Source organism: Cetorhinus maximus, chromosome 3, assembly GCF_964194155.1.
Source record: "Cetorhinus maximus chromosome 3, sCetMax3.hap1.1, whole genome shotgun sequence".
NCBI classification, from domain to species: Eukaryota; Metazoa; Chordata; class Chondrichthyes; order Lamniformes; family Cetorhinidae; genus Cetorhinus; species Cetorhinus maximus.
The window spans coordinates 177,107,643-177,251,821 of NC_135881.1; positions in this window are offsets into that span (position 1 = coordinate 177,107,643).

The following is a 144,179-nucleotide window of genomic DNA, read 5'->3' on the forward strand; positions in this document are numbered from 1 at the left end:
AACAAGGTGCACAGAGGACTGGGTAACAGAAATAGCAGTAAAGAACAGCTCAGAAATAGGAGGCATCAGACAGGAGTCAAGTAAGAGGCAGCTTTAAGACATGCTTGGAGTGCATATGACTCCCCAAAGCCTGTGCACCATCTACAAGGCACAAGTCAGGAGTGTGATGGAATATCCTTCACTTGCCTGGATGAGGCTGCTCCAATAACACTCAAGAATCTTGACACCATCCAAGACAAAGCAGCCCACTTGATTGGCACCCCATCAACTCCCTCAACCACTGATGCACAGTGGCAGCCGTGTGTACCATCTACAAGATGGACAGCAGGAACTCGCCAAGCCTCCTTAGATAGCACCTTCCAAACCACGACCACTACCATCTAGAAGGACAAGGGCAGCAGACAGATGGGAACACCACCACATGGAAGTTCCCCTCCAAGTCACCCGCCATCCTGACTTGGAAATATATCGGCATTCCTTCATTGTCGTTGGGTTAAAATCCTGGAAGTCCCTCCCTAACCATAAGACCATAAGACCATAAGACATAGGAGCAGAAATTAGGCCATTCGGCCCATCGAGTCTGCTCCGCCATTCAATCATGGCTGATAAGTTTCTCAACCCCATTCTCCCGCCTTCTCCCCGTAACCGTTGATCCCCTTACCAATCAAGAACCTAGCTATCTCGGTCTTAAATACACTCAATGACCTGGCCTCCACAGCCTTCTGTGGCAATGAATTCCATAGATTCACCACTCTCTGGCTAAAGAAGTTTCTCCTCATCTCTGTTCTAAAAGGTCTTCCCTTTACTCTGAGGCTGTGCCCTCGGGTCCTAGTCTCTCCTACTAATGGAAATATCTTCCCCACATTCACTCTATCTAGGCCTTTCAGTATTCTGTAAGTTTCAATCAGATCCCCCCTCATCCTTCTAAACTCCATCGAGTATAGACCCAGAGTCCTCAAACGTTCCTCATATGTTAAGCCTTTCATTCCTGGGATCGTTCTCATGAACCTCCTCTGGACCCTCTCCAGGGCCAGCACATCCATCCTGAGATATGGGGCCCAAAATTGCTCACAATATTCTAAATGTGGTCTGACCAGAGCCTTATAAAGCCTCAGCAGCACATCCCTGCTTTTATATTCTAGTCCTCTCGAAATAAATGCCAACATTGCATTTGCCTTCCTAACTACTGACTCAACCTGCAAGTTAACCTTAAGAGACTCCCAAGTCCCTTTGCACTCCAGATTTCTGAATTCTCTCCCCATTGAAAAAATAGTCTATGCCTCTATTCTTCCTACCAAAGTGCATGAACTCACACTTCCCCAAGTTGTATTCCATCTGCCACTTTTTTGCCCATTCTCCTAACCTGTCCAAATCCTTCTGCAGCCTCCCCGCCTCCTCAATACTACCTGTCCCTCCACCTATCTTTGTATCATCTGCAAACTTAGCCAGGATGCCCTCAGTTCCTTCATCTAGATCATTAATGTATGAAGTGAAAAGTTGTGGTCCCAACACTGACCCCTGCGGAACTCCACTAGTCAATGGCTGCCATCCTGCAAAGGACCCCCTTATCCCCACTCTCTGCCTCCTGCCAGACAGCCAATCTTCTATCCATGCTAGTACCTTGCCTCTAACACCATGGGCTCTTATCTTACTGAGCAGCCTCCTGTGCGGCACCTTGTCAAAGGCCTTCTGGAAGTCCAAGCAGATAATATCCATTGGCTCTTCTTTGTCTAACCTACTCGTTACCTCCTCAAAGAATTCTAACAGATTTGTCAGGCATGACCTCCCCTTGATGAAACCATGCTGACTTTGCCCTATTTTATCATGCACTTCCAAGTATTCTGAAATCTCATCCTTAATAATGGACTCTAAAATCTTACCAACGACCGAGGTCAGGCTAATCGGCCTGTAATTTCCCGTCTTTTGCCTCACTCCCTTTTTAAACAGAGGGGTTACATTAGTGATTTTCCAGTCCTCTGGGACCCTCCCTGACTCCAGTGATTCCTGAAAGATCACCACTAACGCCTCCACGATCTCTTCAGCTATCTCCTTCAGAACTCTGGGGTGTAATCCATCTGGGCCAGGTGATTTATCCACCTTCAGCCCTTCAAATTTCCTAGCACCTTCTCCTTGGTAACGGCCACCATACTCACCTCTGCCCCCCCGACTCTCTTGAACTTTGGGGATGTTACTCGTGTCTTCCACCGTGAAGACTGACGCAAAGTACCTATTCAGTTCCTCCGCCATTTCTTTGTTCCCCACTACTACTTTTCCAGCGTCATTTTCCAGCAGCCCAATGTCCACTTTTGCCTCTCTCTTACTCTTTATATATCTAAAAAAACTCTTGCAATCTTCTTTTATATTACTGGCTAGTTTACCCTCATATTTAATCTTCTCCCTCCTTATTTCTTTTTTAGTTGTCCTCTGTTGGTCTTTGTAGGCTTCCCAATCCCCTGGTTTCCCACTGCTATTCACCGCATTGTATGCTTTCTCTTTAGCTTTTATGCTGTCCCTGACTTCCCTTGTCAGCCATGGTTGCCTCGTCCTCCCTTTAGTATGCTTCTTCTTCCTAGGGATGAATTTTTGCTGTGTCTCCCAAATTACTCCCAGAAACTCCTGCCATTGCTGTTCCACTGTCTTTCCTGCTAGGCTCCCAGAATTCCCAGTCAATTCTGGCCAGCTCCTCCCTCATGCCTCTGTAGTTGCCTTTATTCAACTGTAATACCGTTACATTTGACTCCAGCTTTTTCCTCTCAAATTGCAGGGTAAATTCTATCATATTATGGTCACTTCCTCCTAAGGGTTCCTTCATCTTAAGCTCCCTTATCAAATCTGCCTCATTACATATCATTAAATCTAGAATTGCCTATTCCCTAGTCGACTCCACCACAAGCTGCTCCAAAAAGCCATCTCATAGACATTCTACAAATTCCTTTTCTTGGGATCCACTACCAACCTGATTTTCCCAGTCTACCTGCAAATTGAAATCCCTCATGATCACTGTAACCTTGCCTTTCTTACATACCTTTTCTATCTCCTGGTGTATCTTGTGCCCCACATCCTGACTACTGTTCGGAGGCCTGTACATAACTCCCATTATGGTTTTTTTACCTTTGCGGTTCCTCAACTCTGCCCACACAGATTCTACATCGTTTTACCCTACATCATTTCTTGCTATCAACTTAATTTCATTTCTTACTAACAAAGCAACCCCACCCCCTTTGCCAACCTGCCTATCTTTTCGATAGGATGTATATCCTTGGATATTTAGCTCCCAGTCCTGATCCTCTTGCAGCCATGTCTCCGTGATGCCCACCACATCACACCTGCCAATTTCAATTGGCGCCACAAGCTCATTTACCTTATTTTGTATACTGCGTGCATTCAGATACAACACCTTCAGTCCTGTATTTCCTGTCCCCTTTCTCATTGTCGTCCCTTTATCTGATGTGCTTGAAGTTAGATTCCTAGCCCTTTCCAAACACTCTGTCCTATTTTGTGTTCTGGGGACTTTAATAGCCTCTCCTGGGCTCTCCTTTCTTTTCAGTTTTTTCATAATTTTCCATGAAGTTCAATCCACCCCCCTACACGCTAACCTGCTGCTTTGTTTCCCATGAGTCTTACTTCTTGGAGTTTTACCCTTCCTTCCCCCCCAACTTTCCAGTTTAAAGTCCAGTTGACCACCCTATTTACCCTTTTCGCTAGAACATTGGTCCCAGATCGGTTCAGGTGGAGACCATCCCAACGGTACAGATCCCTCCTGTTCCAATACTAACAGCACTATGGGTGTACCTACACCATGTGGACAGCAGGGGTTCAAGAAGGCAGCTGACCACCACCTTTGCAAGGGCAATTAGGGATGGGCAATAAATGCTGGCCTAGTCAGCCACGCCCACATCCCATGAAAGGATAAAAAAAAGAAATGCAAAAATGCTCATAGAGTGGTCAGAGAGATTGATGATCTGCAAGCATAAGTCGCCGCTGGGACTATGATTTCGTGGCAATAACAGATCTGGCTTAGGAAGAAGTGGAGTGGGAACTTAATATTCCTGGCTATAAGGTATTCAGGGAAGACAAGGATGGAAAATAAAGGAGGAGGGTGGCAGTATTAATCAAAAAACTATTATAGTATCAGAGGGATGATGTATGTCAGGAGTCAAAGGTAGAATCTATTTGGTTAGAGTTAAAGAACAATAGTGGAACTATTAGGCTGCTGGGTGTATATTAAAAGCCACAAAATAATGGGAAAGAAATAGAGGAGCATATTTGCTGTCAAATTGCAGAAAGGTGCAAGAGGTGATAATGGGAGATCTTAATTCTCCAAATATAGCCTAAAATACCGTAACAGTATAGAGGGGAAGAAGTTTCTGAAATGTGTATATACACACATACGTGGCTTATATATACACAAACCAGCATAATAGCTTTACTACTGTTCCTTAACTCGAACCAAATGGATTCTATCTTTGGCTCCTGCCATACATCAATACTGGCTGGAGATTCTAGATCTAGGGGATCATTGTGTCAGGATAAGTGGCTGGTCATTTACGACTGAAATGAAGAGAAATGTTTTCACTCAGAGAATCTTAGGAATTCTTATATCCCAGAAGGCTGGGGATGCTGTCACTGCGTATATTCAAAACAGATCAATAGGTTTTTGGGCACTGGGAAATCAAGGGATATGAGACAGGGAAGGAAATATTGAAGGGTACATGACATTTAGGAAGGACAGGAAGCTAGGAAAAGGTGGAAGGATGGCTCTATTAATTAATCATGGTATTAGCACAACAGGGATGGGTGACCTAAGTTCAGGGGTGGAATTCTCCCATGCCCCCGTTGGCAGGTTTAATGGTGGGCAAGAGAGAGAGAATTCAGCGGGAGGTCCAAAAATCTATTTCACGCCAGCGTGAAAAGATGGAGGGGTCTTCTGCTACTGCCGCCAAGACGGATCACAATTCCCACCAGGGGCTAGCATGAAACTGATTTGCATCCTGCTAATGGGATACAGATGAAGGCCCGACCAGAATCGGCACCCCACGTTCGATCGTTCGTGACACCAGTGGGAAATCATACCAGTCCAGAACATGTCTGGAACAAAGTGGCGTGTAAAAGTCAGGGCTTATCTTAAGCAGGCCCTGGACAGCTCGCAGAGATGCAAAGAGAAAATGAAGGCCTCCAGCGCCCGGACCTTGGAACACCACATACAGCACTGGCTGGGTGGAGCACCAACCATGTGGATCATCTCTGCGCAGCAGAATCCAGGGGGTGGTTCTTCAGTCCAGCAACTTCGCCAAGGATTCAGACCTGTATCCAGGGGCTTCGCCAAGGGTTCAGACCTTCATCCAAGGACTTAGCCAAGGAATCAGGCCTTCATTTAGGGACTTTACCAAGGGGTCAGACCTTCATCCAGGGACTCCGTCAAGGGATTGGTTTGTCCAGCTGCAGACGGAAGACTGCAGGATGTACCTTTGGGCGGCGAAAGTCTCTTTGTTGGCAGGGGGGTGGCAGTGTTGGTGTTGAAAGAAGGGTAGGAGAGGAATGAAGAGTGTGGGAATTCAGGTTTAGAGGGGGGGCATGGGAGGTGGGAGGATGCTGGGGGAAGAGGGAATCAGAGGGGGTCTCTCAATGCTTCAGCTGGAATGTGGGCGGGAAGGGCCATGGTGGGTTGCGAGTGAGGCCGGGCTTGTGCAGGTCTGAAGGGGTATGAGGGGTGCAGAGGTCTGAAGGTGTATGCGGATGCAGAGGTATGAAAGGGCATGCGGGGGTGGGATGCAGAGGTCTAGAGGGGTTCAGAGGGAGGCATTGGTGGTGTCAATGATGGACGATTGGGGTGAAAACTGAGGGTAGCCATGGTAGGAGGTTATGGTGAGGATTAAAGAGGGCAGAGGGAGCCAGTAGGGTAGGAGGGTGAGGTCCAACAATGTCGCATGAAGGGGCGGCAAGGGCTGTTAGTGGGGATGCAGAGGTGGACATGGATTCGGCAGATGGGCAGGTCAATTGTAACAGGGGTGGGATTCTCGGGGAGGAAGGGGGCTTCGATGTTAATCTGTACACTTCCAAAGGTGATGGCAGAGGGTTGAACAGTGATGATGGGCAGGTCAAAAGTTACACCGGGTAGTGGGGGATGGTCAATGGTTATGGGGGCTAGGGCATCGATGACTGGGGAAGGGGTGAAGGTGTTGGATCAAAGGTAGAACGTCACTACCACCATGGCTGGGCTAGTCACAACTATACAGAGCCTCATGGTGGAGATCTCGAGATGCTGCATGGGAGTTGGGTCATTGGGGGTGGGTGGAGATGCAGGTCATCTCAACTGGGCAACTGAAGGATAGCCCCAGCATGTAGTCTTTGCAATGCTAGAACCCTGGGACATGGTTGAAGGCCAAAGGCTCAGCATGCGCGGGAGAATGCTTGCACAAGCCTCGCAAGGGCTCTGGAATGAAGCTTTGCCTCCTAGAGTGCCTCATTCCTGTGTCCCCAGTAGGATGAAGGGGTCAGTGGGGGAGGGAAGTGCTCAGCCTTAAAGACTACAGCTTCAAAAAACGCATTGGATATCATTAAAGTGAAAGTGAATATATTTACAAAAGCTTCAGATTTGTTACATTCAACAGTGCACCCATGCAACAAATTGTGATTTCAGTATTTTTAAATTTTCCTTTCCCTGCCATTTCTTCTCACTGCTCCCCTGACATCTGCAGCAGGAAAGGAGGCAGCCTGCTGGCCTGCTGGCTGCCTTGGGTGACCTTGGCGGCCGTCCTCTGGAGCGTTAAGGCCTAGCGGGCCCCAGCTTACTTTGGTTGTCCTGCTGTGGGCCAATTGCTCCCTCAACGATGACAGAGGATGGGATTGAAGGAATCACAGGCAAAGGGGATTCAAAAGAGTTGGACAACTTCTGAGAGTCCTGATTGGACGTCCCAAGGATGTCCAGCTGCCTCTCCTCCTCCCTTTGGATGCCCGAAGGCCCCTGCCTGACTACTTGAGGATAGGAGGTACCTGAAGGGAGGTCACGTAGCCACTGCAGAAGCTCCCACATTGGAGTGCACATCTGCACGCATCTCGATTGGAATATGCTGACAAAGATCTCCATGGAATCTGCCATCCTGTCCATGGAGATCTCGATGCGCGCACATGTCGGCACCACTTCATTAGCCAGCAGGCAGGTGGCCTTCTCTGCCTCACGTGCCACCCTGTTGAGGCCTCTGACACCTCTGCATGATGTTATCTCACCTCTTGCTGACCTTCTAGCATCATTTGGAAGGCTGATTCCAGAGGCTTGTCATCAGACTCAGACTTCGCAGATGCCTCTTCCCCAGTGCTCCTCCAAGTGCCAGTGAGCTCGGCTGACCCTCTCTCCTCCTGCTGCAAACATGTGTTTCTGCGGTGACCACCAGATTGTGAGACCCTTCCTATCCATTGAGGTGTATGTCTCTGGGCTGGTGGAGGGTGAAGGTGTCTGTTGTGACACCTCTACAGTTGCAATTCACTTTTCTATTATGTCATCGCTCCTCTCCGGGCTTGGGCTTGTGTTGGAGCTGGAAAGGGCTTCCTCTGTATCAGGCCTTGTCCTTTTCCGGGTGGTGCCTGTAAGTGAGAGAGGAGAGGGCGAGTGACAACATGAGCTGCCCCCAACATGGAGCCACCCGGGCCCTGAGGTCTCTATAACATGCATGAATCCTTAATGGTTCGAGGTCAAAATCCAGTCTCTCCATCTTCAACAGCCTGCTCCTGCACCACCCCTGCCAGCTGGGCTGCCCGCTCCTCAGATTCTGTCACTTCCTTCAGGAGTGGCCCCCTCCTGTCTTCTTCCTCTCTCACCGGTTAAGGCTTAACTTCACCTGCTCAAAGAGAACAGAGAAGATGGAGGTGAGAGGAATTCTATTTAGCATCCATTTGTACATAGCAATTTCAAGGTTCCTTCTCATCCTTCCAGTGTTACAGATAACTCACTGGATTGTGTGGTATGTGATTGATGGACTGCAGGTTGTCTAGAAGGTTTCTGGGCCAGCACCCTCCAGAGCAGTGAGCTCATCCACATAACAAGGATAAGGCTCAGAGATACATGTCTTGCAAAGCTTGCTGGTGTCCTCAATGCCAGAGCCCCTTCCCCACCCTTCCACCCACTCCCCCTTCTTGACAGCCTATGAGCCCTTTGTGTGGAAGGATGAGGGAGGCACAGAGGTCACTCTGCCTTCAGAGTGAATGGACTGCAGTAGGGCTATGAGGCACAACCTCATGGCATTGCCACTGAGGATCAGGTCTCCTGGGCCATTCATTGGGGTGAGTGTGAGTTGCTGAGGGCTCATTTATCATGGTGGCACGGATGACTTCGTTCATTCTCTTCCGGCATTGGAGAGCTGACCTGTGCTGGACACCTTGGGCACTGACTGTGGGGGCGACCCACTCCCATGCAGGGTTGGATTCCCTGCTTGGCCTCCACCTCCCACTGGTTGGGTACAGGATGTCCCTCCTTGCCTCCAATTGGTCAAGTAGGACACCCAGAGATGTGTCACTAAACTTTGGCACCGGAGGTCCCTGTCCCCTTCTTACTATCTGGATCGGCCTTGCTAGTAAGTTGCTATTCGGGCACCTTTTAAACATGGAGCCCAACTAAGACAGTGGAGGCATGCGCCATGCACACTGCCCCACCACGTAAAACATCGCGAAGCCCCTGATCACTTAATAAATGAGACTAGGGTTGCGCGATACAGTCAAATTCCCAACAGCCTCTGCAGCGGGAAATGGTCCCCGTCCCCACCATGGGACATAGTCCCAGATGGGAGAATTCCAACCCATGAAACTAGATGTAGAAGCAGTTTGGGTAGAGATGAGAAATGATAAATACTTCATCACTTGTGGGAGTGGTGTACAGGCCCCCTAACAGTGGCCACACAGTAGGATGGAGTATAAAGAAAGAAATCATGGGAGCTTGTCAGAAAGGTACGGCAATAATCACGAGGGATTTTAATCTACATATAGGCTGGAAAAATCAGATGGGTAAAGGTAGCCTAGATGAAATATTCATAGAATATATTTGGGATAGTTTCTTTGAACAGCACGTTCTGGAACCAACCAGAGAGTGGGCTGTACTAGACCTAATATTGTGCAATGAGATAGGATTAATGACCTCATTTTAAAGGCACCCCTAGGTAGCATTGATCATTAATATGATTGAATTTTACATTCAGTTTGAGGGAGAGAAGAGTGGGTCCAAGACTAGTATCTTAAACTTAAATAAGGGCAATTATGAGGGCATGAAAGCAGAGCTAGCTAAAGTGAACTAGCAAATTAGGTGAAGGGATAGGTCAATAGAGTTGCAGTGGCAGGCACTTAAAGGGATACTTCAGAATAGACAGAATAAATTCGTTCTGATAAGAAAGAAAAATTCCAAGGGGAGGACCCACCATTCCTAGTTAACAAAAAAAGTTAAATATAGTATCAAACTTAATTGCGCAAGGATGGGTGGTAGGTCAGAAGATTGGACAGCAAAGAGTGACTAAAAGATTAATAAGGAGGGGAAAATTAGAGTACGAGAGAAAGCTAGTTAGCAATATAAAAACAGATAGTAGAGTTTCTATAGATCCTTCAAAAAGAAAAGAGTTAACAAAATGATCATTGTTCCTATAGAAAGTGAGTCTGGGGTATTAATAATGGAAAATAAGGAGATGGCAGATGAATTGAACAGGTATTTTGCAATGGTCTTCGCTATAGAGGATATAAGTAACATCCCAGAAATAGCTGTAAATCAGGAGATGGAAGGGAGGGAGGAACTCTGTCACAGGAAAAATGTTAGAAGCTGTTATAAAAGACGCTACAACAAGGCACATAGAAAAATTCAAGGTAATCAGGCAGAGTCAACATGGTTTTGTGAAAGGGAAATCATATTTGACCAATTTATTGGAGTTCTTTGAAGAAGTAACATGTGCTCTGGATAAAGGGGAACCAGTGGATTTACTGTACTTAGATTTCCTGAAAGCATTTGATAAGGTGCCACATCAAAGGATAGTGTGGAAAATAAAAGCTCATGGTGTAGGGGTAACATACTGGCATGGGTAGAAGATTGGCTAGCTAAGAGTAGGCATAAATGGATAATTTTCTGGTTGGGAAGATGTAATGAGTGGTGTGCCACTGGGATCGGTGCTGGGGTTTCAACTTTTTACAATTTATATAAATGAATTGGACGAAGGGACTGAAGGCATTGTTGCTAGATTTGCTGATGATACTTTCCTACCTATTTTTGTAAGTTGTGAAGAGGATGTAAGGAGGCTACAAAAAGATATAGATAGGTTAAGTGGGTGGGAAAAGACCTGGCAAATGGAGTATATGGGAAAATGTGAAATTGGCCTTTTTGGCAGGAAGAATAAAAAAGAAGTATATTATCTAAATGGTGAGAGATTGCAGAGCTCTGAGATTCAGAGGGATCTGGATGTCCTAGTGCGTGAATCGATAAAGATTAGTCTGCAGGTACAGCAAGTAATTAGGAAAACTAATAGAATGTTATCATTTTTGCAAGGGGAATTGAATACAAAAGTAGAGAGGTTAAGCTTCGGTTATACAAGGCATCAGTGAGACCACATCTGGAGTACTGTGTACAGTATTGATCTTCTTATTTAAGGAAGGATGTAAATGCATTGGAAGCAGTTCAGAGAGGGTTTACTAGACTGATACCTGGAATGGGTGGGTTGTCTTATGAGGAAAGGTTGGAAGGCTAGGCCTGTATCCGCTAGAGTTAGGAGAGTAAGAGGTGACTTTATTGAAACATATAATATCCTAAGGGGTCTTGATAGGGTGGATGTGGAAAAGCTGTTCCCCCTTGTGGGCGAATCTGGAACAAGGGATCCCTGTTTAAAAATAAGGGATCACGCATTTAAGACAGAGGGCAGAATTTTCCATGCCCATTGGCATTGGGCATGTTTTGCGGTGTGAGCGGGCAATATAGTGAGAAGGCCAAAAATAGATTTCGGCCATCATGAAACCAGTTTCCAATCATCCGCTCTGCCCATCAAAGGCCGTGTTTCCCGCCATTGGAGGTTCATTGTAATACATCTGCATACCATTATAAGCCCAGCACACCAGAATCAATCCCCACACTGGATCATCCGAGCACATTGATGTTTTTCACAACTGTACATAAGTGACATGCACCTGGCTGGCTGCACCTTGCTAGGGACTTTGAGGTTTGTTTGCCTACCTTGCTTCGGACAGCACTTGCAATCATCAGTGCTAGGCTTCACAGACAGCATCACATCACTTTTAGCAGGCCTCGCGGGCAGGCCTCTACCTACCAGACCAGCCATAAGGTGTGGGTGGCTTTTCAATGGCTGCAGGGCTAGGGCTTACTTAGGGAATGTGGAGAAATGGGCTCAGTCAAGGGGAGAAGATGCAGGGTGGGGGCTGGACTGGGGAAAGGGGGTATCCAGGGTGTGTGTGGGGGCACAAGTTGACAAGTGGCCTCAAGATGGTGAGGGCTGAGGAAGCAGTCTCCATAGGAGATGAGGCCAGGTGGAGGTATGAGGGTGTGTGTGAAAGATTGAGTGTTGATGTCCCTTGAGCTGGTAGAGAGTGAGATGCCAGTTAATGTGTGATGGGCTTGAACGTGTGAGTTGAGAGTGATGAAATGGTTGCCATACCCGGGCAGCACGGAAAACATCATTCATTCTCTTTCTGCATTGGATGGCCAACCTCTTCTGTGCAGCATTGGCACTGATCACTATTGCCATCACCTACCAAGCCAGTGTGGTAATGTTGCTGCCCCTCCTGCAGCCAAAAGTAAGTAGAAGGACAACACAGCGAGCCACAACGGTGTCCAAAAAGGCGCTCGAAGGACTTGTCACTAAACTGGGATGCTGCAGTCTTCTTGCCTTTCGGGGCCATATCTTCTTTGCAGCAATCCTGGGCTGGAAGCACTGAGAGGTGTGTGCGTGGCTGCACTTTAGATGTGGTGCCAGCATGATGAAGCGGCGAGGTGGTGGCATGGTGGGTGAAGCGGAGCCCATCCACTATCAAAACAGCATGTTTCCAGGGAATGCATGATTAATGAGGCGGGATTGGGACAAGACGGCATGAAAAGCCGCCAATGCAGCCAACGGGTAAAATGTTCTTTTTCCTGCCTGCTACCAGGAAACCTGGGATGATTCTACCCAGAGATGTGGAGAACTTTTTTCCCTCACAGGGTAGTGAGTCTTTGCAACTCTCTTCTTCAAAAGGAGGCTGAAATAGAGTCTTTGAATATTTTTAAGGCAGAGGTAGATAGATTCTTGATAAGTAAGGGGGTGAAAGGTTATCTGGGGTAGGTGGGAATGTGGGGCTGAGGTCACAATCAGATCAGCCATGATCTTAATGAATGGCAGAGTAGGCTTGAGGGGCCAGGTGGCCTACTCCTGCTCCTAATTCGAATGTTCAAAACTAGAGTTGATGTAGAAGGTCGGCCTGATCTTATTGAATTGTGGACAAGGCTTAAAGTGCTGTATGGACTATTCCTTTTCCCATGTCCTTAGGCCTCCTTATGTCCTCTTCACAACTTACTTTCCTACCTATCTTTGTATCATCAGCAAATTTATCAACCACACCTTCTCCAATGAAGAGTGCAGGAGGGCATGCCAGGAGCAGCACCAGGCATACCGCCAGGCTCACTCAGCTCCTGACTTCATTACAGCCTTGGTTCAAACATGGACAAAAGAGCTGAATTCCGAAGGTAAGGTGAGAGTAACTGCCCTTGACATCAAGGCCACATTTGACCAAGTGTGGCATCAAGTAGCGCTAGCAAAACTGGAGTCAATGGGAATCAGTGAAAACCCTCCGCTGGTTGGAGTCATACCTAGCACAAAGGAAGATGGTTGTGGTTGTTGGAGGTCAATCATCCCAGTTCCAGGACATCACTGCAGGAGTTCCTCAGTCTAGTGTCCTAAACCCAACCATCTTTAGCTGTTTCATCAATTACCTTCCTTCCATCATAAGGTAAGATGTATGGATGTTCGCTGATGATTGCACAATGTTCAGCGCCATTCTCGAATCCTCCATGTCCAAATGCAGCTAGACCTGGTCAATATTCAGGCTTGGGCTGACAAATGGCAAGTAACATTCACACCACACAAGTGCCAGGCACTGATCATCTCCAAGAGAGCATCTAACTATCACCTTTGACATTCAATGGCATTACCATTGCTGAATCCCCCACTATAAACATCCTGGAGGTTACCATTGACCAGAACTGAACTGGGCTAGCCACATAAATACTGTGGCTACAAGAGCAGGTTAGAGACTAGGAATCCTGCGACAAGTAACTCACCTCCTGACTCCCCAAAGCCTGTCCACAATCTACAAGGCACAAATCAGGAGTGTGATGCAATATTCTCCACTTGCCTGGATGAGTGCAGCTCCAGCAGCACTCATGAAGTTTGACACCATCCAGGGAAAAGCAGCTTGCTTGATTGGCACCCTATCCACAAACATTCATTTCCTCCACCACTGACACACAGTGGCAGCAGTGTGTACCATCTACAAGATGCACTGCAGGAACTCACCAAGGCTCTTTAGACTGCACCTTCCAAACCCACAGCCTCTACCATCTAGATGGACAAGGACACCAGACACATGGGAGTCCCACCACCTAGAAGTTCCTCTTCAAGCCACTCACCATCCTGACTTGGAAATATATCGCCGTTTCTTCATTGCTGGTGGGTCAAAGTCCTGGAACCTAACAGCACTGAGGGTGTACCGACACCACATAGACTGCAACGGTTCAAGAAGGTGATGGGGTGGCTCACCGCCACCTTCTCAAGGACAATTACAGATGGCCAATAGATGCTGGCCTAGCCAGCGATGCCCACATCCCATGAATGAATAGAAAAAAAATATATTTTTATATTCTAAAATTTGGGTTGATAATACAGGAGAGAACTAAGCTGAGTACAGAAAATGCCAGAGGAGGTCTAAAAAAAATGAGGAAAAACAACAAAGAGAGAGCATGAGAATTGACTGGCAGCAAACATAAAGGGAATGCAATAGTCTGTGTTCTTGACATAGTCTGAAGTTTGTCCTGTCGGAGTGTGCAAAGCTAAACTTCTGGAACCATAAACTTATGGAGTTGAAAAGGATTGGAAAAGGAGTGGTGTGGTCAACAATGCTCTGATGGTATCTCCTTGAGGGCCTGGCTTGTCTCTGGATCTGGCTGACTCCCTTGGTTTTAATTGCTGCCTGCTGATCCCCTTTCCTTCCTCAGAAGTTCTACAGAAGTTATACAATAGGATTACCCTTAGCATTTCCTTTGCTGATCTTCCCACCAGAATTAAACTTTGTATATAGAGTCCCACAAAATGCTCCAAAATAAAGCTTAAGGCATCTGAAGTGCAAGCTTGAATCAAATTTACAAAAACACCAAGCAAACAGAAGTTAAAGCAAGAAAATTGTTTTAGCACCCTTGAACTATCTACTCCAACCTGATCTCCAGGGCCAAGCAAAGCCAATGGTTCCGTGCAAACATTCTTTCTTGGGGACAACTTCAGGACACGTGCTGTCATCCAGTCTAAATCTGCCAGCTGAACAGCATCACCCTTTAGTGAACAGGTACTTTAAAACCGACCTCTACTTCAGGTGTAACTTTCTTCACAATGCAAAGACAGTGGATCCATAATCTATGCCAAATTCTGGCCTCACCAGAATTTCAGTAACAGAACACTCGGGCATGATTTATTAGTTGGAGAAGGAGAGAGAAAATATCGGGAAAAATAATTCCAAAAAATTATTACCATTCAAACTTACTCTTCTTTTTCAAAAATGACCTTTTCAGTGGAGTTTCAGGTTGCAAATAAAGGACAAGAGTATAAACGACTGTTCCTGAGACAAGGAAAAATCCAATCACTTCAGTAATTCTGTATGCTATAGGGTACGCTGGAAAAGGACAAAATAAAGTGCATGTTATATCATTGACGATGAATTGATTCTTGTCTGAGGAAAACCTGATCTTCAAGATTAACTGTAAGTCTTAACTTATTTCAAAGTAGATTTTTGTGGATTCACAGCTCACTCTGGGACTTGAGCATGTAAATCAGGATGATACTTCAGTGTAACACTTCCTGCACGCTGCACTGACTTTGAAATGAGGTGTTAAATTGAGGGCCCATGTGCCTCTTTCTATCAATGTAGAAGATCCAATTAATTGGGTTCTGGGTCTGACTACATAGCCAGTAACTAAACTACAAAAGTAATCAATTGGCTCTAAAGAGTTTGATAGATCCTGAGGATGTGAAAAGTGTTAACTGCTTTCTTTGCTCAAATGCAAGTGCTTTCTTTGTGCAAATGCTACTATTATAAGAATATACATTTAAATTTAAACATACCATGGAAAAAACATTTGCACCTTCCTGCTTTTACTATTGAGGTCTACATGACATTTTTTAAACACCAATCAATGTACAATTCCACAATTATTGTTTGATGTTATGCTAAATACAAACATTAGGTAGGTGCCTTATTTGACTTCTGGCGCAGAGTTAGACAGTGTTAGGAAGAAGAGTGTTGATGGAAATCAATATAATTATTATGCTCAAGCAAGGAAAATGTAGCCAGACTCTTGATACTACCAAGTCTGGGTTCACCTGGTTGGGGTGAAGTGGTGGTGGGCAGACTTCTATTGCTTATGGCTCCAAATGGAAGATCCACATTACTTGATGTGCTGCACATCAATTACCCTCACTGCTGCATCTCCCATATGCTGGTGACGGGGCTTGACCATAACCAAGAGATGCAACTTCCTGCTGTTAGGGAGGAAGTTTGTGCCAGATTAGAAGAGTCAATGGATTTGGCTAACTGCTGCACAAGAACAGGGTTCTGTCCATCCATTAGCCAAAAGAAAAACTTCATCTCATTCAACACAACTCAGTTATTTATTCAAAAGCATTTTTATTATCCATTAGGAATACAAAATGTTGATAAATATCTGATTTTATAATTCATATGTTTTAGAAAATAACTTTTAGTTTGGCAATTGAATTTAAACGCCAGACAAATGGAATAATTTGATTAAGAAACTGGTAAACAACCCTTAAGTCAATGCAATTCAAACAGAAGTGGGATAATTACAGTTCAAAGAGTAAATTTTGTTTAATTTAATAAGGTCACGGTTAGAAGTGAGAAAACTTAAATAATGGATGACCCATCTTTGAGCTTCTGGTAAGGAGAGGAGGTCTACAGTTATTTCAATTAGGAATTTAAATTATTCATGCAGTTTCCAGATCAAAGAAGCTAAAAACACTTTTGTAAACAAGGGTGTTTCATGGTGGAACCAGCAAGTCTGGAACAAAGGTTGTTAACTCCAAATTATTCATGTGGGTCACAGAATAAAAGGGTTGTTTTGAAGGTAAAGATAAGACTTTGCTGTGTATGCCATATTGCTATGAAGATGGGCTGTTAGGAGTTATAAATTTGTTTCAATTCATCTGTCTGTGCTTGCTCACAGAAACAGTCAGTCAGCAATCAGCTTGGTTGGAGCTTAGAGGTAGAGAGAGAGATCTGCCAGGAGCTGAAAAGCTGCTGTGGGAACAGACTGGGAGAAAGCATTTTGTGTCTCTCTAAAGCCAGGAAAAAGGGCATAGAAGCCATTAAGAACCAGAGGCGTTCCTGATTTTTAAATCACAAGTACGAACCCAGTGAGGCCGAAGCTTGAGCTGAGGAGTCCACTGTCATGAAGTTTTGAAGAAAAGTTGGAGGATCGCTTAGCCAAAAGGTAAGACAATCATTATCAATTGGTTTGAATCAATGCAGAAGTTTTCAGCCTGACTTAAAACTGAAAATTCCCATAAAAATCTCCAGCCTCACAGGGTTCTTAACTCCTATGAGTATATTAATAAAAGAAGCAATTTCTTACCTCCCTGAATCACAGGAATTGCCCCCGGTGCTGCTGTTATCACTGTTCAGAACATTTGAATTTTTTGTTTGCAGAGGATGGCTACCAGCATCATGGCGCTGTGATGATTGAAGGATTATAGCGGCATTCCTGCTCTCTTTGTTAAATTTAGAGAATGATAGTGTCGACAAAGTTCCAATGATTTGTCTTCCGGTGATGATAAATCCACAAGAGAGTTCTTCATTCCCTGACTTAACAAATTCTTCAAACCTTTCTCATCAAAACAGTATCCTCTTGGTGGTGGCAATGAGCCCAGACAGAATAACTGCTCCAGATCCTCCAATCACAGGATCCCTCTTTTCCACTCTTGCTGCTCCTCTGATCACAGGTCTTGTCTCTGGAGGAACAGTAAGAGCGGCAGGGAGGAACCCTGTGACTGGAGGAGCTGAATATAGGAGGGACGGAATCTATGATTGGAAGAGCAACTTCTCTCAGATTCTGGACGGAATTGTCTAGATTTGCACTAAGTGCGGTGGCGGGTAAAATGTGACTGACACCCTCAGCCGGTCAGTCCCTCAGCTCCATCCATGTCCTTACCTCCAGCCAAGAGGACATCTCCTCCATTGAAGAGCTGGAAATAAGCAGCCTAGAAGACCCGTCGTAGTGTTTACCCACACCCTTAACCAGTGCAGAGACACACACCTCATTGGAACCAGATCGAGAGCAGGCTCGGGTTCACAATCCGGTGGTCACCACATAGGCACATGTCCGCAGCAGCAGCACGCAGGTTTGTGCAAGCTCCCCAGCAGTTAAAGGACATCTGTGATGTCTGAGTCAGATGATGAGTCTCTAGACTTGGCCTGGATTTGGAGAGTCAGCAGTAGGTGTGGGAACATCATGAAAACTGTTGGAAGCCCTCAGCAGAATGGCACGCGAGTCAGAGGAGTGCGTCTGCCTGCTCTCTGATGAAGTGGTGCCCACATGTGCATGTACGGAGTTCTCCATGGGGAGGATGGCAGATGTCATGAAGACCCTGGTCCAGCAGAGCATGGAGATGTGTGCAGACCTGTACTCCATCGCAGGAGCCATGGGTGAGTTCCTGCAGTGGCAATGCGAGAGGGAAATGGGGCACCTCAACGTCCCTCCAGGTGCTCCTTCCCCTCAAGGAGTCAGTCTGGGGCCTCGGACACCCAAAGGGAGGAAGAGCAGCAACTGGGTCAACTCAGGAATCTCAGAGGCTGTCCTCTCCCTGCGAGTCCCCTTTACCTGTGACCTCCTCAATCTCATCCTCTGTCATTGCAGAAGGAGCAGCTGGCCAATGAGTGTTTCTGGAGGGAGAAGTGTGAGTGTGGCAGGGCCTTTTGGAGCCTTGTGCAAGCACTCTCCCATGCACATGGATCCTTCATGTATCATATTCACCTCAACGTCCTGAGCTTATTGAATGCTGCCTGGTGGGGTTCGCTTTCAGTTCTCCATCTAAGCTGATCTGCATCTCCACCCACACAATGATCACACTCCAATGCAGCACCTGATCTCGCCCACCACGACAGTCATTTCACTTCTGATTTGGACAGCATTGTCTGCATTCGGTTCCTCATGCGCTCCCCTGTCTTTTTCCCTCCGGGTGGGGGACTTCAATGTCCATGACCAAGAGTGGCTCAGTAGCACCACTAGTGGTGACATAGCTGCCAGACTGGGTTTGCGGCAGGTAGTGAGAGAACTAACAAGAGGGAAAAACATACTTGACCTCATCCTCACCATCCTGCCTGCCGCAGGTGCATCTTTCCATGACAGTATCGGTAGGAGTGACCACCGCACAATCATTGTGGAGACGAAGTCCCGCCTTCACATTGAGGATACCCTCCATTGTGCTGTGTGGCACTATCACCATGCTAAATGGAATAGATTTCAAACAGATCTAGCAACTCAAGACTGGCCATCCATGAGGCGCTGTGGGCCATCAGCAGCAGCAGAATTATACTCAAACACAATCTGTAACCTCATGGCCCAGCATATCCCCCACTCTACCACTACCATCAAATCAGGGGATCAACCCTGGTTCAATGAAGAGTGCAGGAGGGCCTGCCAGGAGTGGCACCAAGCATACCCTAAAATGAGGTGTCAACCTAGTGAAGCAATAACACAGGACCACTTGGGTGCCAAACAGCATAAGCAGCAAGTGATAGACAGGGCTAAGTGATCTCACAACCAACAGATCAGATCTAAGCTCTGCAGTCCTGCCACATCCAGTTGTGAATGGTGGTAGACAATCAAACAACTCACTGGAGGAGGAGGAGGCTCTACAAATATCCCCATCTTCAATGATGGGGGAGCCCAGCACATCAGTGCAAAAGATAAGGCTGAAGAATTTGCTTCAATCTTCAGCCAGAAATGCCAAGTGGATGATTTATCTCGGCCTCCTCTGGAGGTTCCCAGCATCATAGATGCCAGTCTTCAAGCCAATTCGATTCACTCCACGTGAAATCAGGAAATGGCTGAAGGCACTGGATACTGCAAAGGCTATGGGCCTTGACAATATTCCGGCAATAGTACTGAAGACTTGTGCTCCTGAATTTGCCATGCCCCTAGCCAAGCTGTTCCAGTGCAGCTACAACATTGGCATATACCTGGCTAGGTGGAAAATTGCCCAGGTATGTCCTGTACACAAAAAGCAGGACAAATCCAACCCGGCCAATTACCGCCCATCAGTCTACTCTCCATCATCAGTAAAGTAATGGAAGGGGACATCAACAGTGCTATGAAGCGGCACTTGCTTAGCAATAACCTGCTCACTGACGCCCATTTTCGGTTCCTCCACGGCCACTGAGCTCCTGACCTCATTATAGCCTTGGCTCAAAAATGAACAAAAGAGCTGAACTCCAGACATGAGGTGAGAGTTACTGCCCTCTTAGCAAGGCAGCATTTGACAGAGTGTGGCATCGAGGAGACCCAGCAAAACTGGAGTCAATGGGAATCAGGGGGAAAAGTCTCCACTGGTTGGAGTCATACCTAGCACAAAGGAAGATGCTTGTGGTTGTTGGAGGTCAGTCATCTCAGCTCTAGGACATCACCGCAGGAGTTCCTCAGGGTAGTGTCCTCAGCCCAAACATCTTCAGTTGCTTCATCAAAGACCTTCCTATCATCATAAGGTCAGGAGTGGGGACGTTCGCTGATGATTGCACAATGTTTAGCACCATTCGCGACTCCTCAGATACTGAAGCAGTCCATGTCCAAATGCAGCAAGTCCTGGACAATATCCAGGCTTGGGCTGACAAGTGGCAATTAACATTCATGCCACTCGAGGGTCAGGCAATGACCATCTCCAACAAGAGAGAATCCTACCATCACCCCTTGATGTTCAATGGCATTTCCATCACTGAATCCCCTACTATCAACATCCTCGGTGTTACCATTGACCAGAAACTGAACTGGACTAGCCATATAAGTACTGTGGCCACAAGAACAGGTCAGAGGTCGGAATCCTACGATGAGTAACCCACCTCCTGACTCCCCAAAGCCTGACCTCCATCTACAAGGCACCAGTCAGGAGTGTGATGGAATATTCTCTACTTGCTTGGACGAGTGCAGCTCCCACAACACTCAAGAAGCTTGACAAAGTCCAGGACAAAGCAGCCCGCTTGATCGGCACCACATCCATAAACATTAACTCCCTCCACCACTGACGCACAGTAGCAGCAGTGTGTACCATCTACAAGATGCACGGCAGGAGTTCACCAAGGGTCCTTCGACAGGTCATTCCAAACCCATGACCAGTACCATCTAGAAGGGCAAGGGCAGCAGATAGATTGGAACACCACCACCTAGAAGTTCCCTTCCAAGTCACTCGCCATCCTGACTTGGAAATATATCATCGCTCCTTCACTGTTGCTGGGTCAATATCCTGGAACTCCATTCCTAACAACATTGTGGGTGTACCTACACCGCATGGGCTGCAGCAGTTCAAGAAAGCAGCTCACCACCACCTTCTCAAGGGCAACTAGGGATGGGCAATAAAAATGCTAGCCCAGCCAGTGAAGGCCACATCCCACGAATGAATAAAAAAAAGTCACCCATTCCTTTCCCCCATCACAGTTGACCCGCCAGGCACCTTCGTGACCTACCCACCAGAACCCTTTTCCTTCAGGGATGTCCAGGGTGAATATGCATGTTCCCGTCCTTCCTGAAAATCCCACCCCAACCACATTCGCCTCCCCAACGTCCTCCTTCTCACCCCCAGGGTCCGTTTCTGCCTCCAAATCCCCACCTACCACCCTCGCCATCTCTTCTACCGCTACCATCAAACCCTCACCCTTCCACCCTACCACTTCACTCTGCCCCCGGTCATTCTTACCATTCCCTCATACGACGTCCACCCTCAGTTTGCGCCCCCCAGGAGGCAGTCACGGACCCATCAGACCCCTTCTTTGCATGTTCACCTGGACATCCCCCACTCCGGACCCTTTCCCACCCCCGGAATCCCTCCCCCCTCCAGAACCCTTCCCCTCTCCGGCTCCCTTCCCATCCTGGAACCCCGTTGTCCCCTTAGTCCACACAGACTCCTCCCGTTTAGTTCCTCCCCATTCCTGACTCCCTCAGACACCCTTACTTCTTCCTCCAGCTTTACCCCTTTCCCCTTCTTGACTCCTTCCTCCGCCCTTCTTCCTCCATCCTTACTCTCTCCTTCTTCGCACTCCTTCTTCACCCTGGACTCGCTCCCCTCTCTGCACTTCTTTCTTCCCTGGACTCCTTCCCCTCTCTGGACTCCTTCCCCTCCGAACTCCTTCCCTAACACCTTCCCCTCTCCACACTCCTTCCCCCCTCCAAACTCCTTCCCTAACACCTTCCACCCCCCCTTACATCTACCTCCCCAGTTGCCATCTTCTGCTGTTACCCCCTCCCCCATACTCCCTCCCCACCAACCTCACCCCCTACACACTCATTCCCTCCCTCCCAACGCCTTCATTCACCCTCCCATCCTCAGCCCCCAACTCCTTCATTCCCCCTGCAACCTCACCCCCCCCGACACCTTCATTACCCCCTCCCAATCCCATCCCTTTGACACCTTCCTACCACCTCCCAACCTCACCACCCATGTCGGGAGAAGAGGCGTCCTCTTCCTCTCCCAGTTGATCCTAGACTTTTCTCTCCAAGCCCCTCGACCATCATCCGTTGTGAGCATCAACAGCGACTTTCCAAGTTCCGTGAGCTGCTTCGCAACAGAGTCATGTCCATCAGAATCCACTCAGCATGCCATGGACTTTCCTCCAGGATCCCATAACTATCAGGCTCCAGCATCTTCTACTCCTCCGATGTCCGCGATGTGAGCGAGGCCCTGGCAGTAAGTCCCGATTTCTGCACATCACAGTTGTCAAGACATGTTATGCACGATCCAGCATGGCAGGAAATCACGGGGGGCGGGGGAGGCAGTGGGCGGCGCGGCGGGGTGCAAGGGGGATGAGATGAGCTCAGTGGACTGGCCTTATAATGATATGCTGATATATTACAATGAGGTTCCCAACGTCCAATGGTGGGGAACACAGCCTACCATTGACAGGCTGAGTAGACAATTGCAAACTGGTTTCATGGCATCATGAAGCCGATTTTTGGCCTTCTCGCCATATTGTCTGCTCATGCCACCGAACACGCCAGATGCCAAGAGACAAAGAAAATCCCGTCCTCTGTCTTTTTCACACACGAGGTGACTTTTCCATCATTGGTCACCTCCGTGATCAGTTTTCCATGGTTTTTTTGAAGGTTTTTGGAGGCATTGCTCCCATGTATTTCGAACCCTGAGTCAAAGAGTGCGAATTCAGACCCACCACATACTTCAGTTCGTTATCTAGGTTGACATTCTAAGGCAGTGTTCAAGGAATATTTCATTATTAGAAATGATGTGTGGAATTTTTTGAAAGTAAGTGCCATGGTGGGTGGGTTCTGCAGTGCATTTCCTGCTGGGAGGTGTGGCAGGAAATCACGCCCGAATTTGCGCTCAGAAGCAAAATAATTATGCGTAGATGAGTATCTCACCGAATTACATGGCGGGTCAGGAACTGACTCATCTGCCCCGCCATCACCTAATGGGGTCAAAGGTCTGGGTGCCATAATTAATTGTCGCCCAGACACACTTCAGCTCTCCACCCATGGGCAGTGTGGGACTGGTGTGCCCAAAGTCATCAAAGACAACAGAGCACACCAGTAAGCAAGCTGCCACCACCTCTCCTGCAGATGTGTGGATGCACCTAGATGTAATAGTAGGGTTAGAAAAATTAAGAAGTTTTGAAATCACTTCTGGGTCACGGGTGTTCAATCACTGTTTGTATCATGCACCTTTGTAAATACATTTGCTGTTCATGAGAACGGTCTCATTATTTAAAAGCATTCTGCATATGGATCTATGTGCCCTCTTATTGTGAGGGTGAGTTATGCTGTCGCTCAGTGTTCACCTCCCTTTGTGAACCTCACATTTTTGTGATGTGTAGCTGGCTCGTTATAGTTAATCGACCTTTGTGTTGTGTCAGGGAGATGAGTCAAACTTCTTACTGATGTGTCTGCAAAATGCATTAGCAATCATACTCCTTAAAAGACAGCATGGAGTTAGGTGTCCTCACTAGCCTTGGAGGGGTAGCTGTAATTGTATCTCCAAATGAGAAAGCTGCCTTCATTGTTAGTGCCAAAGCACAACACTTACAGCCATGCTGCTCTCTCCAACCATGCGCACATCTCAGAGTCTGTAAAAGGTTTCTCATAAAAGTGGCCACCACTGCATCAAGTCTTTTGAAGCAACATCTGAACTGTTGTGCTGACTTTCGCTTCCCAAGGCGCATGGATTCAGGGTTTGCAGCTGACCTTTTCAAAGATTAGGGCCTTGTGAATCATGACGATTGGAGGTGCAAGTCCGAATGCTGAACTTGCTCTCTATGTTACTGGTTGTAAAGGCCTTTCAGTGCACTGGCATGGCATTAAGGGACAGAAGGTATGTGGCTGTGTCCCAGTGCTTGTACCTTAATCATCCTGGAACTTCGTGCTTCATCGATGACATCCTCACATGGAAGCAGACCCTTATCTCCCAATTTAGGTTCCTGTCCTTCCTGTTCTTCATCACCTGAGGAGCTCTGAGCCTCTTTCACGTCTCCTTCTGGCAAGGGATCCCCCCTTTGAAGCGCCAGGCTGTGAAGAGCGCAATGATGTGAGACACCCTCTGTGGAGAGTACTGCAGAGCCCCACCCTGAGTGGTCCAAACATCAGAAGCACATCTTCAGGAACAATAGTCTGCTCAATGATGGATCATGTTGCCTTATGCACTGCATTGTATCTCTCCTCCGAGTGACTCAGGGAACAATGCATTGGTTGTCATGAGCCATTGTTTGAGCAGGTACCCCTTATTCCCATGCAGCCATTCCTGGAGTCGCTGAGGCCCTTCGAATATGTGAGGCATCTGGGAGTGTCTCAGGATACATGAGTCATGGGAACTCCCAGGGCATCTGGCACAAACAGGCATGATGTGCTTCTGATGATCACACATCAGTTGAACATTCAGGGAATGGAAGCCTTTCCTGTTAATGAATATCAGGAGCTGGTGCCATGGAGCTCTCGATACCATGTGTGCATTCAATTGCACCCTGTAGTATAGGGAAGCCGGAGATCGCTGCAAACCCCAGAAATCTAGCAGCCCGCTAGCCTCACTGAGTAGCCACACAGGTCCCCTGTGGATCCCTGGAAGAATCCATAGGCAAAAAAATTGAGCGCACAATGACCTTCAGGGCCGCTGGCAGGGGATCTCCTCCCAGTCCATGGAGCATTAGATTCTCCGACAGAATGTGGCAGGTATGGTCCAACACATCTCTTGACAAGCGCAGGCATGCATGGCATTGACTTTCACTTATCTCCAGATAAGGAAGTCTTCTTTGGTAGGCCCTTGGTCATGTGAGTCAGCTCTGTGGGATGGGTCTAAACTCCTCATCCTCTGGGTCTTGCTGAGGACCCCTGGACTATGGGCTTCTCTTGAAGCTGGGCTAGGTGGTGCCAGGCCCTTCTCTTCCTCCTCAATCAGATCACTGCCATCAAGAAGGCAGCATTGAACGCAGGCTCCATTATTCAGTCCTCCTTCGTGTGGACTGATGGATGCAACAGATTAATGGACACTGGGCAAATATAGCAGAGCTCCCATTCACAAACAGACAGCCAATGTCATGCCCTAGAGTTGCATCTGCACTACTAGCTTTTCGCTGATACAGCCTTGCACCTGAGGCGGACACTCACAGATCTGGGTGACAGAATGCCAACTGTGATAATTGACATCTCAGTCCCACAGAGCTTGGTAGAGGTTTGGACACATTCATACATTGTGCAACCTTACCAAAAGCTCTTCTGCAATCTCTGATCTGATATGCTGATCAACCTCAACTTGGCACTTCAGCAATGACTGGATGCCCTTTGGCCCATGTTCCATGACAATTTGAGAAAGCACATTAGAGTCTTTCATTGACGATCTGGCAGAGATGCAACAGCTGTGCTTCCTTCACAGTAGCCTGCATTTTCTATTATCACATACCTTTCTGTTAAACTCAAATGGAGCAACTGTATTGTGAAGCCAATGACTCCTGCAGTCTCTCATTAAGCACAACAAAAGGCAATGACTCCAATTGCTCCTTCTCAAGGAAGTCTTCCCTCTTTTCTTTCAGCCCTGACTCCATTTCAATGCTCAGACTCCAAGCAATTTGAGGGTTCTCCTGCACTGACTCAGACCCCTTCAGTTCAGATTCTTTTCCAGTTTCAATTTAAAACTGTGCAACTTCAGGTTTGTAAGATGATGGTGCTATGTTTTTAATTTGAGACCAGCTTCGATCCTCCTCCTGTGAGTTTTCGAGTCCTTCCAATCTTCCTGGAACCCCACGGTATGCAGGTAGAGTTCCCTCTGGTTATTCCCCAGCCTGCCCTAGTAATCCTGGATCCCTCTGCAATTGTGATCGACATTCCAACCCTCCCACATGAATCCATCACTGTTGATGTCCCCATGCGAATGTGGACCTCATTCCTCCCCATTTCAAGGTTGCGTGTACAGTCACGTACAGAGGAGATGCTCTCAGGAGAGTTTTGAATATCCCCTCTGTATTTAAGTATTCCCCCTTTGCAGGTTGCAGATGCTTCACCTAACCATGACCATCCCATCTACAGCCCAGTACCAAACCATACAATGCCATGGCCAGTGACTGTAAAGCCACGGCCGTGCCCAGCACACCAAGCTGTGCCTTATCCCAATTGAGTAGACAGGACTTGTCCCTCCTTGGAGTGGGACTACAATGAGCATGACATACATAGCCTTGTAGCATGGCCCACTAAGCGCCAGGACTGTTTAATCTCTCAACCTGACCATGAGGTCCACTAAGTCCCAGGAATGCCTTGGATCTCTCACCTTGACTGAGGCCCACTAATCCCCAGGACTGAATTTAATATCTCACTCCAACCTCTTGGCACCAGACCAGGGACTATGACTGTCTTTCAATGAGCTCTCCCATTTGTTCTTTACTGATGACAGCACAGTTTCCCTATCCCCAGTCTGCATGAGACTCTGTACAAGCCTTTCCCCTCCCCCCAACTCCATTTGTCTCTATGCAATACATCCCTCTTGTGCCACACTAACAAAACACATCCCTCATAATCCAGAATGTGCATGAATCCCCTCCCATTCATACAGTTCGATTCCCATCCACCCCCTTCTGTGTCTGCATTCCAATCTTCCATGTCAGGTTCCAGCTTCCCACCCTCCATCTCTCCTCTGCTGACAAATGTCTCCCCACTCCCCCTCCAACCCCACCATTGCCCATTGTACCCTGTGTCACCTTTCTCCTTCCCTTCCTCCAATCCCACCATTGCCCACTGTCCCCCACGCCTCCTTCCTCTTTTCACTCCCTCTCCAACCCCACTATTACCCCATTGCCCCCGTGTCTCCTTCCCCCGTCCCCCTCTCCAACCCCATCATTGCTCATTGTTCCCCTCATCTGTCTTCCTTCCTTCCCCTCCCTGGTCGCAATGCTGGTCTTTGTCTCATATCCAGCCCTGCAGAGAGAAGAGCAACCCTACACCTCCACCAGTGTGGTGTCTCGCTGGCATTGGTGAGAACTCGGAGCAGCACTGCTGCAGGTAGGCTTTGAATGTTGCACTCAACTTGAAGTCACGAGCAAAGTGAGGGCCATCAACTGCACGCCACTTATTTCCAAACGTGTTTCAGACTGGTCTACTTCCTGCTGACATGGTGCTAGATTGGGAGGGGCTTCGTGATTCCAGCAAGTAGCTTTTTGTAATGAGATTTCATGACATAGGAATGTATGGAAATGGCATTCCCACCTCGGATCAGTGGAAAACCTGACCCACCATCAGCCTGCCATGAAAGTGGTGAGGGGGAAATTCCAAACTATTTTCCTAACAGTGAGAATCCGATTTTTGGCCTCTCTCTAAATTTTCTGGTCTCACCCACCATAAAACCCACTATAGACAGGTAGGGAAAATTTTGTCCTATGTCCCTGCAGATGGGCCATTAAGGTGAGACTCTGGGCAGGATTTTCCAGCCCCAACAATGGTGGGCATCGTGGCAGGCAGCATGGGAAAATTTGGAGAGCTTTTCCAGTTTTCTCATTCCACCTGTGACAATGTTCCCCCGCCATGTCGGGCTGGAAAATCCCACCCTTTGTCTCTCATGTAAAAGATTCCTTGATACTATTTGAAGAACAAGCACCTCTCCCAGCCAATGTTCTTCCCTCAATCAACATTAAAACAGGAGGCCTGGTCATTTGCACATTTGGAGTGGTATTTTCCATTTTTGAGGCTAAAGCTGGGATTTTCTGCTCCCGCCAAAGGCGGGCATCAGGGAGCAAAAAATCAATTTCACGTCGGCAGGTAAACAGGTTGCGATCGTCCGCTCCTCACTTCAATGGCATCATGCTTTTCCTGCTGGGGCACGTCAGGAACATCATTTTAATACATTTGAATATCATGCATACTCATTATAGTGGTTGCTCACCGGACTCACCCCCCGATGCTGAATGAACAGTGCATATCGGTGTCTAATTAGACCAACATGTTTCACAGCCGTATATAAGCGAGTGCACCTGACAACCTGCACTTCACTTATGACTTTGAGGTTTGTTTGTCCAACCTTGCATTGCAGTGCTTGCAGCGCCTTGCACTCAGCGCCAGGCTTTGCAGGCAGCACCACTTTCAGGGAGGTTTCACAGGCAAGGCTCTACCTATCTTGGGGTGATTTGTAATGTCCTGCAGGTCAAGGGCTCGACTGGGGTTGGACGGGGAAACTGGACAGAGGCAAGGAAAGAGGCTGCAGGGCAAGAGCTTGACTGAGGCAGGGAACTGGACAGAGGCAAGGGAAGGGGCTGCAGGGCAAGGGTTCAACTGAGGGAGTTTGGAAACTGGACAGAGGCAAGAGAAGGAGCTGCAGAGCAAAGGCTCGACTGGCGGAGGGGGAAGTGAACAGAGACAAGGGAAGAGGCTGCAGGGCAAGGGCTCAACTGGGGATGGGGAAGAGTGACAAAGGTTGCATTCAGACACATGACTAGGGGGGTGTGGAGTGGAAGCGTCCTCTGGGCCAGAATGGGGAAGAATCTCTTATAGAGGGACATACACAGGTTGGGGCCAGAATGGGGGGTGGCGGAGCGTAGAAGTGCTTCTACCTTCTACACTTCTGATCTTGCAAAGACTGCCTTAGTCCCAGTCCATGGAAGGGAGGGTATGTTAATCTAATGTCAGTTGTGCCCAGCGTGTTGTGCGCAGGGTGTGGTTGTTACATCAGGTGCATTGGTCCAAGGGGGTTTCTGGCATAATACTGGGCTGCAGATGGCACACTCACAGTCAGGGTAGGCCACTTCAGCCTATAGATGGGGAAAAGGTAGTGTAGGGGCATTTGAAGGTCTCACTGGGGTGGGGGGGTGCTCTCTATATTTCATTGTGCAATAGGCTTCAGGATGGGGAGGGGTAAGGTCCACATGGGGCATAGGCACATCCAGCTCAAATGATTCAGGGGGTAAACACATGGATATCAACCACAAACACAATGGGATCAAAGACTGGAGGGGGAAGCTTGCCAGTTATTGGAAGGAGGGAAACCTGAACATTATGCTATTCCAGGAAAATGGGAAGAATTTTCACAGTCAGACAGGGAGGTTCCAAGTTGGTCTGGTAGTAAGACCTCAGCACCACCCATCTTGCAACCTGAAGCGATGGCACAGTGCAAAATTAAACTGAGGAAGAACTCTGCTAGTGAGGGCTCTGAGGGCCATTGGATGAGTGATGCATGGCACTGGTGGGCCAATTAAAGGGACACCTAACTGAACTGTATATTCCCAAACTAGGAGAGATGCACAGTTGAGACATGTTAGGAGCCTTTCAATGACAATGCTGAGAATCAGGTGAGTGAAGCAATGATGTGCATGCGTGCAAGAATAATTCCGAATCATGGCACCAATCGATCTCCTTGTATTAACTCCTTGTTCCAAGCATGGTAATTCTCCAGAACGATAACGAGATCAAGAGCAGTTGGGTGACTGGACAAGTTGCAGATGTGTGTTAAAAGCAGGAGCTCTGAATCTTGGCACAGGCAGGTTCACAGATTAGAAGCCTCAGCTCCCATCCCCCTCTAATAATTTCAGTTTCTCACATAACATTAGCCCTCATGTGTATTCCAAAAAGTGTAGTCTTAGAGTGCAGTGAATGAAGATGCCAGTTCGTGGCCAAAGCAATCTCATAGCAGTCAGTCATGTAAAGGGGGGGTGGGGGTGGTGGGGCAGGGGGAAGAAGCACCCTGAAATGTACTTTGCGCTGGCCAGGATGTTAGTGGCAAATAAGTGTCAACAATGGAACCAAGCCCTTTGAAGTGCTGTAACGGAAATGATTTCATATTCAGATTGATAATAATACATGCATTAATAGCTTTAGAATAGACAAATGTAGTTCTGAGAGCTCTTTTTAAGCATGATGGGAAATATAGCCAACACTGTAGACATGATGGATATGTAGCCAGTACTGTGGGAAACCAACTAAAAATCACGTCATAAAACTTAATGATCTTCACAGAATGGGCAAGCAAATGTTAGGGCAATAAGAGCACATACCGGGAGGCGTTAGATCCAAGGCATCCACAGCCTCCCAGTGAGATAACAGAGAATATCTGCAGCCTGAATAATTCTGTTCACTAGGTATGTAACTGGAAGTTATACTAGGCAGTATAGTGAAATGTGATAACTAAAAGATATAAATATGTTACACAGCCTTTGTATCTGAGAGACACCCTGTAGAATCAGGCTGTGTTCCTCTTTAGCAAATGCTTGTAATAAAAGTCCTTGCTTGATTGAATCCCACAAGATTCAAGACTGGTAATATTTGCATCACAACACCTTGAACTCACACTGGTCATTGACAGAAATAGGGCCTTCGGAGGCTCATGCTGACTCATGTCCTTTTATCATTGATGCTGCAGAGAGGAGACCTTCAGGAAGATGGAAGCTGTATTTATTGTTGCCTGCATAATTGCATATAAGCAGGAAAGAAGGTGGAGAAGGTTGCGCCGGCAGGGCCAGGCTCACCAAAAGGAGATTCCACCCTCATGAGCAAAGGGCAGCAGGGCCCCACCGGACGCAGAGGATGAGGCTCATAGAGACATCGTGCGTAGGCAGCTCTCAAGGCCAAGGGTGTACAGAACACACATGTCTTTTCTGCAGATGAGTGAGACATAGTGTCGCCAACGCCTCCGCATGTCTAGGGATCCAGTGGCTCAGATCTGCCACATTCTGCGTGAGTTGACACCTCAAGGACTGGGAGGACATCCATTGTCAGTGGCTCTGAAAGTCACATCTCGTTTTAACTTCTAAGCAAGTGGTTCTTTCCAGGGCTCCACAGGGGACCTCTGCAGGATCTCTCAATTTTCCACGCACAACTGCGCGTGGGAGGTAACAGACACCCTTTTAGTCAAGGGTCACAGTTACGTTGATTTCGCCAGAGATCAAGACAGCCAGGATGCTAAAGCACTGGGATTTGCTGCGATTTCCAGATTCCCATAGGTGAAAGGTGCCATCGACTGCGCTCATGTGGCTATAAAATCTCCCTAGCAACAGGCACTCCAGTAAATCAACAGGAAAGGCTCCTACTCGCTCAATATGCAGCTGGTCTGCGACCATAAGAAACAAATCATGAACATTTGTGAGAGATATCCAGGAAGCTGCCACGACTCATACATCTTGAGCAGATCACAGACACGTTTGCTGGACCATACAATGTCCAGGGTTGGTTCCTTGGTGACAAAGGCTACCCGCAAAGGATGTGCTTGATGATGCCTGTGTGACAGCCACAAAATCCTGCTGAGAAAAGGTACAACGATGCTCATACCGCTACCCAAACATTGGTGAAGCACACCATTGGCATGTTAAAGATGCGATTCCGATGCCTCAACAGGTCTGGCGGAGCACTCCAGTACACTTCCCAGGAGGTCTCATGGATCATTGTAGCTTGCTGCATGCTGCATAACCTAGCACTGCAAAGGGTGGTGGTGTTGCCAGATGCCGACGTGGGGGAGCTGCACGTTTCCTCCAATGAGGAGGACATTGAAAGAGATGAAGCTGCAGGCGAAGAGGCCATAGCACTGACCAGACGAGGCAGGTATGCATGTGAGGCCCTCATAGCCACCAGATTCCATGAGGAGGATGACAAGTTGTAGTGAGTGTCCTCCTGGACAAGTGCTCCCCATCCACATGAACACCGACGTTGCTAGCCCTCTCATTTCAACCATGCACTTCAATCTGAGAGTGAGTACTCACACTAGGCTCACCATTGTCCTGATCCTTTGAAGGATGATGAAGCCTCAGGAGCATTTGTCCTTGCTGAGATCCTCAGTGGACTCGTAGCTGTATGCCTTCAGTCTGACAAAACTCCTCAAGGAGATCTATTTCCAGCAACGGGACAACGCATTCTGTGTAACCTCGATGGTAATACTGATAGGTCACACTTGGGCCAAGGCAGCCGAGGACATTCTGCAGGTGTTAATTCATTTTGAGATCACAGTCCTCTGTATCACCTTCTCCTCTATCACACTGACATCCAGCACTCTCAGTTAGGGATGTGGGCCTGCATTTAATGTGGCTTTTCTATGTATATGGACACATGAGGATGATGGTGTTCACACACTTGCCTGCCAGACATTAAAATGCCTCCTCTTTAACACAGACAGTCTGCCCTCATGGCCAGCCCTGGCCCTTGAGAACCCCAAAATGCTAGGACACCATGAAGCCCTCAAGATCACGCTTTGCTGATAATAAAGAGCATGCTTCAGCTTCACTACATCTTCACTCCTATCCCATTGCTGCACTCACATTGTCTAAAACTGTCATGTGCTTACAGAGCATGCTCAAAGGCTCCATTGACCGCACCTTTTCACCATTTGGATTTATCATCACTGACTTTGGTGAGGGTTTAGGTGAGGGGACACTACGCAGAACATATGGCACAGCGCTACATCCCTACATTGTGACAAGAGCCTTGTGGATGCAATACAGACAACAACAAGGTGAGAAATACTCAAGGTTGTAGCTTCGAACGCAGGCACATTGAAATGGGAAGGTGCTCACACTTATTGGTGAGCTTAGCAAATGTACACTGGGACAGTCGGCAACATGCAAGGCAGACAGCGGTGCACACAAGCTCTGAGTATGGGCTCATATATTGAAAACCCTGCTGGATGACAGAGAATACATGAAGTCCCAGGATATATAACCCTTTTCCATGCATTAAAACATCTCTCCTTATGCACTTCATCTTTCAATAATGCAGACGAGACAGGTGAACACCTCAGTCTCAATCTTACACAGCCAAAAATGAACGACATGACCAAGCAAAGCATGTGAATGAGGTCCCTTCCACAAGCATCACTGATGTTGGAAATGGTCTGAGAATGAAGACACACTACGGTGATATGAAAGCAGCCGACATCGACCAGAGGCACATGATAGCAGCATCTGTGATAAGTTGGGGGCGGGCGGGGGCGGTGGGGGGACCATGGTGTCACACCTGACTAACAACACAGCTCATCATAAAGAGGAGGCATACATAAGATGGGATGTGAAATGGCTCCAATTCTATTACATTGATGGAAATTATATACATGTGGTTAACATTCATGCCACCATTCTGCTCTTAATATTTCTTAATTTTCCTAACCCTACCACCACATCTTGGTGCACCCCAACATTCACAGCAGGGGTGAAGGCAGCCTGCTGACTGCTACGCCCTACAGTGATGACTTTGGCAGACATCCATTGGAAGGCCTGGATTTAGAGGGCCTTTGCCTGCTTTGGGTCTCCTGCGGTGGGGCAGGTGTACTTTCATTGGCCTGTGGAGCTGGAGGTGATGGGGATAGGAAGAGGGGATTGGGATCCGTTAGACATTCCCGGGTGGGCCCCAGGATGTCCGGCTGTTGGTCCTCTTCCCTGTGACTACCTGAGGGTCCCTAGCTGACTCCTTGAGGAGTAGGGGCAGCTGGAGTGAGGTCAAGTTGTCCCACCCCCACTGATGGATGACACCAATGCCTACATTGGTGAAGTGCAGCTCCTATTACATTGCAGGGCCTAAGTCCTGGACCAAGGTCTCCATGGCAGCTGCCATCCTACCAGTGTTCACCTCGGTGCGTGGGCATGTCATTGCTATTACCTCAGACTGAAAGCGGATGAACTCCATTGTACATTGAAATCTGAGGAATACAGCTGATAACCCTGATGTTCCTGTGATTGTCACTGCAACTCCATCAACTGAGTTAGGACTGAGTCCACAGGCTCATCAACAGACTCGGACTCAACAGATTCCTGACCTCCAGCACTCTTCTGAGTAACTTGGAAGTACCTGCCTTCACCTGCTATGGACCAGATTCTGTGTTGTGCTCACCGAACTATGACCCTGAGCCTGCTCTAGAACGAGGTCCCACCGAAGTGTGTTTCTCTGCCCTGGTGGAGGGTGTGGATGAGCGCTGTGACAGGTTTTCTATGGTGCTATCCTCTGGTTCTTCATCCAAGGTGTCTTCAGGGCTAGAGATGAGGACCAGGCACTTTCCAGAGGTGCCTATGAAATAAAGTAGAGATAATTGGTGCATTGCAAGCGACTCGAAAACACAATGCACTCACAGTATTATCCGAGGGATAAGCTGATCCAGGGTCCTCACTTGGGTGTGCATCACTGACCTCACCATCACCACAGGCACGGTCTTGGTCGTCTCTGGCCAGCGCAATTGCACGCTCCTCGTAGAGACCTTAATTTCGGCCACTCCACTACCACCCCCAGTCTGGAACCTCTCACTCCTACTTGTTCTGCATAAAGATAAAAGGAGAGTATCAGCAGGACGCATGCCAAGGCAGATGATAAGGATGCCTGCCTTGTGTGCGTGGTGAGTGGAGCCATGCGTGGGATGAGGATGCAAGCTACACAGAATATGAGCCCAGATGGAGATGTATAGGTGTTTGTGAGAGTGAGTGGTGATGTTCCTTGACCTGGCAGTGTGTGAGATCCCTGTGGAATGTCATCCTTTGAATGCCCCATGGGCTTGTGAGTGTGTGAATTGAGAGTGATGAGATGGTTGACTTAGCCTTGCGGAATGGATGAAATCATTAATCCACTTTCTGCACTGGATGGCTGACGTCTTCTCTGCAACATTAGCGCTGACTGCCGCTACCACTGCCTTCTAAGCCAGTGAACCTCCTCCGGCCATGACAGGGGTAGAAGACATCCCGGCAGGTATCAACAGTATCCAGCAGGTGGCCCAGCAAGGTGTCACTAAATTTTGGCAAAGCATGGTTCTTCCCTTTGGGACCCATGTCTTCTGTGGAGCAGTCCTGAGCTGCTGAGAAAGCTGTGTGCAGGTGAGGTTTAAATATGATGCCCAGAGTGATGATCCGCTGAGGTCAGGATGGGGCAGGAGAATCAGAGGCTGCCTGCCTGCAATCCAACATGTTTCCTACTGATGCTTAATTAATGAGGCGGAAAGTGAACAATATGGTGTAACAACCCACCACTGCAGCTGACGGGCAAAATGCTTCTTTTCACGCCTGCCATCACACTTAGTGCATGGAGGGGAAAATCCTGCCCAAAGTGCAGTGGTGGACGGGTTTCACAGCATGTTTCCCACTGAGCAGTGGGGCGGGAATTTGTGCCCAATTTCCCACTCGGAAGCTAATTAAATATGCATCAGCGAGTAGCTCTCCAAATCACATGACAGGGTAAGAACTGATTCATCTGCCTGTCATGAAGCTATTAATGTATATAATGTTATTGGAAATTATTTTTTTTAAATAGAGGTTTAGTTTGTGTGTGTGTTAATTGGATTAAAGTCAGCTAGTCTGGGTGCTTTGACGTACAGTAATTTTGAGATGTAAACAGAGAGGTAAAGAGTACATTTGCATTTCGGTGAATAGAGCATTCAAGAAGGGGAGTGAAATCTTGCACCTAGCTAGGAGACACCAAGTAATGTTTATATTATTCATAAAATTGGTACAAAAAAGGGTTTTTTTCATTAGAAGAGGTAGAGTTCAAAGGGCCTGGTGATGCAATGAGTTTGCATTCAAAGGGCAGGCTGGGTATAACCTGAGAGGAGTTTGTGTGTGAAAAGCAGAGGCATGTAAGATCAAAGCCTGTAAGCCCACAACTGTCTGCAAAGGAACCAAATTGAAAGGAACCTCATTTTGAATTTGTAAGGTGAAAGTGCTTTGCCTGGTGTCTGCTTAAAGTCTATGGATTGGTGTTGCCTTATTGGAGGTTAATTTGGGGATTTGTTATAAGTTATGATAGTAGTAATTTGTAGCCATGTGTATGTGTTTAATACCTTGTTGTAAATTAATAAATATCTCATTTAGTTTGATATAAAAACCTCTTGAGAACTGATGGTCTTATTCCTGAATTTAGAGCTGCAACTCAAAACGTACCAATTGAAAATATAGTTTATGACAGTTGTTTAAAGTTTCCCTTGGGGATTTTAAATAACTCAGCCTTTAAAAACTACTGTGTTATAACAACTGGGGGCTCTTGGCTGGATAAAAATTATAATTTCTTGATTGGTTTGGAATTGGTGAATCTTAAGGTTACAAGTACGAGAAGCACTTTGAATTCAGGAGGTATTTTAGAAGTGGTGAGACTGCAAGGTGGCTTTGGCAATTGCTAAGACTTGTCTGGGAGTAGAAGATATAACTCTGATTGGGTTGAAAAAAATAAACCAAAAGTAAGTTAATAGAGTTGTCAGATAAGTTAAAATTGGGGTTACCTGCGGGGGCTAGGAAATCAGATATAATTAAAAGGATAGCACAGCATCTATAGTTGGAAGTGAAACCTAACACTAGTGAGTCACAGCTGGGGGTAGTGTGACTTCAGTTACAAATGAAAACGCTTGAATTTGAACAAGCAAAGGAACTGAAAAGCTTGAATTAGAAGCAAAGGACAGAGAAATGGCTTTTAAAAGAGAACAGGTAGAAAGGCAGGAGAGAGAAAGAAAACAGGAAAGGGAATTAGAAATTGTGAAGATAGAGAAGGAGGAAGGAGAAAAAGGGAGAGAGAGAATTCCAACTGAAAATGTTGGCAGTTTAAAAAGAGACACCAGGAGGTAAGGAAGGACTTATCTCCAGAGTAGAACCCAGAGAGGAGGTGTTTAAATTTGTACAAGCTCTTCCAAAGTTTGAGGGAAAAGATATTGAAGCATTTTTAATTTCATTTGAGAAGCTAGCTAAACAAATTAAATGGCCAAGGGAAAACTGTTCGTTATTATTACAGTCTAAGTTAGTGGGTAGAAAGCATGAGAAATGCAATACAGTGCAGGAAGAGAGTGAATGATCTCATCCACTCTACCAAGGTAGGTCAACCTTCAGCTCACAATGGCATCATGCACTCAAAGAGGTACAGTGCTCAAGGATCTTACACAATATTAGCTGGGGACACATCAGCACTGATTGTGATACGGTCACTTTAACAACACCAGCATCTCATCTATCATGTTGCACAAATTATATCCTCACCCTCCACTGGGGAGAGCTCAGCACACACAGCAGGAATGCATGCTTCCCAGCCTCTCCATCTCTTCTCATCAAATTCCATCCTCATCCCTTGTCCTCAGGTAGGTCAAGCTTGCCCACAACAAGAGGAAGAGATCTCAGACTGGAGGAGGATTGGCCGACATCCTGAAGCTGTCAAAATTTGAGGAGGATGCTGCCAAGTTGGCGGGCAAGGACAGAGATCGCTCCTGTGGGGAAGGTGAGGTTGGCATCTCCAAGCGAGCCTGTATGGATGAGCCCTCAGAAGTTGATCAGATTCTGATATTCTCAGTGACATGTAAATTTGTATTCTGCCTGTTCATGAACTAAATCTATCTGCTCTCTCTTACAGGCACCAGCAGGTCCAGACAGACAGAAGGTGGTGGTGAACTGCCTTCTTGAACCACTTCAGTCCATGTGGTGTCGGTACACCCACAGAGTTGTTAGGAAAGGAGTTCCAGGATTTTGACCCAGCAACAGTGAAGGAACGGCAATATATTTCCAAGTCAGGATGGTGAGTGACTTGGAGGGGAACTTCCAGGTGGTGGTATTCCCGTCTATCTGCTGCCCTTGTCCTTCTAGATGGTAATGGTCGTGGGTTTGGAAGGTGCTGTCTAAGGAGCCTCGGTGAATTCCTGAAGTGCATCTTGTAGATGGTACACACTGCTGCCACTGTGTGTCAGTGGTGGAAGGAGTGAATGTTTGCAGATGTGGTGCCAATCAAGTGGATTGCTTTGTCCTGGGCGGTGTCCAGCTTGTGGGAGCTGCACTCAACCAAGCAAGTAGGGAGTGTTCCATCGCACTCCTGACTTGTGCCTTCTAGACAGAGAACAGGCTTTGGGGAGTCAGGAGGTGAGTTACTCATTGCAGGATTCCTACCCTCTGACCTGCTCTTGTTGCCACAGTAGTTATTTGGCTAGTCCAGTTCAGTTTCTGGTCAATGGTAACCCCCAGGATATTGATACTGGGATATTGAGTGATGGTAACGCCATTGTACATCAAGGGGCGATGGTTGGATTCTCTTTTGTTGGAGATGGTCATTGCCTAACACTTGTGTGGTGCGAACATTACTTGCCACTTGTCAGCCCAAGCCTGGATATTGTCCACATCTTGCTGCATTTGGACATGGACTGCTTCAGTATCTGAGGAGTCGCGAATGGTGTTGAACATTGCGCAATCATCAGTGAACACCCCCACTTCTGACTTTATGATGGAAGGAAGGTCATTGGTGAAGCAGCTGAAGACGGATGGGCCGAGGACACTGCCCTGAGGAGCCCCTGCAGTGATGACCTGGAGCTGAGATGACTGACCTCCAGCAACCACCTTCCTTTGTGCTAGGTACGACTCCAACTAGCAAAGACTTTTCCCCTGATTCCCATTGATTCCAGTTTTGCCACGGCTCCTTGATGCCACTCTCAGTCAAATGCAGCCTCGATGTCAAGGGCAATCACTCTCACCTCACCTCTGGAGTTCAACTCTTTTGTCCATGCTTGAACCAAGGCTGTAATGAGGTCAGGAGCTGGGTGGCCATGGCAGAACCCAAACTGGCCGTCAGTGAGCGGGTTATTGCTAAGCAAGTGCCATTTGATAGCATTGGTGATAACCCCTTTGATTACCTTACTGATGATCGAGAGTGGACTGACGGGGCAGTAGTTGGCCAGGTTGGATTTCTCCTGCTTCTTGTGTACAGGGCACACCTGGGAAATATTCCACATAGCCGGGGTAGATGCCAGTGTTGTAGCTGTACTGAAACAGCTTAGCTAGGGACACGGCCATTTCAGCAGTATGAGTCTTCAGTACTATTGCTGGAATATTGTCAGGGTCCATAGCCTTAGCAATATCTCGTGCCTTCAGCCATTTCTTGATATCGCATGGAGTGGATCAAATTGGCTGAAGACTGGCATTTGTGATGCTGGGAGCCTCCAGAGGAGGCCGAGCTGGATCATCCACTTGACACTTCTGGCTGAAGATTGTAGCAAATGCTTCAGCCTTGTCTTTTGCACTGATGTGCTGGGCTCCTCCATCATATTTGTGGAGCTTCCTTCTCTAGTGAGTTGTTTAATTGTCCACCACCATTCATGACTGGATGTGGCAGGACTGCAGAGCTTAGATCTGACCTGTTGTTTGTGGGATCGCTTAGCTCTATCACTTGCTGTTTAGCATGCAAGTTGTAGCTCCGCCAAGTTGACACCTCATCTTTAGGTATGCCTGGTTCTGCCCCTGGCATGCCCTCCTGCACTCTTCATTGAACCAGGGCTGATCCCCTGGCTTGATAGCAATGGTAAAGTGGGGGATATGCTGGGCTATGAGGTTACAGATTGTGTTCGAGTACAATTCTGCTGCTGCCGATGGCCCACAGCACCTCATGGATGCCCGGTCTTGTGTTGCTAGATCTGTTCAAAATCTATCCCATTTAGCACGGTGGTAGTGCCACACAACACGATGGAAGGTATCCTCAATGTGAAGGCAGCACTTGTCTCCACAACGACTGTGCAGTTGTCACTCCTACTAATACTGTCATGGACAAATGCATCTGTGGCAGGTAGGTTGGTGAGGATGAGGTCAAGTATGTTTTTCCCTCTTGTTGGTTCTCTCACCACTTGCCGTAGACCCAGGCTGGCAGCTGGGTCATTTAGGATTCGGCCAGCTCAGTCAGCAGTGGTCCTACCAAGTGCTCTTGGTGATGGACATTGAAGCCCCCCCACCCCACCCCACCCAGAATACATTCTGCACCCTTGCCACCCTCAGTGTTTCCTCCAAGTGGTGTTCAACATGGAGGAGCACTGATTCATCAGCTGAGGGAGGGTGGTAATCAGCAGGAGGTTTACTTACCCATATTTGACCTGATGCCATGAGACTTCATGGGGCCCGGAGTTGATGTTGAGGACTGCCAGGGCAACTCCCTTCCGACTGTATACCACTGCCGCCACCTGCTAGGTCTGTCCTGCCAGTGGGACAGGACATACCCAGGAATGGTGATGGTGATGTCCGGGACATTATCTGTGCGATATATATTTCCGTGAGGATGACTAAGTCAGGCTGTTGCTTGACTAGTCTGTGAGACAGCTCTCCCAATTTTGGCACCAACCACCACATGTTAGTGAGGAGGACTTTGCAGGGTCAACCGGTTGACTTGCTGAGATTGCCATTGTTGTTTTCAGTGCCTAGATTGATGCCGGGTGGTCTGTATGGTTTCATTCCTTTATTTGTGACTTTTTAGCGGTTTGATACAACTGAGTGGCTTGCTAGGCCATTTAAGAGGCAACCACATTGCTGTGGGTCTGGAGTCAATGTTGGCCAGACCAGGTAAGGACGACAGATAAAGGACATTCATGAAGCAGATGGGTTTTTACAACAATTCACAGTCATCATTAGACTATTATTTCCATCTGCTGTGGTGGGATTCAAACCTGGGTCCCCAGAGCATTACCCTGGTCTCTGGATTAATAGTCTAGCGACAATATCACTACGCCATCGCCTCCCTTCTGCCTCACAGCAGGATACCCAAAGAAAACCTGGGCTTTCCAGCTTTCGGCCCTCTAGAGGACACCCATCAAAGTCATCAAAGACAACAGAGTGGAGCAGGCTGCCTCCACCTCTGCTGTGGATGTCAGGGATGCAACTAAATATAGCAATATGGTTAGAAAAATTAAGAAGCTTTGAAATCACCTCTGGTTCATTAGTGTTCAATCACTGTTTATATCATGCACCTTTGTAAATACATTTGATGTTCATAACAATGGTCTCGGTGTTTGAAAGCATCGTGCCTATGCATCTATGAGACCTCTTATTGCGAGGGTGAGCCATGCTCCTAGTCAGTGTTCCTCCCTTTGTGAGCCTCACATTATGTGATGTGCAGCTGATTCGTGAAAGTTAATCTAACCTTGCGTTATGTCAGGGAGACATGTCAAACTCTTTACTGGAAGTGTCTGTAAAATGCATGAGCAACCTTACAAGACGGCATGGAGTTAGGGGTGTTCACTAGCTGTGTAGGGTAGCTGTAATTGTCTCTCCAAATAAAAAGGTTGTCTTCATTGGTAATGCCAAAGCACGAGACCTGAGGCGTGATGGTTGCTCCTAGCATGTGAACATCTCAGTGTCCGCTAAAATGATCCTCATTAAGGGGGCAACGACTGCATCAAGTAATTTTGCGTCTGCCCTGTTGTGCTGACTATTGCTTCCCAGAGGGCACGGATTCAGGGCTTGCTGCTGGCCTTTCCAATGATTAGGAAGGTGCAAGTCCGAATGCAGAACTTGCCCTCGATGTCACTGGTTGTAAAGGCCTTTCAGTGCACTGGCATAGCACTAAGGGACAGAAGGTATGTGACTGTGTCCGGTTGCCTTCTACCTTAATCCTCCTGGAATCTTGTAGCTATCAGTGTGGCATGGGCACGTCTTCCACTTCATGCTTCTTCGATGGCATCCTCATGTGGAAGCAGACCCTCATCTCCCAATTCAGGTTCCTGCTCTTCATCGTCCAAGGAACCCTCAGACTCCTCCATGTCTCCCTTTGGCAAGGGTGCTCCCCTTTGAAGTACCAGGTTGTGAGGAGCACAACAGGCGGTGGTTAGACGAGACACCCCCTGTGCAGTGTACTGCAGAGTCCCGCCTGAGTGGTCTAAACATCGGAAGCACATCTTCAGAATGCCAATGGTCTGCTTGATGATGGATCTTGTCAACTTATGTGCCGCGTTATATCTCTCCTCCAAATGAGTCAGAGGATGACACAGAGGTGTCACGAGCCATTATTTGATCGGGTACCCCTTGACCCCAAGCAGCCATCCCTGTAGTCACTGAAGCCTTTCGAACATGTGAGGCACCTGAGAGTGACTCAGGATATATGAGTCATGGGAACTCCCAGGGTAAATGGCACACACGTGCTTGATGTGCTTCTAATGATCGCATACGAGTTGAACGTTGATGGAACGGAATCCTTTTCTGTTAATGAACATCAGGGGCTGGTGCCATGGAGCTCCCAATGCCACATGTGTACAATCAATTGCATCATGTACTCTAAGGAAGCCTCAGATAGCTGCAAACCCCTCAGATAGCAAGCAGCCTGGCTAGCTTCAAGTGTGAAGCTCACATAATGAGGAGCCTTACTGTATAGGGCATCTGTCACCTTCTTGATACATTTATGTGCCATGCTGGGGACAGTGAGATGCCGCATAGGTCCCCAGTGGATCCCTGGAATGATCTGCAGGCAAAAGAATTGGGCACTGCGGTGACCTTCAGGGCCAAAGGCAGGGGATGTTCTCCCAGTCCATGGGCCGTTAGATCCTCCTGCAGAATGGGGCAGATATGATCCACCACACCTCTTGACAAGTGCAGACAGGTGCAACATTGACTTTTGCAGATCTCCATATAGGAAAGTCTTCTTTGGTAGATCCTTGGCCATGTGAGCTGCCTCCGTGGGCCAGGTCTAACTTCCTCATCCTCTGGGTGTCACTTGGTCTCCGTGCACCATGGACATGAGGCTGGGCCTCATCTCAAAACTGGGCTAGGCGGCGCCAAGTCCTTCTCCTCCTCCTCAATGAGATCACTGCCATCAAGAAGGCAACATTAAGCACAGGCTCCATTAACCTCCTTCTCCCTGGGAACTGACAGATGCAACAGATTTGTGAACACTGCACAAATATAGTAGACTTCACACTCACAAACAGAAAGCCAATGTCATGCCTTAGAGCTGTGTCTGCACTAAAAGCTTTTTGCTGATACAGCCTTACATCTGAGGAACACACTCACAGATCTAGGTGACCATGATGCCAACCATGATACTTGACATCTCAATTCCACAGAGGTTGGAAGAGGTTTGGACACATTCATGGAATGTGCAAGCTTACAAAAGGCATTTTGCAATCTATGATCTGGTATGCTGATCAACCTCAGCTTGCCGTTCAGCAATGTCCATTAACCGTGCCAATTGGAGAAAGCATATTAAAGGCTTTCATTGATGATCTGGCAGATATACAGCCGCTGTGCTTCCTATACGAATGCCTTCATTTTCCATTCTCACATACCTCTCTGTTAAAGCTCAAATGGACCGAGTGTATTGTGAAGCCAATTACTCCTGCAGTCTCTCGTTAAAGAGCAACAAAAGGCAATGGCTCCAAATGCACCTTCTCAAGGGAGCCTTCCTCTTTTCTGTCAGCTCTGACTCTATTTCAATGTTGAGACTCTAAGCAGTTTGAAGGTGCCGAATGGGAAAGGGCCCCTGGTCCAGCCCTGGGCTCCTCCCACACTGCCTCAGAACCCTCTCATGCAGATTCTTTTTCAGTTTCGATTTCAAACAAGCTTGTGGCTTGAAAGATGGCGGCGATTGATTTTTATTTTGAGATCAGCTACGATCCTCCCCATCAGTGTTCAGATCCCTCCAATCTTCCGAGAAAAACCCAGTCTGCAGGTAGAGCTTATGATGGGATGGTCATGGTTGGGGGAGGTATCTGCAGCCTGTAAATGGAGAATATGTAATAAAGAGGGGGTTATTTGAAACTCCCTGGGGGTAGAACTCCCTCCACTTATTCTCCAGCCTTCCCCAGTATTTATGTATCGAATTGTAATTTCAACATTCCCTGCTTAACCCATCACTGTTGATGTCCCCATATCCAACGTGGACCTCACCCTTCTCCATCTCAAGGCTGTGTGCATGATCACGTACAGAGGAAACCCCCAGGGAGTTTCAAATAACCCCCTCTTTATTACATATTCTCCATTTACAGGCTGCAGATACCTCCCCTAACCATGACCATCCCATCATAAGCCCAGTACCAAGCCAGACAAGCCCACCACGCCCTGCACAACAAGCTGTGCCTTATCCCAATTGAGCACATAGGCCTTGCCCCTCCCTAAAGTGAGACTATGACACATAGGCCTTGCCCCTCCCTAAAGTGAGACTATGCATAGCCCTGTAGCATAGCACACAAAGCCCCAGGACTGCCTTTAATCTCTTACCCCGGCTATGAGGTCTACTAAGACCCAGGACTGCTTTTAATCTCTCAGGCTGCTTTATTGGCCCCAGACCAGGGACTATGACTGTCTTTCAATGAGCTCTCCCATTCCTTTACTGCTGACAGCATAGTCTCCCCCCCTGCATGAGTCTCTGTGCAACCCGTATCTCATGTGCCACACTAACACAACCCCCCTTGTATTCCAGAATCTACATGCATCCACTCCCATTTATAAATTTCGATTCCCATCGATCTTCTATGTCTGTGTTCTATTCTTCCGTGTTGTGCTGCAGCTTCCCCACCCTCGGTCTCCCCTCTGCCTGCCATCGTCTCCCCCGCCTCTCCAACACTACCAGTGCCCATTGTCCCACATGTCTCCTTCCTCCTTCCCTCCACCTCTCCAATCCCACCATTGCCCATTGTCCCCAGTTTCTCCTTCATCCTTCCCACCCCAGATTGGTTGCAATGCTGGTCTGTCTCATAGTACAGCCCCACCTGAACCACACAGAACAGAAACACCCGGAGTATGGAGGAAGCCAGTGAGCAGACCAGCCTTACACCCCCACCAGTGCTAAGTCTGACTGGCACTGGTGAGAATCTGGAGCAGTGCTGTCGCAGGTAGGCTTTGAATGTTGCACTCACCTTGAATTCACAAGCAAAGTGAGCCACGCAAGCTGCATGCTACTTATTTCCAAACGTGATTTAGACTGGTCTAATTTCCCACTGATGTGGTGCAAGATTGGGAGGGTGAATGTGATTCACTCTCACTCATGAAGAACATACACTAGCGATGAAGAAGAAGTAACGTGCTATGGATAAAGAAGTAACATGTGCTGTGGATAAAGGGAAGCCTGTAGACGTACTGTACTTTGATTTCTAAAAGGCATTTGATAAGGTGCCATATCAAAGGTTATTGTGGAAAATAAAAGCTCATGTTCCAGGGGGTAACATATTTGCATGGATCGAAGATTGGCTGACTGGAAGAAAACAGACAGTATGCATAATTGGGCCTTTTTCTGATTGGCAGGATGTGACGAGTGGAGTCCGGCAGGGATCTGTGCTCAGTCCTCAACTTTTTACAATTTATTCCAATGATTTAGATGAGGGGGGCGAAGCATGGTAGCTAAATTTGCACGTGACAAAGATAGGAAAGTATGTTGTGAAGAGGACGTAAGGAGTTTGCAGACGGATATAGATAGGTTGAATAAGTGGGCAAAAATCTGGCAGATGGAATATAACGAAGGAAAATGTGAAGTTGTTCACTTTGGCAGAAAGAATAAGAAAGCAGAGTATTACTTAAACAGAGAACGACTGCAGAATTCCGAGATGCAGACGGATCGAGTCACAAAAAGTTAGTATGCAGGTATAGCAAGTAATTATGAAGGCCAATGGAATGTTATCCTTTATCACAAGAGAATTGAACATAAAAGAAGGGATGTTATGCCTCAGTTATACAGGGCATTGGTGAGACCACATCACGAATACTCTATGCAGTTTTGGTCTCCTTATTTAAGGAAGGATGTAAATGCAATGGAGGCGATTCAGAGGACATTTACTAGATTGACACCTGGAATGAGCAGGTTGTCTTATGTGAAAAAAGTGGACAGATTAGGCTTGTTTCCACTGGAGTTTAGAAGTGTGAGGGGTGGCTTGATTGAAGTATATAAGATCCTGAACAGTATCAACAAGGCGGACATGGAAAGGGTGTTTCCTCTTGTGGGCGAGTCCAGAACAAAAGGGCACTGTTTTAATATTAGGGTCACCCTTTTAGAACAGAGGTGAGGAGAAGTTTTTTCTCTCAGAGGGTTGTGCAACTTTGGAACTCTGCCTCAGAGGCGGTGGAGGCGGGATCATTCAACATTTTTAAAGGGAATCAAAGGTTATTGGGGTTAGATGGTAATTAAAAACAGGTACAGATCAGCCATGATCTTATTGAATGGCGGAGTAGGCTCCAGGGGCTGAATTGCCTACTTCTGCTCCTATTTCATATGTTCGTATTCCGGCGAGTAGCATTTTTAATGAGCATTCATGACATGGTAATGCATGCAAATGATGTTCCGACATGGATCAGCGGGAAAACTGACCCACCATCAGCCCACCATAAAAGTGGTGAGGGGAACATTCAAAACTGAATATCCGCTGACAGGAATCTGATTTTTGGCCTCTCTTCAAATTTTCCGCTCCCACCTGCCACAAAGCCCACCACTGGCAGGGCTGGAAAATTCCATCCTTAGTCTTTGTTGTGATTTGCCTGTGTGCCTATGTGCTTTAGGATGTCCTCAGGACCTAATTATGGATATATGTGTTAATTAATGAGTTCAGCTTTTTACAAATGCTGGGAAAACAGAAAGGTGAGTTGCAGGGACCCATGGGCCAGAATTTTACCATCGGCATGCAGGTGTGTGCCCGACATGCCCGAATGTAATATGATGCGCGGTGACGTCAGGCGTGCATACAAAAGTCATTGCACACTCGCGCGATATCTCGTTCGACGGGCACGCACCGGACTCAGCTGCGCACTCACCAATAATTGAAAGGCCTATTAAGGCCATTAATGAGCTAATTAACTTGAACTTTCGCTGCCTGTCCAACCTAATGGTTGGCGGGCTGGTGAAAAGGCCAAGCGGCCTTTACATTTTTTAGGAAACCTCATCCACGAGTGGGATGAGGTTTCCTAAAGCTAATACAAATTAAGTAAAACCTGTATTTTGAAATTAAAAACATGTCCCCTCTCATGTGACACAGTCATGAGGGGACATATTTCATTAAAGTTTTATTTCATTTATTAATCTTTTAAAAAAGCGCTTCAATCTGCCTGAGGCAGCTCCGTGCCTCAGGGACATTCAAGTGCTCTTTCACGCACATGCGTGCGAGGCCCAGCTCTCCCTCCTCCCCCCACCAACACAGGTAGGGCTCAGCTCTGCCACTTGTGATCCACAAAGGGTGGGCCTTAATTTGCCCACCTACGTGAAATTGTGGTGCGGAGCAGATCGCGGGCGGCGGTCGGCTTCCTGACTGCCCTCGCCTGTTCCCGCCGAGCCGCCCAACGAGGGAAAAATTCTGCCCATGGTCTCTCCCAGCCAGCCTTCAGACTTGCCATATTTATATCTGATGAGTGATATAGAAACATGGCTGGTGTGTGAATTTAAATTCTAAAAAAGCACTTGCCTGGATCAAACATACAGAACATGTCTGCAGTGAACAGAAAGGTAAAATTGAGCATTTGGAAGGACATGAAAACAGCAGTGAGCTGTATGTGTCGCTTGTGAACTAGAAACACAAATAAATGGATGGGAGATTCATTCCACAGAACATCAATAAGTTAAAGAGTCTGAGAATGTTTATAAGTGCACAAACTTGTGAAATAATAGAATTCAGAGAAAATGCATTTGTTACCTCTCTAAAACCTCAGGGCAAAAAAGATTATGGGCAGAATTTTCCATTTTTGAAACAAAGTGTGGCGGCGAGTGGGTTCCATGGTGCATTTCCTGGTTGGAATGGCGGGTATTTGCGCCCGATTCTGCGCTTGGAAGCTCATTAATTATGCACAGGTGAATCACCTGCCATGTTGAGAACTGATTCATCCGCCCCGCTGTTACTTCATTGGGTCGAATGTCCAGGCGCTTTACTTAAACACCCCCGAGCACACACATCTCACTCTCGCCATCCCACCTGTCTCCAGGAGACCTTTTGAAATGTCTGGCAACCTGAAGAAGGCAGCTGCACCCCATTTCAGCCACTAAGCCCTCCAGACCTTGATCCGAGGATTAGGGCAGTATAGATATTTTATCCCAGGGACGGCTTCAAGAAGTACACCAGCCTCACCTCTCCGGCCTGGGACACCATAGCAGAGCAGGTCTGCACAGCTGGCCACACACCCGCTTCGCAAACCAGTGCAGGAAGGGGGTGAATGATCTCCTCCATCCCCACCCCCTTTCCAATCCCCCCTTTTCCCCAATAATTTATATAGATTTTTCTTTTCCCACCTATTTCCATTATTTTTAAATGTATTTCCATCCATTGTTTTATCTCTACCTTTTAGCCTATTTCAATCCCTTCCCCCACCCCACCCCCACTAGGGCTATCTGTACCTTGCTCGTCCTGCTTTCTACCCTTAATGTCACCTATTAGCACATTTCTTAGCTAATATTACCACCGTCAACACCTCTTTGTCCTTTTGTCTATGACATCTTTTGGCAATCTCCACCTATCACTGGCCCTCTATCCAGCTCTACCTGTCCCACCACCCCCCACCACCTCCCCCCCCCCACTCTTAAACCAGCTTATATTTCATCTCTCTTCTATTTTTCCTTAGTTCTGTTGAAGAGTCATACAGACTCAAAACGTTAACTGTGTTCCTCTCCGCAGATGCTGTCAGACCTGCTGAGTTTTTCCAGGTATTTTTATTTTTGTTTTTGTAATGATCTCATCTGCTCTGCCAGGGTAACTCAACCTTCAGTTCTCTCCAATATCAAACTCTCATCATGGCACCATGCACTCAAAGAGCTACTATTTTCAGGGATCTCACACAACCATTAGTTTATCATATCACCACTGATTGTCTCATGGATACTTTCACATCACCACTATCTCATTTATCATGCTCCTCACACTTCATCCTCAGCCCCTTCTGGGGAGGGCTCACCACACACAGCGGACATGCATGTTTCCCAACCTCTGCTCCATCCCTTATCATCATTCCTTTATTTTGTCTTCATGCAGGCCAAGCTGGCACACAATAGAAAGGAACAATCCCAGGCTGGAGGAGGGATGGCCAACATCTTGCCTGTCAAGAAGATATAACAATGTCTATCATGTTATTGGAAATTATTTTAAAATAGAGTTCTAGTGGTGTCTCTGTCTATGTGTGTGTGTGTGTATTTGTATGTATGTCTTAATTGGATTAAAGCCAGCTAGAAGCTTTGATGTATGGAAGAGAAGTAGGTTTGAAATGTTAATTAGGTAAATTACAAGGTGAAATGTAAAGGGGGAAATTTGCATTTTTGAATAAACCATTCAAAAAAATGGGTGAAATATCACACCTAGCCGAAGAAGCCAAACAATGTGTTTATTTTTTCCAAAGCTTGCGAATAAATTTGGTGTTATGAAAGAGTTTTATTGTTGGAGGAGGTAAAGTTCAAAAAACCTAGTGTTACAATGAGGATTTGCATTCAAAGAAGAAAACATGTATAAAGGAAGAGAAGGCTGTTGGTAAAAGGTAGAAGGATTTTAAGATCTAAATCCTCCAGCCTGTAAGCCTCAAGCCGCTGTCTATAAGGACCTAGAGCTGAAAGAAACTCATTTTGAATGCGACTGTCCAGAGTGTGCTTTGCCAGGGGTCTGTTTAAATCGATGTGTTGCCTTAACGGAGCTGTACCTGAGAGTCAGATTAATTAGGGGATTTTTTGGAGTTATTATCAAAGTAATTTGTAGACAGATGTATGTGCTTACAATCTTTTAATTAGTAAATATTTAATTTAGTTTTATTAAAAACCTCTTGAGATAACAATTCAAAGACTGCATCTCAAAACATACAAACTGCAAAAACTGGTTATGACAGTTGTTTCAAATTTCCCTCTGGGATTTGAACAACTCAGCATTTACCATAGCCAGTGTCATAATACTGCCCCTCACCAAATTCAAGGAGAATGCCGCCAAACTGGCTGGGGTGGACGGTGACCGCTCTTATGGGAAAGGGGAGATCAGCTTGTCCCAGCAATCTAGTACAGATGACACCTTCATAAGTTCATCACAGCCTAACATTCACAGTGAGTGACATGCAATCATGCTCATGAACTAAAACTATCTCCTCTCTCCTTTAGGCACCAGCAGATCAAGGAACACGAGGAGGGACAACATAAGCCTAGCCTCCAGACCACCTCGGAGGAGGAACATGAGGAAGCCACCGAGGAAGAACCATCACTGCACTCACCCACACCCTCCACCAGCACAGAGACACACACCTTGGTGAAGCATAGCTCTAAATTAGGCTCAGGCTCACTTACTGGAGAACAGCTCAGTGGCATGTCTCCACAGCAGTCAGAGGCAGGGGCAGCCCAGCTCTCTGTCACTTACTTGTAGGGCTGCTGGAGATGAGTGATTCGCTGAGTCCGAGTCAGATGATGAGCCTCTGCAAGCAGCCGCCAACTCGATGCTGGAGATGCAACGAGAGGCACGGGAACATCAGGCAGCGATATGGCAGTCACTCTGCAGACTAGAGCTAAGGATGGAAGAGTCCGTCCACGTTCTGTCTGATGCTGTGGCTCCGACATGCAAGCGCCTCGAAGTCACCGCGGGAAGGTTGGCAACCACCATGGAGACTTTGGTAGGCAGGTTTTTGCCAGACTTGCACTCATCCCTGGCCTCCATGGCCACACACACTAGTGGGCACCATCAGTGTCTCGGTAAAAAGGGGGCGAGGAACCTTGACCTCCCTTCAGGTGCCCCTTCTCCTCAAGGAGTCAGGGAGGAACCCTTGGACACCAACAGGGAGGATGAGCATCAGCCAGACACCCCGGAGCCTCCACTGAGCACATTCCAAGGATGTCCAGCTGCTCAGAATCCCCTCTGCCTGTGACCCCATCCACTCCAGCTGCTCAGGCTGACAAGAGTGCATCTGCCATGGAGCAGGAGACCCTTATCAAGCAGAGCCCTGGCCACCAGAGGGCGTCCGTCAGGATCATCACGGACAACAGAAGTCAGCAGCTGCCTCCACCTCTGCTGCGGATGTCAGAGCTGCACCTAGGCATAGTGGTGCGGTTAGGAAAATTAAGAAATATTGAAACCGTTGATGTGAATGACTTGGTCAACTGAAGGCCTTGTGATTATTTACATATGAACCCTCTTATTTTGAGGTTTAGCCACCCTCCCACTCAGTGATAGTCTCCCTTTGTGAACTTCACATTCATGTGATGTCAACCTCACTGAAGATAGTTTCCACACCTTGAGCGATGTCATGGAAATGGGTTAAATTGGGTGCTGCTGTGACCTTCAAGGTCACTGACAAGGGATAGCCTCTCATTCCACGGGGCATTAGTTCCTCCCAAAGAATGTGGCAAGTGTGATCCACCAGAGCTTGGGACAAGCGCAGACGTGTGCAGCATTGTCTTTCACTCATCTGCAAATAAGAGTCTTTTTTGGTAGACCCTTGGTCTAGCTAGTAGCCTCCATGTTTTGGGTCTATCCTCTTGATCCTCAAATTCTTGTTGTGGTTCCCCTGCACCCTGGACCTCAGGCAGGGCCTCCTCCTGAAGCTGTGCTTGGCGTCCTTTATTTTCCTCCTCCATTCTCTTCAAACCCTCAAGAAGGCAGCATTGAGCCCTGAATCCATTCTTGTTCTCCTCTCTGAAATGATAGATTGAATAAATTCATGAATAGCGGGTAAAAATAGTGAAGCTCACAATCTTGAACCGAAAGCAACTGAAATGCTCTATAGTGGCTCGTGCCCTACTAGCCTTGTCGCTGCTGCAGCCTCGTATCTGAGGTGCTAACAGACACATCGAGGTGACCGAGATGCCATCTTGAGACTTAACATCCCAATCTCACAGTGGTTGGAGAAGGTTTGAATGACAGGCGCAACCTGACGCAGCTCAGTGGTGCTCCAATCTCAGATCTGGCACACCAATTAACAATAAGTTGATTATGATTAATGACTGAATGCCCTTTGGCATGTTACGCATGTCAATTCTGGAAAGCACCTGAAAGTCTTTCATTGAGGAGATGCCATATATACAGCACCTGCGCCTCCTTAACAGTTGCCTGCATTCCCAAATTTCACATTCCAGTGTGTTAATGTTATAATGCAGTGAATGTAATGTTAAAGAAACGAATCCTGCGATAGCGTGGCAAAAGGCATGGGTTCCAATGGTTACCTGCTGAAGGAGGTGATCCTACTTTCCCTCAGCTCTGACTCAATTGTAATCTTGTGGCACCAAGTTAGAAGGCACCCCCATAAAAGGGGTCCTTCAGGGCTACAGAGGCACCCACTGGGAGCAGGCCAATCCTACACCCCAGCAACGTGGCATACCACTGGCATCGCAATGGGACCGGCAGAGCGCTGCGGCAGATAAGTTATCAATGTTGCATTCACCTCAAAATCGCAGGCGATGAGGGCTGACTGCTGCACGTCACTCTCTTTGCTTTCACCCCCAGAAAGGGCCCCTTAGTCCATCAGTGCACTCCTCTCACACTGCCTCAGAATCATCCTGTGCAAATTTGCTTCTACTTTCAATTTAAAACTGCACCATTACTTCAAGAGTGCAAGATGATAGTTCTGCATTATTTTTTCGAGACCAGCTTCGACGCTCCCCCTCCCACTGACTGCAACCCAGAAATTAACCTGGAACCTCACAATGTGCAGGTAGAGCTCTCTCCTCTTATTCTCCAGCCTCCCCAATAATATTGGATCCCATTGTTGTTATGGTCAACATTCCTACCCTCCCTGAGCCCATCACTGTTGACGTGCCCATGGCCCATGTAGACCTCATCCCTACCCCTCTAGAGGCCCTGTGCACAATCACCTACAGAGGAGACCACACTCCCCCACCCCCCACCCCCTTGTTACGTTTTCCCCAAACACGGGCTGAAGATGACTCCCATAACCATTACCATCCCTTCTGCAGACCAATACAGAGCCACATAAGCCAATGGACATGGACTGTGAAAACACCCTGCACATCAAGCTGTGTATTATCCTCATTCAACGCACAGCCCTTGTCCCTCCCTGGAGCGGGAGTACAACGTGTGTGCCATGCATATCCCTGTAGCATGGCCTGCTGCACACCAGCACTTTCTGTACTCTCTCAGTCTTGACTGTGAGGTCCATAGAGCCCAAAGACTGTTTCTACTCTCTTGCTCCTGACTGTGTTCCCCAGGACATCTCTACTCTCTCATTTCTGATTGTGAACCCAAGGAGTGTCTCTGCTCTCTCACTCCAACCTGCTGGCCCCAGACCAAGGACTTTCAATGAGTTCCCCATTGCCCTCATGAACATTACACTGTCTCCCTTCCCACCACACCCAATTCACGAGTCCCAATGAGATTCATTCGTCTTGTGCCACACTAACACACACCCGCTTTCCTATTCCAGACTCTGAGTGCATCCCCTCCCATTCATACTTGTGGCATCCCATTCACCCCCTTGTTTGTCAGTGTTTCAGTTTCCCTTGTAGGGGCCCAGCTTCCCAGCCTCGGTTTCTCCTCTGCCTGCCATCGTTCACCCTCCCACCCAACCCTTTACAATGCCTTCCTGCCGCTTTGCACCACACCCCCTCCGACCCACCCCATGTATCCATTATCCTTTCCCACCCAACCCCTTGCAATGCTTTCCTGACCCTTTGCCTCCTGTTTGTCTGTTATCCTTTCCACCCCTAAACTCTTGCAATGCCTTCCTGCTCCTTTGGCCCCTGTGTGTTCCCCCTCGCCAACCCCTTGTAATGCCTTCCTGCTCCTTTGGCACCTGTGTGTTCGTCCTCCCCAACCCCTTGTAATGCCTTCCTGGCCCTTTGCTTCCTGTGTGTCCGTTATCCTTTACCCACACGCCCACACCCCACCCCTGTCAAAATGCTGGCCTCCATTTGAGTGTTCAGCCCTGCCTGTGTACCGCTGTACAGTGGTGTCCTTCAGGACTATGGAGGCAGGAACACCAGGAGCAGACCAACCCTACACCCCCAGCAGTGCTGCATTCCACTGGCAGCGTAATGCGACCGGCGCAACGCTATGGCAGGTAGGTTATCAATGTTGCATTCGCCTCAAAATCATGGGCGAAGTGAGGTCTGACCAATGCACGCCACTCTTTCAAACGTGATTTCCACTGGCAAAGATTGGAAGTAAGATTGGAAAGGGCCACATAATTCTGGCGAGAAGCATATTTAATGAGCATTCATGAGTTGGTAATTAATACAAATGGCGCTCACGTTACTCGTCAGCGGGATACCTGACCCACCATCGGGAGAATTGCATTCCACCATTTTTTTTGGCTCCTGCTAGATTCTCTGCTTCCACCTGCCACAAAACCCACCACTGGCAAGACCGGAAAATTCTGCCTTTGGTCTTTTGTTGTGCTTTGCCTGCATGTCCACAGAGATTATGCTATGTGCTTTAGGATGTTTTCAGGGCCTAATAATGGGAGAGATAAGTGCAAATTAATGTGTTCTCCTTTTTAGAACTGCTGGGAAAGCAGGAAGGTGGGTTGTAGGGATCCCTGGTCTCTCCTAGGCTTCAGACTTGCTATGTTTATATCTGATGAGTGATATAGACACGTGGCTGGTGTGTGAATTTAAATACAAAAAAAGCACTTACCTGGATCAAATATACAGAACAGGGCTGCAATCACCAGAAAGACAAAGGCGAGCATTTCGAAGAACATAAAAAGAGCAGTGAGCTCAAGGTGTCGCTTGTGAACTAGGAATACAAACAAACGGATGGGAAGTTCATTTCACAGAATATCAATAAGTTCAAGAGGCTGAAAATATTTTTAACTGCACAAACTTGTGAAATAATAGAATGCTCAGGAAATGCATTTGTTACCTTTGTAAGTCTTCAGGGCATAAAAGATTATGAAACTGCTTGCAATAAAGGATGTTGTTGTGCTAACCAGAGCCATGACAGATGCCGTGAGGGAGAATATGTGGATTGACAGCCATCCTAAAACACGAAAATGGTATCAATCTATCTGAATACAAATCATGGAAATGTAAGTCAGAACCCAATGTAACATGAAGCCAGCAAACAGGATCGAGATTCCTCATTCCACTTTGCTGTTTGAAATATTTTCCTTGCCCTTTTATTTACCCACTTATTATCATTCCTCATGCTATCCCATCATATTCCTTCCATCCCTCCCATGCCACCCCCATTCCACCCATCAATCCCATCCCAACCCTCACAAAAACAATCTGTCCAGCCAGGGTAAACTTTGTTAGGCTCTCCTTACTTTACCGTGGCCGGGATTTTCCTGCCCCCGGACCTGCCATGGGGGGCGCGGCAGGCCAGCCAAAAGTCCATTGACTTTCGGCAGGACTGGAAGATCCTGGTGGCGGGCAGGGCCAGAAAATCAAAGCACCTGTATTTGTTCTCCACCAACTCCCCCAACACACTGCCACCACTGATTGTTGGCAGCTACACGTCATGCGCTCCAGTCCCCTGTGCACCCCACATGTGCCAGGCATCATCTACCAAATAAGCCACCAACAGCCATGCCCAATAAAATGACCAAGCTAAACAGTCGAGACAGACAAAAACTAGGTATTATTGTTATAGATTGTGTTGGCCTATGTACAAAGGAATATTCTACCATGTGTTGGTCTACGTTCAATGGAATATTCTACCACATGTTCTGCATACAAGGGAATATTCTACCATGTGTTGTTCAGCGTATAAGGGAATATTCTGCAGTATGTTGGTCTGTGTACTTGAGAATATTCTATACTGTATTGGTCCAGGTAGAAGGGAATATTTGAGTGTGTTCATCTGGGTATTAAGGAATGTCTGCAGTGTGTTGGTCTGAGGAAAACAGAATGTCCTACAGTGTGTTGATATGGACACAAAGGAATATTCTCATAGCTTAGTCTGGTTGCAATCTGGTCACGTGTTTGTTGCACATTACACTCGTTTTGCACTAAATATTCTTCCAAGTTCATTGCCACTAGCCACATCGCCTTTAATCCAGAAATTATCTTTATTAACCGACATTTTGATAGAGAAAATAGGCAAAAAATATTCCCTTTGGCAAGTGGTTACTAGCTAGAGGTCATGGATTCAAAATATTAGAAAAAGATCTAGAGGGGAGATGAGGAGAATCTTTTTCACTCAGCGAGTTGTCAAGATCGGCAACACTTCACTTGAAACCGTGGTGGAAGCTGATGGCATAACTAATTTAAGAGAGAGTTGGACAGGAAATTGAGGATGAGAAACTTACAGTGTTAGGGACAAAAAGCAGGAATGTGAGCCTCAGCGCAACTTCTCTTTCCAACTCACCCTCTTCTGTGCTCTAAGTTTCTATGATTCTATTAATATCTACTTAAATAATAGCAAGACTCAGGATGTAAGATAAACCCTCGTTATATGCTGGCTACCATGATTTTTCCATGTGTGTTCTCCTGCCTTTACAGATGTCAGGCTGAAAAGATGCAAAGTCCAGCAAGATGGAGCAGGACTGTAAATCACCAAACTGCATTATTCAACATAACAGACATAAATGATCAGAATACAACTGTAACAGGCAAAACAAGAGACTATGGCTGATGCGCCTCTCTTCAGGGTAGGTCAATTGCATTTCCAATCACCTTGGCTTCCACCTGTCTTGTTTAGATATCCTGGCTTTAATCTTGAGACAAAAGGTAACTAATCCATGGATTTAAGACCAATTTAACTCTGTAAGAATATAACAACATGTGATGGTGCACTGGTCTTAATGCCCATCATGTAAACAATGTTCCCTCTAAGTTGTGCATGTGCATTGTCACATAGCAACCCAGAAGATACCGCCCCCAAGAGCTGCTCACAAGTTGTCTTTTTGAAGATATCTCACATGTGTGCCATTGCACAAAAATATTTAACAATACCACGCGTTTAAATGAACAGGACACACACAACAAACAAAAATACAGAAAATGTGAATCAGGACCATTCTAAAGCATACCATCAATAATAAGCAAGTGGGAGCCCTCTTTTTGGCTGACTTTGTTTCTAATCACACAAGTATACAGCTCACAGTTCATTAGTTGTTGAACGCTAACCATCAGTGTTCTGTTGCCATTCGACAGTTTGGAAGTTTCATGACTTCGAAGTGGTTGACCTTCTTTAAGCCACCAGATTGCACTTGTTTCCCCATATTTCACAAAACAATTAAGATAAACAATTCTCAGATTATGAATGGTATCTTGAAATATCAAGGGCTGTTGCAAAATTTCTGTTAAAAGAGAAAAATCACGTGAAAGTCATAATTGAACTTGTTCTGTTTGTCTTTAAATAGCATGATGACAAGTGTCAGAAGCAAGCTTCGGTTAATAACCAGCAAGATTATGGAAAGTTCAGGAGGGAATTGAAAAAGTTAATACAGGAGGCAAAGAGAAGTTAAGAGAAAAGATTGACAGGTAACATTAAATTGAGTCCTAAAACATTTGATATATATCAATAAACTCGGAAAACGGGTGCAGGGATTGTGATGCGCAATTAACCTGTACCCATTGCTTCTGATGTAGGCAAAACACAAACTTCGTGCGGCTTGTTAATTGAAGTAATTGCAGCATGCAGCCAACACTAAAGAGTGCTATTGAGTGGCTGCATGCTTCGTCAGGGGCACATAATTGTAAGAGGCCAGAATGAGTTAGCCTGGACTACTTAAAATCAGCCTGCTCCTCTTAAAGAGGAGGTGCATTTTCACTGCATGTTCTGGAAGTCATTCTACAAATGAATCTGACTCGGGAAAGAGACAAAAACGCCACAACATGATAGAGAACAGGTACCCAAGATTTTTTGGCGTGCATTGAAGGCACTGATATAGGAGGTGGAGAGCAGGAGAGATGTCATCTATCCACCAAGGACAGGGAGGCCCTCCAGACAAACTTGGCGAAGGCGTTTGTATCAGATAGCTGTGACACTCAGTGTCGGGAATCTAACCTCAAGGACCTGGATGCAGTGCCGCAAGAAATTCAATGAGTTCAAGTGTAGTACAGGCCAGTGAATATACCTTCAAATGCCATATACCACCACAGCACCACTAGCTTTACACAGTTATGAACATGCGAATTAGGATCACGAATACGCTATTCAGCCCTTCGAGCCTGCTCCATTCAATAAGATCATTGCTGACTAGATTGTGGCCTCAGCTCCACTTTCCTTCCTACCCTCTATACCCTTTGACTCCCTTGTTAATCAAGAATCTATCTAATTCAGCCTTAAAAATATACAATGACCCTGTCTCCCCTATTCTCTGGGGAAGTGAGTTCCACAGGCTCAGAGAAAGTAATTCTCCTTATTGCTGTCTTAAATGGGAGACCCCTTATTTTTAAACTGTGTTCCCTAATTATAGTCTCTCCCACAAGGGGAAACATCTTTTCAGCGTGCACCCTGTCAATCCCATCAGGATCTTCTATATTTCAATAAGATCACCAGTTATTCTTCTAAACTCCAATGGATACAGGCCCAACCTGTCTAACCTTTCCTCAAAGGATAAACCCCTCATTACAGAAATCAGTAGAGTGAACCATCTCTGAAATGTTTCAAATACAAAAATGTCCTTTCTTAAATAAGAAGACCAAAACTGAACACAGTGCTCTAGGTGTGGTCTCAGCAATACCCAATATAACTGTAGCAAAATATCCCTACTTTTGTATTCCGTTCCCCTTGCAAAAAATGACAACATTCCATTTGTCTTCCTAATCACTTGCTGTACCTGCATACTAACTTTTTGTAAATTATGTACCAGGATACCCAGATCCCTCTGTACTTAAGAGTTCTGCAATCTCTCCCCATTCAAATAATATGCTGCTTTTTTATTCTTCCTGCCAAATGGACAAGTTCACATTTTCCCACATTATGCTTCATCTGTCAATTTTTTTCCCACTCACTGAACCTATCCAAATCCCTTTGCAAACTCCTTAGGTCCTCTTCACAACTTACTTTCCTACCTATCTTTGTGTCATCAGCAAATTTAGCAATCATGCATTCGATTCCATCCTCCAAGTCATCAATATAGATTGTAAATAGTTGACGCCCCCAGCACTGATCGCTGTGGCACTCCACTTTTTACATCTCGCCAACCCGAAAATGACCCATTTATGCCTACTCTCTGTTTCCTTTTAGCCAACCAATCTTCTACCCATGCTAATATGTTACGCCCTACACCGTGAGCTCTTATTTTGTGCAGTAACCTTGGAGGTGGAATCTTGTCAAATGCCTTGTGAAATTTAAGCACATCCACAAGTTTCCCTTTATCCACATGCTTGTTGCTTCTTCAAAGAACTCTAACAATAAGTCAAACACGATTTCCCTTTCACAAAACCATGTTGACACTGCCTGATTGCATTGCAATTTTCTAAGTGCACAGTTATAGCCTCCTTAATAATAGATTCCAGCATTTTCCCTACGACAGATATTAAGCTAGCTGGCCTGTAGTTTCCTGCTTTCTGTCTCCGCCCCCCACCCCCCCATCTTGAATAGAGGAGCTATATTCGCTATTTTCTAATCTAATTGGATTTTTCCAGTGTCGAGGGAATTCAGGAAAATTGAAACCAATGCAACCAGCAACTACTTTTTTTTAAGACTTTAGGATGAAGTCCATCAGGACCTGGGGACTTTTTAGCCTTCAGTTCTAATGATTTTCTCAGTACCTTTCCCTAGTGATTTAATGGTATTCCGTTCCTCCCTCTCATTCACCTCCTGAATCACACTTATTTCTGGGATGTTATTTGTGTCCTCTACAAGGAGATATGCAAAATATCTGTTCAATTCATCCGCCATTTTCTTATTTTCCATTATTCATTCCCCAGACTCACTCTGCAGAGGACAAACATTCACTTTACTTACTCTTTTCCCTTTATAATACCTGCAGAAATTCCTACTATCTGTATTTATATTTCTATCTAATTTTCTCTCATTCTAATTTCTCTCTCCTCACATTTTAGCCATACTTTGCTGTTTTTCTTATATTCTGTCCAATCTTCTAACCTGCCACTAATCTTTGCAGAATTGTAATTTTTTTCTTTAAATTTAATATTATCTTTAAATACCTTAGCTAGACATGGACGATATGTCCTTCCTCTAAAGTCTTGCTTTCTCACTGGAATGTATCTTTGCTGAGCATTACAAATATCTCCTTCAATGTCTGCCACTTCATTTTCACATGACTTATCCCTTAACCTAATTTCCCAGTTCACTTCAGCCAGCTCTGTCTTCACACCCTCAGAATTGCCTTTCTTTAAGTTCAAAACACCTGTTTTAGACCCACCCTTCTCTCCTTCAAATTGAATGAGAAATTCAATCATGTTATGATCACTGTTATTTGGGGGCACCTTTATGATGAGTTCGTTAATTAATCCTGTCTCATTGCACATTACCAGATCTAGAATTGCCCCTTCTGTTGCACGTACTGCTCTAAGAAACTGTCCCAAAAACACTCTATGAACTCATCTTCCAGGCTACCTTTACCAATCTGATTCGCCCAATCTATATGCAAATTAAAACTGCCTAATTATCACTGTACTTTTCTCACAAGTCCCCATTATTTCTTCCAGCATACTCCAGCCTACAGTGTGGTTACTGTTAGAGGGCTATGAACTACTATCACCAAAAAAAAATGCACCAAACTCAAGAACACACATCCCTCTCTCTTGCTGAATAAGGTGCCACATAACCAGTGACAGCAGCACCAGCAAAGGGCAGGCAGAGCTCACTGCATGTCCTTAAACCTTGACGATGGTGCTTGCCATTCATGGGGCGGCCATGATTCAGGCTGTGGCCCAGTCAGGTTGAAACAATGGAAGATAATGGCATGCTCATATATAATCCTCTTTCACACATCCTACTTCTCTTTCATCCCACAGTTCTTTTGCTTTACAAGCTGCAGTCTGCCAAGATATCATTTTAAGTCAGCATTTTCATGTAACAGCATAAAACCTCTTGATTTTCTCTGCCCCCCTCCCATTATTACAACCTTACCCATGTGCCTTTCTCCTTTCAGATACTGAAAATCTGCAACTTGGCCATATAATGACGGAAGAGCAGGAAGACAGTAATGAAGAATATTCACCATCACTCACTGTATTTTAACTCCAGCCGGTGTGGAGTATCTGCCTCGATTTCCTTGGTAAAAAGGGTTTGGCAGCTGGTGGGAAGGACAAAGAGGCCTCCAAGGGAATTGAAAACTTTCCTTTGTGGAAATGTTCCCTCTTAATTATTTTTGTTCTGCATGGCCTGTTCATTTGAATGTGTGATACCTTTAATTTTTTTTGCATGACTGCAAATTACAGGGAACATAGTTTGTGAGACCAGCAGGTGTATGGGCATTTCAGACCCAAAAGTGAAAATGCGTGGCTTCCCCTGCACTCTTTCCTCTGCAACTCCTTCCCAATGACTCACCCGTTCGTCACCATTCTTTGGTGTTGGCCAATAGCCTCTAGTCGCCATGACTGCTCCTGCCTGTTGGCCAACTGTCTAACATGTTCTATTTTTGTGGTAAGGTTTTCTTGTGTGGGGCCGCACTTTGGAAAGATTATTGGACAGCTCAACTCCACTGTACAGTACAGAGTCCTGTTTGGAGATGGGCTGAACCTGTTCCCTATCTTAGGCCTGGCTGATAACGATCCCACTCGATCTAATCATGAGTAACAGATGCTCATATTCACATTCACAAATGGGACCATACTGTGGCAGGCCACTATGTCCACAGTGAGTTCTTCCTGTGTCAAAGCCTTAAGACTTTGGGGTCCCCTGGAGTTTTCACCCTCTTGTCTTTTGTAGACTTCCATTCAACCACGAAGGTTTTAAGTGCTGAAAGTTTCATGAGGCTTGCCAGAGCTATACAACTGGCCTCTGTGTTGCCCCAAAAAATACAAAAACATGTGATGTGCAAGTGATGTGTATGTTGCGCTCCCACTCCCCATCAGTGAAAGGTTTGCAGGAAAGGTAGGTTATGTACAAATTTGGCTGTCTTGCACTATTATCAGAGGAAAGAGAGCGTTCCATGGGAGTATGCAGCTTTTGAGGGTTAAGTCTGTGAAGTTGTAGGTGTTCCATTGCTAGTCATATTTAGCCATCTTTTCCCAGGTTTCCGCAATTCTAGCTTGCCGAGGCAGTTTCCCCTCACACACAAAAAAGCTAAGTCTTATTACTGGAGCTTGAGTTTTGCAGACATGGTCATAGAGGGAGTGCAACAGAGGTTTACCAGGCTAATCCCTGGGATGCAGGGATTGTTTTACGAGGAGAGAGTGAAGAAACTGGGCCTGTATTCTCTAGAGTTTTGAAGCATAAGAGGTGATCTCATTGAAACTTACAAAATTCTTACAGGGTGTGACAGCATAAATGTAGATAGGATGTTTCCCTTGGCTGGTGAGTCTGGAACTAGGGGACACAGTCTCAGAATAAGGGGCAGGCCATTTAAGACTGAGATGAGGAGGAATTTCTTCACTCAGAGAATGGTGAATCTTTAGAATTTTTCTACCCCAGAGGGCTGTGAATGCTCAATCAACAGCATGTTCAAGATAGAAATCAATAGATTCCTGGAAACTCATAACATCAAGGACTATGGGGATAGTGTGGTAAAGTGGCGCTGAGGTAGATAATCAGCCATGATCTAATTGAATGGCAGAGCAGGCTCAACGGGCCAAATGGTTATGTCATTAGGGGGAGAACCAGTGCTTTTCAAGCGGAATTATTGATGTGGTTGCCTGCTGTGGAATGAATTCCTGGTGCATGCCCAGTACATGCACTCCTTTCCTTGGATGGAACATGCTTTGAGCCAGCCCCATCTTGGCATTCTTCCTCAGTCCAAGGATTTACTTCTTCATTTGTCATACAACTAATGGATTGGGAAATTGCATTAACTCTTTTGGCCTCCTCCTGCAATGCTCACTGTGCACTGGTTGTTTGGAAAGTTTCCTCGGTGTCATAAATGGGCACTTTTCTGCAGTCCTCCAGCAGCACCTCCAGGCTTCATTCTGTGAAGGGGCAGTCAGCACATCTCTGACTGGCTCTGGCACAATAGACAGGCTTTAAGGAAAAACATGCATCGACCCTTTGAGATGCTGCATTCCTAACTGCTCACCTACATCTCACAAAGGACTCCTGCACGTCTGGGAAATACACAGCGAGTAATTTAAATTATAAAAGTTACTCAGAAGGTCGCCCAAATTGTGGGAAACACATTGGAACTTAGTATGCAGATAATTTTCAAACACAATTGGGGAATTGCTGCCCCTATGGAGTAAAATCACTTCTTAGCTTACAGTGTTTGAAGAACCTTTAGGCAAGTTAACAGTTATTGAAGTGCAAACTTATTCAAAGATTGTAAAAAGGCAAAAAGGATGACCTATGAGTAAAGAGGTCAATAGAGGGGTGAGAGGCAGGTAAAGTGAAAGTGAGAATGACTTTATAACAAGTGTCAAGCATGGAGGGACAGAAAGATGTTTCCTACATATGAACAAAACTCAGCAGTCCTTACCTTGAACTTCCACGGTATGACTATATAAACGAAGTAACTCTGATTTGTCTTTATATAGTACATGTAGCTCATAAAGTCCACTGTCAGCCACATCCAAATTAAAGAACTCAAGAAATGCATTAAGTTGATTGTAATTTATTCGGCGTTGAAAAAACGGATGTTGATTGATATTCAATGTTTTCAGATCATGAGTCAGAACTACAATGCTTTCGGCACGGGAAATAAGTAACCAATGAATCACGCTTACGTTTGTAAGTCGTCCATCTTTGAATCCACTTAGTAAAATGGAAGAAAACCTGGTAGTAAGATGGTAGTATCTTTCAGGCGTGAGTGGAGTCTGCAAATGAACTGCAAAAAATATTGACCCTCTTCAGTGAATTATAATCCAAATATTATGTAACATGGATACATTAAAAATAATAGTTAAAGCAGAGCATTGCAGGGTGTGGGCAGAGAAGACAGAAAAATAAATGACATTGAGCTTACTCTCCAAAATGAGCATAAATACATAAATCTCGACAGGTGGACGCAGATGATCGGGCAGGATCCAGTTACACTGGCTGCCATCCTATATTCATTCCGACAAAGCTTCTGCAGGAAGTCACATTACATACCTATCTAGAGTATGCACAGGCACATATCATATCCACTTGAGAATGGGCAGCCATGTAACATATGCACCTGAGAATGAGCAGCCATATAACATATCCATCTCAGTATGGGCAATCATATAACACACCCACCCACGTATGGGTAATCACATAATGTACCCACCCACAAATAGAAGGCCATATAATGTATCCAACCAAGAATGGAAGGCCACATAATGTGCTCCCCCGAGAATGGGACAGCACATAACATACCAACGTGACAATGGGTGATTAAGTAACAGAACCACCACCTCCATCCTCAGTTTGGCAATAACACACCTCTCTTTCTCTACTCTTCCTCCTTCTTTCACTCCCTATTATCTCATAAGAACATAACAAATAGGAGCAACAGTAGGCCATTCAATCCTTAGAGTCTGCTTTGTCCTTCAATATGATCACAGCTGATCTTCCACCTCAATTTAACTTTTCCACACTATCCTTTAGGTTTCAAAAATCTATCAATCTCTCTCTTGAATACATTCAATGACTAAGCACCTGCAGCCCCTCACTCCCTCTCTTCAACTTCACATACACTCTCTTCTCTCACTTTCTCCCCATCTCTCACTCCCTCTCACTTCTTCCCTTTCACACTTCCTCTCCTCTCACTCTCCCCCTCCCAAACCCCCCTCCCGCTTTCTTATTTTCTCTCTCCTTTATCACACTCCCTCTCCTCTCACATTCCCCCTCTTGTCTCACACTCCCACTTTCTCTTCTCGCAAACCTTAGTAAAACAGTAGAGCAGAAGGTCAAATCAGCGTGTGGCCCAAATAAGCATCCTTTACACAAATTTACGAGTATAAGGAAAAAATTGAATTAATTTTAGATGTAAGTTCAACTACTATGAAGCAGGCCTGGATTTTCAACAAGTCAGGATGACTCTGGAGCCCTTTAAAAATGATGAGCTGGTTCAGATTCTGAGATTCCCGACCCCATTCCCTCTATCCATGGGAAGGCAGTGGCATAGTGGTATTGTCAGTGGATTAGTAATCCAGAGACCCACAGTAATGGCCTGGGGACCCAGGTTTGAATCCCCCCATGACAGACAGTGAAATCTGAATTCAATAAAAGTCTGGAATTAATGATGACCATGAAACGATTGTCAATTGTCGTAAAAACCCATCTGGTTCACTAATATCTTTAAGGGAAGGAAATCTGCTGTCCTTACTTGATCTGGTCTACATGTGACTCCAGACCCACAGCAATGTGGTTGACTCTTAAATGCCCTCTGAAAGGGCCAACAAGCCACTCAGTTTTCAATGGCAATTAGGGGTCGGCAATAAATGCTGGCCTAGCCAGCGACATCCACATCCCATGAACGAATAAAAAAAATTCCCTCTCCCACACTCCCTACCTCCTCTCACAGATGCTCCCACATCCCTCTCACTCTCTCTTCTATACTCCCTTCCTCTCATTTCACACTCCCTCCCTCTCTTCTCTTTCACCCTTGCTGTCTTTCCTCCTAACATTCCCTAGCCCTTTGGAGGTGGGATAGACATAAAGAGAGAGGAAGTACTCGAAGGGTTGAAATTCTTGAAAATTGCTAAGTCACAAGGGCCAGATGGATTGTTTCCGAGGCTGCTGAAAGAAGTCAGGGAGGAGATAGCAGATGCTCTGAGGATGATTTTCCAATCTTCACTAGATACAGGGGAGGTAGCGGAGGACTGGAGAAATGCAAACGTAGTTCCATTGTTTAAAGGGGGATCAAAGGAAATGCCAAACAATTATAGGCCAGTTAATCTTACATCGGTGGTGAGCATATTACTAGAATCAATCCGGAGAGATAGGATTAACTGTCATGTGGAAAGGCAGGGATGGTCAGCATGGATTTGTTAAAGGAAGGTCTTGCCTCACAAATTTGATTGAATACTTTGAGGAAGTGACGAAAAGGGTTGAAGGTAGTGCAGTGAATGTTGTGTACATGGATTTTAGCAAGGCATTTGACAAGGTCCCACATGGCAAATTGGTCAGGAAAGTAAAAGCCCATGGGATTCAGGGTAATGTGGCAAACTGGATAAAAGGTTGGCTTTGTAACAGGAAACAAAGGGTAATGGTCGATGGATGACCTTGCAAATGGAAAGTTGTCTCATGGGTGTTCCACAGAGCTCAGTGTTGGGACCCTTGCTGTTGGTGTTATATATTAACGATTTGGATGTGAACGTGGGGGGCACAATTGGGAAATCTGCAGATGACACAAAGATTGGCCGAATAGTGGATAATGTAGAGGATAGCCATAATCTCCAAAATGATATAGATGGGTTGGTGGAGTGGGTGGTAAAGTGGCAGATGGATTTTAACATAGAGAAGTGTGAGGTCATACATTTAGGGAGGTCAAACAGTTACAGGGATTACACAATAAATGGGAATATACTAAGAGGGGTAGATGAAGTGAGAGATCTTGGCGTACAAGTACATAGGTCCCTGAAGGCAGCAGTTCAAGTAGACAAGGCTGTAAAGAAGGCATATGGAATGCTCTCCTTCATTGGCAGAGGTATAGAATATTAAAGTAAGGATATAATGTTGGAATTGTATAAAACACTGGTGAGGCCACAACTGGAGTATTGTGTGGAGTTCTGGTCACCACATTACAGGAAGGATGTAATAGCTCTGAAGAGAGTTCAGAGGGGGTTTATAAGAATGTTGCCAGGGTTAGGAAAGAGTAGCTACCAGGAGAGATTGGATAGGTTGGGGTTATTTTCCTTAGACCAAAGAAGGCTGAGAGGTGACTTGATTGAGGTGTACAAAATTATGAGGGGAATAGATAGAGTGGACTGGATAAAATTGTTTCCCTTGATGGAGAATTCTAGAACCAGGGGAGATAGATTCAAGATAAGTGGCAGAAGGTGAGAGGGGGGACATGAGGAAGAACTTTTTTATGTAGAGGGTAGTGGGTGTCTGAAATTCACTGCCCAAGTTGTTGGTAGAGGCAGAAACTCTAAAGTCTTTTACAAAGTACCTGGATCTGCACCTTAAGTGCTGTAAGCTGCAGGGCTATCGGCTGGGTGCAGGCAGATGGGATTAGAAAGGGCACCTGGGTGTCCTCGGACTGACATGGACAAGACGGGTCGAATGGCCTCCTTCTGTGCTGTAACGGTTCTATGGTTCTAAGGTGGAAGAGGAGTGCCCATTATTTCCGCACTGCACTGACATTTTACCAGCAGTGGTGAAGGTGGAAGACGGCCTTCCAACCCAGAGGCCAATTTTGCCACTAAGATAAAAGCAAAATAGTGCGGATGGTGGAAATCTGAAATAAAAACAGAAAATGCTGGAAAAACTCAGCAGGTCTGGCAGCATCTGAGGAGAGAGAAACCGAGTTAATGTTTCAAGTCCACATGACTCTTCTTAAGGGCTAAAGAGAAATAGAAATGTGAGGAATTTTATACTGTTAAAGAAGTGGTGGAGCAAGATAGGTCAGGGATAGGTGGCAGCTAAGGTGACACTGACAAAGATGTCATGGACACAAGACAAAGGGAGTGCTAATGGCAGTGGTAAAGAGTAAAGGTGCTGATAGTGGCATAAAGGTAAGATATCAGAAGATGTTAATAGCAGAACAAGGGTCAGCACACTGTGAAGGCACAACATAGAAACAAGTGACAGATGGCCCTGTGGGGGGAGATGGTTGGGGGAAAAGAATTTTTAAAAATGAACAAATAAATAAAAGAATAAAATAAAAGAAATAAAAATAAATAAATTGAATTAATAAAGGGGTCAAGATGGAGGAGAGAGTTCATGGTCCGAAGTTGTTGAACTCAGTGTTAAGTCCAGAAGGCTGTAAAGTGCCTAATCAGAAGATGAGGTGCTGTTCCTCCAGTTTGCGTTGGGCTTCACCGGAACAATGCAGCAGGCCAAGGACGGACATGTGGGCATGGGAGCAAGATGGTATGTTGAAATGGCAAGCAACAAGGAGGTCTGGGTCATGCTTGTGGACTGAGCGAAGGTGTTCTGCAAAGCAGTCACCCAGTCTGTGTTTAGTCTCCCCAATGTACAGAAGACCACATTGGTGGCAGCAAATACAGTAGGTCAAATTGAAGGAGGTGCAAGTGAAGCACTGCTGAGGGGAACCTCAGTTAAGGCAAAAGGAAGCATTGTTTTGGAAGGTGGCATCATCGGAATAGATGCAGAGGTGGAGGAACTGAGAAAATGGGGTAGAGTCCATACAGGAAGCTGGGTGTGAGCAGCTGCAGGAGGTGGTGGGTTTGTAATGAATATTGCTGGAAAGTCTATCACCAGAAACAGAGACAGAGGTCAAGGAAGGGAAGGAAAGTGTCTGAAATGGACCATATGACAGAGAGAGAGGGGTGGAAATTGAAGGCAAAAATCAATACATTTTTCCAGGCCCAGACAGGAGCATGAAGCAGCACCAATACAGTTATCAATGTACCGAAAGAAGAGTTGTGGGAGGGTGCCTGAGTAGGTCTGGAACAGGAAATGTTTCACATAATCCACAAAAAGACAGGCATGACTGGGGCCCATACCTAACCGCTACTTCTCTTTAGCCCTGAAGAGTCATATGGATGTATGGTGACTTGTGAATCACACTTGCACACTTGTTGCAGGGTGGCAGAGTTGGTACTTTAGATAGGGTAGTTCTGCAGATATGTCTTAGGTGGAAAACATTCTGTTTATTTACAAGGTACTCAGCAGCTACACAAGTGCACTTCTACACCAAACTCTATCTACATAGTATTCTGTAAGTGAGCAGCAGAACTAACTTCCACCTAACAACTAACTACAGAGCTAGCCCATGCTACTCCACTATTGGTTATATAAGGTCATGTGATCTTCCAATATAACATTATTCTTAAAGGTATACTACACATCAGATAAAACCATAGCTACCACATCTCTCCCCCTTTACTCGGAAACATATTTTTACATTTACAATTACAATCTTTCAAAATAGCAAATTTTTTACACTGATAAGTAATTTACAAATTCAGTCTTTCTGGGGGTTTCCTTAGGCGTGTAGAATGTCTCAGCTCTACAACTTCAGATGCTTTGTTCGGTACCTCATTTTCTGAAGTTGTCTGAATATATTGTCATTTATATAAACGACATAGGTGACTATGTGGGGGGTAGGATTAGTAAGTTTGTGGATGACACAAAGATTGGCCGGGTGGTTAATAGTGAGGTTGAGTGTCTTGGGCTACAGGAAGATATAGACGGGATGGTCAAATTGGCAGATAAGTGGCAGATGGAATTTAACCCTGAAAAGTGTGAGGTGATACGCTTTGGAAGGAGTAATTTGACAAGGAAGTATTCAATGAACAGCATCACACTAGGAAGTTCTGAGGAACAAAGGGACCTTGGCGTGTGTGTCAATAGATCTCTGAAGGCAGAGGGGCATGTTAGTGGGGTGGTGAAAAAGGCATATGGGACCCTTGCCTTTATCAATCGAGGCATAGATTACAAAAGTAGGGAGGTCCTTTTGGAGTTGTATAGAACCTTAGTGAGGCCACAGCTGGAGAACTGTGTGCAGTTCTGGTCGCCACTTTCTAGGAAGGATGTGATTGCACTGGAGGGGGTGCAGAGGAGATTGACCAGGATGTTGCCTGGGATGAAACATTTAAGTTATGAAGAGAGGTTGGATAGACTTGGGTTGTTTTCGTTGGAGCGGAAAAGACTGAGGAGCGACCTGATCAAGGTGTACAAGATTATGAGGGGCATGGACAGGGTGGATAGGGAGCAGCTGTTCCCCTTAGTTGAAGGGTCACTCACAAGGGAACACAAGTTCAAGGTGAGGGGCAGGTGGTTTACGGGGGGATGTGAGGAAAAACATTTTTACCCAGAGGGTGGTGACAGTCTGGAATGCACTGGCTGGGAGGGTGGTGGAGGCGGGTTGCCTCACATCCTTTAAAAAGTACCTGGATGAGCACTTGGCATGTCATAACAGTCAAGGCTATGGGCCAAGTGCTGGTAAATGGGATTAGGTAGGTACGTCAGGTGTTTCTCACGTGTCGGCGCAGACTCGATGGGCCGAAGGGCCTCTTCTGCACTTTGCGATTCTGTGAATATCAGGTTCTTCGGCGGGTACCTGCAGATCTGTTTCCTCAACTCTTGTAGGTACAACAGGCACTTCAGACACATCCGTACTCAGATTAATTCTCTCAACAGGGACTGTTGACTCGCCTGTGAACATGGTGGAATCATTTCTTGATGATTTGTTTATCTCTTCCTCAAATGATCCACATGTCTCCATATGACTCAGCCTTCCTACTTCACGTGGTAAGATAGAGGTCCAGTCACTGCACTTATTTCACTTGGTGACCACTTTGGTCCTTTTCCAAAGCTCATCAACATATACTATCTCTCCCATGGTAAATTTCCTATCATGACTATGCCAGTCGTGTCCAGTTTTCCAACTCCTTTCCACCTTCCCCACTAAGTTCGGCATTATTAAGCTCAATCTCATCCTGAGACGTCCTCAGGTGTGACGCCTGTTGTTGTGTGAGGGGTGGTCCTATAATGAAAAAGGCGTGCTAGCGTGGTTGCTAGGGAATCTCCTGTTAACTCTTTCATGCCAGACTTGAACGCTTCTTTCAAGCCAGTCCGTTTGAAGAGGGGTGGTATGGCAAAGTTTTCACGAGTTATACCGTTGAGGCTGATAAACCGTTGAAACTCAGCACTCGTAAATGCTGTGCCATTATCAGATTTGACCACATCTGACAGTCTGTTGATGGCAAAACTTTGACGCAGCTTCTCAATTGTAGCAGAAGACGTTGGTGAATTGACCTCATACATGTCCATCCATTTTGAGTGCGCATCTACAATGAGCAGAAACATTGTTCCCATGAACAACGTGTAATCGTACCCATGGCCTTCCTGGCCACTCCCAAGGATGTAACAGAGCTGTTGCAATTGCTGATACTGCACACAATTCTTCACTAAGTTCTCTATTTCTCCATCTATTCCAGACCACCATAGATAGCTGCGTGCTATGGTCTTCATTCGGGATATTCCTGGATATGCACTGCGTAGTTCAATTAACAATGGCTTTCCTCCCTTTGGAGGAACAATCACTCATGCTCCCCACAATAAGATACCATCCTGGCTGGTTATTTCATATCTTCTGTTGAAGTACGGTTTCATTTCATCAGGTACAGGCTCTTGTGACCAACCATGAAGCACTTGTTCTCGTACTTGAGATAGGACTGAGTCGCTGCTTGTCCAGTCTCTGATCTATCTAGCACATACCGGTGGTGAATCTAAGAAATTTAACAATAACACAAGTTCTTGTGGAGCTGGGACACCTTCATTTTCTTGTGAAGGCAAACGAATAAGTGCATCGGTGGTTGCAATTTGATTTCCAGGCCTATGTACAAAAGTATGCTCGTATGCTGCCAGGATCAAGGCCCTATTTGTGTTTCTGAGTCTTCTTTCGATGGGCCGCCTTCTTTTTAACACTGACTTTAATCTCAGCCTTCTTTTAGACTTCTATATTGGCCAGACTACTCTCAGATGGAAGCTCAACTATGGTAAACTCAGTGGTGGAGTTTCCCAAAATTTCACCATTTGTCTGGTTCTTGGAAAATCCTGCAACTTTTGTCTCCAAAGCCTCTTTAGCTTCATGGAGCTGATCCTTCAGCTCTTCCATCTCTTTTTTTGCATTTGTTTGTTGCCTCCTGGAAAATTAAACACTGATGTGTCTTCTCTGCCAGCTCATCCTTCATTTTACTCAGAGAAGCGCTGAATTCTTTTCTGTTTCTTTTCATACTTTTCCAGTGGCACAAACTTAGACCTGAGGGAATCTTGTAGTGAGTGAAGGTTTTCTTTTTCCTTTCGGAGGTTGCTCACCTCATTTCAAACTCTTGTCAATAAGCATGGCCTCTTCAAATTCCTTTTGCTGTTCTACCGTGTTCTGATGTAAGATAGCCTGCTTCTCTTCAGGTTGTTGAGCCCTTACACACTCCTTTTCTGAAACAGGAATGTTTTCAGCTTCCTTTTGAAATCTCAGTGGCCATTCAAGGTTGATTTCCCTCAGCCAGTTTCACCTAGGAGGGTTGGTCCTCTGCCTCTCAATACCAACACTGGTAGTTTTACCGATTAGCTCCCATAATGGATAGTAACTCACCAAGGCATTCAGTATAATGAGACCAATCGTCCGTGGCTAGATCAAATGGATCAATTCTCCTGAGTTGTGGCATGCTTTGAGGGTGTTGCTTTGATGATTTGAACGGAAACTTCTACTTACTCCGACTATGTGAGGTACAGCCCAATTTCGATTACTTTGATTTCCTCCATGATTTTACTCTAGACACTATTTCGTTGTATCTTTCTCCTATCCTTGCTTTTTCCTTCTTTCTCCTTGCCGCCAGTTTGTTCCGTCCTAGTCGCAAGTTTGCTGGGTCTCCACTTTATCCTTGTCGCCAGTTTATGGTGACTTGTAAATCACATTTGCACGCTTGTTGCGAGGTGACCAATTTGGTACTTTACATAGAATAGTTTTGCAGACACTTCTTAGGTAGAACACATTCTGTTTATTTACATGGTACTCAACAGCTACACGTATGCTTCTACATCAAACTCTATCTACATACTTCTGCTGCTCACTTGCAGACTACTGACTTCCAACTAACTCTAACTAACTAGAGTCAGCCCATGCTACTCCACTTTTGGTTATACAAGATCATGTGATCTTCCATTATAACATTCCTCTTAAAGGTATACTACACATCAGATAAACCATAGTTACCACAGGGCTCAAAATGTTAACTGTTTCTCTCTCCACAGGTGCTGCCAGGCCTGCTGAGTTTTTCCAACATTTTCTGTTTTTATTTAGGCCAATTTTGCCACTTGTCTATTAGGCAACATTCACTCCACCGCTGGTGGGCCCACAACCTCTTGGGGAGACTGCGCAATAAACCTTGGCAGCTTCCCTGTGGGACTAGGGGGATTCCTATTCGGGTGCTATGTGGCTCACGGAGGTGGCCCTCCAGAGCAATAGTTGCCTGCAGCAACACCAGTCCCACTCCCTCACCAACCTGTACCCCAACCACGCCCAGCGCCCATTGACTGACCCCAGCAACCCCTGACCCCACACACCTAGTTGCGAGGGCAATGACATTCGCTGTGTCCTCAGGTGGATGCAGTCACAGTTACGGCCACTCTTCCGAATTGCACTGCTGTGCTGCTGGCCTTGACTGTCATAGAGGTCTACAGCACAGAAAAAGGCCCTTCGGTCCATCGAGTCTGCGCCAGTCAAACAGGCACCTAACTATTCTAATCCCATTTTCCAGCACTAGGCCCATAGCCTTGTATGGCATAGCATACTACATGTCAGATAAATGATGATTACCACAGGGCTCATTTTCTGGTGGATTGGTGGTAGTCTCTCATCTATTAAAGGGACAGGAGCCCAAACAGCAATTGGTTAGTTCCTGGATGGGCCTAAAATGCAGCTAAGAGTCGCCTAGATGGTAAAGGTGGAGTTGCCTTGGCGATTGAGCCTCTCATCAGGCCACCTGCCGCACCAACCAAATTCAGCCCATTCTCCTGCACTTTCTCTCCCACATTCCCTCCCTCTTTCTTTCCCACTCCCTTTCTCTCATCTCCCACACTCCTCTACCCTCTTTCACACTTCCACCCTCTCTCCTCACCCATACTCTATCCCTTTCTCATACTCCCTCTCTCTATCCAAGCTCTCCTCTCATTCCCTTTCTCTCTTCTGTCCTTCGCTCCTCTCACATTCACTCCCTCTCACTGTCCCTCTCTCACTGCCTGTCTCTTTTCTGCCTTCCTCTTTCACATTCCCTCCCTCCTATCTTACATTTTCTCTCTCTCTCCTCTTTCACATCCTCACTCTCACCCTCACTGATCCAGGCCAGACTGACGAGTATTTCCAGCCACATGCTGCTCCCGCCAACGCTCCGACTTTCCCGCTGCAAGGAAACACCGCGCGCTCCCAAGACCCAAGCCCCTCGCGCGCACTCGCCCCCTATCCGGCCCACCGTTTGTAGCTGGGCCTGGGTGAAGGGGCGTGGCCTCCTGTAGAGGCGGGGCCACAGGTCAGGATTGAGGGAGGAGCCAATGACCGGTCTTCAGGTGGGGTTGGGGGGCGTTGCCTGCAGGGAGCGGTGCCTTTCAAAGAGACGGGCCCTCGCGAATGGGCGGGGCCTCGTGCCGAGCCATGCGGATGACATGTTCTACTATAGAGCAAGCAACAGGACCTCAAATCAAACAGGGGGTTAACAGAAAGGGTTGATGAGAGTAATGCATTTGATTGGTGTACATTGACTTCCACGAGGCGTTTGATTTTTTTATCTCCATGCCTTGAATAGTTTATTGTAAATGTAAAATCAAATTGACACCTGTACTTTTTCTTATAGTTTCAGTTCAGGTGCAAAATGAAGTACTACATAATTAGCTTCAACTTTGCTGGCAAGTTTATGGAATAAAAGGGGCACAGCAGATTAGATGTGAAATTGACTAAGTGACTGTGAACAGAGTAGTGGTGAACAGTTTTTCAGTCTGGAAGAAGATACAAAGTGGGGTTCCCCTGAGGTCAGTTCCAAGATCACTTCCTTTCTTGATATATTTTAATGATCTAGACTTGTGGGTGCAGGGCACAATTTGGGAATGACACAAACCTTGTAAGTATGGTGAGCTGTGAGGAGGATAGTGATAGCCTTCGGGAGGACATAGGCTGCTGCAATGGGTAGAAATGTGGCAGATGAAATTGAATGCAGAGAAATGTGAAGTGATACATCTTAGTAGGAAAAACAAGGAAAGGCAATGTAAAACAGAATACAATTCTAAAAGAGACACAAAAAAATAGATATTTGGGTGTGTATATGTACAAATCACTGAGAGTGGCACGGCAGGTTGAGAAAGTGGTTAAAAAGGCATTGGGGATCCTGGGTTAACAGGAGGTGGTGTTGTTGGCTAGGCCAGCATTCATTGCCCATCCCTAATTGCCCTTGAGAAGGTGGTAGTGAGCTGCCGCCTTGAACCGGTGCAGTCCATATGGTGTAGCTACACCAACAGTGCTGTTAGGGAGAGAGTTCCAGGATTTTGACCCAGTGAGGGGATGGTGAAATAATTCCAAGTCAGGATCGCATGTGGCTTGGAGGGGAACTTGGTGGTATTCCAATGCATCAGCTGCCTTTGTCCTTCTAGGTGGTAGAGGTCGCAAGTTTGGAAGGTGCTGTCAAAGGAGCCTTGGTGAGCTGCTGCAGTGCATCTTGTAGATGGTACACACTGCTGCCACTGTGCATTGGTGATGCAGTGAATGGATGTTGAAGTTGGCAGATTAGGTGCCAGTCAAGCGTGCTGCTTTGTCCTGGATGGTGTCATGCTTCTTGAGTGTTGTTGGAGCTGCAACCATTGAGGCAAGCGGAGAGTATTCCATCACACTCCTGACCTTGTAGATGGTGGACAGGCTTTGGGAGGCTTTATGGAAAGGCTTTATGAGGAACTTTTTTAAAACACTAGTTCGGCCTCAACTGGAATATTAGGCAGAATTTAATGGACCTGCCAGAGTACACATTGTGGGGGGAATGGTGATGGGGGGTCGCGAAGCTGGGAGAAACAGGCAGCAGTACCTGCATTGGATTCCTGGCAACAGGAAATCTGTGCCCAATTAAGTTTGGGGTGGGAAGTGCCCAATGTGGAAATCCCATCTGCTGGCAGTGGGATGTCTGATGATGTTGCCAAGGGGCAGCATGTAGATGAGAAATAGGAGGGAGCCAAAGATAAACCCTTAAGGGACATGAGAGATAACAGTGTGGGAGGAGGAAGAGAAGGCATTACAAGTTATACTCTAGCTACGATTAGATAGGTAAAAATGAAACCAGAAAACTGCAGACCCATCCAGCTGGATGACAGTAGAGAAGCGTTGGAGGAAATTCATGTGCTCAACCATATCAAAGGCTGCGGACAGGTCAGGAAGGATGAGGAAGGATAGTTTACCTTTGTCACGGTCACATAGGATGTCATTTGTGACTTTGATAAGAGCCATATCCATACTGTGGTTTGGCAAAAACTTGATTGGAGGACTTCAAACATGGGGTTTCAGGGAAGATGGGCACAGATTTGAGAGGCAACAACACATTCAAGCAGTTCAGAGAGGAAAGGGAGGTTATGATGTGGTAGTTTCTGAGGATGGTGGATCAAGGGCGGGCTTTTTGAGGAGAGGGCTGATGACGGAAGATTTAAAGGAGAGAGGGACAGCACTCAAAGAGATACAACAATATCAATATTAGTTACCAGGGAGACCAAGAGGGAAAGCTGGTGGTCAGCAGTTTAATGGAAATAGGGTCAAGGGAGCTTGAAGTTGATTTCATAAACAAGATGAGCTTGGAGAGGGAGAGAAGAGAATCTACAGAAACATACTAGTTCAGGGCTAGGTCAGGTGAGAACTTTAGAGGAAGTTTGGTTGAGTGGGCTAGTGGAAAGAAAGTGACATAGGCAGCTGTTCAGATGGCCTTGATCTTAGTGACAAAGAAGTCAATGAGATGAGTACCTCAGTTATTATTGGAAGTAAGGGTGGAAGAGATGGGAGATGGATTTCAGAAGCTAATTGACACTATAGAAAAGAAGTTTGGGGTTTGCATTCCAGGATTAGCTGGGAAAAGTGAGCAATTTTAGCAGGTGACAGTGGGAAGTGATAGTACTTTATATGGTTCAGCATAATCTGGTGGTAAATGATTAAACCAGTTGTCTGCCATATCCTTTCAAGTCTGTGTCCCTTGTACTTAAGGGAGCGGGGATGAGGGCCTTTCCCGGGAAACAGCCAGGGTGAGAGAAAGTAATGATTTTATTGGTGATGAGGTAAAGGTGTGGTGAAGCAAATCAGTAGCTGCAGAAATATGGCAAACACATTTTGAAAGTGCAATTCTAAATGAGTTGGGAGATACTTCTATCTGATGGGTCCTGAAGAAACTAAATATAGGCGTAACTATAGTTACTGCTACTTAAAATGAAAATTCAGGGCTGCACTTATGTGGATCAAACAGTTGTACAATTTGGAGCTATGGTTAAGTGACATTTTCCATAACATTCACCAACTCATAACAGAAGATCACATGACATGGAAAATAAGTTCAAGAAGACTCAACACCACGTTCTTGAGGTCAGCTAGGAATGAGCTACAATTACTGGCTTTACTCATATCCTCAAATTGTTTTAACTGGTTTTTTGTTTACAATTTGTGAACTAAAATATGAATTTTGAGGTTCTAGAAAACATTTTAAACTATGTGCGTTCATGGAACTTAGCAACCCACAGACATAAAAACATTGAGGATCATAAATAGTTCTGCACATTTTGGTAGCATTATGCATTCTGGCTTGAAAAGCCAGGGTATTTCCTCAGTAGGGGGCTTAAATTGAACAATGTGTGCAACAGGGTGCTTGCTGATACTGGTTGTGGGCAAAACTTTGGCTTGGTATCATCTTTGGGGAACTTATTTGGTCAATGGGAAGCTGAGAGTTGCGTGGTCAGCTACTGATTCTAATCTCCTTTTAGCAGTGAAGGATTGTGGAAGATGTACTTGTTCGGTCATGGGGATGGGGGAGACAGGGGGAAGGAATGAAATAGAATAGAATGCAGCGAGCCAGCAGAACAGGGCCACACTCTCTGGTGCTTGCTTGAATCTGTGGCACAGTGAATCTTTCATTCGAAATGCCAAGTGATTCACAGATGCTTTCTACATGTTCGTTGTTGTTGTGAATGCGGCTTCTCTGGCATTTGTGTGTTTGTGTTGCGAGAAGCAAAACTTGAGAAGTAAAAAGTATGGGTGGCCTGTGTTCTATTATCAGATCAGGTAGTGGTTGGGGGGGTTGGCAGTCTGATAACATGGTATGATTAATTTGTTATAGTGGTCTGTGAGATGCCCATCTAGAAGGCGGAGAAGCATGTGCAGATTATGATTCAGTTTAACCACATATTCACCAACATTGCTCCACTCGACTAGGCTAGAATTTGCTAAGTCTGTGAGGTAAGTTAAAAATTCTACACTGAACTCATTCTGCTGCAAACTGAGGTTGAAAGTCAAGACTCCATAATCTCTCCTATACTCTTGTTAGTCAGTGGCCTAGGCTGTGCTCCCACCTGGGGTTGTTGTGTTTCATGTTGTTGTGATTAACATGAAGGAGATATGTCTGCAAAGGGACAGACCTAATGGAGTTAAATATAGAATAATGGATTCATAGTTATGGTAATGAAATAGTGATGTGTATCCTGAAGTAACAGTAACATCAGCAGTCATGCACAAGAGACTGAGAAGAGAAAATGGAGTAGTCTGTACAAGAGAGAGATGTACTTACCCAGAAGCTTAGAATGTGCTATAGTGAAAATAAAGCAGCTTTTTGAAGAAACATACTGGAGTTAGACCTAATTCATTCATAGTAGTGGGAACCTTCCCAATGCAGAACAGGCCACAAGTTACCCAAAGAGAGATCCAAATAGTATTTAAAGACCGAGCGAAAAGAGGTCTCCGGCACAGTCAGCAGCCTCCAGAAGAGCTCTCAAATCCAATCCAGTCCAGTCCAGTCTGTAGCTCCAGAACAGAGCGGCCATGTTCTAGGAGAAATTAAAGCGTGACATCACAGGAAAACAGATAAGAGATTGGTTGGTGGAGATTTTTCTCATTTATCTTCAAAACGCATAATTTATTAGTATTGGAAGGTTTTATTAGTTGTAGTAAGGTTTACTAGCAGTAGTAAAGGTTATTGGGAGGAGCAATATTTGTTACTTATAAATTAAGAAAAATAAATTAGTTAACCCATAATAAAGATGGCAGGGCAGGTGTTGTGTTCCGAGTGCTGAATGTGGGTGATCCTGGTCCCCACTGTGGACCAGGACAAACACATCGGCAGTAAATGTCTGTTGCTGGAGGAGCTTGGGCTCAGAATCATTGAGCTGGAGGCTGACCAATAGATACTGCGATGCATCAGGGAGGGGGAAATTTACCTGGACACTTTGTACCAGGAGGCCATCACACCCTTTGGGATAAGGTCTTCTGATTTGGTCAGTGGTCTTGGGCAGGAAGGTGTGACTTCAAGTGAGGCAGGTCTGGGGACCCAGAAGGTAGAAATGGAGGAGCCTCAGCCTTTGCAATTGTTCAACAGGTTCAAGGTTCTTGCAACCTATATGGATGAAAGCGATGGCTGCAGGGTGGATGAGCAAACTGACCATAGCACCTTAGTACAGGAAGCCATTAGAGTGGGAGAAGTTAATAGGAATGTAGTGGTCATAGGGAACAGTATTGACAGGGGGACAGACACAGTTCTCTACAGGGCGTCCAGAAGGCTGTGTTGCCTGCCCGGTGCCAGGGTTTGGGACATCCACTCTGGGCTGGAGGTGAACTTGCAGTTGGAGGGGGAAGATCCAGTGGTCATGGTCCACATAGTTACTAACAACATTGGTAGAACTAGAAAAGAGGTTCTCTTGAGGGAGTACGAGCAGCTAGTGACTAAATTAAAAAGCAGAACCTCAAAAGTAATAATCTCTGTATTGCTATCTGAGCTACGAGCAAATTGGCGTAGGGTAAATCAGATTAGAGAGATCAGTTTTGAGCTTGGCTCAAAAATTGATGTGGCAGAAATGTGTTTCGAGTCATGTGGCACTGGCACCAGCACTGGGGAAAGTGGGAGCTGTACCGTTGGGGTGGTCTTCATCTGAACTGTGCTGGGACCAGTTCTGGCAAGTCATATAACAAGGATGGTAGACAGGGTTTTAAATTAAATAGTGGGGGCAAGGGATCAAGTTTGGGAAGATGTGATAAATTAAGTGGAGAAAACAAGGTAAGAGAGCAAGACAGCAATAAGAGAAGTGATAATCAGAGCATGGCAGGAAGGGACAGAGTACACAAACTTAAGAGTGAGCCAGCATATAAGGCTACTGGTTACAAAAATAATAAAAAGACAGAACTAAAGGCTCTGTATCTGAATGAACATAGCATTCCTAACAAAACAGACAAATTGGCAGTGCAGCAGAATGAAACATGTATGATCTGATAGCCATTACAGAGTCATGGCTGCAGGATGATGAAGACTGGGGCCGGAATATTCAAGGGTACATGACATTTAGGAAGAAAGAGGAAGTTAGGAAAAGGTGGAGGAGTAGCTCTTTAAATTAAGGATGATGTTGGATGATAGAGTTAGATTGCCTTAGTTTTAAAGATCAAGTTGTAGAATCAGTTTGGGCAGCAATGAGAAATAGCGAAGGGAAGAAGTTATTTGCCAGAGTGATTTATAGGTCCCCTAACGGTAACTACAATGTAGGATGGGGTATACAGGAAGAAATAACATGGGCTTGTAAGAAAGGTACGATGATAAACATGGTTGATTTTAATCTACATATAGATTGGACAAATCAGATTGGCAAAGGTAGCCTGGATGATTTATTCATAGCGTGTTTACGGGACAGTTTCTTAGAGCAGCACATTCTAGAGCCAACCAGAGAGCGGGCTATATTAGATTTGGTAATATGCAACCAGACAGCATTAATTAATGACATCATAATGAAGGCACCCCTAGGTAATGGTGATCATAATATGATTGAATTTCAGATTCAGTTTGAGGGAGAGAGGCGTGCATTCAAGACTAGTCTTTTAAACTTAAATAAGGGCAATTATGAGGGCATGAAAACAGAGCTGGTTAAAGTGAACTGTGAAATTAGATTAAGGGATGGGTCAGTAGAGATGCAGTGGCAGACATTTAAAGAGATATTTCAGAATACTGAGATAAATTCCAGTGTGAAAGAAACACTCTAAGGAAGGACACACCATCTGTAGCTAACTAAGGAAGTTAAAGATAATATCAAATTGAAACTCTAAATAAAGAAATCAAAGAATAAGGAGTATGAATGAGGCTCCTAATGAAAGATGAACTAAAGACTTACTACATATATAGATTGAATAGCTGGACTTTTTTTCACCCAATCATTCAGCAGCAAGAGATCTCACAAAAAGATGTAACAACTCTTTTGTGGAATTTCATGAAGCAATCGTTTCAATGGGTTTAAAAATAGGCTGAATTTTGTCAGTGATGTGCTATTCCTGGAGGTGTAACTGGAAGTGTGCGCCACTTCCACTCTGCCCTTTCCCGTTTTGCATGCAATTACAAAATTTAAAATTCCAGTGGCATGCATGGGACACACATGCGATTCCACTGCGGGGAAGCTTCTCATTGGTAAAACTCACCATCAGCTGACAATGCTGCAGCTGAGGGTGGGCTATTGAAGAGTCTCGTGGTCCAACAGGGAGGCTGTGCTTCACTGCCAGGACACTGCAGTGCTGCAAACTGAGAGATTTCTCCACAAGAAGGTTCCCTCCCATCAAATAATGTTGAAGTGTTGACAAAGAGCTGCCCTACAGTTTAGTGATGCCTCCCTGTAGGTTCTCCTCCAGGCTGTCGGGGCTAGGTGGGAGGTGCTTTTTCCTGCCAATGTCGTCAGAAGGCCTTCCCATCTGACTAAGGCAGTTTGGACGGAGGTCACAAAGGAGGTGAGCAACTGTGGGGTAATAAAACTAACCTGGGTCCAGTACAGGATTCGGGTCAATGACTTCCTTTGACCTGCCAGAGTAAGTGGCATTGCCGCATGTTCAACAGGAGTCTCTCGTGGTGCCTTCAGTAATGTATATGTGTGAGTGGGTAGCTGTGCCAGAAGAGTGTGTGTGTGTGATCAACCTTAGCGCCACATGGCAACTGAGTCCAAAGACTGTGGAAGTTTGGCTTTTATATGCACTTAGATACAATATGTGACTGACAGGCCTGCATGTGTGATGGGGATGCATGCAGCAAGGGGTTCGATGTCACTTGACATGCCACTAACTCTGCACATTGTCATGCAGGACAAGCAGACCCACAAAACAGGGGAGAGGAGATGGAAAGAGGAAGAGGTGATGGAGATCACTGGTGAAGAGGGCAGGAGATCTATCGCAGCTAATGAGACTGGACCAGCCTGCCCTAAGGAGGAAAGGGCAATCATCCTTGTAGTGGTATATGGGTACAGAGGATGGAAACGTGAAATGTGACAAGCTAAAACTGTTTTGATTCTTTGTGATTCTGTTTGTTCTCCACTACAGGTCACCTTCATTCAAGGTCCAGGCCACAGCCATGGCTGGAGCCTGAAGACTCCACCTCGGGGAATGAAGGACCCAATGCCCCAGAGGATCTTCATCTGCCTTAGCAGCAACCTCCGCCAGTGCAATTACACCCATATGGTGTGCGGAGGGTTTGGATTTAGATTCAAGAGCACAATCTGGTGAGCACACCACAGTCATAAGGACCAGAATTTTCCGACCCCGCAAGTGGTGGGGTTTGTGGCAAGTAGGGGCGGAGAATAAGACGTGAGTGAAAAAGCAGCAGGAAATGATGGCGGGAACTTGCAGTCCTGAACATCATGGCAGGTCGGCATTCCCGCCCAAGGCTGTCGGGAAGCTGTTTAGCATATTATTAATGGAATTGAAATGAGCACCGGACAAGAATTTTCCCCTCCTGGTCTACCATCCACCCCGCCAGCAGGAGTTCAAGCTGGTCCGAAAGATGACTGGACCAATGTGGTGTGCAGTTGTCAAGGACTTTCTGGGATGGGAGGCTGGTCCACTCGGTGGAAGGTGCGCAGCGACCTGGGTGGGTTCCTGGAGCATGGGGAGGGGAGGAAAGGGCAGACAACACAGGGTGATGGCTGGGTATGCCAGGTGGGGGGCTGGGATGCTGGGGGGTGTTGGGGGTGGGAGGATATAACCATACAGCTTTGCGGGGCTTGGGGGTTTGGCAGGGGGAAGAGACCGGGGAGTGGTGCAGGGGCTGTGAAACTGGGGGACAGTGAGGGGGGCGGGGTAAAGCAGTGGACATTGAGAAGGGGGAAATCAGGGGACAGTGAGGTGGAGTGGAAAGCAGGGAAAAGTGAAGGGGAGAGGGTTCAGAGAAAAGGGGTTGGTGGTGTCAATGGAGAAATCCTGGGGATCAAACCGCGGGCACTGGTGGTAGGAGGGGACAGTAACAGTTAAAGGAGTCAGTGGGAGTGGGTGGGAGGGTGAGGGTCGTCAGTGGCGGGTGATGGGCCAGTTTGGGTTGTTGGAGGGACACGGAGGTATATGCAGATCCTTAGGGTGGGCAGGATAAGGGTGGGCATGGGTACCATGATTGGGGTGGGCTATTCAGAAAGGGGAAGCATGTGAACGGCGACAGTGATGGGCTGTATGGTTATGGAGGTTCAAGAGTGACGGTTGGGAGATTAAAGGTAACAGTGGTCAGCTCAGTAGTGATACTGGGGGAGCGTGTGGGTTACAGGTGGAGGTTAGAATACATTTGAAACTGTTTCAAAAGAAACGCGCACCATCCTGATGTTGAAGCACTGACCAACCCTTGATGTCCAAATCAAGAAATGCTGGTTAGGGGCAGGGTCATTGGGTGGGCAGAGCTGAAGAGCAGCTCAACTAGACAACTGAAGAGGAACCTTAATATACTGTTCTGACAAGGGAATGATGTTTCTACAGACGAGGCAGTGAGGACAAGGGAACAGCGTGTGAGGCTTTTCGCACATGGCTCACAAGGGCCTTGGCAAAGATCAATGGCTCCATGCACAGGCATGATTTGGGGGACATAGACCCAGCCTGGGTCAGCCCCTTGAAATGGGGCAGAGTCGTGGTCGGTGGGGGTGCGCACAGTCATTAACATGAACAGAACCAATAAAAACCCAGCAGACCTCCATAAAGTGCAATTAAACATATATTTACAACTTGTTTCCTTACCCTACCACTACGTCTAGGTGCTTCCTCGACATGGTCATACACAGCGGGGGGGGGGAGGCAGCCTGCTGACCACTATGACCTCTTGCCTCCAATGATCTCTTTGCCCCGATGACCTTGGCTACCGTCCTCTGGAGGCCCGAGGCCCGGAGGGCTGGTCTTCTTTGGGTCTTCTGCTCTGGGCAGGTGAACCCCTGGCCGTCCCAGATGCTGGAGCTGATGGAGGGGACAGAGGGGACTTAGAACACCTGGACATCCTTGGAGAGTTCTGATTGGAGGCCCCTGAGGTGTCTGCCTGACGCTTCTTCACCCTTTGGATGTCCGAGGGCACCTCCCTGACTTCTTGCGGGAAAGGGGCACCTAGATGGAGGTCCAGGTACCCTGTCCCCTCCTGCTCAGCCACTGCAAAACTTCGCCCATGGCTACAGCGATGGAGAGCAGGTCCAAGTGCATCTCTGGCAGAAACTGGGTGTTCTGCTGGACCTGGTACTGCATGGCATCACCACCCTCCTCATAGACACCTTGATGGTCAAACATGTCGGTGCCACTACATCAGATAGCAGACGGATGGACTCATCCACCTCACTTGCCATTCAGTTGAGGACCTCCGACACTTCTGCCTGATGTTTCCCCATGTCTCGCTGCATTTCCAGCATCTTGTCCATGACCAGTCCCAGAGGCTCGTCATCACAGTCTTCCCCAGCAGTCCTCCGAGTGCCGGGGACCTTAGCTGTCCCTGCCTCCTCCTGGTGCGGACGCGTGTCTGTGAGGTGACCACCAAAATTGTGAGGCCTGAGCCTAAACTAGATCTACGACCCATCGAGGTGAGTGTCTCTAGTCTGGTGGAGGGTGCAGGTGAATGCTGCGATGCCTCTACAGGTGAGAATTCATCATCATTATCCTCCGTCCTCTCCGTCCCTGGGCTCAACTCAGGATTGGGGTCTAGCCTCGCCCTCTTCCCACTGGCACCTGTAATGGAAAGAGGAGAGAGTGAGTAACTGCATGGGCCGCCTCCTACATTGCAGAGCATCACCCTCAGATTTCAATGTGCAGAGATTAACTTCTCCACTGGATGTTTGGAGGAGGCTGACCTCACCATCGGTACATGCACGGTCATGGTCCTCCCTTGCTAGCTCAGCAGCCTGCTCTTCATACTGTGTGAGGGGGCGGACATTGGGCACGGTCCCTCCCGTCTTCTCCCTCACACGCCTGTTGTTTGTGTCCTCCGCGGCTTGCAGTAATGCGTCCATCAAGGCATCACTGAACCTTGGGGCCGGTGCTCACTTTTTCCTGGCAGCCATATGTACATCCAAACTCCTGGCGCGATGAATGAGTAGCTGTCCGGGTGCCTTTAAAATGTGGCGCCCGGATTTGATGGCAATTTGCGCAATTTACTGCCCACCCCGCCCCACCACGTGATTCACTGTGAAGCCCCCAGCTGCATAATTAACGAGCCCAACATTGCACGATTCGGCAGATTTACCCGCTGGCTCTGCAACTGAAGTCCCTCTGACTTCCCGCCCCTGCCAAGGGACTTAGGCCCACAGCAGTAAATCCTGGCCAAGGAGTCTGCAGAGGGACGTAGATAGGATAAACGAATGGGCAAAAATTTGGCAAATGGAGTATAACGTGGGAAAATGTGAACTTTTCCACTTTTGCAATGATCATCCTGCGGAACATGATTTTAAAATGTAGGCTCAACTGCTTCCCCTTCTATACACACTTGAGGAGATTGGCCCAGAAATGCTCTCAGTGGAATAACTGAGACAGGCGCAGCTGCACTCGTGCACTTTAAAGATGATGCTGGATCAGAATAATTGGGCAAGGTATGCTGTTACATACAGATCCAAGTGCTACCAAGATATCCTCAGTATCAGCACAAAGTAGCGGGTATGTGTTACAAAGCTCCGCTTCCCATTCTATTCCAGGTGGTAGAGGATACAGCTTTATGGTTAACTAGGCAAGGGAGGATGAAAGGGCCAGGTCTACACTCCAGGAAGTCAATGGAAGTCTGACAAGATGCCATGTACATTGTCCGTCGCACCCTGGAAGCCATCACTGCATTCGGACCACCCTCCCCATCTTGTGCCATTGCGGCCTTTTTTGTTGGCATCTCATCTCATATCATCACATCTCTGCTCCTGCTCCTGAGTCTGCAGGAGTGAATGATACTCATGCCTATTGCAGTAATTGCACTGTGTTAAGAGAGCATACGTAGAAATGAGAGCGTGCTTATCCATGGTTCTCATCAATTGAACTAGTGATCAGGGAGTCTCTTTAATCAGCCAGTTGTGCACACCCAGAATTCCACCCACCCAAAACAGTCCTCATCCCATTTCAATCAAGATTCCATTCAGAGAAGCTACATTTTACACAAGACCCTAACAATAGTACATGTAATGTTTCAGACCCACTGCTGAAGCTTCCACCCTCCTTCTATCACTGTCATACTTCCCCCATCGCCCTTGACCCACCCAATAAAAACTTTCACCTTTCCCCTCTGACCTTTGAACCTCCCCATTACCCTGGACCCTATCACCGTTTTAATTGACATACCATTTCTCCTGTGTGTCTATATCTGTGCTTGTCCAATTGCCCACCCTGAGCCTGAAACCCCTCATTATCTTCCTCAATGCTTTCATCCGTTCCCGTCCCCCACTCTATGAGACATACGAATGCCCGGCCCTGACGCTGGACCTGCCCCCCTAACAAATCCAATTGCCCCTGTGACTGTTCCTTGCGCCAAGCACCCAGCCTCAATTCAAACTACAGGACCCAACATTGACAGCACCAGCCATGCCCTTTTGTCCCCTCAGTCACCTTTACCTTCCCTGCCTGGAAGCTCCACCACCCCCTCAATCTCCCCAATGATCACCACACACAGGGCACTGGGCCCTTCCCTCCTCTGCACCCAAACATCATCCTCTGTCCTCCCTTCCTTCCCCTCTCTGCACCTGAAAGGCAACAATTCCACACACCAACCACACCCACCTTTTGCTGCAGAGCTCAACGTAGACAACAGCTCAGTTTGGACACAACTGCACAAACCAAGTGGTGCAGGCCTTTAAATGACCATGAACCGGTTGCCACAAGATTCTTGTGCACCACTGACTTTATCTTAAAGGTAGGATTTAATTAAAAAGTTTCACATCAATGAGTATTCAAGGCATGCAAATCTATTATAAGAACTTGCCACAGGCCGACGTGAGGCCCAACATATGGTAAACATGTTGCTGACTTAATCTGTGCATCTCACCCCGTCATCGTGTAATTGAAATTTCGCATCTCACCTAACTCAGTCACCTGCACACCATGTTTCCCTTTCTTGTGGGCTGCATAAAATGCCATGTCCTCAGATGTACCATGACCCTGAAGGAACAGTGCTACATCATTATTCAAACATTTAACTAGCCCATTAATCTGCATGGGTGTTAACTGTGAACATGATTAGCAGCTCCCAATACTAGGGATCAACAGAGCCTTCACAAATGAATGTTTCATTCCCCCCATCTGCCTGTGTATAATCCAGTACAAGGATCTCATGAGAGTTGACACATGTGTGAATATAAGATGGGATTTGCCCTGGGAGCCTCATAGTTTCAAGGGAGAGAACCAAAATTGGCACTTGATGTAAATATTCAAGATTGTGACGATAAACTGAAGGTTCACTGGAATGGGTTACGTTCAGTTCAGAAGCTAAGCAGTGAAGTACGATTGCAACATACTGTCTGGAACCCTTTCCTCAATCATTTAAATCAATTCTACTTCTTTTATCATTGAACTTTTAGTTTTGTGTTGAATATTTACCTGCCAGTTGATATTGTTATCATCACTGCACCAGTGCTCATCTGCTAAGTTGCAGTCAAGAGAAGGGGCCTGGAATGACTTTCCAAAAACACTACAGCTGGAATTTTCTGTCCCTGTTGGCCTTGGGCACAAGTGGACAATATGACGAGAAGGCCAAAAATCAGTTTTATGCCTTCGTGAAACCAGTTTGTGGTTATCTGTTCCGTCTGTCAATGGCTGGCCACGTTTCCTGCCGCTGGAATGTCATTTTAATACATTTGCATCTAATTATAAGCCCTGCTCAGCAGAATCACCACCACCCCCACCCCGCCCCACCCCCCAAACGCTGGAACATCGGGGACATTGGCGGAAGGAGCTCTAGTCAGTGTAATTGCACGCTGACATGATTCATAACTGTACATAAATGACGTGCATCAGGTGAGCTGCACTTATCTCGGGACTTCGCGATTTGTTTGCCTACCTTTCATTAATGCCAGACTTCGCAGGCAGCACCACATCACTTTTAGGGGGACTCACGGGCAGATCTCTACCCCTCACACCAGCCATAAGGCATGGGTGGCTTTTCAACAGCTGCAGGACTAGGGCTTTCTTGGGGAAGCGGGGAGAAGTGGCCTTCGGCAAGGGAAGAGATTGCAGGGTGAGGGCTGTACTTGGGAAGGTGGGTATCCCAGGGTGTGCATGGGGGCACATGTTGATCTGTGCCAGTGGCCTCAAGATGGTGAGGACTGAGGGGATAGTCTCCAGAGGAGATGAAGCCGGATGGAGATGTGAGGGTTTGTGTGAGAAGTTGAGTGGTGATGTCCTTGAGCTGGCAATGAGTGAGATGCCAGTAAACGTGTGATGGCCTTGTGAGTTTAGAGTGATGAGATGTCCGCCTTTCCCTGGCGGCATGGATGAGATCATTCAACCATTTTCAGCACTGGATGGCTGACCTGTTGTGTGCAGCATTGGCACTGACCACCATTGCCACTGCCTCCCAAGCTAGGGTGGTGAGACTGATGGGCCTCCCGTGATCAGAGTGGGGATGGAGAACATCACGGTGGACCTCCACGGTGTCCAAAAGACACCCCGGAGATGTGACACTGAATCAGGGGTCTGCGCTCTTCTTGGCTTTTGGGGTCATGTCTTCACTGGTGCCCTCCTGGGCTGCAAGATTGAGAAGTGTAAACGCGACTGCAGTTTAAACATGATGCCCTGTGTGAGGAAGTGGCAAGGTAACGGCGTGATAGACAAATCGGAGGCTGCCCGCCAGCCTGCGAGGTGGCGTGTTTCCTTTGGCTGCATTGATAATGAGGGGATTGGGATAATACAGTGCGAAAAGCCACCATTGCAGCCGGCGGTTAAAACGTCCTTTTTCCCGCCTGCTACCACACTTAGTGCAAATCTGGGATGATTCCCCCCTAACTCTACTTTGAAAAAATAGAGTCCAAGCTATCTAATTTATGATACCATCATTTTGAATGTAACATTGCCATTAAATAAGGATTCTGCTAAATGCCTCATTTTGTTGAGCTAAAAAGTTTACTTTTTATGCACAATCATTTGTTACCCATTTTACTTTTGTCACCAGATGGGCAGATAAACTATTGCAGTTGCTCAGGTATGAGGAACTAATCTGTTAACTTTTGTTGTGCACCCAATTTTATTCCAGCACAAAACAATAGTTCTTTAATCTAACTATAATATTGTGTTACTGTAACAAAGGTTAATTTTATTCAATCTATTATTGTTCCCCAATGAACTGAGTTTACCATTCACTGAAACAGGAAAAGATCACATTGTAGCACTTTATATTTAAATAATTTACTTGCTTATTTTTTTCCAATGGTACACTTCTTAATTGATGACTGAAATATGGTGGCTGAAAGTGCTCAGAATTCATGGAACAAACAGACTGCAAATACTCCGACTCCACGAATACAAAACTGCAAGCACAAGAGGTGGCTTCTTAAAGAGAAAAAGCTGACAGAAGTCATCAACAACAAGCAAATCACATGTACCGTCTTTTGTGAATCTACCACCACAGTAATGCAGGTGATCTCATCTAGACCCAGCAAAGGACACGTAACCAGCATTTGGAGCTCGCCACTTCCCTATTCATTAGTTCTGCTAGTTACAGAATATTTGATTTAGCACACAAGTCCACACTTACACCAACAGCTTTGGAACAGTTAATGTTGCAGCAGTATGGATGAAAACTGAAACACTCCTAATGAAATGGTTCACTAATAAATTCCTGTGAATATTTCATGAGTCCATTCCCAGAGTTTGCCCAGTATCTTGAGGATAATACATTTATTTGGAGTGTTCAACATCTATGGTTTAAACACAGAAAAACAGAATGCCTCAAGCACCTCATCTAGATCAAGATGATTTTAAAAAAGGCCAGTCCTACCCATTCTCCAGTTCACAAAGACGATTATCAGAGTTAGATCAACATCCAGAAGCGTGCTAAGGCATTTTAGATGCAACAAGATGCAACAATTAGATTCAATACAGTATTTCCCAGCAAAAAGAACCAAGTAGAAAAAAAACTTTTAACAATGAACAAATTAAATATTCTTAAACCATCAACATTAAGAAAATGAGAAATCCATGGAATTCAGAGCCAACAGAATGTTAAATTGAGTTGAGAAGGTTTTCATTCAGTGGATCAAACCAAAAAAAAAAACAAAGATATATAATGGTATACAGAACTAAGGGGAAGTGAGAGAGGCAGAGACACTTATGTTCCCAAGAATCATGATATATCTGTCCATTAAAGTAGGCACAGCTAACCCAAACAATTGTATAAATGGTGAGCATGGGTGGCAGAGGACTTCAAATGGACTGAGGATAGCCCTTTGAAAAATAATTCTTACAAAGTATGTTGGCCCTCTTTCTCCCCAGGTTCACAAGAATCACAATCAAAGTAATGTGGGGAAAGCTCAGTAGGAGTGGGGGGAACAGCAATAAGTATACCAAAGGATGGAAGTCATTGAGGAAAATCTGAATGTAAAAGAAACCATGGATAAACCTATACATTGATTCTGCCAAATCTTGAGTAAAATGAGACTGATTTAATCAAGCCTTAGACTCACCCATGTGTATCAATTATAGAGGACGATGACTTTTGGAAATAATTCTCAAAAAAAGGCATGAATTCCCTCAACTGTGTTTAACTGATACGAAAAATTTTTTTAAATCTCCTACGTGTAGGAAGGATAAATCTTAGGATTTCCATTAGTGCCGATGGCTTGACTTACAGCTCAATTTAGAACTCTCATCAAGCACCCCTGTTTAGAGGTCCAGGTGGCATTCTAGAAGCAAGGTCAGACAAGAGTCCAGGCCTACTTTGATTAGTTGATGAATAACTTGCGTCCCTGGGACTGGCTGCTTTCCTTGCCATAGTCCCGGTCTTCACCTGTCAAGTGTGAGGACAGTGATGAGATATGAAACTACTTTTTGTCCAGGATAGCAGGATTGGGTTTTCAGCATAAAGAGAACCTACACTATTGAAATGCCAGTTATGTTTGTCTTATTTATGAAGGGTAGGATCCACAGTCATATTTCTCTGATGGCCTGGGAAAAGAGGCCAGAAACTCAACAGCATACACAACACTACACTTACAACAATGTAGCACTGGCACTCATTTATTCCTTAAATAATGCACAGCACATTCAGAAAAGCAACTATAATTTCATTACATGTTGAATATTTATTTATGCTCAGGTGTAAATAATGAGAACTAAGTATGAAATTCAGCCATCAATTTTTGGCAGTCACAGACATTATATAATCTCCTGAAGGTCAAATATTCTCTCTTCCATTACACCTCTTTCCCCACATCTCCCCAACCCCCTAAAAAAGATGGGAAGTTCCTAATTGGGCCAAAACACATCATTGCTGCTTCTGAAAAATGACAATCTAGTGTGTTTTACTTAGCTTCTCTAAGGGTAAATGTTCTGCCCATTAACCCTTAGATGTAGACAATGTTTCCAATAGTGGGATAAGGCCAAATCTAGAGGTCATAAATAAAAGAGTCACTAATGAATCCAATATGGAATTCAAGAGAAACTTCTTTACTCAGAGTGGTTGGAATGAAGGACTCCCTTCCACAATGAGTAATTGAGATAAAAAGCATAAATGCACTGAGGGCAGGCTAGATAAATACATACAGAAAAAGATAGAAGAGTATGCTGATAGGGCTAGGTGAGGAAGGGTGTGGAGCATAAACACTGGTGTGGATCAGTTGAGTTAAATGGCCTGTGTCTGTGCTGTACATTCTATGTAATGGCTATAAATGGGAGACAACTCAGCAATACTTTTTCTCAATGTCCCAGATAGCAGTCTGCCTGTGGGTCAGAGAAGAGACATCAATTTGAAGAACAATAGAAGGAAATTGACACAATTACATTTTTAACAGAGCTTTACATGATTAAACAATTTGAAATGAGTCAAGTATACAGAGATTATTAACATGACAATTGTAATGTGTAGAATTTTTGTTGCAGATTTTCTCCATTACTAGTCATTAATTTCTTTAGCAGAAATTCTGTGTAACGCTGATGTTTATAATTAACGCAGGCCACTGGATATATCGCTCTGGCAGTTGAACACAACCCCCTCATGGAAGTAAGTTGATACATCCATCATATCACAGACAGAGATGAAATGCTATATATGTTAAGTAATGCTATAAACATTCAGGCAAATTCAATACCATGCTGATGACCACAGCTCTGATTATTATTTTGGTTTGTTACTCCTGTTAGCATCCTTTATGCATAGCACTTTATCCTTACATTCTTAGCTGCACAAATAAATGTTTTCCAGGCAATTCCTTTTTCTCAAGGTTTTTTTTGTTTTTTGTTTTTTTAAAAACAAAACATATTCAGTTTTCATCTCAATACCATAAACATAAAATATAATTACGTAATCTGCTATACTTAGTACTTCAACCCTCAAATTAGAAATTACTTGCTGCCTTTAAGTGATTTATGAACTACAAATACTAAACATAGCCAAATACAAATTGCCTGTTAAACATGTTTCCAACTCTGAATGATAATAGTACTTTCACTTCTACAAATGTGGCAATAGCTTGGAAATCTCAGTAACTGGGTCAATCTACAGAGGTCACAATTGCTCCAGATACCAACCTTGATTTCGAATGAAGTGAGGTATTTGTGCATTCTGCAATATGGCGATAACCTTTAGCCGGTCTACATCTTTGTAAGACACCTGAAGGAAAGAGAGAATGGAAACACAGTTCGTCTTTTACTTTTCATATGGATAGTAACCATTCATTTTTTTCTCAAGGGTTCAAGGGGGTTGTTTCAACTGAATATTCCAGGTAAGGCTGTGTTATACTGCCAATCACAAATGTAATCGGTCTTAATTCTTCAATCTAATCCAATCTTGACCTAATTCAATACAAAGAAATAAGCCATTATTGGGATAGGAAAATCATTGAGAGAGTCTCTTTAAGAGATAACAGCTTATTACAAGGCAATTGGAATGGAATGCCTAATGTCCTACATGTCACTGTTTTCCTTCCTCAGTCTCTGCACCCAGCGACTTCTTAACCTTGGTGGTTTCAATCTTCTCGACTCATCATGGTCTCTCTCCTGACTTCACTGTTCTCTTATCATCCCTTAATCTTTCCATCATGTAAACACCCCAACCCATAGTTATGACTACTCACTTGATGTTGCTATTTCATCTGGCCTTGCTATTCTCACCCTATAAGTCACAGATAAGGCCGTCTCTGATCACTTCTTTTTTTCACTATCCATCCATATCCCCCTACCATGTTCCTAGCCTACTTCCTTCTCTACATGTCCCTGGAAAATACTATCCCACAATTCATTTACAACTACAGACTTCCAACCATCTAGCCGTTGTCCCTCTGTTCACCACATTTCAGTTACTGATTTGTTTAACCACACCCTCACCTCCATCCTTCATGCCATAATCCTCACTAAAACCTTTGCTCTCGCTCAGCTTTGGTTGATCTCTCTGGTATAGCCCTCACCTTAACTCACCTAAGTCCAAGGGATGCATTCTTGAATGGATGTGGCGGAAAACTGTATTAGTCATTCAATGCCAAATCTGGTTGGAACATATAGAGCACTATCAGGTCCTGCTGTCGTCTGCTAAAATTCCTCACTATTTCAGGATCATGCTGAAATGCAAGATAATTCCTGGTTACTTTTCTCCATTGCAAACTGTCTTTGTAAACTTCTCTTCCTGTCTGCTCCAACCTCACCTCTAAAAATGAGGGCTGAATTTTATTGTAAGGTCATAGGTCCCAGTGGTGGCACTGAAGTGGGCACACTTCTGTTTGGGTCTCCACTGGGTGGCCAACTGCTGTGCCTGGCCTATTAAGGAGTCGCAGGTCCAGTCTACTTAAAGAATAGAGGCATGAAACAAGGCACCAATGACATCAAATGACCCCATGGCAGGTGCTAGCACCATATTTAAAGGCATGCAAGCCCTGCATTCACTGCTGCCTGAACAGCCGCCAGACCCCCCTTGCTGCATCACTGAAGCTGACACCCAAGTTTATAGGCCCCCAAAAAGTCGTTAAACCATTAGGCAGAGCATTAAGCAAGAAATTATTGGAACTTGTAACAAAGGAAATATAATAATTATGGGGGACTTTAATCTTCATATTGACTGGAACAATCAAATTGGCAAAAACGGTCTAGAGGATGAGTTGGTAGAATGCTTTCATGACAGTTTCTTAGAGCAATATGTTGTGGAATCAACTTTTAACTAACAGTATTCCTGCTTGTACTTTCAGAACAAAAGGGCACATAATTACAAGGAAAAGGCCAAGGCCGGTGGAGGTATCCCAGTAGGGCCAGAGAGAGAAAGCACGAGCACTGGTGCTTCTTCTGTTCCTGGCCACTTATCTCTACCACCACCACCACACACCCCAACCTCCCAAAACCCTTTTACTCTCCCCCTCACATCCTTCGGGTGCCCAGATATGGGAACCATAGTCACATTGGAGTCGAACTGTTTCATTTAGCTTTAGAAAACCTTATTGGGCTTTTGTACTCTATGCATCTAATTATAAAGCCTATTGAAAGTTATGGTTTCAGTATGATATTGGGGCTAGGATTAGATTGGAGTTAGGTTAGGATTAGTCTTAAAAAACATTATTGACAACATTGTTACGGTTAGGTTTAGTGTTAGGATTGAAACCACTATTGACACATCATTGTCACTGGCCACTTCCTTTTATTCCCTCACACAGAACCTGTCAGAAAGCAACCTCATGCATTGTTGATTCAAGGAACTGTCTTCTCACCCAATCTTGAGTTCCTCACTGCTTCCACATCTTTAGACTTTTCACATAATAAAATAAAACATAAGGGGCATTAGGTTTGGGTATTTCACCAGAAGTCCAGGTGGATTCAGATGTTCCACTGGGTACATTCAGTTATCTGGATTCCTGCAAAACTCTTCTGACAATAACATGTCAACAGATGCCACCAGTCACTCTATGCTTCTACCTGTCGAACACCCTGTGTTTTTCCATTGGGGTTAGGGTTTTCTTTGACTGCTTTTCCATTGCCCTGCTCCACCTTTTACCATCAGATACATCTAATTGAAAAGAGTGTTTAACCACAGAGCTGAGCAATGTGTGACTCTCCGCTACCTAGAGAGTGAAGGCGGCTGAAGGATGGACTTCAGTGGAGAATCAAAACCCAACTGGGAAAACTGGAGTGGACGGAAAGAGACAGAGAAAATATGAGGCTGTGATTGGAGGAGCGGAAAGTGGGAGTTGTACCTGACTCACTGTCAGATATCACAGTTTCGATGACCATTGGTAGAAATTTCCCAACTTGCCAAAAGCCTGTCTGCCTATGAGATCTGGAGGTTTGCCCCTGCCCCCAGCTCTGGTCTACAGCTCTGTGAAAGCCCATTAAAGGGGCTGATATTTGAAATGCTTGATTTGGGATGTATGATAGCTCAGGAAACAAATATCCCGCTTTACTGTGGATTGCAGATCTCGCTCTCATTTATTTCTTCATTTTTAAGTTCAGCAGATAGATGTAATCACTTTGTATTTTATTCTGCATGCTTTGCAAATTTTATTTCATTTAAAAATTTAAGCATAGATACACTAATCCAAACATATCTCAATCAACCCCTCTAACAGACAGGGAGGGTAGTGCATATTCCAAGATACAAAGGTGAACATCAGGAACTTGTTATGTTCTAACATGGGGTCACTTTGCTTGCGAACCGGTTGCAGACTTATCTGTCGGCAGGTGAGTCTACAATATACTGCAGACGCAGAGACCAATATGAAATGAAGCACATGCTATTTATTTACACAGGCAACAGAGCCCGAACGATGTGTGCTTCTCCAACCAGACCCTACTCGAGTCTAACATTAACATGGTAGCCCATGCTACACAGCTATTGGGTCTTACAGTCACATGCCCAATCTGCTCCTATTCCCATAAAGGTGTATAACACCTCAGATTACCACAGAAACCATGAGCTGAATTTTACGAGTCAGCAAGCAGGGGTGGGGCCCGCTCGTCGACGCGTAAAATGAGGCGCAGTGACGTTGGGTGGAACTTCCGACGTCACCGCACCCGATTTAAATTTTCAGGAAGGCGGGAGCACAGCAAAATCAGCTGAGGCCATTGACAGGATCAATTAACCAATTAAAGGACCTGCTCATCCAACCTTAAGGTTGGCGGGCAGGCCAGGAGTCCCGGCGGGAACTAGAAAAAACATGAAACCTCATCCACGGGCGAGATGAAGTTTCATGTAGGCTTTAAAAAGTCTTAATAAAGATTGTGTAAAAATTATGGACATGTCCCAACTCATGTGATATTGTCACATGAGGGGATATGTAAGGGAAATTTTATTTTTCTACTTTTATCTTTTTTACATGTAGAGCCGATCTCCCTGAGGCAGCACTTAGCCTCAGGGAGATGAGTGCGCTCTTTCGTGCGCATGCGCAAAAGAGCGCACTCTCGATTTTAGGAATCCCCCCCCGCCCGCACAGGGAGCGCATAGCGCTTTCCTGCGGATGCCTTAATTGGCCTGCCCACCTAAGATTGCTCTGCGCCTGCAATCGAGGGCGCCGATTGGAAGCGCGCCCGCACGCGCCCGCCCATCAACTTCACCAACGGGAGGAAAATTCAGCCCCATTGCTCACTTTTGTTGCTTTGTGTTATAATTAAATCAGACTGATGAAAAACTAACCTGGAGAAAAAATTAAGGTAAAATTCATGTTGAAAGGGTTAGTTGCAGAACTCAAAAGTAAAACCCCTCCTTACCGTTGCAATAAACGTGGCCCAGGACCTTTCCCCTCCCAACATCAAGAAGAAATCAGGAAGGGAAGGGCCCTGGGCCACAGAAACCATTGTTGACAACGTCGAAGGACTGGACTGGGGGAGGACTTCAGGACTTAGAGAAGACGTCGGGAGCTAAAGTAAACATAGAAGCACTTACCTTGCATTCCAGCCAAGGAAGAAAACAGCACATTTGTCTGACAACACGAAGAGGTAGCCAGGAAAAGGAAGGACAGGGGAAACTGGCGCGTCCAACTGGGCCAATGATTGCTGATGTTTTGAATAAGAGCAATCATTGGCCGAATAGCCTGTCAATTGGGATGGTCAACATGCCTGATTGACTACTTTGGACACTGAGCATCCCCAATGAGAGGCTACTCGACCAATGAGCCCAGTCCCCCCTAGAGGCATGGACCCTGGTGATTAGCACCGTCTGTAGCCCCTTGTCCCGAACCCTGGGTTCCAGAACTGTATATCCTGTCCTTGATGGTGAAGGAGGAGACCATGGAAATGGCTGGGTCTCAGGGTGGCCATTTGATTTACAATGATGAACAATGAGTGTAATCACAGCACAGTAAGTGAATGAGTACAGGAGCACAAGGGTGCATCTAGCCCACACATGAGGGATAACACTCATGTGTCTATTACTGGACACATGGAGCTCCACATCAGGCATAGTTGGGATGAGGAAATGGGAAGCCCCTAACTCCTGAGTGTTTGTGTTTCCTCATGCAGGTTGGGGTTATCCAGAAGGATGCAGAGTGACAGGACCCCAGCCAGCCACCTCTGAAGAGGCAGAGGAAATCTCAGATGATGCAGCATCATTCCCCCGAGTACCCTCCATCAGTGCAGGTGGGTACAAACTTGCAATTAGATTCAGGGTCACAATTCAATATTCAGTCCAGAAGGCTGTAAAGTGCCTAGTCGGAAGATGAGGTGCTGTTCCTCCGGTTTGCGTTGGGCTTCACTGGAACAATGCAGCAAGCCAAGGACAGACATGTGGGCAAGAGAGCAGGGTGGAGTGTTAAAATGGCAAGCGACAGGAGGTTTGCTGCATTGTTCCAGTGAAACCCAACGCAAACTGGAGGAACAGCACCTCATCTTCCGACTAGGCACTTTACAGCCTTCCGGACTGAATATTGAATTCAACAACTTAAGATCTTAAACTCCCTACCCCATCCCCACCCCCTTTCCGTTTCTTCCCCCTCCCTTTTGTTTTTTCCAATAATTTATATAGATTTTTCTTTTCCCACCTATTTCCATTATTTTTAAATCTATAACTGTAATACCCTGTCAGTCTTTCCACCCCACCCCCACTAGAGCTGTACCTTGAGTGTCCTGCCATCCATTCTTAGTTAGCACATTTTCTTAGATAAGATCACCACCTTCAACACCTCTTTGTCCTTTTGTCTGTGACATCTTTTGATTATCTGCTCCTATCACTGCTTGCTTGTCCTTACAACCACCCCCACCCCAACTTCTCTCCACCACCCCCCCCCTACCTTAAACCAGCTTATATTTCACCCCTCTGCTAACTTTACTCAGTTCTGCTGAAGGGTCATGAGGACTCGAAACGTCAACTATTTTCTTCTCCGCCGATGCTGCCAGACCTGCTGAGTTTTTCCAGGTAATTCTGTTTTTGTTTTGGATTTCCAGCATCCGCAGTAGTTTTTTGTTTTTAATACTATAGACTATATAGTCAGTAGAGCATTAGCTGCAGAATAATTATGTTATCAGAGAAAACAAATTAGCTGTAGCCTGTAAACCAGCTGGTTTGATTTGAACGGTTGCCTGTAAATTCCACTTGCAACCCTTGCCATTAAAGCCCAAATTTTAATCTGGCATGTCAATTGGGGATGTGGGGACTGAAATCAGGGACAATTCATCCATTCCACCAGAGCTTGAGGCCAGGAGGTTTAGATGCAGGGAGATGAGCTTCCATGAAGGCTGATGTAAAGTCTATTCCCAGCTATGACTTCATTCTTTTCCCAATCACTGTCTGAGGATGAACCAGACTGTTTGCAGCATTGGGGCAGAATTTTCTGCTTGACATGTGGGGGGCGGGCCATGCACATTAGTGCGTAAAATGACGCGCGGTGGCGTCAGGCGAGCGTCCCGATGTCACCACTCACCATCGCGATATTTCGCTGGGCGGGCGTGTGATGAAGTTCGACGCGCGCCCGCCATTACTTAACGAGCTAGTTAAGGCCCTTAAATCATCAATCAATGTCGATTTTCAGGCACCCGTGCGATCTTTGGGTCAGCGCTCGGGCACAACGGGCAGGCGGGTAAGAGACATTTTAATCAAATTCATCCACGGGAGGGATAAGAGGACTCAATGGGGTTGTCAATCTGGCCTGTGAGTATTTATTGCAGAAAGTTTTTTTAAACTTGCCTGTGTGATCTGCAGCAGTTCAGAACGAATTCCAGCGGCTTTCTGTGTACTTTGAATCTTCAGGTCAGCACTGTGCAGTCAGTAATCTTTATCGGGCCTGCAGCTTTCCAGAGGCCTCCCCTTAGCCTGGGTATGGGTTCTGATATGTCCACTGGAGGCAGCTCCTCTGAGGAGGGAGGGAGGGCTAGAATAAGGAGGAGGCCAGGAGCGCACAATCAGACTCCAGGGGAGCCACCTTTGGGAGTACAGGCGTATGCACAAGGGGCGCAGGGTCAAGAGATAGTCCAAGGTGGAAGGGGCCGCGGAAGACACCACTATCCTGCTGCCAGGGTATACAGGCAGTGAAGCAGCTACCTCAGTATGACTAAGGTGCAGTGCTGAAGGAGGCTCTGACTGTCAAGGGAGACAGTCAATTACATCTGTCAGGTTATTGGCCCTGAGATCTCTCCTAACTATGTGGACGGACACCCCATGCCAGTGGCTCTGAAGGTCACAGTTGCCCTCAACTTCTATGCCTCTGGCTCCTTCCAGGGCTCGGTGGGTGATCTTTGCGGTGTCTCCCAATCAGCTGTCCACACTTGCGTCAAGCAGGTCACAGACGCTCTGTTCAGGTGCGCATTGACCTTCATCCACTTCCACTGGGACCAGGCAAGACAGACACAGCAAGCCAGAGGCTTCGCGGCCATTGCTGGCTTCCCCTGCGTCCACGGTGCAATAGACTACACACATGTGGCCATCAAGGCGCCAGCAGGTGAGCCCGGTGCCTTCGTCAACAGGAAGGGCTTCCACTCCATGAACGTGCAGATAGTGTGTGATCACAGGATGCTGATTCTACAAGTCTGTGCCAGGTACCCAGGCAGCTCCCACAACGCCTACATCCTCAGACACTCCCAGGTACCGGGGCTCTTCAGTGCTCCAGCCCGGCTTGATGGATGGCTGCTGGGTGACAAGGGCTATCCCCTCAGAAGGTGGCTCATGACGCCTCTCTGCCATCCAATATCAGAAGCTGAGCAGTGGTACAATAGGAGCCACGCCTCCACAAGGGCTCTGGTGAAGAGAGCCATCGGTCTTCTCAAGACAAGCTTCCGATGCCTGGACCGCTCAGGGGGCGCACTCCAGTGCCCCCCAGATCGTGTCTCAGTGATAGTGGTTACATGCTGCGCACTCCACAATCTTGCGCTGGAAAGGGGGGACGCAGTGGATGATGAAGACATTGAAGCAGTGGATGCGGCTGCACACGATGAGTCCAGCACTGATTCTGAGGATGAGGAAGCACAGGGGAGTGATGAGGCGCTAAACACTGACCCGGGACTACACCAAGGAGGCAGGGACACCTGGGAGACTTTAATCCAATGTACCTTCAGCGAACTCAACACAAATGGATCAGGAGGACTAGACTTGCCTGGTGCTTCCATACTAGGCACCTAGGTGCTAAATCTGTCAGTGCATCAGCTGCAACTTAGGGCTTTGGACATAAACTTCAGTGTCCACTCAAACACTCATGACATGTATGTAAAACATACAAATGCAGAACAAAGGAGCCACCCTCAGTCATGGAAACGCATCTGGTTTTAATTTTCACCATCAGAAGGTTACACAAAATCAAAACAAAACATTTTTCAAGCATAAACAAATAATATGTCCCTAATCTCAGGCCAGCACAAAAGCACCAGTGAGAAAACCGTGTGCCTAAGGTGCCTTATGCTTACGTTTCCGGGTGCCACGTCTTGGTGCTGCCCCATCGCTCGGAGTGGCATCTGAGACAGCCTGCTGACTCTGCTGTCCTGTTGGTCTCAATGACCTTGGCGGTCATTCTCTGGCCCATGGAGCCTGTGCTGGGCCCCCCTGGGAGGGATCTGCCAGGTCCACAGCTGGCATTTCCCCAGTTGTCGCTGCGTCATCCGATGAAGCAGTCACTGGGAGAGGGGCAGAGCAGCTGCCACCCTCATCTGGAGTGTCCTGAGGAGCCCGCAGATACGACAGGCAGCTGCTCCACCGACGTGAGGTTGCCCCGGACCTCCCTGCTCACCGGCGGTGGATGGGCAACGAGCTGGGAAGCTTGAAGCCCACACCATCTCCCACATTGGCACTGACCAGCTGTGGCCATTGGCACTGTGAGGGCTTGCAGGTCCAAGCGTAATCCCAGGAGAACCTGATTGTTCTCCTGGAAGCCCCTCTCCACGAGAGTCGCCACTCTCCCCATGGAGGAAGCATGACGCTCTGCCATGAGGCTCATTGCATCAGTGATGCTCCACGTGGACTCCCCCACCACGGACACCAAGTGAAGCATCGTCTCATGTAACACTCCCAGATGCACCTGCACACCCAGCCGCATTTCCTGCAGCTGCTGCGTCATGGACGACTCCAGAGGTGCATCAAGCACCGACTGAGCATGTGCCTGGTCCCCTGCAGTCCTCCGACTGCTGGCGCCATCGGCACTCTCTGTCTCTGCCAGCTCCTCCAGTGATTGTGAAGTGCCCTCTCCACTGTGCCCCGGGACACTAGCCAATGTTGCATGCCCACCAAGGTGCTAGTATCTACGCTGGTGCCTGCCTCGCAGAAATGGCATGATGCAGTGACATTTGAGGGCCCTCAGGTGTGAGAGGGGGAATTCCTCCTGCCAGCCATACTCTGATGATCTGAAATTAACAACAAGGACAGTGGATCAGTTAGTGTGCACACAGTGACACACTTCATCCCTTTCCCCCTGGCTCATTATGCGCTCAACCTTCCAGAACCTATGGACACGAATATTGGCGGGGTGGCAAATAGTCAGAAGGATACCCTTACATTACAGGCGGATACAGACGGGCTGGTCAGATGGCCTAAGGAATGTCAAATGGAATGTTATGTGGATAAGTGTGAGGTGATACACTTGGGCAGGAGAAACAAGGTACGGGAATACACGAGGAATAGTTGGACCGTGGAAAGTAAGGAGGATCAGAGGGACCTTGCTGGGCATATCGACAGGCCCCTTAAGGCTGCGGGGCAGGTACATAAGGCATTTAAGAAGGTCAATGCCATACTTGCCTTTATTAGCCGAGGAATAGAATATATGAACAGGGAGGTCATGTTGCAAGTGCAGAAAACGCTGCCTAGGCCACAGCTATAGTTCTGCGTGCAGTTGTGAAATGCGCTTCACAGGAGGGATGTGATTGGAGTGGAAAGAGTGCAGAGGTCATTGACCAGGATGCTGGCTGGACTGGAGAGTTTGACTTACGAGGAGGCATAGCATAGACTGGGGTTATTTCCCAGGAGCAGAGGAGATTGAGGTGTGACATTATTGAGCTTTATCACATTATGACGGGCATAGATAGGGTCGACAGAAAGGGACTTTTCCCCTTGGCGGAGGGATGAGTAACCTGGTAGCATTGATTTAAGGTAAGGGGCATGAGGTTGACAGGTGATGTGATGAACAACATTTGCACACAGAGTGTGTTGGGAATGTGGGACGCACTGGCTGAAAGGGTGGTGGATGCACCCTTTCATGTAATAAGTATTTGGATGTGCAGTTGAGATGCCATGGCATACAAGGCCATGGGGATAGTGGTGGGAAATGGGATAAGGTGACTTTGGAAAGTGCTGGACATGTGCATCTTCGAAGGGCCGAGGGACCTTTGTCTATGACCCACACCTCTGACTGCTCATTCACAGACTGATAGAATGTTGCAACAATAATGATTCAAACAATCACCAGTGCTATGGATGGTGGGAGGATAAAGTGGATCTCACTGTTGACCTCAAATTCCTGGCCATTCCACCCCAGCCTCACTGACACCAGTGGACCTGGGCGCATGGCGCCTCTCAAGCTCCAGGGCCTCCTGCTCGAATCGGCTTAAAATCATGAGCTGGGCCTGGCCACCTCCAGTCCTTGCACGCTCAGACGCATTGTGAGCATTCTTCTCCTGAAAAGCAGAGAAGACCTTTCATTGCGGCTAATCGCACATGGACTCTGCATGTACACACCGCACCCCAACCACAGTGGCCCATATCAGGCTTCCAGTGCCTCCTCTCCCCGTTACTGCTGATCAGTCACACAATACTAGGTCTGCTCCCAACCCCCCCTCAACAGCCATGTTGGACACATTCTGTGTCCATCACTTTAGGAAACATACGGTCTTTGCTCCTATAGCAAGGATGCGCAACTATGTGCAGCGTCGAGGACAGCAGATGGCTCTTGGTCACAAGACCTTGAGGTTCCCCTTCCACAATCTCATCACCATGAATAGGACATGTGTTGGAATTCTGAATATGCGCCTAGCTGCATCTCCTGCAGGTTTCCCCCAGAATAGTCATGTGCAACTAAGAGCAACACATGGTGCGGGGGAGAACTCATCTCCTCATGAACCACTCAGGCTGATGTAAGCACGGGAACTATCTGCTTGCCCACCCAGCGTACGAGAAATGCCCAACATGATTCAATGCAGTCACGACAGCAAGACTTGGGGGAGGGGTGCCTCAAAGGCTAAGGCTACCTGCTGGGTTAAATGCCCAATGCCAACATGGTACTCACCCTTCCTAAGCGCAACAAATCGTTGAAGCGCTTACGGCACTGGATCCAGGTGCGCCGCACCTCGTCACGGAGCTCACCACCTCTGACACCTCCTCCCACGCAAGTTGGGTCATGTGGAGGGGGGCCTCATCCTCCCATCCTGGGGGACCAACACCTCCATGAGGAGGGCAGCAAGGCAGTCATCAGAAATGCAAGGGGCACATTGGCCCCCCGCTAGCCTACCCTGCAGCCTACCCTGCTCCTGTGGTAGACCCTGCAGCCTGCCCTGCTCCTCTGCCCTTCCCTCCAGTGTGCCCTGCTCAGCCGACCCCCTGCAGTGTGACCTTGACGTGGCCATTGTGAGCAGCCTACAGGAGGCTGCCAGGCCTTCCTTTAAACAGACTGCCGGGTTGCCATTGGACCCAGCGGTCTGTGCCCGCCCACTGCAGGCTGCACACTCCTGCTATTCATGGGAGTCAGAAATGCGCTGGGTGGATCTTAATTAGCCCGCCCTCGCAAAATGGCAGCGCGGCCCCGATCACGGGCGGCGATCGGGTCCGTGCCTGCCCGCGGCTGCTCATGCTCTGCCCGCCCGGCAGGCAGAAAATTCTGCCCTTGGTCTCATATATGACCCGGAGATGAACTTCCTACCTCATATCTGTACCACCAGCAAGACCTCCTGTTTGCACCTCTTTAACAACGACTGCTGAATCCCTTATCCATCACCCATGCCTTTGTTACCTCTAGCCCTGACTATTCTAACCCACTCCTGGCCAGCCTCCTATATTCTACACTCTGTAAACTTGAAGTCGTCCCAAAACTCAGCTGCCCATGTCCTAACGTGCACCAAGTCCTCTTCACCCACCGCCTCTGTGCTCACTGGGCTACATTCAGCTCGATTTTAAAATTCTCACCCTTCTTTTTCAAATTCCTCCATGGCCATGTCCTCGATCCTAATCTTGTAATTTTTTCTTGACTCAGAAAATCTTTCCCTTAAATCTCATGAAGATCCCTTAATCTTTTGAGGAGGTGGGTAAGAACTTTGCCGAACATTTCCATAGGAGATTGCCACAAACATCAAAATCTGGGGATGCAAGTTTAAACTTAAAAAGAGGAAGGCCTCAAGACAGCTAAGATTTAACTACTTTACAAAGGAGGTGATGAACATACAGACCAGACCTGTCCAGAAAGAGAGTGGAGGTAGATTGTGTGGGAAACTCTAAAGGAGAAGAGGATAGATATTTGAGGAAGTTGGTAACTGAGGGGACAGGACACTCTTTTATGGGACTGACCTGATGGATGCCAGTCTTTCCTGGTACTGTACTTGTTATACTTCGATTGAAGATAAATGAATTGGAGAAGATCCAAAGAGTGCATGCTTTTTGTAAGAAGTGAGACTGATGACCTGAATGGTCTTTTCTCATCCAATATGTTCTCATATTTTATGAATCCGAAACTACAATTTCATTCAGGCTCATATGCTCAATTTGCAGAGTTAAAATGGAAACAAACGTGGGTGAAACTTGAGTTCTTTGATAAGTTTCATAAAAAAGTTAGGGTCAAATATTCATTTCCAAGTATTCTAATATTGCTCAATATAACCGTGTAACCTAGCCTTGTTCTCTAGTGAATTTGGGGGATGAAAACCTTCACCTTGGGCATCAAGTGGTAGAATGAGGTACTTCCAGGTCAGGTGCTCCTTCTACTCTTAACAATGTACCTCAGGCACAATTTGAAACAACTTTGACTGACTAAGGTATATTTTTCCATTAAGTTATGCTGCAGCCTCTCCAAGTGAGAAAGCCAATTAGGTACTGCTTTGCATTGTGGCTCTATGACCCATTAGAAGTTGATCAAACTGGTTTCATTGAAGGCATTCATGGCCAGTTACACAGTAAGCTTTATATGTTGTATATTTATAAGCTTGCCAATTTGTACATCTTGTTCTAAATTCAACATTCAACAGGAATGTTAACTGCCAAATTTGATGCTTAGAAATTTGACACTTAGCCAAATGACTGGTTTGAATCGTGGAAGAGCACAATTTCTGTAGGTTTTCCATTGTACCGTCATCAAGAATGAACAAAAATACTATAGATGCATGTAAATCAAGTGTCTGAATAAAATCTAAAATTGTCATTTGTTAGGTTCATGACACTAGTCTTTAGTTTAGTAATACCTCTAGTTTATTTTGAAGGCCAAGTTAGTAAACTAAACTTACTGTCATACAGAGTCTGACAATTTACACTGTCCCTCAGTTCTAAACAACTTAAAAATAAATGAAGAGAAAATGGATTTGGAAGCTGTTAGCTTTACACATTCCTAATTTATTTTCTGGAGTTTGCTGCTATTTTATGAATCTGTGCGTGGTAAAGTCTGAGCTAAAAGAGGTTGAAGCTCAATGGACATATAAGACAGGGGTTGGGTTGGCCTTGCCACAACAAGGTTGTAATAATTAGTTGACCATTTCAGCATTTACATCTGTAACAACTTAGAATTTGCAGAAAGTTTATCAATACTTGTGTGAACAGCACAAGAGGAAAATTGGGTTGCCAATTCAACTGTACCTTCCCCAGTGCTGTTAAAAGCTCGAAGTCGATGTTATCTCTGTGTCTCAGAATTTTAAGGATGCCATCCAGATAGACTTGGTCTTTGCTAAAACAGCCTAAGTAAGACAAATCAGATATACTTAATAAATAATTTCTCTATCACCAAGAATAATTTTCATGCTGTATTCTCACATCAATCTGGGGAGGGAGGAGGATAAGGAAACAGGGGAGTTGGGGGTGGGTAGAAGAGAGGGAGAGGGTAGGGGTGGGAAGAGAGAGGGTGGGGGGAAAGTAAGAGGGTGGGGGGGGGAAGAGAGGAAGGGACATAGGAGAGGGAAGAGATGGAGAGGGGAAGAGAGGGACAGAGGGAAGGAAGAACAAAGGGAGAGAAGGAGGGACATAGGAGAGGGAGAAGATGGAGACGTGGGAGAGTCAACCAAAATTGAAACTACAGGAAAGTGCCAAGTCTTCTATTTCCTTCACAAAGCACAACTTCAGGCTATCTTCAATTTCAAGCTCAAGTACAGGCTAAAATACCAAAAATTAGGATAAGATGTAAGCATAAGCATACATTGAGCTGAGTTTTATGGAAAGCAGCGGATGGGAAGACAGTCAGGAGACCATTGAAGTACTCATAGCTTGAGACAACAGAGGCAAGCATCAGGGTTTCAGCAGGAGATGGGCTGAGGAAGTGGGAGATAGATGATGTTAGAGGTTGAAGTGATTGTTTAAATTTACACCTTTTAATTACTGACTCTCCAACTAGCAGAAAGTTTTTCCCAATTTAGCCCATCAAAATACTTTGTAGTTTTTAACACCTCAGTCAGAATTTCCTTTGTTCTAATGAGAGATCATCAACAGTTGCCACCTTAACTTTAAAAAAATCCCTTCCCCCCTCCCTCCCCCAGAACCCTTTCCCCCCACTTAGTCCTCCCACCCCTCCCAGACTTCTCCCCTCCTGCTTAGTCCCTCACCCTTCCTGGGTCCCTTAGACACCCCTACTTCTTCTGCCACCCTTACTCCTTCTCCCCTCCTGACTCCTTCCTCTAGCCTTACCTCTTCCTCCAGCCCCACTTCTTCCTCCAGCCTTAATCCTTCCCCCTTCCTCACTCCTTCACACATCCTCACTTTTTCCTCCAGTTTTACTCCTTCAGCCATCCCGACTCCTTCCTCCACCCTTACTTCTTCCTCCTCCCTTACTTCTTCCTCCTCCCTTACTCCCATCCCTCTCCGCTCTCCTTCCTCAGGCCTTACTCCTTCTCCTCTCCACTAACTTTACATTGCCACCTTTGACAAATGCACCAAAGTGTGGAATGTAGGCAACAAAATAACCCCTTTGAAACAAATTCAGGGTAAATATAGTCCATCACGTTTTACCATGAAATGACCTGGACTGAGAAAGCAACTTCTGTGCAGTTTTTTCTAAAACTTCGCCAAACCAAGAGGTCAAAACAAATGCTATCAGTGGAAGCAGAGATGAAAACAGGCCAGCCAGTGATGCTAGTGTTTTAGTAATAAAGACCAGGCCTTGAATCAAGACAGGCTATGTTTGCTGCCAACACCGCGCATGTGTAATACTCATGTTTCTCCACCATGTTTATTGGTTTACAGATACTCACCCTGAATCTGTGAAAAAGGAAACAAACACAAACTTCGACCGCACCCGAACACATCCCCGGTTCTGAAGAGACAGGGGCGTTTCCTCTGTTTTATTGCAGAGAGTGAGGGAGCAGCTGTGTGCAGCACAAGTCTGGATTTGTGGGAAAAAAAGTTCCTTAAATATGGGGCTTTTTATCACTCACTGGCACTGCCCCTGACTGTGAGATTAATACTGTGTTCGTCTCTGATACAATATCAGTGAGAGATGAGACAGCATCTTCTATCTCTCCAACAGAAGTTTCCTTGGTAAAACAAGACTTTACAAGGTTTTCTGGAACTGATACTTAGTCTGACTATTTGTGTTTCACAGCCCTAACTCACTCTGGCTCTCTCTCTCATTCTGTCCTCTCTTGCTTTTTCTCTTTTGTACTGTGTAACAAAGAGGGATGCTGTTTCTGAAGGATAAACATATTTCCATTTGAAGGCTTTCTGGCAGGCTGGACACAGCAGAGTGACGTCTGTGCAGATCATTGCGCGTGCATGGATGGCTATGTTGTGTTGGCAGGAGACATTGATCGGGATATGGTGAAACACAGTGTTCCAGCAAAATATAAATGTGCTTCATGGATTGAGAATTGGATAGCAGGCAGGAAACAGAGAGAAGGAATGAATGGGTCCTTTTCAGAGTGGTGGCAGGCGGTGCCTAGTGGGGTACCACAGGGATCAGCGTTTGTGCCTCAGCTATTCACAATTTATTTCAATGATTTGGATGAGGGAACCAAATGTAATATTTCCAAGTTTGCTGATGATATGAAACTTGGTGGGAATGTAAGCAGTGAGGAGAGTGTTAAGAGGCTTCAAGGCAATTTAAATAGGTTGAGTGAGTTTTTTTTTATTCATTCACTGTGATGTGGGCATCACCCATCCCTAATTGGCCTTGTTCAGAGGGCGTTTAATTATTGAGGATCTGGAGTCATATGTAGGCCAGACCAGGTAAGGACAGCAGATTTCCTTCCCTGAAAGGCATTAGTGAACCAGATGGGTTTTTAATTGGCAATGGTTTCATGGTTATCACTAGACTTTTAATTCCAGATTTTTATTGAATTCAAATTCCACCATCTGCCATAGTGGGATTCAAACCTAGGTGCTTAGAGACTTATCCAGGGTCTCTGGATTACCAGTCCGGTGACAACATCACCATGCCACCACTGCCACCTAGTCAGTGGGCAAATACATGGCAGATGCAGCATAACATGGATAAGTGTGAAGTTATCCACTTTGGTAGGAAAAACAGAATGGCAGAGTGTTATATAAATGGTGATAGATTGGGAAATGATGTATAAATGGACCTGGGTGCCCTTGTACACCAATCACTGAAAGCAAGCATGCAGGTGCAGCAAGCAGTTAAAAAGGCAAATGGTATGTTGCCCTTCATTGCAAGAGTACAGGAGCAAGGATATCTTACTACAGCTGTACAGGGCCTTGGTGAGACCACACCTGGAGTGTTGTGTGCAGTTTTGGCCTCCTTACCTAAGAAAGGATATACTTGCCATAGGAGTGCAGCGAAGGTTCACCAGGCTGATTCCTGGGACTGCAGGATTGTCGTATGAGGAGAGATTGGGCCGACTAGGCCTGTATTCACTGGAGTTTAGAAGAATGAGAGGGGATCTCATTGAAACATTTAAAATTCTGATAGGGCTGGACCGACTGGTTGCAGGGATGATATTTCCTCTGGCTGGATGTCTAGAACAAGGGGTCACAGTCTCAGGATACTGGGTAGACCATTTAGGACTGAGATGAGGAGAAACTTATTCACTCAGAGGATGGTGAACCTATGGAATTCTCTACCACAGAAGGCCGTGGAGTCCAAGTCACTGAATATATTTAAGAAGGAAATAGATAGATTTCTGGACTCTAAAGGCGTCAAGGGGTATGGGGAGAGCACGGAGTACGGCGTTGAGATAGAGGATCAGCCATGATCATATTGAATGGTGGAGCAGGCTTGAAGAGCCGAGTGACCTTCTCCTGTTCCTATTTTCTATGTTTCTATGTTTTCCTGGAAAAATGACTATAAGGGGCATCACAGAATGGGAAATTACTGGAGAAAGCAAAAGAAAGGTGGACGACTTTCTGGGAGGATGCAAATCGTGGTTTAAACAAAGGCTACAGAGTACAATTGAGTATTGTGTTTTTAAAAGAAGTTTCATAGGACAGTATGGCCTGTCAATATAGTAAATGGCCTAGCAAGCCAGCCACTTCTAGGACAACTGGGGATGGACAACAAATGTTGGCCTTGCCCGCAATGCCTTTCTATTGCAAGAGTTCCTAGTTTCTTTGCATGAAAAGTGATTCTTGATTTTGCCCCTGAATGGCCTTGTTTACTTTTTAAGATTATATGCCCTCATTCATGATTTTCCACACCAAGGAAATAGATTCTCCATACCTACCCTATTGCCTGCAATGCCAACATCCCATGAAAGGATAAACGAAACATTGCTGGGTGATCTGACCGAGGTGATTAAAGTATTGAAAGGATTTGTTCAGGTAGATATGGAGAATCTATTTCCTTGATGTGGAAAATCATGAATGAGAGCACATAATCTTAAAATGTAAACAAGGCCATTCAGGAGCAAAATCAGGAATCACTCTTCATACAAAGAAACTTGGAACTCTTACAATAGAAAGGCAATAGATGCTTGGTCAATTTAAACTTTCAAAGCTGAGATAGATGTATTTTTATTGGGCATGAAGGGAAAGGCAAAGGCAGGGAAATGGGCTTAAGGGGGAGAATTTTTGGCTCGGCGAGCGTGGGCGGGGCCCGCTTGCCGAGGCGTAAAATGACATGGGGTGACTTTGGGCATGCACCCCGACATCACCGTGCATCATTTAGATTTTCAGTTCGGCAGGTGCGCAGCCAAGTCAGCTGCGCACCCACCAAACTGTCAAAGGACTGTTAAGGCCACTAATTGGATGTGTGTGTGTGTGCGGGTGTGTGGGCTTGTGTGTGCTGGGGAAGTTTTCAGAAAAGATAGATAGTTATACTTCCAGATTACAACTGTGTTAACCAGTTCTTGCAACTTGTTAAAAATATTGAGTTCAACAGCTTCAGATAATGAACCCTCTCCTCCATCTTGACCCCTTTTAAAATCCAACATTTATTTATTTATTTAGTTGTATTTATTATTTAAATTCGTTTATTTATTCATTTTTTCCATCCTTTTCCCAAACTCCCCTCCCCCCACCCCACAGCGCTATCTGTCACTTGTTTCTATGTTGTTCTTTCACAGAGCGCTGACCCTTGTTTTGCTAGTAACATCTGCTGCTATCTTACCTTTATGCCACCGAAAGCACTTTTAGTCTTTACCACTACCATTAACACTCCCTTTGGCTTGTGTCCGTGACATCTTTGTCAATCTCTCTTTAGTTACCACTTATCCCTGACTTATTAGCTTGCTCCACCCACTCCACCCCCTGTTAACAGCATAAAATCCATCATATTTCTCCTCTTTAGCTCTGAAGAAGTCATACGACTTGAAACGTTAACTCTGTTTCTCTCTCCACAGATGTTGCCAGACCTGCTGACTTTTCCCAGCATTTTCTGTTTTTACTTTAGGTTTCCAGCATCCACAGTATTTTGCTCTCATTTGATTATTGTTAAAAAGGTTTGTTTCATAATAAATCAATCGTTCTGAGTTTGTTGAAAGGAGCCTTGTTAAAGTCTCTTTTATTCTGGATAGCAGTAATGAAGGTAAACAATTGGCATTTTAGTGAGTAAACTAGCTTTTAAACTAATGGTATGACCTGTGGAGTAGTGCAGCTAGATAATCTGTGCACTCCTCCTATCCCGGTCGTATCATAAATTGGGGGCTCGTCTGGGATTTTGAAATGAAGACAATGCAGAATAATAATAGTTGGTAAAAAGGGAGAAAAAGGACAGATACCAGGTTTCTTACACATCAGTAAACCAAAGTGGCTTTGGAAGTTGCTAAGGCTTTTCTAAAACTGGACGATTTGACCTTGACTTGTTTACAAAAAGTAACCCAGGCTAAACTAATGGAATTGCGGATAAGTTTGAGTTAGAATTAACTAAAGGGGTGATGAAAGCAGGTATAGTTGAGATAATAGTGCAGCATTTGAAATTGGAAGTGATACAAGAGAGGCCATGTTCTACAGTGGGTCAGTCAATTGAATTAGCTAGGATTCAACTGCAAATGAAAAAACGAATCAGAGGCAAAAGAAAGATAAAGAGAGAGAGCATTTAAGCAGTTGGAACTGGAATTTTAGGCAAGAGAGAAGAAATGAGAAAGGGAATACCGGCTTAAAAGGCTGGAATTTTAAAAATGAGACCTCAGATGCTGGGGAAAGTTCTGATGATGAAAAACCAACCCCAATCCAAAGCCCAGTGGGGAGATGTTTAAATTTGTATAAACCCTCCCAAAGTTTGAGGAACAAGATGTTGTGGTATTTATTTTGTTTGAAAAGGGAGATAAGCAAATTAAGTGGCCAAAAGAAATCTGGAGCTGAATTTCCCCCCCATTGGGGGGGTTGTGCAGGGGCGGGTGATAGCGAGCCTGAACCTGATCGGCGCCCCCGATCGGGTCTGTGCCACCATTTTACATGGGCGGACCAATTAAGGCCCGCCCAGCGTGACGCTCACCCTGAAGCACTGAGCACTCCCTGTGTGGGCGGGGGGGGTAGATTCTTTGAGTCGAGGCTTGTGTTCTTTTGTGCATGCGCGTGAAAGAGAGCAGAAATCTCCCTGAGGCATGGAGGTGCCTCAGGGAGATTAGTTTAATGTTTTAAAATTTAAATAGAGGACAAAAAAACTTTTAAAACAAGCCCTCTCATGTGACAGCATCACATGAGCTGGGACATGTCAGTGAATTTTTAAAATAATTTTTATTGAATTTTAAAACATTTCATGAAATCTCATCCCACCTGTAGATGAGGTTTCATGAAAAATGCAAAGACTGCCTGGCCTATTCACCCACCTGCCAACCTTAAGGTTGGATGGGCAGCTCATTTAACTTTTAATTAGTTTTTAACAGGCTTTAATAGGCCTTTGACAGTTCGGCGGGAGTTTACGCGTCGGTGAGTGGGCCCTGCCCCAGCTCGCCAACCAGAAAATTCTTACCCTGGACATTGCTCTTACAGAGTAGGTTGGTGCGCAAAACAGTTAGAAGAGCTTCCTGTGGATTATGATACATTAAAAAATAATATTCTTAGTGCGTATGAGTTGGCCTTTGAGGCGCACAGGCAGGAATTGCAAAACATAAGGGGGAGAATTTTCTCCCAGTCGGGTGGGTGGTTCGGGAGCAGGCGAGGGCGGCATGTAGCTGATCACTGTTCGCGATCGGCTGCGTGCCACCATTTAGAGTGGGCGGGCCAATTAAGACCCAACCAGCGTGACGTGCACCCGGAAGTACTTAGCGCTGCCTGTGCGGGCGGAGGGAGGAGGGAGAGTTGGGGCCTGCGCTCTTTCAAGCATACGCACGAATGAGTGCAGAAATCTCCCCGAGGCACAGAGCTGCCTCAGGGAGATTACTTTGATTATGAAAAGTTGAATAAAAGAATAAAAAAAATTTTCAGACATGTCCCATCATGTGACAGTGTCACATGAGCGGGGACATGTCAATGAATTTTATTAAAAATTATTAAACTTATAAACCCTTCACTAAACCTCATCCCACCCGTGGATGAGGTTCCATGAAAAATGCGAAGGTTCCTGGGATCTTCGCCTGCCACCAACTTTAAGGTTGGACAGGCAGGCCAGACAAGTACCCCAATTAGTTTAATAATGGCCTTAATAGGCCTTTGACAGTTCAGTGGGTGCGCAGCCAACTCTGCTGCGTGCCCGCCGAACTGAGGATCGGAATGACACACAGTGACATTGGGAAGCACACCCAATGTCACCTCGCGTCATTTTATGCATCGGTGAGCGGGGCCCGCCGCCGCACACCAACCAGAAGATTCAGGCCAAGGAAACAGCCTGGGCAGGCCTATATTGAACTTGAGCGGGTAAAGCAAAGTAATTTTGACCATTGGATAGGGCTACAAAGGTAGAGACAACATATGAAGCTCTTAGGGAAATAATTCTCTTGGAAGAGTTTAAAAATTCACTTCCTCCAGAAGTTAGAGGGTTGAAGACCAGTGGGTTACAACAGCTAGACAGGCAGTGGAGATGGCTGACAATTATGAGCTGGTCCATAAAACTAAACCCTTTTTTCCGTCACCCCTAAAAGTCTGAGAAGGATAAAAGGTAGGAAGGTGAAAGGAAGGCAAGTAGCCACGGGAGAGAAGGGACATCTGGAAATGCCCTGGAAACTTCTACTCAGACCAGAAAGGAAGGTGCTAAGAGTGGAACTGATATTCAAAGGGTTAAGTGTTTCCATTGTTACAAGATGGGACACATTCGTGCAGATTGCTGTAAGTTGCGTGTGAAATCCGTGGGACTTATTGGGGTACGGAAGGGCAATTCAGGAAAAGGAGCCCTGACTGAAAGTACAATAGATCAAGTTGTTGTATCAATTGCAGCTGGGAAATGGAGTGTGACCACCTCTGTGAGTTCAGGAGATGTGGATAAGATACATGCAAGTAATAAAGAATTTTTGTTGAGGGACAAGTTTTCCCTCAAGTGAGACACCTAAACCTATAATCATATTCAGAGATATGGGAGCCACTCAAATATTTTTGCTGGGGAAAGGCATAACTTTTCCACCAGAAAGTGCATTAAAAGCCAAAGTTTTAATAAATGGGATAGGCAGGGAGTATATACCCATATCTTTGTACTGGATGCATTTGGAGTGTGATCTAATGCCTGGGACAGTGACAATAGGGGTTGTTCAGAAGTTTTCAGTAGGTGGAGTTGACTTGTTTCTGGGAAAAGATTTAGCCAGAGTGAAGGTAGTAGCTTCTCCCATAATTACAGAAAGCCCAAGTGAGATTAAAGAGACGGAGCAGTTACAGGAATAGGTACAGGAATTTTTCCTTTATGTGTGATGACCTGAGAAATGGCTGAGCAAAGTCTATCATCAGAAGTCAAAGCGATACCACAAACAGATATTTGGCGAACTGAAACTTTCTTCAGAGAGTTAGATAATCTTAAACAGATGTTTAATAAATCTTCTCTCAACAAGCTGATCCAGAGTTAAATAAGATAGCACAATCAGCCCAATCTGAAGCTGAAGTTGAGGAAGTTCCAGAATGTTATTGTATTAAAAATGGAATTCTAGTGAGGAAGTGGAGACCTCCTCACAGACCTGCAGATGAAAAGTGGACAGTTGTTCATTAGCCAGTGGTACCACCTAAATATCGTAAAGAGATATTACGGATAACACATGAAATTCCTATGGCAGGACACGTAGTGATATGGAAAACTCAAGTGCAGATAAACCAACAGTTTTACTGGTCATGTCTTCACAAGGACATGGTGCAGTTCCGTAAAACATGCCATGCATGCCAGATGGTGGGAAAACCACAACATTCGATCAAACCAGCACCCTTAATTCCAATACCAGTTTTTGAAGAACCATTTAGTAGGGTGTTAGTAGACTGTGTGGGACGGTTACCAAAAACAAAAGCAGGACGGCAGTATATTCTCACTATTATGGATATGACAATTTGAATTCCAGAAGCCATCCCTTTAAGAACAATCACAGCTAAAGTAACTTAGAGAAGTTAACCAAAGTTTTTACTCGATAGGGATTACCGGTGGAGTTCCAGTTAGATCAAGGTTCCAATGTTATGTCTAAAATTTTTCAAATATAATGAGTAGCTTGTGTATAAAACAATTAAAATCCACAGCATATCATCCACAAGCACAGGAGCTTTGCTTGGAGTCATACCAAGCACAAAGGAAGATGGTTGTGTTTGTTAGAAGTCAATCATCTCAGTTCCAGGACATCACTGCAGGAGTTCCTCTGGGTAGTATCCTAGGCCTCACCATCTTCAGCTGCTTCATCAATGACCTTCCTTCCATCATAAGGTCAGAATTGGGTTGTTCACTGAAGATTGCACAATGTTCAGCACCATTCATGACTTCTCAGAGACCGAAGCAGTCCATGTTCACCTGCAGCATGACCTGGACAATATCCAGGTTTGGGCTGACAAGTGACAAGTAACATTCACACCACACAAGTACCAGGCAATGACCATCTCCAACAAGAGAGAATCTAACCATCGTCCCTTGAATATTCAATGGCATTACCATCACTGAATCCCCCACTATCAACATCCTGGGGGTTGCCATTGACCAGAAACTGAACTGGACTAGCCATATAGATACCATGGCTACAAGAGCAGTTCAGAGGCTAGGAATCCTTCAGCGAGTGCCTCACCTGCTGACTCCCCAAAGCCTGTCCACCATCTACAAGGTACAAGTCAGGAGTGTGATGGAATACTCTCCACTTGGCTGGATGAGTGCAGATCCCACAACACTCAAGAAGCTTGACATCATCCAGGAAAAAGCAGCCTGCTTGATTGGCACCACATCCACAAACATTCACTCCCTCCACCACCGACGAACAGTGGCAGCAATGTGTACCATCTACAAGATGGCAGCAACTCACCAAGGCTCCTTAGACAGCACCTTCCAAATCCACGACCACTACCATCTAGGAGGACAAGGGCAGCAGACAGATGGGAACACCACCACCTGGAAGTTCGCTCCAAGCCACTCACCATCCTGACTTGGAAATATATCGCCGTTCCTTCACTGTGGCTAGGTCAAAATCTTGGAGCTTCCTCCCTAACAGCACTGTGGGTGTACCTACACCATATGGACTGCAGAAGTTCAAGAAGGCAGCTCACTACCACCTTCTCAAGGGCAATTAGGAATGGGCAATACATGTTAGCCTACGCAGCGATACCACATCCCACGAACAAATAAAAAAAAGTACCATCAAACTCTCAAAATAATGCTTGAAGCAGATTGTCATGAATATCCCATGATTATGACAAAGGACTGGATCTTCTTTTATTTGCTACCCTGGATTCACCAAATGAATCTATTGGTTTTAGGTAAGAGGTCCTATGAAATTAATCAAAGAAAAGATTTTCAGAGAGAGGGACAAATCCTCTCTGCTACATTATTTGTCTGTGTTCCAGGAATGGCTCACAGGAGCCTACAAAGTGGCTCAAGAACATCTTAAAGTTTCTCAAACAAAGATGAAGGAATGGGCAGATAAGCAAGCTGTGACCCAAACATTACAACAGGGAATGAAGTGATAGGGCAGAATTTTGACATTAGCATGCGGGGGTGGGCCTGACATGCCAACATGTAAAATGACGCGTGATGACATTGGGCATATGTCCCGATGCCACCGTGTGCCATCGCGATATTTCGGTGGGCGGGTGCGCTATGAGCTCCGATGCGCGCCCGCCATTAATTAACGGGCCACTTAAGGCCCTTGAACTATTAATACACGATGATTTTTCAGACCCCATGCGATGTTCAGAGCATCTCATGGGCGTAACGGGCAGGCGGGTAGGCCACATTTTTAAAAACCTCATCCACAGGCGGGATAAGAGGGGTGTGTGGGCTCACGAATGCTAGTTGTTAGTCATTTACTTTAGAAACTTACTGCTACTTGCTTGTGTGAACAGGAGAACTTCAAATCTCTTCAGAGCTGCTTTGACTGGAATAACAGGCTTTAGATCAGGACCCTGGAGTAAACATAATTCTTGGGGCCTTGCAGGTTTCAGGCAGCCTTTCCTTACCTTGGGAATGGGGGTTGCGCTCTCCACTGGAGGCACCTCCTTTGAGGAGGAAGAGAGGGCCAGAATGGGGAGGAGGCCAGGAGTCCATATTCAGCCTCCAGGGGAACCACCTTTGGGAGGACAGACGCAAGCACAAGGGGCGCAGGGCCAAAGGAACTCCAAGGTGGAAGGGGCCACAGAAGACGCTACTATACTGCTGCCAGGGTTTACAGGCGGTGATGCAGTTACCTCAATATGTCTGAGGTGTAGTCCCGAAGGAGGCTCTGTCTTTCAAGGGAGACAGTGACCTCCATTTGTCAGATGATAGGCCCTGAGCTCAGCTCCAACAGTGTGGGTGGGCACCCCATGCCAATGGCATTGAAGGTCAAGGCTGTCCTCAACTTCTATGCCTCCGGCTTTTTTCAGGGGTCAGTGCATGACCTTTGTGAAGTCTCCCAGTCAGCTGTTCACAGTTGTATCAAGCTGGTGACAGACACTCTGTTCAGGCATGCATTGACTTTCATTCACTACCGCTCAGACGATGCCAGCCAGGCGGAGTGAGCCAGGGGCTTTGCAGCAATTGCTGGGTTCCCCCACGTCCACCCGCACCTAGCTGGGTGCCCAATCCATCTCCCACACTGACACTGACCACCTGAGGTCAATGCCGCTGTGAGGGCTTGCAGATCCGAGCACACTCCCAGGAAGCCCTGATTGTTCTCCTGGAGGAGTCTCTCGATGAGAATCACCACTCTCCGCATGAAGGAAGCATTGCGCCTAGCCATGAGGGTCATTGCATTGCTCATGCTCCGCATGGACTACTCCACGGAGACCATGGCACACACTCCCTCATGTATCTCCGCCAGATCCTCCTGCACACCCTGCTGCACTTCCAGCATCTGCTGCCTCAGGGAAGACTCCAGTGGGTGAGCCGGGTGCCTTCGTCAGCATGAAGGGATTCTACTCCATGAACGTGCAGATAATGTGTGACCATAGGATGCAGATTCTGCAAATCTGTGCAAGGTACCCAGGTAGCTCCCATGATGCATACATCATGAGACACTCCCAGGAGCCAAGGCTCTTCAGTGCTCCAGCCCAGATGGATGGATGGCTGCTGGGTGACAAGGGCTATCCACTCAATAAGTGGCTCATGACACCCCTCCGCCATCCAAGAGCAGAGGCTGAGCAGCGGTACAATAGGAGCCATGCCTACACAAAGGCTGCGGTAGAGAGAACCATCGTCTTCTCAAGATGCACTTACAATGCCTGGACCATTCAGGGGGTGCACTGCAATACCCCCCAGATCGTGTGACACTAATAGTGGTTGCATGCTGCGCTCTCCACAATGACGCTGGAAAGGGGGAGACGCAGTGGAGGAAGAAGACGTTGACACAGATGCTCTGGCTGCAGACGATGAGTCCAGTAGTGAGTTCGAGGATGAGCACACTCAGGAGAATGCTGAGGGGACAGGCGCTGACCTGGGCAACCCCTAGGGAGGCAGGGATGCCCGGGAGGCTTTGATCCAATGATCCTTCAGTTAGCCCACCACAGATGGACTTCCAACACAAGCCAGGGCTACAGGTTCCATACTCGATACCTGAGAGCAACATCTGCCTGGTTAGGAACATTAACTGTGTGCCTTGTCAATGAAGCTAAATGACAAACAAGTCACCCATAACATTATGGGTTCCCGTACACCTGCAAAAGTAATGAAGCACCCAGAGGCTTGTTCAGAAGTAAAACATTTAATGATTTCATATTACAAAACAGAAATGAAAGTGCATTCAGAGGTGTTGAGCTGCACACCGACTAAGAAGCAACTATTACGGGGGCAACAGAAAACCACCAGTGATAAGCCCGTGATGTGCCTAAGGCGCTTTGTGCTCTTGTTTGTGGTTGCTACGTTTAGGTGCTTCCCCCTCGCTGGCACTGGCATTGGAGACAGCCTGCTCACTCTGCTGTCCTGTTGGCCTTGATGACCTTAGCGGGCGTCCTCTGGCTCATCGATTTAGTGGCACAGCTTGCATCTCCCCAATCGCCGCAACCTCATCGGATGCCACGGTCACCAGCAGAGGGGTGGAGGAGCTGCTGCCCTCATCCGGAGCGCCCTGAGAGGAGCTCGCAGAAACCACAGGGAACTGCTGCGCCGATGTCAGGTCGTTTCAGACCACCATTGATGGATGGGCACCCAGCTGGGTGCCCAATCCATCTCCCACACTGATACTGACCAGCTGAGGTCAATGCCGCTGTGAGGGCTTGCAGGTCTGAGCGCCTCCCCAGGAAGTCCTGATTGTTCTTCTGGAGAAGCCTTTGCATGAGAATCGTCATCCTCTCCATGGAGGGAGCATTGCGCTTGGCCATGAGCATCAATGCATTGCTGATGCTCCGCACGGACTCCTCCATCACGGAGGCCATGGCATTCATTGCCTCGTGTATCTCCGCCAGATCCTCCCACACACCTTGCTGGATTTCCAGCATCTGCTGCCTCAGGGACAACTCCAGAGACACATCATCAGCTACCGACTGATCATGTTCCTGGTCCCCAGCAGTCCTCTGACTCCTCTGACTGCCGGTGCCATGGACGCACTCTGTCTCTGCCTGCACTTCAAGCGAGCATGAAGTGCCCTCGCCATTGTGTCCCAGGACACTAGCCAACGATCTTATCCCCACTGAGGTGCTGATATCTGCGCTGGTGACTGCCTGGCTGAGGTGGTGTGACGCTGGTGCATGTATATCTTGAGGGCCCTCAGGTGTCAATGGCGATCCCTCTGCCTCCTGAGTCCGGGCACGCTCCGGTAAGGCTGAAAGGAAGAACAAGGACAAATGATTAGTTGAAGTTGTAATACTGTTAATGTGCATGCCTGGCCCCTGGATCAGGATGCGCTCCTCCTTCCATAATAAATGGGAAACCCATATTGGATGCTAAATTCAAATACAGTCAACAGTGGAATGGTTGCAATGACAGATGTTGTGACCTCAGTGCATGGCACCCTTATCCCCCGCTGGCACCCCAACTCCACCACTGCTGGTAGACCTGGCTGCATGGCGCCTCTCCAGCTCCAGAGCTTCCTCCTCGTATCTGGTGATGATGAGAAGGTGGGCCTGCCCTCTACCGGTCCACAGCCGCTTGGCATTATTGTGTGTGGTCTTCTCCTGAAAGGAGAGAGGAGCATTGTTTACTTTAGCCTGTACCTAGATTGCCATTGCAGCCTTGCCACCCCCACCTGAGTGAAACATTGCAGGGCTCATCTGATTCATGACCCTGGAGCCGCCATACACTCCCTCCAAGCAGCCAGGGCTGAACCCCTTGCCCAGATGCTGCCTCCATCACATTTACCACTCACACTCTATGACCTTCCAAAGCAAGGAAGCACTACCACCTAGAAGGACAAGGGCAGCAGATGGATGGTTGCCCTGCCTCTGGAAATTCCCCTCCAAGTCACTCAGCATCCTGACTTTGAAATGTTTTGGCGTTCCAGCACTGTACCTGGGTGCAGATCCTGGAGGTTGCCCCCAAAACAGTATTGTGGGTTTAAGTGCACCATATGCAGCGGATACAGAAGGCAGGTCAGCACCACCCTCTCAGGGGCAACTAGGCATGGGCAATAAATGCTGGCCCGCCCAGTGAAGGCCACATGCTGTGAATTAATCAATGCACTAACTAAATTCAGAGTTGGGGGAGGTCTAGGGGGGGCCAACCTATCTACTGTGCTAAGTGACCCATGCCAACACGGTACTCACCCTTCCCGAGTGCAAGAGGTCATCAAACTGCTTGCGGCACTGAACCCAGGTGCGTCGCGGAACATCGTGGGGACTGACCCCCTCTGCAGCCTCCTTCTCGGCACATTTCATCATGTGGGGGGCCTCCTCCTCCTGTCATCTTGCAACGTGCTGCCAACTCCTCGAGGAGGGCAGTGACGCACTCATCTGAGAATCTTGGGGCACAATGCCCCGCTGACCTGCCCTCCTGCTTGGTCTGTCATCCAAGAGTGCTTTTGGGTATCCTTCGGTGTGCCATCGTTGAAAGGAAGCCTTTGGAAGGCTGCCTACGGTATTTGTGGCTCCCGAGAACAGCGGGAGGGGGTGGGCGGCGGTGGGAGTCCAATGACCACGGGGTCCAATGCCGGCCCGGTGGCCTGTTTAAAAATGGCGCAGGCAGCCTTCCAAAGGCTGCCAACAATGGCGCCCACCCGCACCTGCTCCCACCCAGCCCACCCGACATGCTAAAAATTCTCCCCATAGTGTTATTGCTTTTACAGGGGTAACCTCTGGAAGCACAGTTCAGTGGACCATACAAGGTAAGTAAAAGAGTTAGTAAAGTAAATTATTTGATAGACACCCCAGGTCACAGGAAAAAGAATCAGCTATGTCATATCAATATGCTGAAACGATACCATCGTAGGGAGGAGGATAAGAAGGAGCAGGTATGTCAGGCTGTAAGCATAGTGGAGGATGAGAGAGATAGTGAGAGTGGGGTAGAAGGAGGCTTACACTGTTCACCTCCTACTAACCAATTTTTTTATTCGTTCATGGGATGTAGGTGTCGCTGGCTAGGCCAGCATTTGTTGCCAATCCCTAATTCCCTTGTTCAGCGGGCATTTAAGAGTCAACCACATTGTTGTGGGTCGGGACATTCGTGAACCAGATGGGTTTTTATGACAATCGGCAACTAACACTGAAATATTAGGACAGTTAGAGGCCATATTTTTATACCTAGTGGCAGGACAACAAGAAGATCTAGTGAGGTTACTTACAGAATTAAAAGGGTCTGTTGGGATAAGCCAGGGTGTACAACTTTAGCCATGCATGGTGTGGATGTAGGGGAATCTTCCACTATAAAGCAACATCCTTATTCTTTAAGTCCAGAGAAACAAGCTCAAGTGACAGCAGAAATTCAATATATGTTAGAAAATCACCTAATTGAGCTTAGTCAAAGCAGTTGGAGCTCTCCACTAATATTAGTGCCTAAACCTGATGGGCCAATCAAATTCTGCATAGGTTATAGAGAGGTTAATGCAGTAACAAAAATTGAATTTTGTTTATAAATGATGTATATCTCTCCTGTACACTTTGTAATGACACGCATTTGGAAATAGCGTTTCCATTTCTTAAGAGCAGAGATGTTTGGAAAACCATATCTTCATAAACTAGATTTTTCTTTTAAAATTTGGAAGGGCATTGCATTATTTGGACCTTAGGATGCTGACCTGGGGCCGAATTTTGCCGTCGGCCAGCAGGGGGCGGGGCCCGCTCGCCAACATGCAAAATGACGCGGGATGAACCCCATTTAAATCTTCAGGAAGGCGGGGGCACAGCAAAATCAGCTGTGTGCCTGCCAGCCTGTCAATGGCCAATTAAGGCCATTGACAGGATAAGTAAAACAATTGAAGGACCTGCCCATCCAGCCTTAAGGCTGGCGGGCAGGCCAGGAGCCCCAGCAGGCTTCTGAAAAAACATGAAACCTCATCCACTGGCGGGATGAGGTTTCATGTAGAGTTTAAAATTTTTAATAAACTGTTAGTGAAATTTGTTAACATGTCCCATCTCGTGTGACATTGCCACATGAGGGGGACATGTTAAGGATGTTTTTATTTTTCTATTTTTAATGTTTGGACAAGTGTAAGTGATCTCCCTGAGGCAGCACTTAGCCTCAGGGAGATGTGCACTCTTTCGTGCGCATGCGCGAAAGAGTGCACTCTTGCATTTGGGGAATCCCCCCCCGCCCACACAGGAAGCGCTATGACGTCAAGCTGGGTGGGCCTTAATTGGCCCGCCCACTTAAAATGGGGGTGGGGCCCGATTTTCTGGCAGGGATCGGCTCCCCGCCCGCCGGAGGTTGGGTTGGGTCCACCCGCCCGGTGGGCAGAAAATTCTGTCCCTGGAGTTATTTTAAAAATAGGTCATAATTTCACCTTTGGACTGGGAGCAACAATGCCTTTTTCAAGAAATCACCTGACCAGCATTGTCTCTTTTGGGGAATAAGCTGAGAAGAAAGGCTACCCTAACTGGCTTTCTCCCTGCCTTGCCTGAAATTCCATGTGTGGCTATCAACCTGGCGCCAGAGAATCCTCATCTGAATGTAACTTGTCTGCATTTGGAAAACTGCAAAGCTGAGACAAAAAGAATTGATCCAGCTCTAAGTATTCCTCCATGCCGAAGCTCCATTGGTGAGAAACTTTAGACATTGACTGGGACCAGTCTTCACACGAGGGAGCTCCAGATCGACAGCTTCAAACCCTGCCAACTTTATCCTTTTCTTATAAAGTTTTTCCTGATCGCCCATCTCTGCAGAGACTACTTGTGAGTCCTTTGTCTGTGTGTGTGTGTGTGTGTGTGTGTGTGCGTGCGTGCTGGTGAAGTTTTAAGAAGAGATAAATAGTTATAATTCCAGATTACAATGATGTATTAACCAATTCCTGCATCTTGTTATAAAGGTTTGTTTGATAATAAATCAATTGTTCTGACTTTATAGAAAGAAGCTGGTTAAAGTCTCTTTTATTCTGGGTACCAGAAGTGAAGATAAACAGATGGTCATTTTGGTGAGTAAATTAAACTTTTAAACTAATGGTACACCCTGTGGAGTAGTGGGGCTAGATAATCAGCGCACTCCTTCCATCCCGGTCGTAACACATTTTTTCCTCACAATGCCATTACTGGAGTATAATAGCTGATTAGTACTATGTTTAACCTTTATCTCAAGCAACCAGGTAACAGCAAATTGTAAAGGAGAGAATGGCTGTTTAATGTTGTACAATATTTCACAGGTCTTCTTCCTCTGTCTACCTAAATCTATTCTAATATGGTGAGTGCAGCTGTCTGTGTGTTCCCTTCACCTGTTGCAGGAGAAGCCATGATTTTGGCTATGGTGGCTGAACTCATATCAAACTGTGGCCTCCATGCAGCTCTGTTTCATTCAGCAAAGTCAGCACTATCTTTTGGCAGGTGAAGGTTAAGGAACCTCTAAACAAGGAAAGCCGTCACCCTGGGAGAGCCGAACTCAGTATACAGCTGCCCAGAAGATTCATCACTGATTGCTGGATCCTCCACATGGCCTTTCTGCAGATTCCAAAAGCATCTGGGAGGATGTGCGTCAGCATGGAATCACACAGAGGGCATGGCAGCCCTTTGACACCACCCTCCTAAAGTCCCTTTGCAAAGAAGGTTCTTTCCAGGCCTTTGACAATATCCACGCTAGTATGAGACCTTAGAATATTCAGATACACTGTGAGATATTAGCCTGTGTAAAATTATGAGGTTCATTTTAACCTACCCTGCCTGGCAGAAACATGGTGCGATGGAAATAGAACATTCTTAATCTCACCTCATTCCCATTGTAATCACACTGGTCAGCACTTTAACTGCTCAGTGCAATTAGATGGCTGAGACAGCTGCAAGAAGCCGGCAAGATCCCCATGGAATTATGTCACTGAGACCCCGAAGCTGCCTCAATTTTCCCATTTAGTGAAAACAGGTTGGCAGCTGTTGCAAAGGATGAAGAAGCCCACCAAAGGAAGTGAAAAGCTTTCTTCAGTAGAGCCAGCAGATGTAGCAATATTTCAGCCCCCATAGCCAAAATCATGGCTTCCTCTGCACCTAGCCCTCCCACAATTCTTTTCCCATAACTTACCTGTTTCTCAGCAGCCATTTGTCCATGTCGGCCAGTGGCGTCCAGCTACCATAACTTACTTGCCCATTTGCCAGCTACCCAACAGATTCTATTTTGTAGGTTCTCTTTCTGGCAATGTTCTCACATCTGAGGCTGCTCTTTGGTAGCATTGTCATCCAGCTGAACTCCACTGTGCAATACAGGGCGCTGAGTGCAGACAGGCTGAACCTTCTCCCTGCGTTAATCTTGGCTCTTCGGGCTCTTGATCCAATGACTGATAGATGGTAATTTTTATCCTCTCCAATGGGAATCACAACTTGGCAGGCTACTGTATTCATGCCGAGTTCTTCTAGTGTGTCAAGGGCTTGAAATTTGGGATCACCAGATGTTTCCACCCTCTCCTGTATATTATGAGTTTCTTTTTTTGTATCCATGAAGATATTAAGTGCTGACTGTTTCATGAGGCCTGCCACAGCAACGCAACTGGCACCGTACTGCTCAAAACAGGAATACACAAACATGCAGTGTGCAAGAGAATATAGGGAAATGTGTCGTGCTTCTATTATTTGTCAGTGAGAGGTTTGCAGGGAAGTTGAAAGGTAGATTATGTACACACTTGGCTGTCTTGTTCTAGTGTTAGAGGGAAGGCGTCTGTAAACATAGGAGCTGAATTTTCCCACACACCAGAAGTCCCGTCACTGGGGCCAAAAGCAGAAGTCAACCCTGCTCCAGCAGGGAGCGGGGCCTTGGAGGGGCATTTTACCAGAGGCGGACAATTAACAGGCTGCCACCATTGAGGATGACGGCCCACCTCCCATAGCTGCTGGCGCAGACGTTGGCAGCTCAGCAACCTCGGCCATGTCACCAATAATGGTGGTCACTCCGAAGAATGCAATATGGAGAGGGTGCCACAATGCCAAGGAGCCCTCAAAGAAATGGTGTATTTGAGCAAGCCAGGGCCATACAGGCAAGCCCCAGTGATCAGGGTCAGGGTCGCATTGTAGTGGACATGCCAGCTGCTGGTGCAGCCATTGTGCCCAGTAGGTCACTCCATGGGCCATGCAGCGGCCATTAAGGAGGGCCCCCCCTCCCCAGAGCCTGCTGGGTGGCCACCAGGCTTTACTTGGTGATCCCCCTCATGTGGCAGCAGGCCCTGTCGACATGGGCAAAATGTCAGTGGGGGTGGGCATGAATCCTTAACTGAGCTCTTAGGTGGCTCACTTGGTTGTTCAGTGGGTGGCCACACTGCTGAGGCTCCCACTGCTGGCAGTATATGGTGGCAGGAAGACGTTGAGCTCCTCTCCCAATTTCTCCATTTGACCAGCCCTCCTGTCTCCTAGCCTGTTGCCCCAGGGTTAGGAAAATTAAGCCCAAGGAAGCATTCCATGGGTATATGCAGCTTTTGAGGGGAGAATTTGTGTATATTGTTGGCATGACATGGCCTGTTTGACCATCTATTCCTAGGCTTCCCCAACTTCAGGAGAAAGATTGCCCCATACCACAAAAAAAAGCAAGTCTCCTTGGCATTGGAGCTGTAACATGTTCTTTGGGGGGTAGAACCAGCGGTTTTTCAGCTGAATTGCTGATACAGTTGCATGCTGAGAGCTGAATTCCTGGTGCATGCACAGTGCAAACACTCTTTTCTTTGGATTGGACACTCTTTGAACCAACTGCATCCCCACATTCTTTCTCAGTCCAAGGGCTTACTTCCTAATTTGTTGGTACAACCTATGAGGGGGAAACTGCATTTAAACCATTCACTGTGCACTTGATGTTTGGAGAATTTCCTCAGTGTCATATATGGACACGTCCTTGCAGTCTTCCAACAGCACCTCCAGACTTCATTCTGTCAAGGGGAAGTTCTCACATGACTGACTAGCCTCTTCTCTGGCACAACAATCAGACTTTAGGGGAAAAAAACATACACTGGCCCTTTAAAAGGTGCTGCATTCCTGATTCCTCACCCACCGTCTCACAGAGGGCTCCTGCACAACTGGAAAATGTACAGTCAGTGTATTTAAATTCTAAAAATTGCTCAGAACATCATTCAAATTGAGGGAAACAGACTGAAACTTACAAAGCGTGGACGATTTTCAAACACAGTGAGGGATTTGCTATTCCTATGGAGTAAAATCCCGTAGTAGCAACATGGTGTTGACAGGACCTTCAGACAAATTAATTATTATGAGTTACAATCTTATTCAAAGATGGTTAAAATGACAGATGGTGGCCAGTCAGGTCAGTGGGTGGGGGTTGGGGGGCGGTGGGGGAGAGACGGAGACAGTGAGGGGCAGGTACACTCAAAGGAAAAACAAACTTTTTAACAAGTGTTAGAGGCTCTGTTTCCCACATATGATGGAAGAGGAATTAGTTGCTCTTTCCTTGAACTTCCAGAATTTTATCATAATAAGTTCTGTTACTGAAAGTCCCAAGGTTGTTATGGCATTGTCAAAAACAGCTTCATCAGCCACATCTGCATTTATCAGTTTGAAAGATCCATTCTCTGTATTGTAATTTATTCAGTGTATGTAATTTTCACTGAAACACACTTCTCCAAGCATATGATTCACCACGAATGCATGGCAATAATCTATAATAAGTGACCATTTGACGAAAGTTCCCAATGGAAATTCTCCACCTCTATATCCAACTAGAAAAACAGAGGAATATCTATCAGCAACAATATATTCTGTATCGGCAGTAGTCGCATACAACTGTGACTTATTTACAAGAAAGATCATTACATGTTCCAGTATATTATGGGCTTTCAGCAGTGCTTTATAGGCAGATTGGCACTGTGTGGTAGCAGGCGGGAAAGAGGATGCTTTACCCTCTGGCCCACAATAGCGGGCTTCCGCGCTGTATCGTCCCAATCCTGCCTCATTAATCATGCATTCCTGGGTCACTGGGAGGGCGTCCTCTTATTTGCCCACCCTGCTGTCACCTCAGTCCTTCAGTAAACTGATTGCCATATTTAAAGGCTGCCCCAGCAAAGAGCTAGAACTCTTCAAGGAATCAGAAGCTGCTGTGAACTGATAGCTGCCAAAGGGAGGAAACATGTTGCCTCCAGATTTAGCAACGCCTTCCTTGAGCATCTACTGCATGCAGTGGAGGCCCGCCACGATGCCTTCTACCCCTGCTCTGGGTGAAGGCCGACAAGCAAGGTCACCAATCTGGCATGGAAGGTGGTGGCAGCGGTGGTCATCGTCAATGCCATGCAAAAGAGGACAGCCACCCAATGTAGAAAGAGGACGAATGGTCTCATCCGTTCTGCCAGGGTAAGTCACTCTTCTCATCATTCTCAACTCTCTCACACATCCACAGGCATCTCACACCTCAAGGGCCAACACCACTAACTCTCACACACACCTCACATCTCCATCAGGCTCATATCCTCTGGAGCTCACGTCCTCATCCAATCCATGGCTCTGCTCACCACACAAACATTCCATGTGGCCATGCGTCCTTTGCTCTCTCCATCTGTTTTCATGCAAGAGAAGCTGGCTCACAGCAGCAGTGAGATGTCCCAGACTGGGGGTGGAGTAGCCCACATTAGGCCCCTCACACTTTGGGGAGCGTGCCATCGCGCTGACTGGTGAGGATGTGGACCGTGCCTGTGGCATTAGAACATAAGAAATAGGAGCAGGAGTAGGCCATTCGGCCCCTCAAACCTGCCCCAACATTCAGTAAGATCATGGCTGATCTGCCCCAGGCCTCAACTCCTCTTTCATGTCATCTCCTCATAACCTTCAACTCCCCGATATTTCAAAAATCTATCTATCTCCTCTTTATGTACTTTCAGTGATTTAGCCTCCACAACTCTCTGGGGTAGAGAATTCCAGACATTCACTACCCTTTGAGAGAAGAAATTCCTTCGCATCTCAGTTTTAAATGAGTGTCTCCTTATTCTGTAACTATGTCCCCTAGTTTGAGATTCCCCCACTCGTGGAAACATCTAGGTGATGTCAGCAGCGAACACCCATATGAGGATCCTGCACTACACCGTCCCTCTCTCATTGCAACTCTCTCCTGCTTTTGACTGTGCTGCCATGCACTACTCATCTCTACTTTGGTTCTCAGGGAGCTCTGCCAAGCGACCGATGCCCTCAGCCAGCCAATCTCCCATCTCCATCCAGGACCTCACCTCCAGCCAAGAGGACACCTCCTCCATTAAAGAGCCGGACATAAGCAGCCTGGAAGACCAATCACAGTACTTACCCACACCCTCCACCAGCACAGAGACACACCTTGGTGGGACCTAGATCTAGAGCAGGCTCAGATTCACAATCTGAAGGCCACTGCACGGACATGTGTCCGCAGCAGGAGGATACAGGTTCAGCCGAGCTCCCCAGCACTCGGGGGACTGCTGGGGAAGAGATATCTGTGAGGTCTGAGTGAGATGGTGAGCCTCTGGGATCGGCCTTCCAACTCATCGCAGAGAGTCAGCAGAAGGCGGTTGGAAGCCCTCAAGAGAGTGGCATGTGAATCGGAGGAGAACGTCTGCCTGCTCTCTGATGAAGTGGGGCTTCATGGCAAGTATGGAGGTCTCTATGGGAAGGATGATGGACACCTTGGAGACCAGCAGAACATGGAGATGCGTGCAGACCTGCGCTCCATCGTGGCAGCTATGGATGAGTTCCTGCAGTGGCAATGCGAGAGAGAAACGGGGCACCTTGATGTCCCTCCGGGTGCTCCTTTCCCTCAAGGAGTCAGGCTGGGGCACTTAGGCACCCAAAGGGACAAGGGGCAGCAGTTGGACACCCCTGGGTCATCCACTCAGGAATCTCAGAGGCTGTCCTCTCCCTCTGAGTCCCCTTTGCCTGTGACCCCCCTCAACCTTGTCTTCTGTCACTGCAAAGGGAGCAGCTGGCCCACAGGAGGACAGCCAGAGCAAGCTGGGGCCATCAAGGTCTTGGCTCTCTGGAGAACCCACGCTGAAGTCATCAGAAGCAAATGGGCCAATCATTGCAGAGGTTGCCTCCACCCATGCTGTAGATGTCAGGGCAGCACTTAGAAGAAGCGGCAGGCCTAGAAAAGTTAAGAATTTCTGTTTACAAGTGGCTGCATGGGCGAACACATTTTGTCACTTTATAATCTGAAAATATATTCACTTTCACTGAATAAGGCATAATGGTGTATTTCAGCTTCATTTACAGGCTTCATGAGTCCTACCCCTGCATCTCCCTACACAAGCAGTTCAGCTGCACACATTCCAGAGGGAGAAGTGTGCGCATGACAGGGCCTTTTGGAGCTTCATGCAAGAATTCTCCCGTGCACGTGGATCATTCCTCCATCACACTCATTTCAATGTCCCGCGCATTTTTAATGCTGCCTGCTGGAGTTCTCTTTCAGTTGTCCACCTGAGCTGACCTGCATCTCCGCCCACCCACTGATTGCACTCCCATGCAGTGCCAGTGCCTGCCCAACATGAGGTTCCTTTCACTTTCGATTTTGCAAGATGGCAGTAGTGAAGTATGTTTTCAGCTCCCCCATCCTTTCCCCTTCCCCAGTCACCCATGTCCTTTCTCCCATCACTGTTGACCCCCTGGCATCGCCTCCCACCTCCCCAGTGTCACCTACCAGCCAGAATCCTTTTCTTACCGGGATGTCCAGGCGAACGTGTGCATTCCCTATCTTCCTGAGAATCCCACTCCCATCTACATTGACTTCCCTGACCTCCTCCTTCCCACCCCCAGGTACCGATTCTGCCTCCGAGTCCCCACCAACCACCCTCACCATCCCTTCTACCGTTACCGATGTGCCCTCACCCTCCCACTTTACTTGGCTCACTCTGCCCTCTTGCATTCTCATCATTTTCTCCTACCATATCCACCCACATTTCACTCCCCAGGAGGCTGTCATCGACTCCATAGACCTCTCCCTTGCATGTTCGCTTGGACATCCCCCATTACTCCTTCCTCCCCCTGGACTACATCCCGCCTCTGAACTCTTTCTCTTATACCTACCTCCTCAGTTGTGATATTCTTCCCCGTTACACACTCCTCCCCCCCGTATGCCTTCCCGCCTCCCTACCTCACCCTCCCAACACCATTGTTGCTCCCCTCCCAATCTCACCACCCCCCCAACCCCAGTACACCTCCCTCTCCCAGTCAAACCTAGACCCTCCTCTCCCACCCCACCAGCCCCCAGTACACCTTCCTCTGCCGCTCACAGCTACACCTTCCTCTCCACGCCCTCGACAATCATCTGTAGTAGATCATGGCTAATACACTGATGTCTTGAAGCAGACCCCAGACATCAACAGTGACCTTCCACCTTCTGTGAGCTGCTTTATGGCGGAACCATGTCCATCAGAATCTACCCAGCATGTGACGTAACATAAACAAAAAACGCTGGAAAAACTCAGCAGGTCTGACAGTATCTGTGGCGAGAAAGACAGAGTTAACGTTTTGAGTCCATATGACTTTTTCAGAGCTAAAGAGAAGTAGAAATGCAGTGAAATATATACTTTTTAAGGGGGAATGGAACAGGTGAAGCTGGATAGAAGGCCAGCGGTAGGTGGAGGCAAAGGAGAGATTGCAAAATATATCATAAACAAAAGGTCAAAGGGTTGTTAATAGTGGTGGTACTGGCTAAAGGAGGTGTTAATGGTGACATTAAGAGTGGAAAGCAGAATATGATAATGGCCAGGCCAGGGTAAGCACTCTGGAAAGTGACAGATGGCCCTAGTGGGGGTGGGGTGAGGGGAGGTGACAGTGGTGGGAAAAAAGATCGAAAATAAGCTAAAAGCTGGGGATAAAACAATGAATAAAAATGGAAATAAATTTTAAAAATGAAAATAAGTGGAGAAAAAATAAATAAATAAAAATAAAATTGAATATAGAAAAAAGAGGATCAAAAAGGGGTGGGGATGGAGAGAGAGCTCATGGTCTGAAGTTGTTGAATTAAATGTTAAGTCTGGAAGACTGAAAAGTGCCTAATCAGAAGATGAGGTGCTATTCCTCCAGTTTGCGTTGAGCTTCACTGGAACATTGCAGCAGGCTAAGGACGGACATGTGGGCATGACAGCAGGGTGGTGTGTTGCAGGTTGGGTGACCGCTTTGCGGAACACCTTTAGTCTGTCCGCAAACATGACCCAGACCTTCCTGTCGCTTGCCATTTCAACACCCCATCCTGCTCTCATGCCCACATGTCCATCCCTGGCTTGCTGCATTGTTCCAGTGAAGCTCAACGCAAACTGGGGGAACAGCACCTCATCTTCCAAATAGGCATTTTACAGCCGTTTGGACTTAACATTGAGTTCAACAACTTCAGACCATGAGCTCTCTCTCCATCTCCACCCCTTTTTGATCCTCTTTTTTGCTACATTCATTTTTATTTTTAAATTTATATTTATTTATTTATTTCCTCCCCAATGATTTTTATTTTTAAAATTTATTTTCATTCCTTGTTTTATCCCCAGCTTTTAGCTTATTTTCGATCTTTTTCCCACCACCGTCCACTCCCCTCACCCCACCCCCACTAGGGCCATCTGTCAATTTCCAGAGTGCTTACCGTGGCCTGGCCATTATCATATTCTGCTTTCCACTCTTTATGTCGCCATTAGCACCTCCTTTAGCCAGTACCACCACTATTAACAACCCTTTGACCTTTTGTTTATGATATCTTTTGCAATCTCTCCTTTGCCTCCACCTATTGCTGGCCTTCTATCCAGCTTCACCTGTTCCACCCCCCCTTAAAAAGTATATATTTCACCACATTTCTACTTCCCTTCAGCTCTGAAGAAGAGTCATATGGACTTGAAACGTTAACTCTGTCTTTCTCTCCACAGATGCTGTCAGACCTGCTGAGTTTTTCCATCATTTTTTGTTTTTGTTTCAGGTTTCCGGCATCCGCAGTATTTTGCCTTTATCAGCATGTGACGTACTCATTCTCCAAGGCCGGTTGCTGTAGGGCTTCAGCATTTTCTGCTCCTTGGATATCCGCTGACGTTAAGTCCTGACTTCTGCACGTCACACTTGTTAAGACGTATTCTGCACCAGTGTGTTTTCCTGCCGATGTGGCAGTAAATTTGATACAGGAGGATGATTCTTGTGAGCAGGGATTATAATTAGATGCAGATGTAGGAAAATGATGTTCCTGACGTCTGGCGATGGGAAAGGTGGCCTGCCATGGATGGGTGGAGCGGATGATTGCAAATTGGTTTCATGACGGGGTGAAACTGATTTTTGGTCTTCTCGCCATATTGTCCACTCATGCTTGCAATGACATCCGACACCAACGGGGATGGAAAATTCCGCCCTATATATTTTTTGAGAAAGCACCAAAGGCTACAAAAAGATGACCGCCCGAGGATCACCTAACTTCTTTTGTGGATTGAAACACTCCCATCACAGGAGGTAACAAAAGGAACTTTCCAGACTGATGTTGACTCAATGCCCCTTCCTGAAACTAATCCACAGGGTTAATTTCAAACTGAATAGGTCATTCGGATACAAATACACTAGCTGTCTCAAATTTCCAAGGTCATTCGGATACAAATACACTAGCTGTCTCAAATTTCCAGGATGTATAATTGACCCAGCCACCCAACTTACATGAAGAGGATTTTGGACTTGTCACAGGTCGCATGGTGAGACAGTCATGCTTGTTGCCTGCTTTTAAAACAGCAAGGAGCTATTCTGCAGACATATCTCTACCAAAAGCCATCAAACTCACTGGAGGTCATACAAGCAGCCAAGGTAATGAACAGCAATACCTTGAAAGTGGGAGAAGGACTCCCTTCAACTTGTTTCAACTTCAAGTTCACCTGAGAACCAACCTCCTGGACATTCAACTACAGAAAGCTTTGCAGTTTACTAAGAATCCAGGCCTGCCATGAAAGAGTGACTGAGACAATCATATATTGTAATTGTAGAATTTTTTTCTGCATCAGTGTCAAATCTTTGTGTGAGTAATAGTGTGGGTGATATATTTTTAAACTTCCGGGATAAGTGTGTGATAATAAATAACATTACTTATTTTATATTCATAAAAAATGCAGCTGGAATTAGTTTAACTGGGGCAATAACTCTTGAGGGTAAGAAAACACACACCCCTCACATACAAAACACACTAATCATGGGCAGTAAGAAAACACAAATTGTTGTTTGGTAGTATAGAACTTGAGTATTGCTGAAAAAAGACATTTTGTCAAAGCTTTTTGTCTTGCAATCATTAGGACAATCGCAAGAACACCAATGTCAGGGGAAGCAACAACTTTATATTGTATGAGAAGAGAGTGTTGACTGGTTGGTAAATGGGCTCTGATTGGTAGAGGCGTTGTCATGAAGAATGCACCAATTAATGGTGACTGACAGTTAACTGCCAAACATTGTTTGAAATTTTAAACTGGGCAGCTTGACTTTGATTGGTCAAGGCATTGCCCTGAGAAATGAACCAGCAAATGACTATCACTTATTTTGTTTAGCTGAAACAGGCACAATGTGTGTACATGTTCTTTCTGTCTGCAAAGAACAGGGCCCTGTGTATTAATATATGTAGCTTCCAGTACATACAAATGCACCACACTGCAAGCCCGACTGACTATCTTAAATTGGTTGTCAGCGTGATTTTTAGCACACTGAGGATTATTTAGCAAATGTTGTCCAATCGTGGAATCACATCTAATGTTGGACACTATGTCACTATGTCCTGAGTTTTGCAAGCACAGGCACGTTGCGAACAGCGGATGGGACATGCTGTTTGAAATGATCCGCCAGTGTTTGGGATGTACAGCCTACATATCTAGCATCACACTGGCACTGAAATTCATATACCACATTACTCATTTGCGTGATAGGCAGAACGTCTTTTTAGCTTGATGGCAGAATCCTATTAGTGGCAAATAGCACTCATGTTGCTACTGCATAATAGCAGTGTGAAACAGCTAGCTTCACCTGTTGCTCAAATTTTTGGAGATACCTTGCCCTTCCAGGGTAATATGAGATAAACTGGGCCAAAAGTGATGGCCTTAGGCCCGCTCATGAGTTTGCGCGATATACAGCATGAAATGATCTGATCAGGGTAGCCATTATCCTGCAGGATATCTTTGATATACCCTATTTCAGCATCAAGCTTGCATGGTGCGCAAATGTCTTGCGCCCTATTTACGAGGTTGCCTAGAAGGCCAATCTTCTAACACATGGAACCATAAGAATCTTAATGTGCGTATTGACCAGTGAAGGTAGGCTTGCAGTAGACCATGATAGAGAACCCCCTGGCAGATTTCTCAGCTAGTATGTCAAGAAAGGGAAATTCATTTGACTGCTCCATTTCAAAGGTGAATTTGAGTGCAGTATGGAGCCCATTAAGATATGCAAGGAAATTATTACATGCTGCTATGGATTTAAATTTAGTGAACGTATTATCCACATATCAGAAATATGCAAGTGGTAGGAGGTTTCATCCATCAAAGACATGTTTCTCATGGAACCCGACAAAGATGTTTGCGAGAACTGGGCCTCGAGGGGATCCCATGGCAACACCATCTATTTGGGAATACATGGTGTCGTTAACTGTGCGAGTTGCCGAGTTCATAAGCTCAATGAATACTGATTCACGCAATGGTGGCAGGTCTAGATCACCACGATATAGTGCTGCAGCACAAATATCTATGACTTCCTTAGGTGCAACATTGATGAATAGGCTAGCAATGTCAAATGAGCACATGGACACAGCATTGCTATCGATTTGCAAGTCCTGTATGGTCTTCGCAAATGTGAAGGAATCCTTCACTGTGTATCTGGAAAACCTGTTGAAAACTGGTTGTAACAATTCGCTGAACCATTTGGCCAATTCATGCGCTGCAGAACTGGTCATAGATAAGATAGAAATAAAGGGACATTGCTTTTGTGTGCCTTGGGCTGTCCATAAATAAGCGGACACAGTGAGCAGTGAGGGCAAACCCTGTCATATATATCATGCAGCAGCTCTTTGCTCTTATACAAGTCCTGCAAGCGTTTTCTTTAGCTTACTTTTGAGCAAGGCTGTCCAGTCATATTGAACAGCAGGTCCAATGGATATGCATTTGGATCCATCATTAAGAATGGTGTGCATTTTGTTGATACAGGCACCTTGTTAAGGGTGACTATTCCCATCCCTTTGTCAGGTTTACTGATGTGTATGTCTAGGTTGGTCTTAAGGCCTCATAACAGTGTAAACATTCGCATTGCATGTGAAAATCAGACAGGTCATTCGAATTCCCGCAATATGCATGTGCTAGATCAGTTAGGTGTGCTTTGAAAGATTTGGCATCCTCAGCGGACACTGGTTTGTGGTGGAATAGTTGGGAGTAGAGGAGTTCAAACTCAGCAAATACCTCTTCCAGTTTGATTTGCGATGAAGGCACACCAAAATTGAAACCATGCGCAAGAACAAACTCCTCATTTCCTGAGAGTACATGGTCAGAGAGATTTGTTACGTGTTTAGTGGCATCGTTAATTGTGTTGCCAAACCGCATCTGCTTAAGTAAGTTTATGGTGTGGACATGTTTCAAATGGGTACAGTTATGGTGCAGTCATCTATTAAACCAATATTGTGGCATAAACAGATAAAATCAAAAGTGAAAGAAATGTGCGCACCTCAGATCATGTGCAATGTAGGGCACAGCATAAATTAGTAACCCTATTACCAATCTGTTCAATCTCATCTATCTGTGGTAAATTGGGCGCTGCAGTCTGAGATGAAATCCATTGCAAATGCGCCAAATCTGACTTTAAAGGAATTGGAAGTGAAAAGGAAAAGCAACATGAAGCCAAAATTATTGAAACAAGAAACAAAAGGAATTACAGCAGTAAGGTTTGTGATACCCACAATAGAACATAACAAAAACAGAATTACCTGAAAAAACTCAGCAGGTCTGGCAGCATCGGCGGAGAAGAAAAGAGTTGACGTTTCGAGTCCATAAGATGGCTACTTTTGATGTGAAAGAGCACTTCTGCAAGAAGAGGGTTTAACTTGGTAAAAATTAGCCTCCCTAAACAGAGAACAGCTAAAAGCCATAGTTAAACAGTAGAACTTCATATATGCCATAAAACAGAGACTCAAGGTACTAAAGATGCTGTCTGAGCATCTTGGTTTCATTCCAGATTAACAGGTACAGAACCTGAAACAGACAAGGTTACCCAAGAAAATATTCACGCAGAGGAGTGGAGGTTACAGTTAGAGTTTCAGGCAAAAGAAAGAGAATTCTAGGAAAAAGAGCAGCGAGAAGTCCAGGAGAGAAAGGTAGAGCATGCTTTCTAGCTAGAAAAGCTTAAGGGAGTATTACAGGCAGAGAAAAATGGGACTGAGACAGATTGCAGCAACTAGGGAGAACCTGAATTTACCTAGTGGTAATTTAAATACCCTTAGCCCAAAAACAAATTTTGATTTCCTAAACTATTCCCGATTTGTCCCCAAGTTTGAAGAAGAGGGTGTGGAAACTTTTTTCACAGTTTTCATAAAACTGGCAGCTCAATTACTATGGCCAACAGAGTTTTGGACACTCTGATAGAGGGTCAGCAAGTAGGCAAGTCCTGTGAGGTATATTCCATGCTGCCTCCAATAGCTCTGTAGTTATGATCTGAAAAAGGCTGCTATTCTCAGTACCTATAAACTTGTACTGGAAGCATACCATCATATCACACTGCCCGGTGAGTCCAAGCCCTTAAAATTGACTACACCTATGAAGGGTTAAGAGAAATAGTACTGCTAGAGGAGTTTAAAGGCTGTCTCCCATACAGACTCAAAATTCAAATAAAGGAACAAAGGGTTTTCCAAAGTCAGAGATGCTGCTATCATGGCTGATGACTATGTTTTAACCCATAAACCTATAAAACAAAACAAAATTTGAGCTAGTACCAACAAGAGAGAGATAGGGAAGAGGTAGATGGAACTGAAATAAACTCCAGAGGAAAGGAAGGTGGAGAAGATATGCAGGTCAATCCCCAACTTTATAAAGGAAGAATGTGGAAAGTAAATCAGCAGGACCACACCCTGATAGTGTGGCAAGCATGGGCACAGAAAAGAACTGTTAGTTTGCCAAATAGCCAAGAGGGGGAGCTGTGGTCAGAACTGTGCACATAGCCTTGAAAGTACCAAGTCCAGACTCAAATGCGCCAGGGGTGGGGGGTGGCGTGATGGTGCAGGACAAGACACCTACCAAGGCTTCTTTTACAAATGGACAATGACTCCTTTTGAATCACAAGCTCCAAGAAGTAACTACTTTTGGAAATACCAGGTATTTCCAAACCCTGCTTGTAAGCTGTCTTAGATTTTAGGTTTTATTTTAGTAGGATTTAGCGTACTTGTTTAACTTGGCCATTTTGTACTAACATGTGAATTGAAAAGAAGCCATGTTGATGTTGCTAACATAAAAGCAAAATACTGTGGATGCTGGAAATCTGAAACAAAAACAAAAATTGCTGGAAATACTCAACAGGTCTGACAGCATCTGTGGAGAGAAAGACAGGGTTAACGTTTCGAGTCTGTATGACTCTTCATCATAACTAAAGAGAAATAGAAATGTGGTGAAATATAAGCTGTTTAAGGGGATTGGACAGGTGAAGCTGGATAGAGGGCCAGTGATAGGTGGAGGCAAGGGAGAGATTGCCAAAGATGTCGCTAACCTCTACAACAAGCTAACCGAATATAATACTGTGAAGTAGTGACTAAATAGCAACAGATAATTTTATTATAAGGAAGTACTTCAAAACCTTGTAAAGATAATTAATAATCAACGAAGTTGGATTTCTGTATTTTTCCAGTAACACCCCTATGTAAGGATTAAAAGTGCTGTTACAGAGTCTGGGAAAGAAAGAGCCTGAACCCCGTGGAGTCCCTCTCGTATCAAGAACACTGGCCTTGACTGACTCAGTCTTAGCGTAATGAAAGGGTTGCTTGTGAGCCATTAAAACAAGGGACACAGCTTGAAGCAAGCCATTCTCTTCAGTTTAAGGCAATTTGTGCAATTAGTTAGAACTGATGAACTTAACCCCTACATTTTTTGACCAATTCACCATTTCCAGTGACATTTCAGGTATGAAGATGGGAACTCATCTTGTTGTGAACACCAAGTGAGGAGAAACAGGTTCAGCTCTTTGGGGACAGTGGAGAGTTCCTGTCAGTGTGGATTCCAGGAAAGTGGTGTTCTTTGGAGACAGATTGAATACCTGTTAGCACGAAGGGTTGAGGTTATTTTCTGCTTCTTCTGGATTGGCCATCCATTTGAAAGTGAAGTTTGAAGAATTTTGTTGACAGGTATACTTTACCTTTATTTCCTCTTATTAGTTAGTTAATAAGTTTTAGTTCATTGAGTAGGTTGATGGATAAGTCCATGGTTGATTGATAAGTCTTTGATTGACAATTGCATATTGTTGTTTTATTTTGCTTTTAATTAATAAACTTTGATATTATTCACTAATTCAGTGTCTGAGTCTTTGTGTGAGGGTTTTATCTCTGCCAAACTAAATCAGTCTTAAGGACCAATTTGGATTCCAGTAATTAGGCTGTGCACTGCTAAATTAAATTGATTCTAAATTTATTAAATATCCTTTCAAAACATACAGAGTGAGTGATACATCACCTTTTAAAATCTCCAGGATAAATGTGTGCTAATAAATAACCTTCCTTATTTTTAAATTCACAAAAAGCTTGTTGCTGAAAATACTAAATCACTCGGAAGGTAAGAAAACAACATATACAAAACACACTGATCACGGGCAGTAAGAAAACACATAAATTCTGTCCGTGGTAATAGTATGCTGTTATACGAGTAAATAAAACAGAATAATTAAAACAGAGCATTCCAGAAAATAACTATAAATACTCTAATCCAGGTGGAGGTGACATTTGGGGCAGAATTCAGTTATATTGGTTGGTATCCTTTATTCCATCACACCAAATATGGCCAGTCTCATAATGTACACACACAAGAATCGGTCACATAAAATACTCAGCAGAGTATGGGGGAAACATAACACACCCACCCAAGTATGAGAAGTCACATGTTCCCAGCCGCATAACCCTCCCATACCCCATTCCATCTCCTCACCCAGAGCCCTCCCGACACCCTTACCCAATCTCTTCATCCTCTTCCTTCACCGCTTCCCCTCACTCTCTTTGGTCTCACATTTCTTGTCTCTCTCTCTTCTTTACACTCTCTCTCCCTTCCTCAACCTGACAGACTCAGGCCAGTCTGAGCCAGGTGTGGATCCACATTCTGCTCCCAATGTCGCTGCCTTTGGCCTCTTGGAAAATGCTCTCACATACGACCCAGAGTGTACTCTGAGGGGGTGGATGCTGAAGTGGGGTGTGTCTGGGCTCTGAAGAGGGCAGGGTTTCTGAGGAGGAGGCAGGGCTGAGGACCAGCTGAGCTCTAAGGACCGGATTGGATATTCAAAGAGAGAGCCTGTGAATAGGATGGGGCCTCTGAAGTGAGGGCTAGAGCCTATAAACGGGAGGAAACCAATAAAGATACAGGTGTGCAAGAGGCAAAGCCTCTGATAAAATTACCTTGGTTACTTAACTCTTTTCTCTTGCTGTTATTGTAATCCTTCCCTCTCTCTGTCACTGTAATGCTTCTCTCGTAACTATTCTGTTACAGTAAATCCTTTGTTATTGTGACCCTTCCCTGTCTTGTAACCCATTTTGATTACTGTAACACTTCTCTCTGTTAGCATAACCCTTTTTAACTATAGCCCTTCCATACCGCTGTAACCCTTCTGTTATTGTACCCCTTCTCATTCTATTACTATCACCCTTCCCTGTTACCATAAAGCTTCTCTCACTGCTTTCTCACTGGCAAGTGCTTCTTTTCCCACTCCTACGTTGTTACCTCTGGTGTTCCCAAAGATCTATCCTTGCTCTCCACCTATTTCTCAGCATTGACTGAAAATAGTAATACAGCTCCATAACTACCTCCTCTCTCAATTCCTTCACTATGTCTAAATTGACAGACTGCTTCCATCCAGTACTGGCTAAGCAGGCTTTTCCTCTGACCAAATGTTGGTAAGAATGAAGCAATTGTCTTTGATCGTAGTCATAACTCTGCTCCTTACTCAAAGCCTCCACCCCTCTCCCTTACCACTGTCTGAGATTGAACCAGGCTGTTCGCAACTTTGGTGCCATGTGACCGAGATGTGCTTCTGATCACATATCCACTCCATTACCAAGACCTTAGCAACATCTCCGACCTCATCCCTGCCTAAGCTCATCTATTATTGAAACCCTCATTCATACCTTTATTAGCTCAAGACTTGATAATTCTAATGTGCTCCTGGCGGCTTCCAACTTTCCTATCTTCCACCCTCTGTAAACTTGAGGTTGTCCAAGTTCTGTTACCCATGTCCCATTTAACACTTACTCCTGTTCACCCACCCCTCCCCCAAACCCTCAAGTGACAGCACAGTGTTAAATTTCTCTTCCATGTTTTCGAATCCCTCCATGGCCTCTCACCTCTCTATCTCAGTAATGTCCTCCAGCCCTACATCCCTGAGATATTTGTTCCTCCAATGCTGGCCCCTTGAGCATTCTTGATTTTAATTGCTCCACCATCGCCGGCTGTACTTCCAGTTGCCAAGGCCCAAAGATTTGTAATTACCTGTTCACCTTTTTTCCTCCTTTAGAACACTCATTAAAACCTACCTCTCTGACCAAGCTTTTGATTATCTGCTCTAATATTCTTTATGTGTCTCATTATCAAATTTTGTTAGATAATGCCCCTGTGAAGCACCTTGGTACACTTTATTATGTTATTGGTGCTATAGAAATACAAGTTATAATCTTCTCTGTTACTGTAAAGCTTCTTTCTCATGATACTCTAACCCCTCTCTCTGTTACTGTAATCCTCCCCTCTCACTGTTACTGTAACCCTTCGTCTACCTGTGTTAAATGTAATGCTTTCTCCATTACTGTACTATTCCTGTATCTTGGTTACCATAACCCTATCCTTACTACTGAGGTTTTGTGAAAACCTCTGGTATATCCACCTCTTATAGACCATCCTGCACCAAACACACACTACAAACCAATCAAAGAATATTTGGGACCAGAAGGGCTATTTTGATTATTTGCTCCTGGCTTTACATGATGGGAGTGCATATCAGCAATGAGTGTGCAGAAGGCATTGCCTGAAATGATTTTTGTTTCACTGTAGTTTGCACATGCTGCCTCCTATTCCCATCATCCAGTGTCCTGTGCCGAGAACACAGACCTCTAACAATTCTCCATATATAAATCAGCCAACTGCAACTTTACAAGTAGAATCCTCTTCTGCTGTCCCCAAGTATAACTGGCTCTCTGATTTTGATGCAATTAGGAGCCTGAAGCCATTTTAACACAAGCCCTGTCCAATGCTGAAGATGCCAGCAGAATATGACAGGTCTATGAGGACCATTGAAGCAGTATTGAAAAGGGTGCAAACTGCAGATAGTTGGATCACATGATCTTTGTGTTTATTGGATTGTCGGGAGAACTTCCAGATCCAAATTGCTTCTTTCTCATCTTCTATTATGTAACCACCTTCAGAAAGCTTTAACTGTTTCTAATATGGTATCAGCCTTTTGGCTTAGTCTGCAGCATTCTCACCTCCAGGCCAGAAGGTGCAGAGTTCAAACCTCGTGCCAGTCAGACCCCAGGGAATGGAGACAGGACCGTCTGAAAGCCTGGGGAGAACAGACAGGAGAGTGAGGCATTCCCAGGGAGTCAGAAGCACTAGACAGTCTCAGGGGGGGAGACAGGAGTTCTAGAGGGAGAAAAGGAAGCTTCAGATATTCCTCGGGGACAGGAGACAGGAATTTGGGACAGTCCCACGGAGAGGAAGCAAGAGCACCAGGCAGTCCTGGTAGAATCTGACACAGTGGGATAATTTAATTGCTCAGTGATTTTGGTGATGAGCTCATTCCCTCAAACCTTACACTGAGTCCCCATGTCCTACATTACTTCTGCACGAATTGTTATATTCTGCCCCAATCCCTTTGCCACTCATTCTATCCATCCTGCATTATAGAACATTTAACCAAGTCAACAACTAAACTGCATCATTTTATGACAAAATGGACCAGGTGTTAAAACATGCCACTCAAAATAAATGCTGTAACATACCACATATAACAAGGGTTATAACACATCAGACATAACAAATGCTATAATATACCACACTTAACAAAGTGCTGTAACGAACCACACATAATAAGAGGTGCAATGTATCACACATAATAGAGGCTGTAATGTACCACACATAACAATGGCTGTAATGTATCACAACTAACGTATTGAAAACGTAACAGACTGAGCATACAATATATAACACCTGTCACCACAGGAGCATTGAGACATTTATCAAAGTATATTTTTAAAAAATTAAATGGTAGGTTATATCTAAGACCATTAAATCAGTTTCAAACAATTTCAGGCTGAAATAGATTCGGATTAATCTTTGTCCCATTGACTTGCTGGGCTTGGTTATGATTATTCAATCAGTGGCATGGGCATGTGGTACTGAGAGAATCCACCCAGTTTGGTTTTAAATAGGACTGTGGGCTGAGTATTTCAACAGACTTCCTATATGATGCAGCAGGATAAGCTCCAGTACCAACACTTGGTAACTTACTCCTCTTGGGAGCTGTTTTTGCTTTATATCTCTGGCAAATAAATGGGGAGCTGAAGAGCTTTTACCATATTTACAAATGGAGGAAGCTCGACAGTTACATCACAAACAAATGTATTCCAACCGCTGCATGTTGTTGGCCTATTGAATGGTGGGTTCTGTATCTGTATGGAGCTTTGTGCAGACATTTATAATCTTACAGTCTCTACTGGAGTGTTCAGGACAGCGGAGGTACTAGTATCACCTTGCTGGTCCAATGGGTTACAGAAGCTGTGTTGTTCATATTGAGTGCTATGCTGCTTGTGGTACCTAGCTTGCCCGTTCTCCTCAGGATCCCAATCTTGTCTAATGTGCCCACACTGACTGTCATTCCAGACATGCCTCTGGCTTTGGCTTTGTCTATATTACCTCTGCACCTGGAAGCCTGTTTGTCCATGATCATGGCAGCACTCTGGAGAGGACCTGGCTCACTGTACCACATTTACTTGAAATACATGACTTTGCAAGCTGGTTTGTGATTTGTCTTTAATTACAATGGAAAGATAAACATTACTGGTTAGTTTTGATTGCAAAAATGTCTTAACCTTAAACTTAAATCACAGCCTAAGAATGACTGTTGGTAGAATTGCAAAATACTGCAGATGTTGGAAATCTGAAACAAAAGCAGAAAAAGCTGGAAATACTCAATAGGTCAGGTTGCAGGTGTGAAGAAAAAAATGTCAACAGAATAACTGACCTGAAATATTAACTGTTTCTCTGTCCAAAGATGATGCCTGACCTGCTGAGTATTTCGAGCA